Source organism: Diceros bicornis, chromosome 17, assembly GCF_020826845.1.
Source record: "Diceros bicornis minor isolate mBicDic1 chromosome 17, mDicBic1.mat.cur, whole genome shotgun sequence".
Classification (NCBI taxonomy): Eukaryota; Metazoa; Chordata; class Mammalia; order Perissodactyla; family Rhinocerotidae; genus Diceros; species Diceros bicornis.
In genome coordinates, this window is record NC_080756.1 from 20,549,577 (window position 1) to 20,682,057 (window position 132,481).

General features: G+C 53.2%; 8 protein-coding genes across 19 annotated transcripts; 7 read left to right on the forward strand and 1 right to left on the reverse strand.

Annotated features, from left to right (window-relative positions):
- Positions 1 to 1,026: 1,026 nt before the first annotated feature.
- On the forward strand, positions 1,027 to 13,749 carry LMBR1L (limb development membrane protein 1 like). 5 transcript variants are annotated; one of them, XM_058558345.1, is made up of 17 exons: positions 1,027 to 1,379; positions 3,963 to 4,047; positions 5,125 to 5,158; positions 6,189 to 6,328; positions 6,492 to 6,595; positions 7,294 to 7,420; positions 8,233 to 8,301; positions 8,535 to 8,728; positions 8,849 to 8,921; positions 9,013 to 9,096; positions 9,193 to 9,269; positions 9,818 to 9,895; positions 10,045 to 10,118; positions 10,350 to 10,440; positions 10,539 to 10,605; positions 12,795 to 12,956; positions 13,159 to 13,749. In XM_058558345.1, the coding sequence occupies exons 1-17, from the start codon at positions 1,308 to 1,310 to the stop codon at positions 13,224 to 13,226; spliced, it is 1,599 nt and encodes a 532-aa protein (XP_058414328.1). In that variant the 5' UTR covers positions 1,027 to 1,307; the 3' UTR covers positions 13,227 to 13,749. The 5 variants fall into 5 exon arrangements, with proteins under 5 accessions (XP_058414328.1, XP_058414329.1, XP_058414330.1 ...); XM_058558347.1 differs by lacking the exon at positions 8,535 to 8,728 and adding an exon at positions 8,437 to 8,501 and having other exon boundaries at positions 1,030 to 1,379; XM_058558349.1 differs by lacking the exons at positions 1,027 to 1,379; positions 3,963 to 4,047; positions 8,535 to 8,728 and adding exons at positions 4,067 to 4,502; positions 8,437 to 8,501.
- Positions 13,750 to 15,531: 1,782 nt separating this feature from the next.
- DHH (desert hedgehog signaling molecule) lies at positions 15,532 to 20,359 on the forward strand. The gene is made up of 3 exons (XM_058558353.1): positions 15,532 to 16,082; positions 18,762 to 19,023; positions 19,305 to 20,359. Exons 1-3 carry the CDS (start codon positions 15,780 to 15,782, stop codon positions 19,928 to 19,930), a joined length of 1,191 nt encoding a protein of 396 aa, XP_058414336.1. The 5' UTR covers positions 15,532 to 15,779; the 3' UTR covers positions 19,931 to 20,359.
- A 16,143-nt stretch (positions 20,360 to 36,502) lies between these two features.
- RHEBL1 (RHEB like 1) lies at positions 36,503 to 39,695 on the forward strand. 2 transcript variants are annotated; one of them, XM_058558363.1, is made up of 8 exons: positions 36,504 to 36,735; positions 37,339 to 37,410; positions 37,759 to 37,826; positions 38,102 to 38,184; positions 38,268 to 38,324; positions 38,529 to 38,576; positions 38,922 to 39,003; positions 39,162 to 39,695. In XM_058558363.1, exons 1-8 carry the CDS (start codon positions 36,684 to 36,686, stop codon positions 39,249 to 39,251), a joined length of 552 nt encoding a protein of 183 aa, XP_058414346.1. In that variant the 5' UTR covers positions 36,504 to 36,683; the 3' UTR covers positions 39,252 to 39,695. The 2 variants fall into 2 exon arrangements, with proteins under 2 accessions (XP_058414347.1, XP_058414346.1); XM_058558364.1 differs by lacking the exon at positions 38,268 to 38,324 and having other exon boundaries at positions 36,503 to 36,735.
- A 2,676-nt stretch (positions 39,696 to 42,371) lies between these two features.
- Positions 42,372 to 83,316, forward strand: KMT2D (lysine methyltransferase 2D). 6 transcript variants are annotated; one of them, XM_058558354.1, is made up of 56 exons: positions 42,372 to 43,828; positions 48,035 to 48,120; positions 48,377 to 48,503; positions 48,670 to 48,893; positions 49,011 to 49,120; positions 49,297 to 49,459; positions 50,056 to 50,221; positions 50,322 to 50,436; positions 50,558 to 50,715; positions 50,914 to 51,059; positions 51,198 to 52,736; positions 52,831 to 53,939; positions 54,404 to 54,517; positions 54,867 to 54,977; positions 55,614 to 55,718; positions 56,744 to 56,925; positions 57,107 to 57,271; positions 57,367 to 57,476; positions 57,572 to 57,619; positions 58,286 to 58,507; positions 58,735 to 58,854; positions 58,943 to 59,056; positions 59,273 to 59,403; positions 59,488 to 59,635; positions 59,836 to 59,901; positions 60,080 to 60,190; positions 60,409 to 60,546; positions 60,652 to 60,736; positions 60,977 to 61,218; positions 61,317 to 61,390; positions 61,602 to 61,652; positions 61,769 to 63,580; positions 63,684 to 63,866; positions 63,944 to 64,080; positions 64,304 to 66,195; positions 67,850 to 67,973; positions 68,101 to 68,185; positions 68,291 to 68,357; positions 68,468 to 68,700; positions 68,801 to 71,671; positions 71,809 to 71,949; positions 72,073 to 72,240; positions 72,399 to 72,558; positions 73,220 to 73,295; positions 73,468 to 73,643; positions 73,743 to 73,873; positions 74,871 to 75,003; positions 75,082 to 75,209; positions 75,358 to 76,498; positions 77,381 to 77,517; positions 77,618 to 77,748; positions 78,241 to 78,288; positions 79,428 to 79,713; positions 79,955 to 80,028; positions 80,157 to 80,265; positions 80,426 to 83,316. In XM_058558354.1, the coding sequence occupies exons 2-56, from the start codon at positions 48,072 to 48,074 to the stop codon at positions 80,516 to 80,518; spliced, it is 16,779 nt and encodes a 5,592-aa protein (XP_058414337.1). In that variant the 5' UTR covers positions 42,372 to 43,828; positions 48,035 to 48,071; the 3' UTR covers positions 80,519 to 83,316. The 6 variants fall into 6 exon arrangements, with proteins under 6 accessions (XP_058414337.1, XP_058414340.1, XP_058414339.1 ...); XM_058558357.1 differs by having other exon boundaries at positions 60,998 to 61,218; XM_058558356.1 differs by having other exon boundaries at positions 58,943 to 59,047.
- Positions 83,317 to 83,471: 155 nt separating this feature from the next.
- PRKAG1 (protein kinase AMP-activated non-catalytic subunit gamma 1) lies at positions 83,472 to 96,371 on the forward strand. 2 transcript variants are annotated; one of them, XM_058558360.1, is made up of 12 exons: positions 83,472 to 83,570; positions 87,412 to 87,460; positions 93,327 to 93,436; positions 93,634 to 93,715; positions 93,815 to 93,873; positions 94,013 to 94,058; positions 94,159 to 94,213; positions 94,513 to 94,639; positions 94,746 to 94,911; positions 95,062 to 95,099; positions 95,370 to 95,516; positions 95,656 to 96,371. In XM_058558360.1, exons 1-12 carry the CDS (start codon positions 83,562 to 83,564, stop codon positions 95,758 to 95,760), a joined length of 993 nt encoding a protein of 330 aa, XP_058414343.1. In that variant the 5' UTR covers positions 83,472 to 83,561; the 3' UTR covers positions 95,761 to 96,371. The 2 variants fall into 2 exon arrangements, with proteins under 2 accessions (XP_058414343.1, XP_058414344.1); XM_058558361.1 differs by lacking the exon at positions 83,472 to 83,570 and adding an exon at positions 86,018 to 86,925.
- A 3,188-nt stretch (positions 96,372 to 99,559) lies between these two features.
- On the forward strand, positions 99,560 to 103,204 carry DDN (dendrin). The gene is made up of 2 exons (XM_058557546.1): positions 99,560 to 99,768; positions 100,178 to 103,204. Exons 1-2 carry the CDS (start codon positions 99,560 to 99,562, stop codon positions 102,087 to 102,089), a joined length of 2,121 nt encoding a protein of 706 aa, XP_058413529.1. The 3' UTR covers positions 102,090 to 103,204.
- Positions 103,205 to 114,022: 10,818 nt separating this feature from the next.
- Positions 114,023 to 117,072, reverse strand: WNT1 (Wnt family member 1). The gene is made up of 4 exons (XM_058557547.1): positions 116,969 to 117,072; positions 115,973 to 116,226; positions 115,012 to 115,277; positions 114,023 to 114,511 (listed from the first exon to the last, which is right to left on the reverse strand). Exons 1-4 carry the CDS (start codon positions 117,070 to 117,072, stop codon positions 114,023 to 114,025), a joined length of 1,113 nt encoding a protein of 370 aa, XP_058413530.1.
- A 6,451-nt stretch (positions 117,073 to 123,523) lies between these two features.
- On the forward strand, positions 123,524 to 129,572 carry WNT10B (Wnt family member 10B). The gene is made up of 5 exons (XM_058558366.1): positions 123,524 to 124,239; positions 125,158 to 125,277; positions 125,409 to 125,671; positions 127,406 to 127,779; positions 128,396 to 129,572. The coding sequence occupies exons 2-5, from the start codon at positions 125,204 to 125,206 to the stop codon at positions 128,852 to 128,854; spliced, it is 1,170 nt and encodes a 389-aa protein (XP_058414349.1). The 5' UTR covers positions 123,524 to 124,239; positions 125,158 to 125,203; the 3' UTR covers positions 128,855 to 129,572.
- Positions 129,573 to 132,481: the final 2,909 nt, after the last annotated feature.

Below are 132,481 nucleotides of genomic sequence, written 5' to 3' on the forward strand. Positions count from 1 at the left end.
AGTCCCTGCCCGGGGTCCAAACCAGCAAACCCTGGGCCGCCAAAGCTGAGCGTGCAAACTTAACCACTATGCCACTGGGCCGGCCCCATCAGCCCTTCTTTTGATTTGCTCTGTGCTGCTCCCTCCAATTTAGAGGAAGAATTCAACTCCACGAAGGTGGGACTTCCCAAACAGCGCAGACACTTATCAAGTTCACAGGAAGGTAACCTGCTTCCCTTAACTGTGCGACCTTGGGCACGTGACAACTTCTCACCATTTTCTAATCTCTAAAATGCTAATCACAACACCTTCCTCTGAAGGGTTGTATCACAAGGTTAAAATGAGATAGTCTATATCTCATTTTATCTCTATATCTCATAAAATGAGATAGTCTATATAATGTCTATATATAGACATTATAGAGTCTATAATGTGAGTGGCATATAGTAGGTGGTCACCTCCTGTTTGACTCTGCTCCACTCAGTAATGATCCCCTGAGGGCATTTCCTTACAAAATTTCAGAAGGCTATTTCTGTAGTTCTCTATGCAGTTGTTTTTAGTATTTGCTCTAGCACACACTAGACCTCCCACAAAAGTGACTGAGTGAAAACTCCTGGCGGCGAGGGGCCCCCACTCCAACATAAACACACTTTCAGAAAACGCTGCTACGGGCCTTGGGTTACTGGGCAGTGGTACCTTTCAGAACCCCCATGGTGCTCTCACAACCTGCCTGGCTGGCCTGGTCCAAGTGGTTCATTTAACCACCGTCAAACTAAAATCTTGGTTGCTACTAAAATGCAGGAATCGTCGCTTGCCGACAACAGGAGGTGACGGAGACAGTTGCTTAGTTTTAGACTGAGCGCCAGTAGGCCCCAAAGATCCCGCCTCCTTCCACGGGGCGAACCTATCAGCGTTCCTCTAGCGATGAGCGGCAGCTCTCTAAGAGCCAATAAGTCCCGCTCTCTGGAAGGATCCCGCCCATCCCTTGTGTCGTCACTCGGTCTCCTGTGTTATAGAACCTGGACCCGCGCTTCCTCGTTAAGAGCCTGGTGGCGGGTGTTTGCGTTGAAACGTGACTGAGGCCCGACCTTAAAGGGGAGGGAGCAGCGGGGGGCCGGGCCCTTTAAAACGAGGCGCGCTGGTGCCTGCCCCTTTAAGGGCGGAGCGTCCGACGACTGAATCTGAGCCCCATATTACCCCGAGTTTCGGTCGCAGACGGCGAGGAGAGACTCTTTGGCTGGGTCCGGGTGCTTGGCGGCGGTGGCTTCATCCCCGCTCGTCCTCCCCGGGCCCGGAGACACCCCCGCCTCAGTCATGCTGAGCAGAGTATGGAAGCAGCTGACTACGAGGTGCTATCCGTGCGTGAGCAGCTATTCCACGAGAGGGTCCGCGAGTGTATTGTGAGTGCGGGACCCGGGCGGGAAGGGTAGGACCTGGGGGGAGAAGCCCAGGCGTCGCGAGAGAGGGACAAGTTCGGTCGGACTGCGACCGCCTGGGCTCAGAGCGCCGTCAGACCCTGCTCGGACCTGGAGGGAGCGAAGAGGGGCCCCAGCCCGACAGAAAGATCGGTGCCCCGGCAGGCCAACGCCAGGTCCGGATCAGCTGGGTAGCTGCGCGATAAACAAAGCCGGTTGGTTTCCGTTCCTCCCCCGCACACGCCCCTCCCCCCGCCCTCCCCCCGTCCCCCACCCTGCCGGTGTTCTGGGCGTGAGTTCTCGTGCGTCTGTCTGGTGAGTCTGCCGATCTTAGTCGGATACTCCGAGAGGGATGGGTTCGATTGGGGGAGGGCTTATTTGCATTTACCCCTCAAACCCAGCTGATGTTTGACGAAGGGGTGACGAATGGAGGGACTTTGGTGGGTATCCCATGTTGGAAGAAAGGACTCTTGCTGGGATGGACTCTACTGTGTAGAAATGGAGAAGTAAGGTTTCCCCCTCTAATCCCCCTACAACCTCCCCCCATTGGTGTTTGTTAGAAACCCTGCAAGCCGAGGTTCCTAGCGTCCCAGCCATTCAGGAGTTTCCCCTGTGAGCCTTCCCTCCAGTGCTCCAGAGGGCACCTGGCTGCCTACCTAACTCCCTCACTGCCACCTAGAGCAGCACTGAACCTGCCATACAGCAATGAACTCCTCAGTTCTGGGCCAGGGTCACCCAGTGGAGCTGACGGGCGCATCTTCCTCAGGCCTGCTTTGAACTTTCATCTCTCTCCTTTCTCCTCTTGTCTCCTTTCCCCAGAGCTCCCCAGGGTAGCCCTCACCCCCAAATACTAAGTGGAAAGGAAAAGAGAAAGGTTTGGAAGAAAAGAAGTGTTACTGAGTGGGAGGCATCCACTGATGGGGTCATCCTTCATTTTTCTCAGGCTCTAAACCGCTGTGGGCAGCCTCAGACTGGAGGAGGGGTGAAGTGAGCCTGACATAACTAGATCTGCCCTCATCTATGAGGACTGAAAAGAGAGAGCATAGCAGTCCATGTGTGGAACTCCAGATCTGCTCTCAGGAAGCCTTCGTTGTGTGTTCCTTAGTGGATAGTCCCACATGGTGTGGTTGGGCATATAGTGGAGGCACGCCCAGGCCTTGAGACAGTGTAGGGCCAGATGCCCACATTCCTAGAGAACAGGGAGGGATGAGACCTTGGACAGAGACACAGCCTCCTGGATGTCTCCCCCATCCTTTAGTCCCATTAGCTGTGGACATCAGTGCTGGCCAAGGGCAGCCTGAAGACTTCTGGTGCCTCCCCCACCTGGCTCCCATGCCCTGCTCTAGAGAATGACTTAGCGTCTGCTGGAACTGCGTGGAACTCCAGCCTGACCTTTTGAGCCCTCCCGCCTTCCTGGCTATTACGCAAGCTCAGGGCAGAGCTCTAGGCTGTAAAAATCCTGCAGTTACAATCTCAGTGGCTCATTCTACTCTGCTTCCCTGATGTGAAAAGCTGTAACTTTGTCCTAGACCCATGGCTCTCCTGGGGTCTCTATAACTCCTTCTCTCCTTGTATAGATAGTTGTATGCAGATTCCCTATGGGGTCAGCTCCTCTTGGGGACTGGAGGGCCCACGAGACCAGTCCTGCCTCTTGGCCTACTTCAAATGCAATAACATCTCTTCTCAAGACTCTCTGGCCCTGATTGTGGAGCTAAGCTGACCAGTGGCTCCTCCCCTGGGCAATAGCAGCTTACTTGGGGTAGGGTAGGGATGCATGCACGTGCAGAGTAATCTGGCCAAGTCCTACCATAACTGTCGACTGGAGGGCCAATCACCCAGGGGCACTGGACAGGCCCTGAGAGGCCTGGCCCTGGAGTTAGAAGTCACTTGAGGTAGGGACCAGGGATTGACAGCCTTTAAAGGGGCTGATGCCAGCTCTAGAAATTTGTAGATGTTGGGTCCCAACTAAGGCCTACTCTTAGGGGCAGGGGACTAAATAAGGCTCTGGTTTGGCCCAGAGCAGACCTGATTTTTTAGGGTCCCTGAATAAACACAGAGTAGAAGTTCTGACTTGGTATAGAAACATGATTCCTACTTATTCTCTCCTGGAGCTTGAGTAAAAGTGGCAGTGGGGGTGGAAGAGTGGAGTGCCAGGACCATGCAGACATCCTCGTCTTCCCCTCAAACCTGCTTCCCTTTCCAAAAATGTGCCAGGAATAAATTCCCTCTGGTTCCTTGGCCTGTTTCGGGTGTGTGTGCATCTCTAGGAGTTTTCTTTGACCAGTTACCAGCCAGGGTTTGGCTGAAGCCATTTTCTCCCGGGAAAAACCCCCATAGGATTAGACATGGTGCTGTTTCCCCAGGTGCATGGGACAGCCTCTGTCTGGTGCTTCTTAGAGGCCCCTGAGGCCCTGACTAAAAGGAAGTACCAGGGAGAAAGATGGAACTCCTGGAAGTGTGGAGGCTTGTTTTGGGGAAGTGACCCCATGGAATTAACAGAGAGGCCATTGGGGCTGTGGAATGTGCTGGGGATTAGAGCTTCTCATCCCAGCTCACACTCTGCCACAGATCTCAACACTTCTGTTTGCGATACTCTACATCCTCTGCCACATCGCCCTGACCCGCTTCAAGAAGCCCGCTGAGTTCACCACAGGTACCTGTGACTTCCCTCCCTCCTGCCTTCCCTCTGCCACTGTTCCCGTTGCCATGGGGCCAGCCTCAGGAGAATGGACCTGTGGTGCCTGCTGGGAAAGGAGAGGTGGCTGTTCTGGAGCCTTGCCTCCTCTTCCTCCTTACCTGCACTGGCAGGGACACAGTGGTCTAGTGGAAAGTCTAGATGGAAGTGTCCACAACTAATAAAGCCACCGGGCTCATCATGTAACTCTTCTGATCCTCAGTTTCATCCTCTACAAATGGGCCTAATAATCTCGACTCAGTCCATTATCATGTGTGGACCAAATGAGATGGTTAATGTGAAAGCCCTCTGTGAACCTAAAGTGAGCAACTGCAGGGTGCATTTTATCACGGGCACAAGCTCTGCCATCTCCTCTCCTACTGCTACACACGCAGGACCAGAGACCTCCCTAACCACCGGGGCCCCAGGGCCTGGTACAGGTGGCCTTTATCTTTATAGAGGGCCTAAGTGTGCTCAGATTGGAGCTTTCCTTCCTGTAGGTGTTGTGTGGTTGTGAGGGGACACACCTGCCCCAGTTCCTGGCCCCAGCCTGTCTAGATCATCCTGTCCTGGCCCTAGCCTGTCTTTCCCTCCAGATGGCTTCACAAGCCCCCACCCAAGAAGACCACTACTCCTCAGTGTGATTCCCCTGGGGACTTTCTCTGTGAACCTCTCTGTCTCCCCTCACTTCCCTTCGTTGCACCCAGCCACTGATGTAACCAACCTCACAGAGCAGTTGTTTGTTGTAATTTCAGCTTATAAAGAGGAACCTGTGACAGGAGAGATTGTGGGGAGGGCGGGAAGTAGGGGAACTTCTGGCCTATACTCTTTCAACCTGGGACCACTGATCTTTAAGCTGACACTTTGGCCAGAGAATAGGTTGTGGGGTTCATAGTGTGAGCTCTCCTAGAGCCTCCTCTCCAGCTCTGCCTCTGTGGGCCCAGGCTCTTCTTTCAGGGGGCAGAGAGGGGGGCAGGAGGGCACACTACAAAACAGATGGCTCGCAGAGCTGCCCACTGATGTCCTGCCTCTTCCCCGTGCCTCTGTCTCTTGTAGTGGATGACGAAGATGCCACGGTCAACAAGATTGCGTAAGTGTCGCTGCTTAAGCACCTGCTTAAGCCTTTAGAAGCTGGGATCTAGTGAGGCCCCTGGAACTGAAGGGAGAGTCGGGTGTCACACAGTGAAGAGAGAGTTTCTGCTTCCACCTCATTTCTGGCTTCTTCTGGCTTTACCTCACCCTGGGGAAGCTTGGAGAAGCTGCTGTTCCTGTCTCCCTGGTTAGGCCAGGAGCTTCTGGGAGCCTTGTGGCCAGGAACTGCCAGCTGGGACCTGAGTCACCGGAAATGGCTCCAGCTTGGCTTCATTTCCCAGTGGCCATTGGGGAGGGAGTAGGGCAGGATGCAGACTGATGGAAACAGAGCAGGGGATGGGGAGGGTGGAACTCTTGAGAGCGAGACATGCTTGGTTCTGAGAAGATGGCCCTTACTTCAGGCTGCTATTATTCACTAGCATGTATAGAGAAAAATATAGAGATGACCCCTCTGGGTCAACAGACTAGACGAAGGCAACCCTTCCCGCTTGATGGACCACCTGTATCAAAATGTCCCTCTTCTCAGCTGTTGCAGCCCAAGGCACAGGCCTTGGCTATGAAGCTGTTTCAGCTCCCTTTTCCCCTTTGCCCTAGTGCCTTCATGCAGGCTATAGCCATGTGGGGTGACCCTGCTCTTATCTGGGCTGAAGAAGGCAGGCTCAGAAATCTACATCCCTGAGCAGAGAAGAGAAGCCAGGCCCCTTAGCTTGGCTTTATGCCTGGCACACCCTGCAGGCATGTGCAGGAAGACCACATTCCTGGGGACAGTCTGGGCAAGTGACATGGCAGGTGACCAGGTTCCCATGAATGCCTGAGGTGTGCCCATCCCACGTGCCCAGGCTTCCCTTGAGGTAAGGGCTAGGGTGGGTGGGGGGTGGGGGCAGTGAGTAGAGCCCCAGCTGGACTGCTCGTTCCCTAGGTCTGTCACTGCTAAAACGACAGCTGCCCGTGGGGACGAATGGGGCTTCTTGGGCACAGGGTAGTGAGTGTCTGAGCTGAGCAAGGGCACTGTCCCCTTCTCTGCCCAGGCTTGAGCTGTGCACCTTTACCCTGGCTGTCGCCCTGGGTGCTGTCCTGCTCCTGCCCTTCTCCATCATCAGCAATGAGGTGCTGCTCTCACTGCCTCGGAACTACTACATCCAGTGGCTCAATGGCTCCCTCATCCATGGTGCGTGGCTCCTGATTGCAGCTTGGGGAGGGGATAGGGAGCAGACAGGTCAAGCTGACACAGCCTTGGGCTGATCTGTCATATGTCACCCCATCCCTCCCCTTCCCCTACCACATGGTCAGTCCCCTTACTGACCACCTCTGCTTTTTCTTTTTTGCGCTAGGCCTCTGGAACCTCGTTTTTCTATTTTCCAACTTATCCCTCATCTTCCTCATGCCCTTTGCGTACTTCTTCACTGAGTCTGAGGGCTTTGCTGGCTCCAGAAAGGTGAGTGGGGGATGTGTCAATCAATCCAGGCAGAAAACAGATTTTTCCACTCAAATGCTTCAACTGGAGAGATTTTAATGAAGATACTATTTGCAGAGGTATAGTCAGAGTTAAGGGGACCAACAAGGAGTTTGAGGCGGTAGTAACAGCAGGAAGTCATTACCAGTCCTAGGCCCATGGGAGCAAAGGGAAGAAATCGTTACTGGAACCCACTGATAGTTGAAGCTGGGGAGGTGCAGCCACTAAACAGAGGAGCTGTTGTCTTAGTGTCGCAGCCACTGCCAAAACCACGGTACCAAAGGTGGGAGGAAACACAGGAAAAATACCCTGACCTCTCTCTCCTCCTACCTTCCACTGTCCTGCTCATCCTTCCCATTGGGCAAGCTGAACAGGAAACCAGAGGGCAAAGAGCTTGTGTGATGCAGACCCCCGGGGATCAGCCTCCCAGAGCAGGATGGGGACTGAATCTGGGGAGGGGGTTGCAAATGAAGACTATCCAGTATAGGGAATGGCGCCAGATTGTGGGGTAGGAGGACAAAGTGACTTAGTAGAATAAGAGGGAAAAGCCCTCCCCTGTCGCCTGAATCCAGACCTCTCTAGTTCCCCTAGGCAGGCTGCCTTCTCTGATGTCTCCTTCCTTCCCCTCACTGCCCTGAGGTTGACCACTCTCCACCCTCACCTCTTGCCTCCTCCTGTAGGGTGTCCTGGGCCGGGTCTACGAGACAGTGGTGATGTTGATGCTCCTCACTCTGCTGGTGCTGGGCATGGTGTGGGTGGCATCAGCCATTGTGGACAACAACAAGGCCAGCAGGGAATCACTCTATGGTGAGAGGGCCAGCTTCCTCCTCACCCTCCAGTCGAGGGTGATGTCAGTCTTCGGTTGGCTGATGTCCCCCTGCCTGGAACAACTGTATCCCTCTAAGGTGGAGAAGGTTGGGACCCTCTCCCTTAGACTGAAGTTTCAAACTGGTGGACTTCAGGCCAAATCCAACCTGCAGAAACGTTCCGTGGGGCCCATACAATGATTAAAATGTATGTATTTGAGTCAGTTGCTGACATGTTAAAATTGGGAGGTTTTGCATTAATATCCACATTTCTGGCCTTGCTTAACAATGTTGAGGATGTGGCCACGTTAGTCCCTGGTGACTGAGGCCAAGTGGCGGTTGTACCCTTTCGATAGGTCTTTCGATAGGCTCTCCAGTTTGTTATAGTCCCTGCCACTCCCTCTTCCACTGACGAGGGCCAGCTTTCCTCATTTGCATTACTTGCCTAATCCCTGTAGGCTTCTGTGGAGTATCCTTGCCTAGTCTCTGAGGCCTGTCAGCCCTCAGTAAGCAGGAAGAGGGGGACGAGCTGATATAAGTCTTTTTTTTTTTTTTGTGAGGAAGATCGGCCGTTAGCTAACGTTTGCCAATCCTCCTCTTTTTTTGCTGAGGAAGACCGGCCCTGGGCCAACATCCATGCCCATCTTCCTCCACTTTATATGGAATGTCGCCACAGCATGGCCTGACAAGCCGTGCGTCGGTGAGCGCCCGGGATCCGAGCCGGTGAACCCCAGGCCACTGCAGCAGAGCACGCGCACTTAACTGCTTGTGCCACCGGGCCGGCCCCTATAAATCTTTTTTTTTTACCCTTAGACTTCTGGGAGTACTACCTCCCCTACCTCTACTCCTGCATCTCCTTCCTCGGGGTCCTGCTGCTCCTAGGTGAGTGTTCAGGTCCCAGGAAATGGGTGAGGTCCTTGGCCAGAGTGACCAGGGTGGAAGGAGAGGGAATGGAGGGGTGGGTAGGAGAAGTGGTGGCGAGACTGGCTGGTAGGTGACTGGCTCCTGTCCCCACAGTGTGTACTCCACTAGGTCTTGCCCGCATGTTCTCGGTCACTGGGAAGCTGCTGGTCAAGCCCCGGGTATGTAGTACTCCTTGCCCTTTGATCCTGCAGGGCGAGTTTCCTGCAAAGCTGGAGCCATACAACGAAGCAATCCTACGGTTGTGTGGTGCACGCCTTGCAGAGGGCCACAGCCTTCGTTGGCTCCTGTATCCTTCACCCCCATCATCTGGGGCTGGTCACCAGACATGCAAAGCAGAGCACAAGGCAGTTGGGAGGGACTGGATAAAGTTGCTGGCCACAACGTGGTGAATGAGGGTTAGGTGAAGGAATGGGACTATGGAGCCCTGGGATGAGCAGGGTTCTCCTGGGGCCCTTGGGATCCAGGAGCGTCTGACAGTTAGTCCCTCCCTTTCCCCTGCCCCCAGCTGCTGGAAGACCTAGAGGAGCAGCTGTACTGCTCAGCCTTTGAGGAGGCAGCCTTGACCCGCAGGATTTGCAGTGAGTTGCCGTTCTTCCCGGCTGGGATGGTGGGCATGGTTTGTGCAGGGGCTGCAGGACTTGGGGGCAGCACCATCCTCTCTCCCCTCAGATCCCACCTCCTGCTGGCTGCCTTTGGACATGGAGCTGCTGCACAGACAGGTCCTGGCTCTGCAGACACAGAGGGTCCTGCTGGGTATGTGGGTTGGTAGGGATTAGGATACCTGGATTTCCCCAAGGGGAATAGCCCCTCGTTCTAGACCCTTGCTAACAGCTTCCCACCCCTGCACAGAGAAGCGGCGGAAGGCTTCCGCCTGGCAGCGGAACCTGGGCTACCCTCTGGCCATGCTGTTCTTGCTGGTGCTGACGGTAGGTATTCCAGCCTCAAGTAGACCCTTAAGTACTTTAGGCTTTCTCAGGGAAGAGGGAGGAGATACAAGGACCTGGTTATCATCAATAATAGTAGCTGCCTCTCACTGAGTGCGTACTTTGTGTCCTGCCCTGTGCTGAGCACATCAATCCCCATTTTGTAGATGAAGGAACAGAGAAGTTAAGGAGTTTGCCCAAGGCCACACAAGGCCAGTGAGTAGCTATGCAGGTTTGCTATGGGGTGAAAATAAGGTTGAAATCCAGTCCATCTCTGCATTTGCCATGTCCTGGACTTGGGAATAAATCTTCTCGGTCTGGAGGAAGAGATACATTTTTCTGTTCAGCCTTTTTGCAGTCCTTCCACCTGGGAGGGTGCATCTTATAATACCCTCAAAGGTGCTCTGTTGCTAGCAACAGCCTTGAGGATGTCCCACGTAGCTGATTGGAAGCTGAAAATGTTGGACCAAAGTGTTTGCTCTTAACATTCAACTCTGGAGACAGCTGTGGGCTGGGGCAGGAGTGGGAGTCCGTGACCTTGTCTCACACAGGGCCTGTCTGTGCTCGTTGTGGCCATCAACATCCTGGAGCTGCTCATCGATGAGGCTGCCATGCCCCGGGGCATGCAGGTGCTGGGCTGTCCTCCCACCATATCTTTTGGGTAGGGCCTAGGAAAGACTTGGGTGAGGGGACAGAAGCTGAAGCCAGAGGGAAGGTTGGGTGCTGGGTGGTGCTGATGGTGGGGAGTGCTCCACAGTGACACCTCTCCATCTCTCAGGGTGCCTCCCTGGGCCAGGTCTCCTTCTCTAAGCTGGGCTCCTTTGGTGCTGTCATTCAGGTTGTACTCATCTTGTATCCTTCTGGAAATCCATCATTGCCTCTGTTTGCCAAATCTGTCTCATCTGGGACTCTGGGCAGAGCTGCAGTGGGAGTGATGGGGAGGGGGGCAAGTCTTCACCAACTGGGGTTCAGAAAGCAGGAAAAGACTTGATTTGAAAGGAGGGCTGGGGGAGTGGTCCGTTCCCTTTGGGATGAGGCATTAATCCTTGGGAGCAGGCCACTTCTTCCCTAACCCAGTGGCAGTTACCTGATGGTCTCCTCCGTCGTGGGATTCTACAGCTCTCCACTCTTCCGGGGCCTCTGGCCCAGATGGCACGACACAGCCATGACACAGGTAGATGGGTGGGAGTAGAGGAAGCCTCCCGGGGACATGCATGTGTACTAGGTGCTGGAGCTCCTACCCTCATCTCCCCTTTCCTTACTCTCACCCAGATAATTGGGAACTGTGTCTGCCTCCTGGTCCTGAGCTCAGCACTTCCTGTCTTCTCTCGAACCCTGGGTAAGTAGCAAAAGGAGGTAAGGGAATTGGCTTTTTTTTGAGTACCTACTGGTGCTAAGCAGGTACTTTATATATCTATGCTCTCTCTAATTCCCACAACAAACCTATAAGGAGGTATTATCCCCATTATACAGATGGAGAAACTGAGGCTCTGTAAATTGCCTATGCTGAGCTTCAGAGTAGTGTTGCTTCAAAGCTCATACTTTTTCAATCTGCTGCCTCCCACAGCCTCCCCCATTTACATCCATGTTTTGGTGGAGAAGCACCACTTTTCCCCAAATCTTCCTTTGGGGTTGATCATCTAATAAACATTCTCATTTTATTTTATTTTATTTTATTTTTGTGAGGAAGATCAGCTCTAAGCTAACATCCATGCCAATCCTTCTCTTTTTGCTGAGAAAGACTGGCCCTGGGCCGGCCCCATGACTTAGCGGTTAAGTGCACGTGCTCTGCTGCTGGCGGCCCGGGTTCAGATCCCGGGCGTGCACCGACGCACTGCTTCTCTGGCCATGCTGAGGCCGCATCCCACATACAGCAACTAGAGGGATGTGCAACTATGACATACAACTATCTACTGGGGCTTTGGGGGAAAAAAAGGAGGAGGATTGGCAATAGATGTTAGCTCAGAGCTGGTCTTCCTCAGCAAAAAGAGGAGGGATTAGCATGGATGTTAGCTCGGGGCTGATCTTCCTCACCAAAAAAAAAAAAAAAAAAAAAGTCTGGCCCTGGGCTAACATCCGTGCCCATCTTCCTCTACATTATATGGGACGCCGCCACACATGGCCTGACAAGCAGTACATCTGTGCACACCCGGGATCCGAACCTAGGCCACCAGCAGCGGAGCGCGTGCACTTAACCACTACACCATGAGCCCCAAACATTCTCATTTTAAAGATAAAAAACAGAAGCCAGGACCGGCCCGGTGGCGTAGCGGTTAAGTTCATGTGCTCTGCTTCGGCGGCCCAGGGTTTGCAAGTTCGGATCCCGAGCGCGTACCTATGCACTGCTTATCAAGCCATGCTGTGGCAGGCATCCCACATATAAAGTAGGGGAAGATGGGCACGGATGTTAGCCCAGAGCCAATCTTCCTCAGCAAAAAGAGGAGGATTGGCAAGAGATGTTAGCTCAGGGCTAATCTTCCTCACACACACAAAAAAAACACAGAGAAGCCAATTGATTTACTCAGGATTATACAGATAGTTTGAGGCAAGGCCAAGTCAGGCTGGAACCTTTGTCTCCTGAGCCCCAGCCTGGTGCTTTTCCCACACACTGGGGTATCAAATAATACACTCGGGCCTTCTTCCATTTTTAGAGGTATGATCTAGAATTACCTGAGAAAAATGTTCAAAAATGTAATTAGTTTACCCCAAAGTAGTATGGGAGTGGCATAGGTACCCGCCCCTCCACACACCATCATCCATATATTATAAATGATTTAGGATTTACATCAGTTCTCTTTGGTTCTCAAGTTCATGCTGTCTCCACTAGACCACTTGTATTTACCCCCTGGACATTTAGTGGGAAATTAGACCTGTGGGCCCATCGATTAGTTCCTTTAGGTTGGATGCAGGTAGGAGTATTTTGTTTTAGAGTGGGGGAGGGCCCCAGAATTTTCATTTATGATGAAAATATTATTATTAAGGGCTCAGTAAGTGTTAGAATAGTGTCCCCTCATATAGTGCTTTATGTGTTTTGTCTTATTTAATTCTCACAGTCCCATTATTATCTTTACTTTATAATTGAGGAAACTGAGGCACAGATGTTGAAGGAATTTGCAACAGTTAGTGAGGGATGGAGTTCAGATATGAACCAGAGCAGCTCAGAGTCTGAGCTCTTAGCCTCCACACTGCTCTGTCTACTGAAAAACACTTGTGACCAGCTTGTAGGTTCCTGATCCAGGAACAAGTGGTAGGCCCAGGGAGCTCCTCGGGGCACCTGGAGCCGGAGGCGGGGCTCCATTGGAGAAGATGCCAAATTCTGGAAGGGAAATTGAAGCAAGCCTAGCTGCTGATGCTTTTCTTCAATAGGACTAAACTGCCCCTGAGACAGAGTTTGGGAGGTAGGAATAATTAATGCATAGGCCAGGCCAACCTATCAGTTGCAGTGTTGAGATGTGGCCACCAGGAGGCAGCAGAAAGGCAAGGGAGGGGCTGGGAAGCCCACCTCCCATCCTGGCTTTTGTACTTCAGGGCTCACTCGCTTTGACCTGCTGGGTGACTTTGGCCGTTTCAACTGGCTGGGCAATTTCTACATCGTGTTCCTCTACAATGCAGCCTTCGCAGGCCTCACCACTCTTTGTCTGGTGAAGACCTTCACTGCTGCTGTGCGGGCAGAGCTGATCCGGGCCTTTGGTGAGAGGGAGTGGGGGTGCAGGCTGGTGGGTGGTTGTGAGGTGGAGCCCTCTGCAACAGTGGTCATCCCAGCAGGGGAGATGGCAGGCTCTCTGCTTTGTTTGTAACATACCTCATCTACCCCTACTTGGCTTGGTTATCTTATCCCTGAAGCCTGGACCTATGCCCCACTTTTGACTGCCCTCCCCCTCCTCTTCTCCAGGGCTGGACAGACTGCCATTGCCTGTCTCCGGTTTCCCCCGGGCATCTAGGAAGACCCAACACCAGTGACCTCCAGCTGGGGCTGGGAGGGAGAAAACTGGACACTGCCATCTGCTGCCCAGGCCTGGAGGGGTGGGTGGACATCAGGACCTGGAATCTGAGAGGGTGGGTAGCAGAGGGGAGCTGAGCAGTCTGCACTGTCGCATAATCTGAGCCAGAGTTTGGGACCAGGCCCCCCCGCTTTTCCAGATTTAACCGTGGGCCCCAGCATGAGGTGGGGCTGCGTGACTGGGTCTGGCTCCTGGTCCCAAATCCGTTTACACATCAGTCTGCCTCACTGCTGTTCTGGGCCATGCCCGTAGCCATGTTTACATGATTTGATGTGCAATAGGGTGTGGTGGGGGCAGGGGAGGGACTGAGCTGGGGGCAGACTTGGGAGGCAGATTGTCTCCTTTGCCTCTGGCCCAGCAAAACCTAAGCACTGTGCTATCCTGGAGAGGTTTTGGACTATCGGAGAGATGAGGGCATAGGGAGAAAGAGGCTACAACTGTCAGCAATAAAGTTGATCCCAGGTTTGCTTTGGTTTTTTAAAGGGTCTTTGTTTCTATTTGAACAGCCTTGCTCCCACCAGTCCTCAGTCTACCATGAGAGAAACAGAGGGGTCCTGCCCACCGTCCTTTCCCTTCCCCTCCATCTGCATTCTTAGTGTCCTTTGGGGACTTGGGTCTGGTGTCAGGCCATACAACTAGGCAGTGGGAAGCTCCTCTTCCCTTAGCCTTGTATAAAGCTGGCTGGTGCCCTGACTCTTCCTTATGCCCATGGCCTTGTTCTGTGCCTTGGTTCTTAGGGGCAGGTGGGCATGAGTGTAGGAATGGGATAACCTCCCCCATACACAGTCAGGGAGGAGTCAAGTCTACATCCTTGACTATTGGATGTAGAGTAGAAGAAGTGGCTTCCTGAAAAGGTTTTGTGATTCCTAGCTCAGAGAAGAACCTTACTCCACCTTTCCAGAGGCTCTCGGGGCCTTGAATGCTATGCAAGCCCTGCTGCTGTTGGGGGTAGGAGCAAAGTTTTTGCTCACCATCATGCAGGTCGTTCATTGTACAACTTCTGGGCCACCATTCACCTCATAGTCACTGTATGTGTAGTTACTATGAGTATTTTCTTGCAAATGGCAGTCAGGTGTCTTGAGGAAGTGGTGCTTTTTTCTAATGTGCACAAAGTTGCTGTGAGTGCTAACCATGGAGCTGAGTGAGGGGTGAGTATGGAATACAAAAAAAGTGTAGATGCCACAAATACTTGCTGAGCACGCTACTATAGGCCAGGCACTTAGTTAGCCATGGGGATACATGATAAACAAGTTTGTGCTTAAGAATTGCTTTGTCTAGTAAGGGTGACAGATAATTCTAATATCATACCACAATGGATAGCAGTTAATTACTGGTTCTCAAGGAAATACAGAGGTGGGTAGTGTCAGGACATCAGCGAAGGCTTCTTAGAGAAAGTGATTTCTAAATGATAGTAGATTGGTGGATGAAGTGTTGCGGGCTCAAAGCCTCAGAGATGAGACCTGAGTGGCCAGAGGCAGAGCCCCAGGTGGTCCAGAGAGGGAGAAGGCTAGAGAGGTCCCTAGATGGAAGGTCAAGGGAAGTGGTCATTAGCCTGTTAGAGACTATGACTTTAGATACCCATTGCCCTCCAGCAGCTTCCAATTGACAAGTTACTCATTTGAAAAGCAGCAGCTGTTGGGTGTTTGGCAGGACAAGAGAGGGGACAAAAGTTTGTAGTCCTAAACCAGGATATAACTGCGAAGCTCTGTTCCTGATTCTGGGGAAGCCCCCAGCAGAAGGCTGCAAAGCTACCAGGGAAAATTGTCCTCTGGTACCCATCCTTTCCAGTCCTGGTTACTGCTGATGAGGAAAGATGGAAGCAGAGGAGGTTTTGGGAGGACCACAGAGAAGGGAGGCTCTGGTTGGTTATATGCCCAAAGGGCTTGGGCAGAAACTGAAACCCATACGTCCTGGATGATAGCAGAGCCCATGGCCTGCCAGGGTAGGCTTTGGGAGAGCAAAAGATGCAATTCAAGTAGCAGAGGAGGGTGGTTTGGTGCCAAGCTTAGGCTTGGAGATAAAAGGATGCTTTATCCAGGCAGCCCTCGACTGTAAAGCTACTAGAATTTCCTAGGCAGGTGCCTGCCTGGTTTCCAGGATGGGACACACTTCAGTCGTGAAATGGACCAGCAGTGACCGGCTGGAGCCCCCGCCCCGGTGGGAGGGGGCGGGACAGTCCTGGGAGAAGGGCGGGGGGCGGGGCCAGGGGCCACTTAAGGCGGAGCCTGGGCGTTCTGGCAGCGCCGGAGCCAGGCAGCAGAGCCAAGCTGGGCTGGCACTCACCCACGACCCCCCTTCCCTGCTATGATGGCCCGTCAGTAGCAGGTTTCAGACCCCCTGGGGGCATGTAGGCAGAGCTAGCGGCAGCCAGGTGCGCAGAGCCGCAAGAGCTCTAGGGCACTCTGGGGGCAGCTTTGCCTGCTGCGGTCTCTGGTGCCTGGGGAAATGCCCAACTGACGGGCGAGCTGGTGAGGACAAGAACGTTCCCTTTTGGCCCGAGTCCGCTGCATCCATGGCGCTGCCGGCCAGTCTGGTGCCCCTGTGCTGCTTGGCACTTCTGGTGCTGCCGGCCCAGAGCTGCGGGCCGGGCCGGGGGCCGGTTGGCCGGCGCCGCTACGTGCGCAAGCAGCTGGTACCGCTGCTCTACAAGCAATTTGTCCCCAGCGTGCCTGAGCGGACCCTGGGCGCCAGTGGGCCAGCTGAAGGGAGGGTGGCAAGGGGCTCCGAGCGCTTCCGGGACCTGGTGCCCAACTACAACCCCGACATCATCTTCAAGGATGAGGAGAACAGTGGAGCAGACCGCTTGATGACAGAGGTAAGAAGGGCCTCTCCCCACCTGGGTCAGGGCACTGCCAACTCCTCTGCTCTTCTATAGCAGCCCGTGAGGGTGAGCTGGGCTTCATCTATAGAGACCTTAGTCTCAAAGACCTTCGCCCCAACAAAAAACCTGCTGGCTGGACTGAATGATCAGGAGGGATCCCAACAGGGAGAGGCTGGGATGGGGAGGGGGAGGAGGGACTAGTGAGAGTGAAGCTGGGAGAGACAGCGAGGGCGGGGAAAGGAGGATGGCGGCAGGCGAGACGGGAAATGGCTGAGGCGTGGACCGGGGGTCAGCTACCGAGCCAGGCAGGAAGGGCTGGGGTGAGCTGGGGGCCAGGAGCTGGCTAGGCAGCAGAGAGAAAGCTCTACCCTTAGCCTGGCTCCTGACCTGAGGGTAGGAGCCCTGTGGAAAAGCTCTGTGGGCCTAAGAGACTGAAGGGGGCTGGCAAAGGGGTGGCCAAGTGTCAGGTCATCAGGCCATCTACATGAGGAGGGGCTGAGCAGGAATTGTCTTTGGCATGGGGGAGGTGTCCTAGAACCAGGGCAAGGCTATTCTAGAATCTAAATGACTATCTTGGGGTGAAGAGCAGTCCCCAATGGGAAGAAGAGATGGGCCCACCTGAGAATCAAATGGGTCCTGCATCCCTCAAGCTCAGCTTAGCTCAGGGACTTTCCTTGGAATTAAACAATTAAAATGAATTCAACTACCATGTATTGAGCATCTGCTGCAGACTAGAACCTAATCAACCTAGGATGAGGTGAGCAATGCCTTGGAAGAGAAGGACCACCTCTGGCCAGTGATCTCAAATACCAGAACTGGAAGGAAACTTGGAAGTCACATTCTTCCAACCCTCCCCCCCACTCCCCCATTTTACATTGAGAGCTGGTCCCAGGAGGAAAAGTGATTTAATCAAAGTCTTAAAACTAATTAGTGGCATGGCTGGGACTAGAATTCAGGACTCCTGATTCTAAGTCCTATACACTTTCCATTACACCACCTAATTGTGTATGGAGTGGGGAGGTGGGGGGAGAGGGAGGGGTACGGATTTCCTCTGATTAATTGCCATAGTTTTCCAGGTTACTTTGTTAGGAAAACCTGTCCAGGGGAGAAAGAATTCCTTCTTGCTCCTGCCCTGAAGCTTTCCTCCTACCCAGACATTGGGAAGGGGATCCTCCTTCCCTCCTTAGTCATGGAATATGGTGGCCCTCTCCTCTGGCTGCCACCTTCAGCAGAGGGGGCAAAACAAGAGACAGGCCCAGGAAGGGCTCTGACAGGCCTGGGAACCCCCTCGCCCTACTTATCTCCCACACCCTGGCTGCAAAAGGCCTCCATTGAGTTGGCTCTGCACGGGGCTGCTGCCCCCGCAGGTCAAGGCCTCAGGGCCTCCTTAGGGGACAAAACGACAAAAAATTGGAAGGAGTTACCACTTTTCCTGCCCCCTCCAACCCTGCGGAGGTGTAGAAGACTCGGAAGAAGGGTAGGGGGAAAGTGACCCTCTGGCAGTTAGGAGAAAACCAAGTCCGAGGTGAGAGGTTGGAGGGGGGAGAAGAAAAGGAAGCTGCCCTCTCTGCGCCTCCTCCCACCGTGTCCGTGCTATGGTGCGCGCCAAGGTCTCCGGCTCCCAGACTGGAGCGGCCAGATAACCTTGGTCTCACTCCCCCGGGTGCATGCTTCCAGCCGGTGCTTCTTTTTCTCCTCTCCACTCCCACCCTGCAGGGGGCCCCCCAGATCCGCACAAGGGAAGCTCTCAGGTGCTTCTCCCACGCCTTTCTGGACTGCATCTGGAACAGCGCGGGAGAGATGGGGTCTCTCAAGGGTGGCAGAACCTTAGCAGGAACTGGGAAGGCTGGCCACGCTGGGGGAGGGGACCCGGCAGGCCGGAGCAGGGATGGGGGGCGCGGCTTTCTGCCCTTTCCTCTTTCTGCGCCGGGGCGGCTGAAAAGCGCCTTTGTGGATGGAGCTGCTGAGTCCGCTTCTCCCGGCGCGTCCCCGGCCTCGGCCCGGGATTCTCGCTCGGTTAAGTCATCCCGGAGAATGGCCATTGTACTTCGCGCAGCCCCCGCCACCCCAGCCCTTTTTCCAGCAGCCTTGATCCCTCACGGCTCCGCTTGGGCACCTCTGTGGGGGGCACTCGCACCACGAAGGGGTTAATGCGAGGGGCCAAAAGGAGGAGGAGGAAGGAAGGAAGGAAGCGATGCCCGGTGCCAGGGAAGGCAACGAAACAAAAGATGAATCAGGCAGAGGGAGGCAGCCGGGGTTTGGGGCGGGGGCCAGGCTCAAACAGGGGCTCCTCTCGGGGAGCTAGGCTGCTCAACCCCTCCCGGACCAAGCTTCCACCCGCCCTCTCAACTCTTGCCCTCTCCCAGGTTAAGCCGAGGTCCCAGAACGAGTAGGGGTGAGGGGCAGGCATTAAAAGTGGAAAAGAGCTAGGTATAGACGCCCCCTCTCAATCTCAGAGGTGACCCTATAGTTCTCCAACGACGCTCTAGAAAGGGAGTGCAGATTGGCGGCTACACCTATTCAGATTCTTACTTCCCCAGGACACTCAAAAGCTGGGAGGGAGTGGAGGGGGGCCGGGAAAACACAGGAATTGACCCTTCCCGTCCAGGTGCCTTTTGCCCCCATGGTGGTGGTGGTGGTAGTGGGAAGACTGACTCCCTTATTCCCCACCAGCGTTGTAAGGAGCGGGTGAACGCGCTGGCCATTGCTGTGATGAACATGTGGCCCGGAGTGCGCCTGCGGGTGACCGAAGGCTGGGATGAGGACGGCCACCACGCTCAGGACTCACTCCACTACGAAGGCCGTGCCTTGGACATCACCACGTCCGACCGAGACCGCAATAAGTATGGGTTGCTGGCGCGCCTGGCAGTGGAAGCCGGCTTCGACTGGGTCTACTACGAGTCCCGCAACCACGTCCACGTGTCGGTCAAAGCCGGTACAGTAGGGGGTGGGTGGTGAGGTCCGCCCACAGGGGCTCTCTCCGGGAAACAGGCTGCACTGCCCTGTTGCGACCCTAGGGGAGACCAAGTGGGCGTTAGTGTTGTAATCCACCCTTCCATTTCTGCCCAGGTTGGGGCCAGATCCATGGGACATGTGCATGTTGTCCCGGGACTGGTGAGGTCTGCGCTGGGCTTGACCCACATCTTTGAGAATCTGTATCAACATTCTAGAACCACTGGTCCTGATTCAAGCCTCTCTGTGCTTGTTCCCTTGCAGATAACTCACTGGCGGTCAGGGCAGGCGGCTGCTTTCCGGGAAATGCCACAGTGCGCCTGCGGAGCGGCGAGCGGAAGGGGCTGAGGGAACTGCATCGCGGGGACTGGGTGCTGGCGGCAGACGCGGCAGGCCGGGTGGTGCCTACGCCGGTGCTGCTCTTCCTGGACCGGGACTTGCAGCGCCGGGCTTCTTTCGTGGCTGTGGAGACCGAGCGGCCCCCGCGCAAGCTGTTGCTCACGCCCTGGCACCTGGTGTTCGCCGCTCGAGGGCCGGCACCGGCGCCAGGCGATTTTGCACCGGTGTTCGCGCGTCGGCTGCGCGCTGGGGACTCGGTGCTGGCGCCCGGCGGGGACGCGCTTCGGCCGGCGCGCGTGGCTCGCGTGGCGCGGGAGGAAGCGGTGGGGGTGTTCGCGCCGCTCACAGCGCATGGGACGCTGCTGGTCAACGACGTCCTGGCCTCTTGCTACGCGGTTCTGGAAAGTCACCAGTGGGCGCACCGCGCATTTGCTCCTTTGCGCCTGCTGCACGCGCTGGGCGCGCTGCTTCCCGGCGGGGCCGTCCAGCCGACTGGCATGCATTGGTACTCTCGGTTCCTCTATCGCTTGGCGGAGGAGCTGCTGGGCTGAGCACTCCAGGCATAGAAACCTCGAGGCGCTCGCCGAAACGGGGCGTGCGGGCTGAGATCTGGGGATATGGGCAGCAACCGATGCTGATTGGGAGGGAGGGAGGAATGGGGAGAAAAACGGAGGTGATAGGGGACTGCCTGGTTTAGGGGCAACCTCTAACTGAGAAGCGATGATCCCAGGTCCTAGGTAGGTGGGATTGATGGTGAGTACCCCTTGACACGGACTATTTCGCCTCCTCTTCCCCAGTGCCTCAGCCCCACCTGATTATTTTATTTTATTTTCTATTTATAAATTGTAATATAATGATCTGCTTGCCCAGCCTGGCAAGATTGAGGGGCTGGGGCTTGGAGTTAACACTGTCTGACACAGCCAGCCAATCTGACGTCTGACATTCCCACAGGTGGGCTAATAAAGGGAAGGCTTCCAGGAGCTTATTGGAAAGTATCTCTATTCAGAGGGTGATTCAGCTCCGGAAGAGGGGAGGAAGGGGACCAACCCCGTCAATAGCTTACTTCCGACTCCTCCCTCCTTCCCCAGCAGGTCTTCCTGCTCTTCTTCCTCCCCTCAGAGGAGGCATCCCAATCTATCAGCAACAGAGACCAAAAGAGTCGTACCCTTTTCTAGGCTCCTAGTCCCTTCTCCCACCCAGAGAGGACCAGCATTCTGCCCACGCGGTTGCAATACCGACTGTTGGAGGGGCCAGGGTGGTTCAACGAGCTAGAGGGCCCTTGTGCATTTTTTCTCTCTTCAGAGGGGCTCCAACGGGGGCTCAGGCCATTGTGGGTACTGAACTCAAAGAATTCTGGCCCCTTGACTGTTAGCCTGCAGTCCTGATCCCGTCCTCAAGGCCATGAATCAGCCTAGCCCCCATCCTACCCTTGTGTCAGGGTCTGGATGGGGCTGATGTTTTTTTTCTGGGATGTCACTGGACCCACTGATGACCAGTGGGAACCTCTAGCTAATTCATAACTGATAGTCCCCACACACTCTTGGTCAATAGAAAGAACCCAGACAGGGCTGGAACCTATCCCTCCCGAAGGGCTGCTCACAGAGACCTGCTTCAGCCCTGGTATATGGGGGGAAAATAGGCTCTCCAAGCAAGGGCATATAGGAAGCACAACCAGAACCCCTTCCTGATCACCAGTCCTGGTTGTTGTTTCTACTGGTTTCCTCTACCTCCCCTTCTCCCCTCTTCCATTATTGCTGATCCTGCTTCCCTGGCCTGGGTGTTTCTGGAACCTTTGGGTTCCAACACAGCAGACACCGGGAATCCAGGCAGGCAGGTGCTGCTGAGGTAGGAATGGAAGCTCTGAGGAAGTTGGACTGCACTGGAAGGGGAGTGTCTAGGGCCTGGGGCATCGTGGGAGTTGGTGGTACCACCAGGAGCCCGCCCTTCCCTGTAGCAGCTGTGCTTTCCCAGTGCAGGGTCCGTGCTATACATCGCCCTCTGGTGGCCTTCAGGATCCATTTCCTTCCAGACCAAGGGGAAGAGAACTATATATTACTACACTGATGGGTGGACTGGATCTGTGCAAAGGAGCCTTCTCCCAAGAGGCTTGAGAGATGGTGGGTGGAGCTTGTTAAGCTGCCACGGCTGAGCCACAGGTGTCAGGGGCTGGCGAGGAGCCACCTGCCTCTTGTTGGGAAAGCCTTTCCAAACTGCACTTTTGCATCCCTGTGGCTCCTGGAAGCTGGAGGTATAGTTGTAGCCTGTCATAGTCCAGACTTCCTCGAGAATCCAAGTTGCCCCCTCATCTCCTTCACCCTTGTGACGCTTGAGTTCAGTATCTGGAGGTGAAGCATACTTAGTGTTCCAGGTAGTGCTTGATAAAGGCAACATTTGGAAGCAGGCTAAGTTTACCTTTAGTGTCCTTCCACCCACCATTTCCCTCAATCTTCACCTGGTGCCTGTTGCCACTCCCTCCCCCTTTCCGGATCTCAGAAACACATTCCAACCTGTGGACCTTTCCTATTTTCTTTTTAAACCTACATTTGTCTTTCTTTATCATATCCTGATGCCCTCCTGTCATGTCACTCCAGGTGAGACTAATCTGATAAAGTAGTCTTCCTATGTTGATAGGCTCCTTGTTTTTACTCCCCTTCCCAGGTAATGCATATATCTTAAAGCCCTGCTAAAAATAAGGCCTTAAGCCACAAAACCATAATGGCGCTGATTCCCAGCACCTTAATAAGTTGGGCAGGGAGATATTTGGGGACAAGGAGAACTAATTGTTTTCCCTTAAATTATATCCTATAGACTACTTCCTAGGCCTGAGACTCACTTCTCACCCCCAACTTCCATCCCTCATTATCCTTGTCTCCTTGAGGCCCTCCCAGCTCCCTAAAAAAATTCGTCACCTGCTCTCAAGCAGCAAAGAGCAGCATCTCCATGAAGCTGGCCAGGAGTGCATATTCACTTGGCCACACAACATCTCTAATTGCAGCACCTCTTCTCATCGACAGAATAAGCAATGGGGATTAGGGAAAGGGCACGGCTTGGCAGTCAGGCAGATCTGGAGATAATGATACCTCCCTGACAGGATTGTTGCCAAGATCAGTGTATGTGCCCAATGTGGAAGAGGCACTCTGTAAATGTTGCCTATGTGCTGCAGCCATTTCTCACTGCCTTTGCTGCTTTCTGCTGTCTGTCCGCTTCTCTCCTCACCACTCCACTAGAAGCATTATCAATGGTTCCCAAACTTTTTGGGGATTGTGCCACCCCTATAATTTTTTTTTTAATTTAATTTAATTTTTTTCTCCCCCAAAGCCCCAGTAGATAGTTGTATGTCATAGCTGCACATCCTTCTAGTTGCTGTATGTGGGACGTGGACTCAGCGTGGCCGGAGAAGCAGTGTGTTGGTGCGCGCCCGGGATCCGAGCCCGGGCCGCCAGCAGCGGAGCGCGTGCACCTAACCGCTAAGCCACGGGGCCGGCCCGCCACCCCTATAATTGTTTGATTTCATAACACTCCTTTCTTTAGAAGGTGCTGTGTGACAGATTTGGGTTTGTTTTAGAACTAAAGTATAAAAATAATCTTGTTTTGAGAATATTCAGAGCATTTTGTGATAAGCCTGGCAAGACCACTCTGCAGACTGGGAAACCAGAGTTGAGAACCACTGCTTCAAGGTTCAGGTGACCTTTTTATGGCCAGAATCCAGATTTTTTTTCCCCTCTTCCTTTCTTCAAATAGGATTTACTGAAATCTACAATGTAGCACCATACAAGACACTGAAAAACACACAAAAGATTAAGAAACAGCTTCTTCCCCCGAGGAGTAGACACACATAAAGGTATAAGATGGTCAACTACCAAAGCAACATTGTTACTTAATCAGGATGAGGTTTGTGGGTGGAAAATGTCATATTAGTACAGAGAAGGCCTTGTGGAGAAAGTAGGGCCTGAATGGGATGTTGAAGCATGTGTAGGTGGAGGAGACCAGAAAGGGCATTCAGGCAGAAGTAACAACACAAGCAAGGACTTGGAATCCTGGATGTGCAGGCTGGTTAGAGCGGGAGACTGGGAAGTGTAACTATATGTAGCTAATGTTTCCTGAGAACATACTACCCACCAGGCCCTATTCTAGCACTTTACATGCATTCTCTTTTAATCCTCACAATAACCCTGTGAGATTGTATTACAGATGAGGAAACTGAGGCAAGGAGAGGTTTAAGTCACTTGCCCAAGTTACCACAGTCAGTCAGTGGTGGAATTGGAGAAGAAATAAGCAGAAATAAGACTGCCTTGATGGATAAGGCCACATCCTATGGGGCCTTAAGCTGTTTTTGACTCTTCCCCATTCCCTGCATTGAGTCATGAATAAGTCCTAGCTTTCTGACAGTTATTTCTCTCTCATTTTCATTGGCTCTTCTTCCTCCTGCCCAGATGGCTGGCTTCCCTAACTAAAGCTACCTAGCCACCACTTAAGGAAATATGTGTGTTGGTGCAGATTTCTGGCAGGAATCCGCAGCAGGCTGGTACACCAACACAGGAAACGTAAGACTCTTAGCACTTTTTGGGTTAAAGGAGAGGGGAGGTTGAGCTTTGTTATGGACTGAATGTATGCGTCCCTCCAAAATTCATATGTTGAAGCCCTAACACCTATGTGGCTGTATTTGGAGATGGGGCCTCTAAGGAATTAATTAAGGTCAAATGAGGTCATAAGAGTGGGGCCCTGATCTGATAGGATTACTGTCCTTATAAGAAGAGACCCCAGAGAGCTTGCTTTTTCTCTCTTCACATGCACCAGGGAAAGGCCATGTGAGGACATGGTGAGAAGGCAGCCATCTGCAGGCCAGGAAGAGAACTCTCACCAGAAACCAAATTAGCTAGAACCTTGATCTTGGACTTTTCTAGCCTCCAAAGCTGTGAGAAAATAAATGTTTGATGTCTAAGCCACCCAGTCTCTGGTACTTTGTTATGGCAGCCCTAGCAGACTAATACAAGCTTCCAGAAATGTTTAAGAAGAGGCTAAGATGAGGTCTTTACTTAGTGAAAATAATTAACTCTGCTTGAAATATGAGCATTTCTGACCTAGACCCTTGACCTGTTTATCCCTGAGTGTGCTTTTGTGGTCCCTGCTATATTGGAGGAAACTTTCTTCTCCGGTTAGGAGACTGAGGCAGCTGTCTGTGGGAAGAAGGCTATGACCAGTCACGGTAGTTCCCTGTGGGAGATTTTATGGTTAATTAGCACATTCAAACCCTCCTCTCCCTGTTATGGTCTCTAGATGTGACTTGGTTGATGTATACAAATGAACGTCTCCCATGAGAGTGGGGTATCCTCGATAAGGTTTTATTTATTTATTTATTTATTTATATTAATTTTTTTTTTAAAGTTTAATTTTATTTATTTTTTCCCCCAAAGCCCCAGTAGACAGTTGTATGTCATAGCTGCACTTCCTGCTAGTTGCTGTATGTGGGATGCGGCCTCAGCATGGCCAGAGAAGCAGTGCGTCGGTGCGCGCCTGGGATCCGAACCCGGGCCGCCAGCAGTGCAGCGGGTGCACTTAACCACTAAGCCACGGGGCCGGCCCCTATTTATTTATTTATTATTATTTTTTTTTGGTGAGGAAGATCAGCCCTGAGCTAACATCCATGCCAATCCTCTTTTTGCTGAGGAAGACTGGCCCTGGGCTAACATCTGTGCCCATCTTCCTCCACTTTATATGGGACGCCACCACAGCATGGCCTGACAAGGTTGGTGCGTTGGTGGGTGCCCAGGATCCGCCAGCAGCGGAGCACATGCACTTAACCACTACACCATGGGGCTGGCCCCCTCAATAAGGTTTTACTGAGTGCCTACTATGTGCTAACTATTGTGCTGTGCCATGGGGATAGGACAATCAAGTCAGGCATGACTGTTACAGTTCATCTGGTAAGACAGGCATAAGTGGTTAGAAGGTTGTAGAGTGTGGTGAAAGAGATGAGATGTGACATTTACGCTGAGACCTGAAAGATGGGTAAGAGTGGTTCAAGCAGAGGGAACAAAGGCCTGGAGTTGGGGAGCAAGAGTAAGATGAATCTGAGGAGCATCGACAAGTTCAGTATAGTGAGAGGGAGATGTGATTCACTTCAAGGATTTTCAATTTTGTTCTAAAGATGAAAAGCAATTGTAGGATTTGAAGCAGGTGAAGGGGAAAAATCAAACCTGCATTTTAAAAAAGAAATTGGCAATTGGATGGCCTTTTGGGGTCGTCTCTATCCCTAAGTAGGTTGGTCCTCATCTGAGCATGTGAGTGTTGCTAGTTCTGATCCTGATCGCAAGTAGAAAATGTCCCCATCTCCACACAGAGGGTGTTATGGGAGCAGACGGTGAGGGGCAGTGTAGGGAAATTCGAGCCGCCCAGGATAGGATAGGAAGAGAACTGAAGGTGTACCTCCAGCCCTGGCTTTGCTTCTCTCTGAAGCCTAAACCCAAACCATCTCTCAACTTCTCTTCTTGGGACCACATAACCTAGGAACACAGTTGTCTGATTTCAAACCACGTGGTGTCCAAACAGAAGTCCTTGGAACCGGGGGACTCTTTTTTTTGCTATTTTCTTTTGCTTTCCAGCGATTCTTTCAGCAGAGCCTTGGCTTAGCTTGGAGCTGATGGCCCTAAACTGAGGCAGAGCTGCCACCCTGAGAGCCAGGTCTGGCTGAACATTGCAGCTGCCCAGGGAACAGCTGGTTAAGCCCTCAGCAGCTGCAGCAGCTGGGATTCCACCCAACATTTGAGCTAGGATTAATCCCATTTCCTCCACACACATCCCTTCCTTGTTCTGGTCCCTGGCTAGTAGAATCTTTGAGACTAGATATCATGAATTTTTCCTGAACTAAGCTGAAGGCAAAGTCACTCACTTTCTTCTTCTCTCAGAGGCAGCTGTCTCAAAGCACCTTAGGACCACCACAGGAAGGAGGGTGTGGGTCTCTCTCTCACACACAGCCTCCTTTCCCTCATTCTCTCTATCCTTTGATAAACTAGCTAGGATGGATTATTCTTTGAAATGTCTGATTTTCAATAATTATTAGAATTGTCTAAAGATGAAAAGTCTTCTTTGGTGGGGTGAGGAGGTGGATTTCCTTTATCTTTGAGAGACTCTATACCAAGGTCTGGAACCTTGGTGGGAGTGTTGCAGGAGGATCAAGCATCTTACTGGTTGTCACTTTTAAACTGTGATTGCTTCTCACCTAACTGGGATTCTACAGTTGAGAACAATAGGGCTGTATATTCTATTTGGTGCTTATGCACCAGCTGTGTGACCTTGAAGAAATCACTTTGTAAGAGATGCCAAAGGCTACTATGCGCTGCTTCCAAGAGCTTGGAAATAAGGAGGTGCTCTGAGATCTAAACGAGGCAAATTAACACATAAAGGGTCAAGGCAGTTCCTCCTAGGACCAGAGACTTGACTCCCTCCCTTCAGCAAATATGTATTAAGCCCCTCCAAGTACTAATAGGCATTGTATTATTATGCTAAGGATTTTTGATGTTTTTCTAGAGAAACAGGCAGTTATTTTAATGGATTAATTTAATTTAATTAGGTTTTAGCTTGGAGGAGTGACCTGATCAAATTTGGGTTTTAGATATATATAGTTTGTTTTGTTTTCTGAGGAAGATTCACCCTGACCTAACATCTGTTGCCAATCTTCCTCTTTTTGTATGTGAGCCTCAGTCACAGCATGGCCACTAACAGACGAGTGGTGCAAATATGGGTTTTAAAAATATCACTCTAGCTGCTGAATGGAGAATGGATTAGAAGAGAGTTAGCAGGTCCAGGGAGGAGAGCAAGCAAAAAGGATAACGCAGGGTGCAGATGAGAGATGATGTTGGCTGAGATAAAGAGGAGATGGGAAGAAAGGACAGTTTCAGGAAATATTTATATTTGTGGGATTTGATAGGACTTGGTGGTTGATTGGATGAAGGAAGGAGTGAAGAGTAAGTAGAGGACAAAAGGATTTCTCTCAACTTTATCTGCTTGATATTGACATATCTAAAATGAAAGAGAAAATGATCAGCCAGTATCAATCTATTAATCCAAAATGGAATGTGGCAAATGGGCAACTCAGTAGATCAGAATTGTTACCATGTGCCCAGAATAATCTTGGGGAGGGAGGTGCCAAGTGTGGTCACTGGAGGGCAGGGATGTTTTTTTAGACCTCTGTATGACCTGGCTGAAATACCCCATTGAGACAGTCCTCTCCTTTTATCCTAATTTTCTGCTCATCAGGCAACAATCTGGTACCTCAATGCCAGGCAAGGGAGTGCCCTAGATAGAGGATGCAGGCATCCTGGGTGCTGGAAAGGGAAAGCAACGGATACATTGGCACAGTGGGACCCAGATCAGGTGCTCCTGAATTATTGCAAGGCTTCCCCAGCACGTGAGCATTTGGAGATGTCCTGAGCACGTCCATTTCCCAAGTTGGCTAGACTGAGTGCTCCTCCCAGGATCATCTTTCTAAGTGGTATCCAGGAAGGGGGTCAGACCATCTGCCTTCCTCTGGATATACCTCTCTGGCCATACTGTGAATTCACTTTCAAACTAATAATGATAATTATTATGATGGCTTCAATTTAATGAGCATCAACTCTTTCTTAATAGAGTGATAGGATATGACATACATTATCTCATTTACTTCTCACAACACTTGTGCAAAAATGCACATTTGATTCCAGAAGGATTTAAGCAGGTCACCAGGAGAGCTGGGAGCCTGGGTTCTGAGGCTATGCAGCCAGAAACAATGCCTCAAATCACAGAACTGAGCCAGTGGGGGCACTGTGGCAACTGCCACTAAACACTAGACACTGCAATTTGCAGACCAATGCTTTGACACTGACTGCTGGAAGCCAATGCTGACACCACTGCTACTGTCTACCCTGAACTCGATCTTTCTGCAGGCAGCCAGAAAGAATGACAAACATCCACTACCTTGTTGTTCTAACCATTTCATAGAAGAGAAACTGAGGCTCAGAGTAGTTGAGTAACCTGCCTGAGATTGCACAGTAAATAAGCTAGGATATGAAACCAAGTCTGCAAAGTCCATGTTCTTTTTTTTTTTTTGTGAGGAAGATCAGCCCTGAGCTAACATCCATGCTAATCCTCCTCTTTTTGCTGAGGAAGACCGGCTCTGAGCTAACATCTATTGCCAATCCTCCTCCTTTTTTTTTTCCCCCAAAGCCCCAGTAGATAGTTGTATGTCATAGTTGCACATCCTTCTAGTTGCTGTATGTGGGACGCAGCCTCAGCATGGCCGGAGAAGCAGTGTGTCGGGGTGCTCCTGGGATCCGAACCCGGGCTGCCAGTAGCGGAGCGCGTGCACTTAACCGCTAAGCCACGGGGCCGGCCCCCATGTTCTTTTCACTATGTTTTGTGGCTGTGATGCACTTCACTTCTCTGGGCTGCAGTTTCCCAGCCTCTGGTATGGAGAAATTATGCTACATCAGTGGTTCTCTAAGTGTAGTCCCCAGACCAGCAACCTCAGTATCTCCTGGAAACTTGTTCAAAATGCAAATTCTTGGGTCCTGCCCAGACCTACTGAATCAAAAACTGTGGTGTAGGGCCCAGCAATCTTTGTATTAACAAACCCTCCAGGTGACTCTGATGCATGCTGAAGTTTGAGAACAACTCTACCAAGTGATCACCAAGGTCCTCCACCTCTAACAAGTTATGATTCAATTATTTTTTCAGTTGCTGGTTGTGGTCCCTGGATTGAGCAAGGTCCCCTAAGAGGAGCTAAGTACTTCCCATTTTCCTGAAATGGGTTGGTGTTTATCATACTCCAAGCTACCAGAAGTCAAGAGCAGGCATAGGAGGGAGGGGAGAACCAGACATATGGAACATGCAAGGAAGATGCCTGCACATGTATCCTGGTTATTTTTCTGTGGAGTGCCTAGAGACCCATATCCTTAATTGGCCCATCCACATGTGAACATCTGGGAGGTGCCCAAAAATCCACATGTCAAAATTAAATGCACTAATTCAATACTCTCCCCATGCCTCCACTAAAAAATTCCTGTTCTTCCCATGTCCTCTAATTGGATCAGTGGAATTGCTATCTTCCTTCACTTTGTCCCCTTTAATCAGGTCATCAACTTCGTCACTTCTATCTGGAGTGCCTTGTGTATGAGTCCCCACCATCCTCTCTGTTGCTACCCTGGTCCAGGCCCTCAGCTTTCCCCTTTTGGGTACTGGCTTCCTAATAGGGCTTCCTGCCTCCAGCCCCAACCTCTCCCAATACACCATCGTCCACGAGGCCCCCAGTGTGATCCTTACAAAGCACAGCTCTCCTTGGGGTACTGCCCTTCCCTCAACATTCCCACCAAGGAAACAGCTTATTGCAGTGTGTCCCAAACCTTGTACTATTTTCATGACTATGTCCATAGTCCCTTTCCACCCATATAATTTTTTTTTTGGTGAGGAAGATTAGCCCTGAGTTAACATCCAATGCCAATCCTCCTCTTTTTTTTTTTTTTTTTTTTTTTTTTGCTGAGGAAGATTGTCCCTGGGCTAACATCCGCGCCCATCTTCCTCTACATTATACGGGACGTTGCCACAGCATGGCTTGACAAGCGGTGCGTCAGTGCGTGCCTGGGATCTGAACCTGTGAACCCCGGGCTGCCGAAGTGGAGCGCGCGCACTTAACCGCTGTACCACGGGGCTGACCCAACCCATATAATTTTTTAATACTTTTCTCTAATTCTACTGGCTTTTCTGACTACCAGCTTTAGCCTTTTCTATGCAAGAATATTTGTGAAATCATAGTTTTGGCATTTCGGCTATTGTTTTTCCTACCACACATTAAAAATTACATAACAAGGGCTGGCCCTGTGGCTTAGCGGTTAAGTGCTCGCGCACCGCTACTGGTGGCCCGGGTTCGGATCCCAGGCGCGCACCGATGCACCGCTTCTCCGGCCATGCTGAGGCCGCGTCCCACATACAGCAACTAGAAGGATGTGCAACTATGACATACAACTATCTACTGGGGCTTTGGGGAAAAGAAAGGAGGAGGATTGGCAATAGATGTTAGCTCAGAGCCGGTCTTCTTCAGCAAAACAAAGAGGAGGATTAGCATGGATGTTAGCTCAGGGCTGATCTTCCTCACAAAAAAAAAAAAAAATTACATAACAAAAATTTTTTTTAGGGGTTGGGCCCCGTGGTGTAGCAGTTAAGTGCTCGCGCTCTGCTGCTGGCGGCCAGGGTTCGGATCCTGGGCGTGGGCCGACGCACCACTTGTCAGGTCATACTATGGCCACGTCCCACATAAAGTAGAGGAAGATAGGCATGGATGTTAGCTCAGGGCCAGTCTTCCTCAGCAAAAACAGCAGGATTGTCGTGGATGTTAGCTCAGGGCTGATCTTCCTCAAAAAAAAAAAAATTTTTTTTAAGTGTGTGTATTACCTAAGTCATCTTACATACCACTAGTGGTATATGTTGAGAACCCTGGGGTACTGAATGAAGGTCAAATTCTAAAACTGGCATTCAAAGCCCTCCCTGATCTGATCCCAGTCTAATTTCCAGCCTTAATTTCCACAGGTAGCCCACACACATAGAGTGCTCCAGGCACAGGTCCACTCAATATTTCCAGACACACTGCGTTTTCACTCTTCCCTTAGCATTTTGCTTTATTCTCTAAGGACTTCTCAAGCTTTAAGGCCCAGGTCAATTATCAGTAACTGTGTGAAATCTCTGATCCTTCCAGACAGAATCAATCAGCTTTCTTTTCTTCCTTCCTCCCTCCCTCCCTCCCTCATTCCTTCCTTCCTTCCTTCCTTTCTCTCCATTTCGGAAGAATGGTTTCTTCCTCTATGTTTCTAGCTACTTATACTGTGATGTGAGACTTAATATCATTTTGCCTTCTAGTCTTTTACTTGATAACTTTCCCCGCTATAACATTCAGAGGTATATCATGCAGAGTCCTTGGAGGAAACAGATTGCACATGCCCCATTTCACACTCAAATGGGGGAAATGAGGAGAATATAGTGAGAGGGCTATTCATAAAGGTGTGGGCAGGGTGAAGGAGTATCTGCAAGAGTGATGAAGCATTCTGAGTCTGGTATCAGTGGGGAGCCACTAGAAGTGGTAACCCCTAGGCCTAAAGAGGCAAGGGAAGGAAGGGTTACAAGAACCCAGAGAGAGCTGTGACTGTAGCTGTAGTTGAAGGAGAGGGCCACCAACAGGGCCTGTGGCCTCTGATAGCCACATGAGTGAGTCCAGGAGAGAAACAGAAGTACTGCCAATTCAGCCCACAGAATCATGAGAAATAATACATTGTTGTTGTTTTAAACCACCCAGTTTTGATACAGTTTGTTATGCAACAATAGATAACTGATACATCAGCAGGGAGGTGAACCGATAACTGTTTCACCACCAAAGCTGTGGAAAACCAAGAAGCCCTGAATGCAATGGAACTCATAATCTTGATGCAAACATAGTAAAAATGTTTTCGCTTTTCAGTAAAATACTTAAAACAGTTTTCTGGGAGCATTTCATCTTTGTCTCGGTTGTTTGAGACATAGCAATATATGATGCTGTCACTAGAAATTTTATTCCAAGCCCATTTACCTAACATTAGGATAGTTTGTTTCCTTTATTTGATCCTCTATGGGTGATCTTCCTATATCTGGGATCTTTACAAAGTAACTGTTTATGCACTACTTTTGTGTGTGTGTGTGAGGAAGACCAGCCCTGAGCTAACATCGGATGCCAATCCTCCTCTTTTTTGCTGAGGAAGACTGGCCCTGGGCTAACATCCGTGCCCATCTTCCTCTACTTTATATGGGACGCCAGCACAGCATGGCTTAACAAGCGTTGTGTCAGTGTGCGCCTGGGATCCGAACCAGCGAACCCTGGGCCGCTGCAGCGGAGTGCGCGCACTTAACCGATTGTGCCACGGGGCCGGCCCCTATGCATTACTTTTTCTCCTTTTTTTTTTTTTTCTTTTTTTTTTTGTGAGGAAGATCAGCCCTGAGCTAACATCTGTGACAATCCTCCTCTTTTTGCTGAGGAAGACTGGCCCTGAGCTAACATCCATGCCCATCTTCCTCAGCTTTATGTGGGATGCCGCCACAGCGTGGTCTGACAAGCAGTGCATCCGTGTGCACCCCGGATCGGAACCCGGGCCGCCAGCAGCAGAGCGCACGCACTTAACTGCTATGCCATGGGGCCCGCCCTATGCATTACTTGTTAAGATGATTGATATATATATATATATTTTAAAGATTTTATTTATTTATTTTCCCCCCCAAAGCCCCAGTAGATAGTTGTATGTCATAGCTGCACATCCTTCTAGTTGCTGTATGTGGGACGTGGCCTCAGCATGGCCGGAGAAGCGGCACGTCAGTGCGTGCCCGGGATCCGAACCCGGGCCGCCAGCAGCAGAGCGTGTGCACCCAACCACTAAGCCACGGGGCCGGCCCAGATGATTGATATTTAATAAACAAATGGATCTTGGTGCCAAGATGCACAGGTCTTACAGATTGGCTCACTAAACACTTATTCCTAATCACCTTCTCTTTTGCCTTCCTTTACTATAGAGGGTAGAAGAGAAAATGCTAAAATATCCAGGCTCCCTTGCAGCTAGAGATGGCCATATGATACAGTTTTGCTCAAGGAGATGTAGGTGAAAATATGCTGTGAGATCTCTTCCTGCATAAAAAGAAAAAAACCACAAGAAGAGAAAGCCTTTTGTCTTAGCCCTTTTGCTATCTTCCTGATTGAAAACAAGATAATTTGAGGATAATTTAATTAAGAGACTACAAAGGTATGGGCAGGGTGTAGGGAAACCACAAAGGGTAGAGTAGTACCCTGGGGAAGGATCAGAGAGGCTGTTACCACTATAGGTCTGAAGGGTGAGGGGAGGAAGTTACTGGAAACAGAACAAGAGAGCTGTGCGTGTGGGAGGGAGTACCTTGAGAGGTGTTGTGACCTTCAGTGGGGGACACAGATATGCTCCTCCCTCCATCTAATCTTCTGCGAATGCTCCCCTTTGGCTGAACCCCACTGGGATCCAGAGAGCAAGGTCTGCCTCCTGGACACAAATCTGGGTGGAAAAGAGTAGAGAGTTAATCTGGAAAGACAAACGGCATAAAAGGCATATCTTATTTATCTTTATATCCCTAGTGTGCAACACATAGTAAGAGTGCCTAGCACAAAGTAGAAGATGAATAAATTTTGATTGAATTTAATTTAATACAGTTCTTTGTTCTATCTTGCAGTGCTTTAAGACATAATCTGGAATCACCACCAACCTTTCTCAGGCCCAAAAATCCAACATAAAATTGCTAGTCTGCAAGGAAATTTCCTTTACCCAGTAGAAAAGGTATTTGGGTCCCTTTCCGAGGCCAGATTAAGAAGTGGCTCTTTGAAACAACTTTTGTAGATCTGGACATTTTGTGTGTGTGTGTGTGTGTGTGTGTGTGTGTGTGTGTGTGTGTGAGAGCAAGATTAGCCATTGCCAATCTTCCTCTTTTTGCTTGAGGAAGATTGTCTCTGAGCTAACATCTGTGCCAATGTTCCTCTATCTTTTGTATGTGGGTTGCTGCCACAGCATGGCTTGATGAGTGGTATAGGTCTGGGCCTGGGATCCAAACCCACCAACCCCAGGCTGCCAAAGCAGAGCACATGAACTTAATCGCTACTCACTGGGTGGGCTGCACATCTGGACTTTTTAAAGCATTAGGTGGTTCTATAGTTTTACAAAGCCTGTCCTCCAGGACAATGTAACTCCTACATGCCCACTTCATCAGGACCTTCCAGAAGAAATAACTTCTGTGTGCTACCTGTATGACTAAGTCTTTTTCCATATCTATAAGATAAGGGTGATAATGGCTACCCATCATTCAAGTCTCAGGCACAAATGTCACCTCCTCAGGCTTTCTAGGATATCATACAAAAAAAGAGGAGTACCACATCCCAAGTTAAGCTCTAGCCCATGAAGATTTTGTGTTTCTTTTTCCCCATTGCAGTTATTACTTTTTAAATGTAACTTATTTATTGTTTACTTGTAGATTGTTGGTCTTCTCTCAAAAGAATACTTGCTTTTTGTGGGCAAAGACCTTGTCTGTGTTGTTTGCTGCTCTATTCCCAGCACCTAGAAGGGTACCTGGAACATGACGGTTGTTTGAAAAATATTTGGGGGCCGGCCCCGTGGCTTAGCGGTTAAGTGCGCATCCTCCGCTACTGGCGGCCCGGGGTTCGGATCCCTGGTGCGCACCGAGGCACCGCTTCTCCGGCCATGCTGAGGCCATGTCCCACATACAGCAACTAGAAGGACGTGCAACTATGACATACAACTATCTACTGAGGCTTTGGGGGTCGGGGGGAAGGAGGAGGATTGGCAATAGATGTTAGCTCAGAGCCGGTCTTCCTCAGCGAAAAGAGGAGGATTAGCATGGATGTTAGCTCAGGGCTGATCTTCCTCACAAAAAAAGAAAAAAAAAAGAAAAATATTTGTTGATGAATGAATGAATAATACCAATCATCAACCTTAGGGCTGGTGTGAATATTAGACGAGATAACAATGACACGCACCTGGCACATAGTAGAACTATATAAATCTAGGTGTTTTCTTTCCTCCTTTTCCCTCCCTCACCTCCTATAGCCAATCCTTCAGCAGGTCAGATTGACCTCAGCGTCAAAACATATCCTGAATTCTCTACTTCGTTCATTGCTAACGCTCTAGTCAAGCCACTCTCACCTCTCACTTGGACTACAAGTAACAGTCTCCTAGCTGATCTCCCTGCTTCCCCTCTTGCTTCTGTTCCCCTCAAACCCCAATCCATTCTCCACAGCCAGGGAGATCTTTTGGAAACACAATTCAGATCATATCATGCCCCAACTTAAACATCGTAAACAGCTTTCTAGGTACTTAGAATTAGCCCAAACTCCTTTACATGGCCTGGTCCCTGCCATCCTCTCAGACTTCATCTGTTTTAGGCTAATTGGCCTTTCTCTCTCTCTCCTGGAATTTAACAAATTTATTTCCATCTTAGCGCCATAGCATTCATGGATTCTTCTGCTGAAATCTTCTAGCTAGCTGGCTCCTTATTGTCCTTTGGACCTCAGTTTAAATGGGGCTTCCTTTGGGAGAAAGTACCGTTAATCTAAAGTGGTTATTTCTTTTTTTTTTTAATTTTATTTATTTATTTATTTTCCCCCCAAAGCCCCGGTAGATAGTTGTATGTCAGGCTGCACATCCTTCTAGTTGCTGTATGCGAGACACGGCCTCAGCATGGCCCCAGAAGCTGTGCGTCGGTCCGCGCCGGGGTTGGAACCCAGGCCGCCGCCAGCAGCGGAGAGCGCGCACTTAAACGCTAAGCCACGGGGCCAGACCTAAAGTGGTTATTTCTTATCACACCGCCTTTTCTAGCACTTAATATTAGCTAGTATTTCCTTGTTTATATGTTTGTTTCTTCCCAACTAGGTTTTAAGTTTCGTGAGCACAGAGACCTTGTCTGTCATGTTCATCGCTCTATCCCCAAAGCTAGAGCAACGCCTGGAACATACAGTATATGCTTAATAAATATTTGTTGAATAAATGACTGCATTGATTATGATGATGATGACAACGAAACCTCAGACGACATGGCCACAAATTCTAACAATTTTCCCAAAAATAAGAATTGCAGTTCCGAAACTGGATCCCGGAAGACTGTGGAAACCTGACAATAAAAGATCTGAGGCTGAAGGCTGGGGCAAGCAAAGGGAATATGCTGGAACTTTGGCCTCTTTTTTCCTATCCAAGGACCCCAGAGACCTTGCAAAACGGAGGCCTAGAATCAGAAATTCCAGCCCAGCCAGTAGGGGTATTTTCCATCCAGATTGTTCGCAGCCACTTTTGCTAGGTTGCAAATGCGCAAACACCTCTAGGACCCCGGGTTCCTTTCTGTTTCTTTATGAATGAACCGGCTCTAGTCTACGCATGCGCAGCTCCTGGTTCTCCCGCTCCACGTGAGGCCCACCCTTCCCTCCTGCTGCCAGCCCCGCCCTTACCCTTTCTCATGGACCAATGGCGAGCGGCCTGGGGGGCGGAGCCCGGAGCGGCGCGGCACTGTAGTTCCCCCGGCGCCCGGCTCCCTCGCGTTAGTCTTGCTGTGTTGTGATCACGTGGCCAGCTCCGGGCGCGGCGCTTGTTTTGGTTTCCCTCTAGCTTGCCCCTGGCAGCTTAGGGGTTAGCGACTTTCCTGTGCCGGTTTGCGCGCCTGCATACACTCTGACCTCCTCTTCTTAGGGCTTTCTCAGCCCGCAGTTCTGTAAGCCCCTCGGGGCCGGCTCCTGCCATGCCGCTAGTTCGTTACAGGAAGGTGGTCATCCTCGGATACCGCTCTGTAGGTGAGTCTCCGCCTTGGGGAGAGCACGGACGCACCGCGGCTTTGTGGCCAGAGGAGGCGCGCTGCCGCGGGAACGTGACCCAGGGAGGAATGGAGGCATCGTTAGAACGGGAGTGTAGAGCGAGGGTTGAGAGGATGGAGGAGGAAAGGCTGGGGTGGTGGTAGTGTGTGGAGAGCTGCAGGAAGCCGGAGCATGTAAGGGTTAATGTGGGCTTGGCTGCAGGAACATCAGAGTGGTCCCCAGAGTTACTCTGGGGGGTGGGGATGGGATCAGGATTTGATGATGGGGGCGCGGTCTGTGTGCGTGTCTGGGTGAGGGGACAGACTTGATCCTAGGGAATTCCGGATCTTCCCGGGGTGGGGTGGGGTGGGGAAAGGCGGCAGGAAAGCTTTCCTGCGGCGCTATTGAATGCATCCGGTGGCCAAGGTGCACAGATCCAGGGCGAAAAGAGGGTGAGGGAGGCTAAGGGAAAGCATTGCATGGGGCACTCACAGGCTAGGGTGCTAATTTGGGGTCCTCTTTAGTCCTGGGCCACAGCCCGAAAGGACAGAGGTTGTGAATGTGGATGGTTGATTTGGATACAACTACCACTGCTTCCCACAGGGAAGACATCTTTGGCACATCAGTTTGTGGAGGGCGAGTTCCTGGAAGGCTATGATCCTACAGTGGAGAATAGTGAGTAGAATTCTTTCCTAGGGGTGGGGCAGGGAGGGCTTGGGTGCCCCACTCAACTCCATAAATTCGGGATTTTCTTGGTGCCAAGGGGTTGATTTAATTAGACATTAAATCGAATCTCTTCTCTAGCAGTCCTGTTCTATGAGTGGAGCTAGAGTGTGGACTTTGCAAGATACTGAGTCCAGGATGGTGTAGATGTAGACAATAAGAACCCTAACATTGTCTCTCCAGTTTCCTGGAAAGCTGTCTGGACCTGGTCCATCTGTGTCACCCCCAGGGTTAAGAAAGTATGGGGCACACATCACTAGCCCTACAAGGCACCTCAGTTAAGTTTTCTTTTCTTTTCAGCTTACAGCAAGATACTGACTCTTGGCAAAGATGAGTTTCACCTACATCTGGTGGACACAGCAGGGCAGGTACCAGTTTGGGGTAGGGTATCTAAATGTGGCAGTTCAGTCCTGGGAGATGAAGTCTGGTAGCCTCTGTGGCTTATCTGTAAAGTAATATTAAAAGAAAAGCATTTTAGCAGCTAGTAGTGTGCAGTGCTCATTGGAACTACTCTATAAATACTTGTGGAATAGAAGTGACTGGAGTAGGGAGTGCCCCAGGGAGGGTCCCCAGGATGCAGCCCACCACCCTTTGCTATTTGAGTGTTGTGGATCTCAGTATTGATATTTCTATTTCTTCTCAGGATGAGTACAGCATTCTGCCCTATTCACTCATCATTGGGGTCCATGGTTATGTGCTTGTATATTCTGTCACCTCTCTGCATAGGTAAGTGAGTTGTGAGTGGAGACTTGGGAGGATCTGAGGGCTGTGCCAGAATAAGGTTATAGCTCCATATCTTGTGTCTAAAGCTTCCAAGTCATTGAGAGTCTGTACCAAAAGCTACATGAAGGCCATGGGAAAACCCGGTAAGTGGCCCTGGGGGACAGAGACATAGTGTGGACATGAGGGGATGGGAGAGGGCAGAGGGGAGTATTGGTCCAAGTTAGGGAGGAGGCCGAGACATAGATCCTGTCTGGTCTGATGGAGAGTTGTCCAGCTGTGATAATGAAGGAGGTTGGGGTCCATGGGGAATGGGAGGGGATCCTATAGTAACTGCTGTTTCCTCACAGGGTTCCAGTAGTGCTAGTGGGGAACAAGGCAGATCTCTCTCCAAACAGGTATGGAAATCTCTGCAGCTCAAGGTGAAGGAAAGTGAGCTGGACTAGGAATCAGTCAGGCTCTAGTCCTGGCTCTGCCACTGGCTTGAACAAGTTCACTGCACCTCTTTTCATTTCTAACTTGAAGGTCATGACAAGATAACCCTTCTATTGCAAAAGCTATAATTTCATATTTTAAGCCTCAGTCCTAGGCTCCTTTGTTTTCCTGTATTTTCTCCTTCCCCAACCCTCCTCCCAAACCTTGGAAGTGAGATGGGTCAGAGGAAGTCTAGATTCTATAAAGATTTTGAAGAGAACATGGGGACACTGCTATCCTCCATCTTCATGTCCCAAATTTGCTTCTAGGGAGGTCAAGGCAGTTGATGGGAAGAAGCTGGCAGAGTCCTGGGGTGCGACATTTATGGAGTCATCTGCCCGAGAGAATCAGGTGCTGGGTCTGAAGATTAAGAGGGTGGTCGGGGTAGCAGTGTTTTTCTTATGGCACTGCTTGGTGGTAGGGATGGTGGGGGAGTTGGGTATTCACCTCAGAGCTGGGCGGTATTGGCAGGGAACTGACTTTTTGCCCTGAATCCCTGTCCCTTGCAGCTGACACAAGGCATCTTCACCAAAGTCATCCAGGAGATTGCCCGAGTGGAGAATTCCTATGGGCAAGAGCGCCGCTGCCGGCTCATGTGAGCCCTTGGGCATGGGGTAGCTGCCTTGACTCTGCCCCTGGCACTTGCCAGGCTCCAGTGGGGGCAGGCCCTCAGGACTTCACGGGTATGGTTGCCAGCTGTGTCCCTGGCTCTCTGGGCACACAGTGTGGTACCCTCATATTTGCACACTTTCCCCAGGCTCCAGTGGCCTGGTTGTCAATGTTTACAAAGGGGCAAGGATGTCTCATGGGCACTGGCCTCTAGCCCTCTGTTTTTGCTAAATGAGTTGTTATAATCTGCGGGGTTGGGATATGAGTCCTGGGCATTGCTTATTCAGGACCCAGTCTCCTATGTTGGTTTTGGGTATTGGCTGGGTGAGGGGAGCTGGGGACTCCTGAAGTGGAGCTGGCTCCCTGGGGTAACAATGTATATATGCAAATAAACTGAGAAATCTTTTTGTCGTTGACTTCTGTGTATTTGGGGAGAGCTCAGGGCCAATATCTCCTTTTCCAAAGAGTGATGACTAGGTCTTTGGAGGGAAATCAGGGCTAATTCTTTCCTCCTACTTCATTCCTCTTCCTTACTCCTCACTCATTCAGGACCATTACCCTGAGACTTACTACTTGTCTTTCCCACCTTTACTTTCCACTGGGTCCTCCCTATACAGGTACCAGTTGGCTGCCACTCCCATCCAAGTTTGTAGGCTCTCAAGATCCCCTTAACTACAGAAACACCACCCTCTAGTGGCCAGCTGCCACATGCTGACCTCGCTTCCCTCCTGGGGCCTTGGAATTTGCTGGAACTCAGAGAGAGTAGGGTTTGGGGAGGAGGAAGGGAGCCCCTCATTCCTAATAATGTAAAAATGGTGAAGGAGTGTAGACGTGGGGACTAAAGTGTTGTGAAGATTTTGGCTTTCTAAGAGAGTTGAGTAGTGTAAGAAATAATGCCCCTGGTGTGTATCAATCCTCCCATCCCTCCATGTACCCCGTGCCTTTCATTAACATGGATGTTCTTTGCTCTTTTCATACCTTTGGTGACCTTTTCATATCTTTCACACCTTTGGAGTCAGGCTACTCTTTTTAGGTGTCAAAGGCTATTGCCTCTGCCCTTTCTTATTGACCCACCACCTCAGTAGGAGGACAGATATTCTACCTAGGAGGGTTTGGTCCTATCTGCTGCTACTTTTCCTACCCCCTCCCCAGCTCTAGGGCCAAACTGGCCTAATACCTCCTCCAAGGACTTACAAGGGTTATCTGAATGGTATTCTTCACAGGGAGGGCATAGACTTCTGCCAACCAGGCACCCTGTCAATGTACTTAGTTGGGGAGCATGGACAAAATTTGGTGTGATTTTTAGCTGTGATCTTGTTAATGCCTGGCTCCAGGCTAGTGGGGCTCACAGTTGGAGATGATGGTTTGTCATATTGGTTTTCAAAAGTCCTGCCACCTGCTTTTGCATCTCTGATTCAGAATCTAAAAAGAAATAAGGGCTGCTGGAAGGAGCATACTCCAAAGAGCAATCTTAGTGGTTTAGGAGTCTCTTTAGGGTTGTCACTGCTCTCTCTCCTTGTATTAAAATTAGGTCCTTTTGCACATCTGACCTGGAATACTCATTACAGGGACCTACCTTCCTGCTGCCATTTTCATGAGGTCTGGGATAACTTACAAATGTCTGAGGTTTTCTAGAAGCGTATCGAGCAATTTGAAAGCCTGATAGCAGTAAAGAATAGTGGTTAATGGCTGGGTTGGAATAGTAATTCTTCCACTTAGCTGTGTGACCTTGGGCAGTCAGTTAACCTCTCTGTGCCTCAGTTTCTCATTTTGAAGTGTAGTTAAACCTTCACATGGTTGAGGTGAAAATTAAATTGAGGTGATATATGAAATGCTTAGTACAGTCCCTCATATATAATAAACCCTTAAGAAATGGTGGTTATCATCTTATTGGAGGTTTTTCTAGTGAGGGTCTGCCTCCCTGCCTCTGGATATAAAGAGCAGGGAGGGGCCTTCCATTTTCCAACATCTGTCTCTTGGTTAATTCATTCCACTATAGCTAGGACAGGTGTGGGGTCACTGCTGGATTTTTTTGCTGAAATAGACCTGAACTGTCAGTGCAGGGCACATGATGTCAGTGTGTGGCTAGCACAGGACACGTCTAGTCCCAATCCCTCCTATGACCCTGGCCAGTAGGGATTTAGGTCTCCTGCACTGTCCAATATGGAAGCCACAAGTCACATATGGCTATTTAAGTTTAATTTAGTATTAAAATTAAATAAAATAAAAAGTTCCTCAGTTGCACCACCTACATTTCAAAGTGCTCAATAGCTATATGTGGCTAAGCCATATTAGATAGTGTGGATATAGTTCATTTCCATCATGGCAGAAAGTTCTATTGGACAGCACTGTAAACCCTTTCCCACGAAACCAGCCCTGCATCTGATCTGCCTGCCTCTTTCTCCACATCTTTCTTAAATCCTAGGAAAAACATGGCCATCGGTTTGAACCATAGCTCAACTTCTCACCAGTTCCTTGGGCAATTTTACCTATTTTAGCCTCAATTTCGTCATCTGTAACACGGACATAATTCCAAGTAACTCAAACCGAGGGCAAGGAATAACTAAGAATATATAAAGTATCTAGTATATAGTTAATTTGTCTCCTCCTGTTCATCCCTGGGTACAGCTAATGCAGAAAAGGCATTCCAATCCCATCTCCTCCAGACTTGGGTGCGTGTGTGTGGGAGCGGGGGGTGCCCGCAAGCAGTGTTTTGGGATCTTGTTTGGGTAACAGTACTTCGGCCAGGTACCAGTGCATCCCCTCTGTTTACTAAAAAAGGGGAGACAGGCCCTGAAGATCCGGAGAGAAAGACTGGGGGTGGGGGTGGGAACGCCCGGGAAAGAAGGGGAAACTCTACATTTATGTTTTGATGGGGGAGGTGTGTGTGGTGATTGTGGGGGCACTGACAGTCCTCTTTGGGGTTTGAGAGCCAGAAGGAACAACCAGGGACTCGTTCTGCTTTCCTTCGGGCCCCCGAACGTGGCAAGAACCCACCCTTTGCAGCGCCAGGCGCCGTGCCTCACTTTCTCCATTTGCGGACTCCAGTTCCCAGGATGCAGAGCAGCGGCCAATCTCCTGGCTCTTCTTCCATCCCCCTCCCGGGAAAGACTGCCCCTGGCCAAGGCAAGGGGGCAGCTGGAGTTTCAGGGACCGATAACTCCCAGGGAACGGAATTAGAAAGTGGCCGGAGTCCTAGTTTCACGATCCGGGCGGTCAAGCAGGCAGTTCCAGGGCCGGGGCGAAGAAGAGGGGGGCTTCATTCCCACGTGTCTGCACAGCGGCCGGCCCGGCGCAGTCGGGGTTAACCCGCGGCGGAGGGATCCCGCAGCGTGTGCGTAGAACTGCAGAGTCACAGCCTTTCCTCCGAGAGGGCCGTCTCCCTCCGCCGCTCCGCTCCAACACAAAATAGGGCCGCGTCTTCTCCTTTCTCACCTTCTCGAGTGGGGTTCCCCAGGCAAAAGGCTCCCCCGGATCTCGCGCCGGAGGCTCCGTGAATCTCCACGACCGCTGCCGAGATCTCGGGCCAGGAAATAGCCCCTTCGCAGGAACCACCCTACCGGCCGAACAGGAGGCGGAGGGGGGGAGGCGGAGCGGCGCCGCGCTGCACTACTTTCCTCTCCGGTTGCAAATGGCTGCCTCGTTCCCCACTTTCCGCTCAGTTTCCTGACCCCCCGGCGCCGGGAGCCGGGGTTGGGCCATGCACCTCTAGGCCCCCCGCGATCACAGCCAGCCGGGGGTCAAGGGGGTGCCGCCGATCAGAGCCGGCCAGGCCGGGGGCGGGGCAGCTCCCGAGGCCAGAGGGGAAGGGAGGCGAGCGCAGGGCCTGGAGCGGCCGGAGGGGAGCGGGCAGAGGGCTCGCACCGCCCGCCCCTTCCTCTTCCTCGCCCACCTACCCTCCTCCCTTCCCCGGGGGGAGCAGAAGGTGGGGGGCTCGAAGCCACCGAGGGCGAGCGCTCGGGGTCGAGGAGCCCGGCGCTGGGTGTGTGTCAGGTTCAGCCCCGCGGCCCCGCCGGCTCCGCGTCGCCGTAGGTCGCGCGGCCCCGGGGCGCCAGCCCGGGCGGGGAGAGGGGCTCGGCGCTCCTGCGAGGGTCTCACGTTCCATCCGGGCCCGGCGCGGGGCGGCGCGGCATTCCTTCCGGGCTGCTGGGGAGGCGCCTCGACGTTCCATCTGGAGAGCCTCGACGTTCCGCCCGAGCCCAGCGCGGGCGGCCGGGGCGCTGGCCCGGCCCTAGGACTGAGAGGCCGCCCGGCGACGCGGATGCGGAGCCTGCTCGCCCAAGATCAAAGCCACCGGTGCTCTCTTTGTGTCCGCTCGGGATTCGCCGCCCTGGGGCTGTCCATGGAAACCTAAACTGCTGGAACCCGAAGCAGAGAACCCCTCTTTGGCTTCTTGCTTTTTTGGGGGGGGAGGGTGGCCACTCCGACCTGGATTTACCGTTCTTGGCCCCCGTAAGCCCCCCCGTGCGGGGGGCGGCTGTGATCGCTCTGGCGGTTGGAGGTCGGGGAGCGGCCCGGGCTCTGGCCATGTTCTCGGATGAGGATTTCTGGATCGCCCTGTGAAGAGGTGAGTGAAGTCCGCCCGGCCGGGGCCCAGAAAGGGTTGGACTGGGGGCATAGCCAGATGGACTATCTTGGCCGGAGCTGGCCTTTAGGTTGGAGAAAGGGGTGCCAGAGCTGAGGAGGGTTGCTTTGGCAGGGTCTGTCAAGGCAACTTGAGCCGGTCGCCAGGGCAGAAGTGAGGCCTGGTGTCTTGGGGTGTGCCTCTTTAAAGACTAGGGGTTCATGGAACCGCAGGAGTTTGGGAACCTGGCCAGATTGCCTCTCTGCTTGTTTATTTTTGTGTTGGGGGGAGCTCTACTAAACTAGGACCCAGGCCCTGATGCCAGCACCAATCCCAGTCGGCTGCTTCTCCCTCAGGGTTCCTTGTGGGCCTTGGGAACAGAACAACTTTGGGGGTGGGGGTAGGGTGCCACTGCCAGGTCAGACTTACTGCCAGGTTGGACTTTAAGGTTGTTTTTGCCCATCCGGGCACCCAGAGCAGTCTTTGGGAGACTCAAGGAACCCTAGATCCTTCACTAGGCCTTATTTCACTGTGCAAAGGGGAGAGTGTGTGGAAACAGACTAGTGTGATGAAGGAGGTGGCTGGGGCAAGGAGGAGGCGGGGCTGGGGGCAGCTCTGGCCTTGCTGTTCAACTTTAAACTACCCCTGCCTGGCAAAGTGACCCCAGTGAGGCCTAGTGCTGTCTTAGCCTGCTTTGCCTCCTCTCCTCTCGGGATGGACATAATCTCTAGGGGGATTATAGAGGAGGCTGTTGAGATTTGCTTCCCTGCGAATGTGGGCTGCAAAAAATGGCTTTTGTCTCCTGCTTTCTCTGGGCCTGGTGTGGAGACCTGGTTGCCCATAAGTCCCTGGCCAATTCTGCAGCCCCTCTCAGACCTCTCCAATCCTTTTCATCAGGGAATGTTAACCAGCTCTCTGATCCTGTCCCAACCCTGTGGAATAGGGTGGCCTGTACCTCTTTGGAGCAGAAATGACCTGATCAGAGCTGTTTCTGCTGAAGCCAGCGTTTCTAGCCCTGGCAGGAGGTGTTGGGGAGAAGGACTGTGTATGTGAGTGCGTGAAGGGTGCAGCATGAGCCTCATGCCTCGGGACCCTGGGCTGGGACAGCCCCTCTCACAGCTGTCATGCTGCCCAGCAGGGATTTGGCTGGTGTGTTTTGCTCCCTCACTCCACCCCCTCTCACATACATAGGCTAGATCTCTTTGAACCTGGTCTTGGAAAGGAGAAAATAGGTTTTGGCCTCGAAAGCTTTCTGGGTGGTAACCTGAGGTGAGAAGTGGGATAGGGGTGGTGAGGTGAGGCTAGCTGTCACCCATACTGTCTGCCCCTGCCTCCTGTGGAGAGCCCCTCCTGTTGCCTGTCCCCAAAGAACTTCCTTACTAGTTAGCTGTGGCTGACCCCAGGATGACCCAGAGACAGTCTGGAGGGTCTACAGGGCCGGTGTTGTCATTTGGATTCTTCCTGGAGGGCTGACCCAAAATGGGGGTGGGGAGAGGTGTGGTTTGACTCTTACACTGGGAACCAGGAAGTCCTGAGTTCTACAGACGAGCTGTTCACTCAAGGGCCTGCTTCAGCCTTTCACCTCTCCAAGCCTCCATTTCCCCTTTAAATGGAGTTAAAGCTATTGGTCTGGGATGGAGGCAGGGAGGAGAGTGGGTTGAGATGAATCCCTGTCTTCTTCCTTGCTATTTTGGGCCTCTTAGGCCTAGGACTAAGGGGAGCCAGCACAGTTTAACCCCCTAGATCTGTACTTCTCTGGGATCTCTAGTTTCCTAGAGGAAGCCTGGCCAGGCGTTAGCCCAGTTCAGATCCAGGGAAAAAACCCTTGGAGTGTATGTGTGATTTTTGGCTGTGATTGATGGGACAGGGGAACCTGTGGTCTTCATTTGTTTAGATCTGGTCAGGGGCCTGACAACTGGGATTCAGCATAGGGATGCAGGTGCTAGACTGCAGGGGTAGGGAAATGGGGCTCAGGCTTCTTGGAGGTACCCTTAGATTCTTTTTGGTATAGTTTGGAGGACACTCTGCTCTTCACTTCTTGATTTCTCATTTTCCGTAGCCTCATGAATGAGGCTCGGGCTTTGGAGGGTGTTGGTATTCTGTCTCCCCAGGCTGCATGAAGGTGGTTTCTGGATCTCCCCGAGCAGTGCCAGCCTTACCAGCTTGAGAGGGCTGCGCTCGGGGGAGGGCAGAGGAATTTGTCCCTCTGGCCTTGTGTTAGGCAGTCCTCCTCCACTCACTGTATTATCACTGTTGCTTTTTATTTCTTGCTGTTTGTGACTCCTTTGGCTTCAACTTTGAGAGCAGAGCGGGTGGAGGATCTTTGGGGGCATGTAGTGGTAAGGTACATTTAGGAAACTTTGAAGCCTTCAGGGTGTGGTCAGGCCTTGAATGACTGAATAGGAAGAAGGGCCTGGCTGGTGCCCTGACTAACCCCTACTTCCCATAGGTGGCTTCTAAGGGCCCCTTTAAGTTCCAGAGCAGCTTTTCTGTGGGCCAGCGAGATGACCGCCCTGCTTTCATTTCAGGTGTGGTTGTGTGGTAGGTTTGGGAGGGAGATGATCTGGGAATGGAAGTAACAGTTATCACATGATACTTCACTTTCCCAATCTAGTAGATTGTGTTAGTGTGAGGGGAAAAAAGTAAAATAAAATTTCCTGTGATATGTCACAGGAGGTGCATTGCCAGTCTCTGGAAATGGAATATGAGCTCAGGGAAAGGAGACTGATATTGTGGTTCTTAGGTAATTGCTTTACTGATCCTGGGCACCTTTGAGGGTTCCCCCCGTCTCATCTGCCCCAGTCACAAAACCCCAAGTGGCTGACTGGGGTATTTAGTTTGGGAAGAGGGGCTTGTCCTTACTAAGGTTGGTGTGGTCCCTCTGGTTAAAGAAGAGGAGTGGAAAAGGTGAGAAATAAATTACTCAAACTTTTATTTAGAGTTCTGTTTTAGGGGTTCCCCCCCACCTTCTCTAGGTACACTATACTTGCTTTCTCTGCTTAAGCCCCTACCCTTCCCACTATGAGCTGCTGGCACCTATCCCTTTCTCCCTTCTTCTTTGGGATTCCTTTCCTGTTCCCCACCTCTGTAATTCTTATTCATTACTTCTTTCTTTTTTGTACTATGCTTAGTTCCTTCTGAGGTTTAGGAAAATATGCCCAAAAGTGTAGGTTTCAGCGTTCTTAGGTGTAACTTTAGTGTGTTTCATTTAGCTCTGGTATAGGCAGGTGTATCTTAGAAGAGGGGACCGTTACCCCCCACCCCCATAGTGTGTGTGGAAACCCTGCTTGACGGAAGAGGAAGGAAGCTACTCTGCTCTGCTGTGTCCTGCCCCGTTTAGAACTCCTCCAAGTGGCAGTGTGCTCCCTGAGACTACAACTCCCAGCATGCCTAGCCTCAGGCCTGACTACACATGCTCAGTAACTCTTAAGGCCCACTTCTGTTAACTACTAGGGACATCAGAGGAGGAAGGGCAGTTGGCGTTGCTAAGGGCAACGACCTGAGGCCTTCAGGCTGGGTGAGATCCTGAGTTCAGTCACTGCAGGGGCCAAGGGTGGGCTGAGCTGGATTTGGATGGGTAGTGGGTGGAAATTGGGGAGTTTCTTCTGTTGTGATTGGGATGTCCTGGTTGAAACCAGTAGAGGTGGGGGAGATCCATCCATAGCTGGGCTTTAGTTCCAGTAATATATTCTACATCCTGCAAGACCCCAGACCCTGTCTCTGGAAGAGGGATTTCGGCTGGACTCAGACTTCTTGGGTTATGACTACCTCTAGGTTGGCGCTGACAGACCTCTAGGATGGTGACTTGAGACCTGAGGAAAGAGGCCAGGGGATAGGGCCCACCAGAAGCCAAGGACTCAGACCTGAGGCAAAGGGTGGTGCTAGATGTAGATTGGATGTGCTTCTAGTTGGATGCTATTGCCCTGGGAAGTCTTAGGCAGGAGGTGGGAAGTGGGAAAGGGGAGTGGATCCCCTGAGAATCCAGAGTGGGAGAAGAGGGTATGTGTTTATCTGGGGAGGAGGTAGGCAGTGGGATAAGGATTAGGGAGAAGGACTTTCCTTGTCGTTAGTACAGGATTTTGTAGATATGGCTTTGCTCTGAATTCTGTAGGGTCTAGATACCATTAGCTGCTTCCTTCTAGGATTCTGGGAAAAGTGCTTAGTGGGGAGACTTACTAGACATATAGATATCTCTTTTGACTCTGACAGGTCTCCCCGAGAGGGCCCTGCCCAGTCGGAGAGAGGGATGGACAGCCAGAAGCCGCCTGGTGAGGATAAAGATTCAGAACCGGCAGGTGAGTAGGGCAAATTCTGGGTTTGCTGGCAGCTTTCTGTGCTTCCCCGGCAACCTTAGATTTCTGGTGGTAGCACAAGGGTGGTAGCTAAGTCTGTCTAATAGACAGGTAATTGAGGGACTTTGTTCTTTGGGACAAAAGTAGAAATGCCATCACTGTGATCCAAGGGTTTTGGATAATCTCGTGGGTCCAATGAGTGGACTAGTATTAAATAGAGGGTGATGGCTGATGCGTGCTTCTCTCTCTGCTCATTCAGCTGATGGACCTGCAGCCTCCAAGGAGTCAGGCGCCACTGAGCCAGACCTTCCCAACCCACATGTGGGGGAGGTCTCTCTGCCAAGTTCTGGGGGTCCCAGGCTTCGGGAGCCTCTCCAGGACTGCAGGTAACTAGTTTGGGGAAATGAGGATTTGATTTGAGAGTCGGAAGCTTTCAAGAAGGAAGATTTAGGAAAATGAGTGTTTGGGCAGCATAGGTGTGCTAAATCACGGGGTTGTTGGGGTGCCTGTGGGCAGGGGCCTGGTGTGGTGCTGATGCCTGTGTGTTCACAGTGGGGGTCCAGTGCGGCGCTGTGCTCTCTGTAACTGCGGGGAGCCCAGTCTACACGGGCAGCGGGAGCTACGGCGCTTTGAGTTGCCATTTGACTGGCCCCAGTGTCCAGTGGTGTCCCCTGGGGGGAACCCAGGGCCCAGTGAGGCAGTGCTGCCCAGTGAGGACCTATCACAGATTGGTTTCCCTGAGGGTCTGACACCTGCCCACCTAGGAGAACCTGGAGGTGAGTGAAGGGAAGGCGGGTAATTGACTTGGACAGGAAAGAGGGTAGGGGCTGGGTGGTCCTGATTACCTTTTTGTTAACTCTTTCCTTTCTATTTACCTCTTTCCACCTATAAAGGGTCCTGCTGGGCTCACCATTGGTGTGCTGCGTGGTCGGCAGGCGTGTGGGGGCAGGAGGGCCCAGAACTATGTGGTGTGGACAAGGCCATCTTCTCAGGGATCTCCCAGGTAGGGCTGGAGCCAGGGGATTGCCTAGGCAGAGGGCAGGGTGGGTAGGGCTGGTGGGCTTCTGAGAGTCAGGGTAGAATTAGAAGGGCAGTGGGTATACTGGGGCAGAGCTAGTGCCTTTCTTGTTGCTTTGGAGAGAGCTGGCTGGCACTGAGGCCTTGTCTACACCCTGGCAGCGCTGCTCCCACTGCACCAGGCTTGGTGCCTCCATCCCTTGCCGCTCGCCCGGATGTCCACGGCTTTACCACTTCCCCTGTGCGACTGCCAGCGGTTCCTTCTTATCCATGAAAACACTGCAGCTGCTATGCCCGGAGCACAGTGAGGGGGCAGCACATCTGGGTGAGAAGTCCTGCTCTTTGGACGTAGGGCAAATGAGGGGCCAAGTGTGCCTGGGGATTTTGTACTCTGTAGAGCACTCATCGAAGTCTATAATTGTAGACTGTCAGTCTGCCCCACTAAAATAGGTGTGAACTTTGTGAGTTTACTGTGGTGTCTGCAGTGCCTAGAACAGTGCCTGGCATGTCTTAGGAAGACACTTAGTAACTACTTGTTATTTATTCATTCTGTGTCCATAGAATGCCTGTTACGCAGTGGGCCGGCCTGGTGGCGTAGTGGTTAAGTGCGTGCTCTGCTTCGGCAGCCCAGGGTTCGCAGGCCCAAATCCCAGGCGTGCACTGACGCACCGCTTGTCAAGCCATGCTGTGGTGGCATCCCATATAAAGTAGAGGAAGATGGGCATGGATGTTAGCCCAGGGCCAACCTTCCTCAGCAAAAAAAAAGAAAAAAAAAAAAAAGAGGAGGATCGGCATTGGATGTTAGCTCAGGGCTAATCTTCCTCACAGAGAAAAAAGAATGCCTGTTAAGCAGATAGCACTGTCCTGAGTGCTGCAAGGGATCCATAGCTGACCTGTGTTCTCTGTCCCTTCCCACTGCAGAGGAGGCTCGTTGTGCAGTATGTGAGGGGCCGGGGGAATTGTGTGACCTGTTCTTCTGTACCAGCTGTGGGCATCACTATCATGGGGCCTGCCTGGACACTGCTCTGACTGCCCGCAAGCGTGCTGGCTGGCAGTGCCCTGAATGCAAAGTGTGCCAAGCCTGCACGTAAGAATGGGAGGGCAGGAGGGCAGCCTTAGGCAAAGGACAGGGTAGAGTTGAAAATGAGGGCAGGGAGGACCCTGTTATGTGCCCTGTGCCCCTGCAGGAAACCTGGGAATGACTCTAAGATGCTGGTCTGTGAGACATGTGACAAAGGATACCATACCTTCTGCCTAAAACCACCTATGGAGGAACTGCCTGCTCACTCTTGGAAGTGCAAGGTGAGTGTCCCGATTCTGCCTCCTACAACATCCTGAGTTTCTCTCTTGTTACGGGTCCTGTGCTTGCCTTCAGTCTCTGCTGTCTGACCAATGCCTGTTTTTGCCTGCTCCCTTCCCCCAGGCATGCCGGGTATGCCGGGCCTGTGGGGCAGGCTCAGCAGAGCTGAATCCCAACTCTGAGTGGTTTGAGAACTACTCGCTTTGTCATCGCTGTCACAAAGCCCAGGGAGGACAGCCTGTCAGTTCTGTTGCTGAGCAGCATCCTCCTGTCTGTAGCAGGTAAGTGGTGTGGACTGGAAGAGATTGGGATGGGAGATGGGAAGTACTGAGATTGGCAGGGGCCGTGTTAAAGCAAGTTGACTCTGAGAGGAGAGCCCTAAAGTGCAATCCAAAAGATTCATGCCTTCCCCCAGTGTGCTTTTTGGGAGTTGATAGCTGATGAGAGCCACGGTGCCTGCTCCCCTGTACCCTCTGCAGATTCTCACCCCCAGAGCCTGGCGATAGCCCCACTGATGAGCTCAATGCTCTGTACGTTGCATGCCAAGAGCAGCCAAAGGGTGGGCTTGTGACCTCTATGCAACCCAAGGAACCGGGGCCCCTGCAATGTGAAGCCAAACCACTAGGTGAGTAGTGTTTGAGGGTCCCTGAAAATAATCCCCTTGTGTTCTGTGGCAAGGGACAGTTTCTGCTTTGCCCCACACCCTGCACTTTCTGTGGAGTGGAGCTGAGCTAGGTTGGAGCATAGTGTTCTATGTATGCAGGGAGAGCAGGGGCCCAACTTGAGCCCCAGTTGGAGGCCCCCCTAAATGAGGAGATGCCACTGCTGCCCCCACCTGAGGAGTCGCCCCTGTCCCCACCACCTGAGGAATCACCCACATCCCCACCGCCTGAGGCATCGCGCCTGTCCCCACCGCCTGAGGAATCACCCCTCTCTCCACCACCTGAGGAGTCTCCTCTGTCTCCCCCACCTGAGTCATCACCTTTTTCTCCACTGGAGGAGTCACCTTTCTCTCCACCAGAGGAGTCGCCCCCATCTCCCCCACTTGAGACACCCCTATCCCCACCACCTGAAGCATCACCCCTATCCCCACCGCTTGAGGAGTCTCCACTGTCCCCCCCACCCGAGGAATTGCCCACTTCCCCACCACCTGAAGCATCTCGCCTGTCTCCACCACCTGAGGAGTCACCCATGTCTCCTCCACCTGAAGAGTCACCCATGTCTCCACCACCTGAGGCATCTCGTCTGTTCCCACCATTTGAAGAATCACCCCTGTCCCCTCCACCGGAGGAGTCTCCCCTCTCCCCACCACCTGAGGCATCGCGCTTGTCCCCGCCACCTGAGGACTCACCCACGTCCCCACCACCTGAAGACTCGCCTATGTCCCCCCCGCCTGAGGTATCTCGCCTGTCCCCCCTGCCTGAGGTGTCACGTCTGTCCCCACCGCCTGAGGAATCTCCCCTGTCCCCACCACCTGAAGAGTCTCCCACGTCCCCTCCACCTGAGGCTTCACGCCTGTCCCCACCACCTGAGGACTCACCCACGTCTCCACCACCTGAAGACTCACCTGCATCCCTGCCACCGGAGGACTTGCTCATGTCCCTCCCGTTGGAGGAGTCACCCCTGTCGCCACTGCCTGAGGAACCTCGACTCTGCCCCCGGCCTGAGGAGCCGCGCCTGTCTCCTCGTTCTGAGGGGCCATACCTGTCCCCTGCACCTGAGGGGCTGTGTCTGTCCTCTCGGCTGGAGGAACCACGTCTGTCCCCTCGGCCTGAGGAGCCACACCTGTCCCCTCGGCCTGAGGAGCCACGCCTGTCCCCTGCACCTGAGGAACTGCATCTGTCTCCTCGGCCTGAGGAGCTGCATCTGTCCCCCCAACCTGAGGAGCTACGCCTGTCCCCCCCTCCGGAGGAGCTGCGCCTGTCCCCACGGACTGAGGAGCCACCCCTGTCCCCCCATCCTGAGGAGCCGCACCTGTCCCCCCCGCCTGAGGAGCCACAGCTGTCACCCGTGCCTGAGGAGCCGCGCCTGTCCCCCCGGCCTGAGGAGTCACACCTGTCCCCCCAGCCTGAGGAACCACGTCTGTCCCCTCGACCTGAAGAGCCCCCTGAGGAGCGAGGCCTGTGCCCTGCACCTGAGGAATTGCCCTTGTTCCTCCCACCTGGGGAGCCACCCTTATCCCCCTTGCTTGGAGAGCCGGCCCTGTCTGAGCCTGGGGAACCACCTCTGTCCCCTCTGCCGGAGGAGCTGCCATTTTCCCCATCTGGGGAGCCATCCTTGTCACCTCAGCTGATGCCACCAGGTAAGGGGATGTTCGTATCCTGTTACTCTGGGACAGTCTTCACTCTTTATAGCGCATCTAATCTAAGAGCCTCCCTTTTTCTCTTTCCCTCCAGATCCTCTTCCTCCTCCGCTCTCACCCATTATCACAGCTGTGGCCCCGCCAGCCCTGTCTCCTTTGGGGGAGTTAGAGTACCCCTTTGGTGCCAAAGGGGACAGTGACCCTGAGTCGCCATTGGCTGCCCCCATCCTAGAGACACCCATCAGCCCTCCACCAGAAGCTAACTGCACTGACCCTGAGCCTGTACCCCCTATGATCCTTCCCCCATCTCCAGGCTCCCCAATGGGACTCGCCTCTCCCATCCTGATGGAGCCCCTTCCCCCTCGGTGTTCTCCACTCATCCAGCATTCCCTCCCTCCCCAAAACTCCCCTCCTTCCCAGTGCTCTCCTCCTGCTCTGCCACTGTCCATTCCCTCCCCATTGAGTCCCATGGAGAAGGCAGTGGAGGTCTCAGAGGAGGCTGAGCCACATGAGATGGAGACTGAGAAAGTCCCAGAACCTGAGTGCCCAGCCTTAGAACCCAGCCCTACTAGTCCTCTCCCCTCCCCCATGGGGAACCTTTCCTGCCCCGCACCTAGCCCTGCCCCAGCCCTGGATGACTTCTCTGGCCTAGGGGAAGACATAGCCCCTCTGGATGGGACTGACACTCCTGGTTCACAGCCAGAGGCTGGACAGACCCCTGGCAGTTTGGCTAGTGAACTTAAGGGTTCCCCTGTGCTCCTGGACCCCGAGGAGCTGGCCCCTGTGACCCCTATGGAGGTCTATGGCCCAGAATGCAAGCAGGCAGGGCAGGGCTCACCCTGTGAAGAGCAAGAGGAGCCACGTGCACCAGTGGCCCCTACCCCACCCACTCTCATCAAATCTGACATCGTTAATGAGATCTCCAATCTGAGCCAGGGCGATGCCAGTGCCAGTTTTCCTGGCTCAGAGCCCCTGCTGGGCTCTCCTGACCCTGAAGGGGGTGGTTCCTTGTCCATGGAGCTGGGGGTATCTACAGATGTTAGTCCAGCCCGAGATGAGGGCTCCCTGCGGCTCTGTACCGACTCGCTGCCAGAGACTGATGACTCGCTATTGTGTGATGCTGGGACAGCTGTCAGCGGAGGCAAAGCCGAGGGGGACAAGGGAAGGCGGCGCAGCTCACCAGCTCGTTCCCGCATCAAACAGGTGAGGGGCTATCCAGCCACCAGATGTGGTCAATGTTGTGTTACTGTCAGAGGTATAGTCCAGTGTCACTGACGCCTTCTCACCTATTTTATTGAATTCTAGACTCGCATAGTCCATCCTCTTATTTTACTGAGGAGAATACTGATACGTAGAGGGGGAAGTGACTTGCCCAGGTTCATGGTTACTCAGTAATAGAATCAGGCTAGAAACTGAGATCTTTCTGAAGCCGGTATTTTTCTCATTGTACCACATTAGCCACTCTTCTTGGGAGAGGGAGAATGGTTTGGGCCAGAGCTACTGACCTGTTGCTGTCTGAGAGCTTGGCTTTCCCTTGTCCTGATGGGGACCCCTGGACTCTTACCTATCATGCTCTCTCCATTCGTGTCCTCTCATCCCTCCCAGCCTGTGGACCCAACATGCTAGCCGTTGACCTGCTCCCATAATCATCCCCTTCCCTCACTCAGGGTCGCAGCAGTAGTTTCCCAGGAAGACGCCGGCCACGTGGAGGAGCCCATGGAGGACGTGGGAGAGGACGGGCCCGGCTAAAATCAACTACTTCTTCCATTGAGACTCTGGTAGTAAGGAGAGGCCTCCCATCCCCCAAACTGCTTCAGCTGGCCCCTTCCGGATTAAACACTCTTTAAATCCTGCCAGTCCCCTGCACGCTCACCTACTTGCCTGCTAGCCTAGGGCCTGTCCAGCTGTGTCTGTGCTCTTTCTGTCCACTTGGTCCCCAGCCTTCTCTGAAATCTCTGCTGTTGGGGCTGAGGCCCAGTTTGGGAGCTGGGGTGTTCTGCTTCTTAGTGCTGGCTCCTGGCCTTCATCTTAGCCAGGGGTTCATGCCTCCTTTCCCCAACACCAAAGAGGAAAATGGCTTAGTAGGGGCAGATTTAGCTGCCTCACTTTCCACAACTCTCTGCCTATAAGGTTGCTGATATCGATAGCTCTCCCAGCAAGGAGGAAGAAGATGATGATGACGACACCATGCAAAATACTGTGGTTCTCTTCTCCAACACAGACAAGTTTGTCCTAATGCAGGTACCACACTTGAGTCGTGTAGTGCCATCCTCAGCAGTAAGACCCGACAGGCTGAACATTGGCTGTGTGTTTTGGTGGGAGGCTAAATGGGGAAAACCAAGGACCTACTTCTGGGGGTACCCAGCTAATGAGAAAACAGACAGTGAATCAGAATCATGTTGTTCATCTGTTTGTCCATCCATCAAATTTTTCTTGAGTGTCTCCTCTGAGCTTGGCACTGAGGTAGGAGCTAGGCATATTGCAGTGAAAAAGGCACAAATGGTCTCCACCATACTGAAGCTTAATGTCTAGGGAGCTTATGTATATTCCCACATGAATAATCTTGAAGCTGATAGAATTTTGTCACATGTTACTTTCTCATCCTGACCAGTCTTTACCCATCTTATCTTCCTTCCACTTCTCCTTAGCTTTACCCAAGTCAGGCTATATCAATTCAGATTACATGATCAGATGAGCAAGGCATGCTGGGAGGGAACAGGGGCCCATGATGGCTTATAGTATCCCAATGCCATGGGAGGGCTTTTGGTTCCCTGACTCCCTCCTCTCAGATTAATGGTAGTGTAGTCAGTTGCCGGAACTGAGTAGGATGAGGAGACCAGCTTGGACATTTGGGTTTCTCCCTGTATGTTTCTCCAGGATATGTGTGTGGTATGTGGCAGCTTTGGCCGGGGGGCAGAGGGCCACCTCCTTGCCTGTTCCCAGTGCTCTCAGTGCTATCACCCTTACTGTGTCAACAGCAAGGTGAGTTCAGGGCCCAAGAGGCCTGGGCTGGGGAATGGGGTCAGTTACTTCTTATCCTAGGCCCCTGTCCTGGCCATACTACTTAAAGCGGCCATTGGCCATGGAAGTCATTCATCAGTCACCAGTGGTTATCAGACTTGTCTTGGGGAAGAGTACTTTGGAAGTCGTGGTGGTCTTTATTAGTTTCTTTGTGGTAGACCGTGACTTACTGGTATAATTCAATCCATCATACAAACTTTGGGGGGCTGGCCCGGTGGCATAGTGGTTAAGTTCATGCACTGTGCTTCAGTGGCCCAGGGTTTGCAGGTTCGAATTCCGGGTGCAGACCGATGCACCGCTCATCAAGCCATGCTGTGGCGGTGTCCCACACACAAAATAGAGGAAGATGGGCACAGATGTTAGCTCGGAGCCAATCTTCCTCAACAAAAAGAGGAAGATTGGCAACAGATGTTCTCTCAGGGCCAATCTTCCTCACCAAAACAAAAAACAAATCTATGAGAACTTTACTAGTAGAAAACGTGATATGGTCTGGAGATAAAATGTAAAATCAAAATCCTAGCACAGGTCTCCAAAGAGAAAGCAGTGTTTTTGATCTAAGCATGATCAGTAGTTTTGGGGTTTTCATTAATGTTAATTTAGAACTTGTCCGCTGCTAACATTCATTAACTTACAGCAGTAGCAAATTCTAAATGTTCAAGAAAAGTTGGGGGAATTACAACCTAATTCTATGCACAATCTTTTTGGGGACTTGGCTAGTGAAATGTCATAATGAGGCAGTGGCCGGTTGAGGCTGTTCTCTACTCAGCAGAGGTCTCTGGGCTTAAGTTTAGTCTAAACTGAAACCTTAAGTTTAGAGCCACCATTTTTGGGGTGAAGGTGCCCTGCATAGCCTCCCTATGCTCAAATGGAGGTCTGGCCTGTGCTCTAGAGTCCTCCAGTCCCACCCATGTGAGTCCCACCCTCCCCTAAGGGGTCTGCCCTCCCCTCTGTGTCACACCCTGAGGAATTGCCATCTTCTGCACCAGATCACCAAGGTGATGCTGCTGAAGGGCTGGCGTTGTGTGGAGTGCATCGTGTGTGAGGTGTGTGGCCAGGCCTCAGACCCCTCACGCCTGCTGCTCTGTGATGACTGTGACATTAGCTACCACACGTACTGCCTGGACCCCCCGCTGCTTACCGTGCCCAAGGGCGGCTGGAAGTGCAAGTGGTAAGGAGACCGAGGATCTTCTGAGGGGCCTGGGCCTGAGGTGTTAGAATGGATGTGATGTTGAATACATAACAGAGGCTGGGTTTAGAACGCCAGGCCAGTCGCTTGGTTCTCAGTGAGGGCACTTCTGGGTGCCTTGGGTAGGTTAGGTGCTGAGGGTCTATCTTTCTGCCCCCACCAGGTGTGTGTCTTGTATGCAGTGTGGGGCCGCCTCTCCTGGCTTCCACTGTGAATGGCAGAATAGTTACACACATTGTGGGCCCTGCGCCAGCCTGGTGACCTGCCCTATCTGTCATGCCCCATATGTGGAGGAGGACCTGCTAATCCAGTGCCGCCACTGTGAACGGTGAGGGTGCCCCTTTCCTCTTATATAGGCCCCCTCTTCTATGTTCTTAGCCTTGCATTGTCTGAGTTTATTTTCTGCTGTCTCCCTTCTCCCAGGTGGATGCATGCTGGCTGCGAGAGCCTCTTTACAGAAGATGATGTGGAGCAGGCAGCTGATGAGGGCTTCGACTGTGTCTCCTGCCAGCCTTACGTGGTCAAGCCTACTGGTGAGTACCAGGTGCTGTGGAGGGGGAGGAGGAGTCATGGTGCCTTGCTTTGGGATGGGACCTCAAGCTGCCTTGGTTTGTCCTTCTCTCCACAGCGCCTGTTGCGCCTCCAGAGTTGGTGCCTATGAAGGTGAAAGAGCCAGGTGAGTCACAGAAATTCTGAATGCCAAGGCCAGAGGAGAACTTAGACACCATCTAGTGCGGCCCCAGCCTCCCAACTTGATCACCTCATTTTCAGGGGAGGAAACTAACCCCCAGGGAGGTTAAGTGGCCTGCCCAAGATCACCTAGTAGGTTAGTGGTAAAGTTACGACTAGAACCAAGGCTTCCAGTTTCCCAGCAGAGTTCTTTCCACCAGGCAACATGGCCTTTGTACTGCCAGCATCTCATCTCCAGAGAGCACAGAACACAGCTGTTTCTCCTCAGTGAAGGGGGCTGGGGCCATCTCCTCTTCCATCACGGTGTGGGTGCTGCTCCTGGCATCTCAGGCACTGTGCTGGCATTCAGCAAGTAGTGGCCCTCCTAGCCCCAGATGGCTAGAGAATATATTTGGTGAACTTAGAGTTAATCATGAGCAAAGTCAGGCCTCTGCAGTAGCAGAATCCCCCTGGGTCACTGATGGAGAACTCAGGCCTCAGCTAGCACCCCTTGGTGGCCTGTCTTCCCCAGCCTTCAGACCCCACTCTGGACTTTGGTCTGTCTTTCTCTCACTGCTTTTGTCTCAGCTAAGGACTTAGGCCGAAACTTGGAGTTCTGGTTTCCTGGGGCCTCCAGGGGTCCAGGGGTCACATGCTCATCCCCTTTGTGCAGAGCCCCAGTACTTTCGCTTCGAGGGTGTGTGGCTGACAGAAACGGGCATGGCCGTGCTGCGTAACCTGACCATGTCGCCCCTGCACAAGCGGCGCCAGCGGCGAGGACGGCTTGGCCTCCCAGGCGAGGCAGGGTTAGAGGGTTCGGAGCCCTCAGATGCCCTTGGCCCTGATGACAAGAAGGATGGGGACCTGGACACTGACGAGCTGCTCAAGGGTGAAGGTCAGGCTAGGGAATCTCAGGGAGTGGCAAAGTAGTGGGAGCCTGTGAGAGCTGGATGTTGGGTGGGGGCAGCAGTGCCACTCCCAGTCACCCTCAAGCCACTGGTGGTCTTGTCCAAATGGCTCTGTGGCAAGGCACTTAGCTCTCTGTTCTTGGGTGGCAGGATGACAAGGTTACAAGGGCCCATGCCTCTGATCTGCCTCTATCTCCTCTGTACCCATACATAGGTGCTGTTGAACACATGGAATGTGAAATTAAACTGGAGGGCCCCATCAGCCCTGATGGGGAGCCTGGCAAAGAGGAGACCGAGGAAAGCAAAAAACGCAAACGCAAACCCTATCGGCCTGGTGAGGCCCTGGGATGGGGAGGTGGGTGGTGAGGGGCAGCTCACCAGGTCCCTAGCGGCTTCTCAGCCTCAGCTCTGCCTCCTCATAGGCATCGGTGGTTTCATGGTGCGACAGCGGAAATCCCACACACGTGTGAAAAAGGGGCCTGCTGCACAGGCGGAGGTGTTGAGTGGGGATGGGCAGCCCGACGAGGGTGAGACGGGTGAGGGCTCCAGTGGGGCCTGGGAGAAGGTGGGGATCCACAGGATCTATGGAGCATTGCCAGGGAGGCCCTGGGGAGGCTCACTCAAAGGGCCAAGAGGGTGGTGGGCCCAACTGGTGTTGAGGGAGAGAGTAGGCAGAAAGTGTCCAGAGGCCGCGTTGGGAGCAGCATTCCCAGTGTCTGCAGAGAGGCTGACACCTGCCATTCTGTCCCCAGTGATGCCTGCTGACCTGCCTGCAGAGGGCTCCGTGGACCAGAGCTTAGCTGATGGGGATGAGAAGAAGAAGCAGCAGCGGCGAGGGCGCAAAAAGAGCAAACTAGAGGACATGTTCCCTGCTTACCTGCAGGTGGGTCTGAGGCTCTGGGGTTTGGGGCTGGTATCTGCCCTGTAGGGCATGAAGAAGCCTGTATCTGCCTGACTCCTCCCACAGGAAGCCTTCTTTGGGAAGGAGCTGCTGGACCTGAGCCGGAAGGCCCTTTTTGCAGTTGGGGTGGGCCGGCCAAGCTTTGGACTAGGAACCCAAAAGGCCAAGGGGGATGGAGGCTCAGATAGGAAGGAGCTCCCCAACTCACAGAAAGGTTAGTTGTGTGAGGGTAAGGTGGTCTGAAGGAATCCAGCTTCCCTCTGTGCTTAGGAGCTGGCAAGGGAATTTGGTGTGGAATGGGCTGGTCTCCAGGAGTTGAGGGTGGGCCAAGGGCCTTGGCCTGTGGAGCTGGGAACCCATTCTGGGCATCAGGTATAGGGCACCTCTGATTGGAGTGGGGACTATTGCTTGTAGGAGATGATGGTCCAGATGTTGCAGATGAAGAATCCCGTGGCCCCGAGGGCAAGGCTGATACACCAGGTGAGGGCTGCTGGGAGGACTGTATCCTATCTTGGTTTTGCCTCTGTCAACTTGTTCTGCCCCCGAGCACCATCAGGGTTGGAGGCTGGAAACTATTCCATGTCCTCTGTGGTTCAGGGTGGCAAGTGTGGTACCTCCATACTGGCCTTGGCTGATGGGTTTCTCCTGGCAATTGCAGGACCTGAAGATGGGGGCGTGAAGGCATCCCCAGTGCCCAGTGACCCTGAGAAGCCAGGCACCCCAGGTGAAGGGATGCTTAGCTCTGACTTAGACAGGATTCCCACGGAAGGTGAGGCTGTGACCCGCACTCATCGTGTGTAAGGGTCCTCTATGGGAGAAAGAGAAGGTCTTACCTCTCTTTGTACTGGAGAAGGTGGGACTCTTATCTGTACAGCTTCTTTGGTGGGGTGTCCTGGGCACCTTCCCTGGCTATGACCATTGGTAGATCTGTGGTGTCCCCTGAACTCCACAGTCTTCCTCAACAGCATCTTTCATCAATCCCCACAGAACTGCCCAAGATGGAGTCCAAGGACCTGCAGCAGCTCTTCAAGGATGTTCTGGGTTCCGAACGAGAGCAGCATCTGGGCTGTGGAACCCCTGGTCTAGATGGCAGCCGTACACCATTGCAGAGGCCCTTTCTTCAAGGTGATACGGCTGAGAGTGGTTCGAAGACTGGGTGGACAGGTATGGCTGAGCTTGTCCTCAGGATGGGCCTCTTGCTCCCTTTCTCTGATCATGTGCTTCTTGTAGGTGGACTCCCTTTGGGCAGTCTCCCCTCCAGCAGCCCAATGGACTCCTACCCGGGCCTCTGCCAGTCCCCATTCCTGGATTCTAGGTTGGTATCAATGCTTAACCTCTGTGGGCAGTCCCTGTTGTCCCCTCCCTCCCATTGGGGTCATGCTGAGGGAGGGAACCTTGGACTCCTGGGTGCTGCTGTAGCAATACTTCCCTCTGCTCCTTTGTTAGTGGCCCTCATCTGTTGGGGCAGGGCAGTGGCCTGGGGCTTTTGGGCGGTTTTGTCTGGGATGGGGCTTGGCATCCCTGCCCCCTGTGACTCTCTGCCCCTGCGCCCCAGGGAGCGCGGGGGCTTCTTTAGCCCGGAACCCGGTGAGCCAGACAGCCCCTGGACAGGCTCAGGGGGCACCACGCCCTCCACCCCCACCACGCCCACCACGGAGGGTGAGGGCGACGGGCTCTCCTATAATCAGCGGAGTCTTCAGCGCTGGGAGAAGGATGAGGAGTTGGGCCAACTCTCCACCATTTCGCCCGTGCTCTATGCCAACATTAACTTTCCCAATCTCAAGCAAGATTACCCAGGTAGACATGGGACGAGGGCAAGGGACACACCCTGGTAATGTGGTGGGTGCAGGGGTCATCTGCCAAGTCTCCTGTAATGCAATCCCTCTGCCATCCAGACTGGTCTAGCCGCTGCAAACAAATCATGAAGCTCTGGAGAAAAGTTCCAGCTGCTGACAAAGCCCCCTACCTGGTAAGACATAAGGGAGCCTGGGTCAGCGTGGGAACAGAGAGCGGGGGGATGTCTTTGGGAAATTCACCTCAGTTCTTTCCATTCGCTGCTCCCAAAGCAACTGGGCCAGAAGGGATCAGCTTCTGGGTAGGGAGTATGAGTGACATGTGAGGGTTGGGGGCTGTGCCTGAGGCTAAGCCCTGGGCCTAAGGCTGTGTCCTGTATCCCTCAGCAAAAGGCCAAAGATAACCGAGCGGCTCACCGCATCAACAAGGTGCAGAAGGTGAGTGACGGGCCCGCACCGTCCAAGTCCTGTAGTGGGGGCCCCCTTTGAGGGTGGAGTATTGGAGGGCCTTCCCACAGCAGCCTGACTGCTCTGTGCCTGGTCTTCCCCTGTAGCAGGCTGAGAGCCAGATCAACAAGCAGACCAAGGTGGGCGATATGGCTCGCAAGACTGACCGACCGGCCCTTCATCTCCGCATTCCCCCGCAGCCAGGGGCCCTGGGCAGCCCACCCCCCGCTGCCGCCCCCACCATTTTCATTGGCAGCCCCACTACCCCCGCCGGCTTGTCTACCTCTGCGGACGGGTTCCTGAAGCCGCCGGCGGGCACGGTGCCCGGCCCTGACTCGCCTGGTGAGCTCTTCCTCAAGCTCCCACCCCAGGTGCCCGCCCAAGTGCCTTCGCAGGACCCCTTTGGACTGGCCCCCACCTACGCTCTGGAGCCCCGCTTCCCCACGGCACCACCCACCTATCCTCCCTATCCTAGTTCGACTGGGGCCCCTGCACAGCCCCCAACGCTGGGCGCTTCGTCTCGTCCTGGGACTGGCCAGCCAGGGGAATTCCACGCTACCCCGCCTGGCACCCCCCGACACCAGCCCTCTACGCCTGATCCTTTCCTCAAACCCCGCTGCCCCTCACTGGACAACCTGGCTGTGCCTGAGAGCCCAGGGCTAGGGGGAGGCAAGGCTTCCGAGCCCCTGCTGTCACCCCCGCCTTTTGGGGAATCTCGGAAGGCTCTAGAGGTGAAGAAGGAAGAACTTGGGGCATCCTCTCCTAGCTATGGGCCCCCAAACCTGGGCTTTGCTGACTCACCCTCCTCAGGTCCCCACCTGGGTGGCCTGGAGTTAAAGGCACCTGATGTCTTCAAAGCCCCCCTGACCCCTCGGGCAACTCAGGTAGAGCCCCAGAGCCCGGGCTTGGGCCTAAGGCCCCAGGACCCACCCCCTGCCCAGGCTTTGGCCCCTTCTCCCCCCAGCCACTCGGACATCTTTCGCCCTAGCACCTACCCTGACCCCTATGCCCAGCCCCCATTGACCCCTCGGCCCCAGCCCCCACCCCCTGAGAGCTGCTGTGCCCTGCCCCCTCGCTCACTGCCCTCCGACCCTTTCTCTCGAGTGCCCGCCAGTCCCCAGTCCCAGTCCAGCTCCCAGTCTCCACTGACACCCCGTCCTCTGTCTGCTGAGGCTTTCTGCCCATCCCCCGTTACCCCGCGCTTCCAGTCCCCTGACCCTTATTCCCGCCCACCCTCACGCCCTCAGTCCCGTGACCCATTTGCCCCACTGCATAAGCCACCCCGAACCCAGCCCCCTGAAGTTGCCTTCAAGGCTGGGCCTCTAGCCCACACTCCCCTGGGGGCTGGGGGCTTCCCAGCAGCCCTGCCCTCAGGGCCGGCAGGTGAACTCCATGCCAAGGTCCCAAGTGGGCAGCCCCCCAATTTCGCCCGGTCCCCTGGGACGGGTGCATTTGTGGGCACCCCCTCACCCATGCGTTTCACTTTCTCTCAGGGGGTAGGGGAACCTTCCCTAAAGCCCCCTGTCCCGCAGCCTGGCCTCCCTCCACCCCATGGGATCAACAGCCATTTTGGGCCCGGCCCTACCTTGGGCAAGCCTCAAAGCACAAACTTCGCAGTAGCCACAGGGAACTTCCACCCATCGGGCAGCCCCCTGGGACCCAGCAGCGGGTCCACAGGAGAGGGCTATGGGCTGTCCCCGCTACGCCCCCCATCAGTCCTGCCACCACCTGCACCCGATGGATCCCTCCCCTACCTGTCCCATGGAGCCTCACAGCGGGCAGGCATCACCTCTCCAGTCGATAAGCGAGAAGACCCAGGAGCTGGAATGGGCAGCTCTTTGGCGGCATCTGAACTTCCAGGTACCCAGGACCCAGGCATGTCCAGCCTCAGCCAGACAGAGCTGGAGAAGCAGCGGCAGGTGGGTCGACATCCTGGATCTGAGGCCCCCATATCTCTGCTGTTTCTGTGCCAGCCCTGGGATTAGAGTAGAACGGACTTACTCTTCTCTGTTTTCTGCACAGCGCCAGCGACTACGGGAGCTGCTGATTCGGCAGCAGATCCAGCGCAACACCCTGCGGCAGGAGAAGGAAACAGCTGCAGCAGCTGCAGGAGCAGTGGGGCCCCCGGGCAGCTGGGCTGCTGAGCCCAGCAGTCCTGCCTTTGAGCAGCTGAGTCGAGGCCAGACCCCCTTCGCTGGGACCCAGGTAGGAAGAGTTGCAAGAGGAGGTGGGTCCAGGACACTGAAGGTGGCCCTACCTCCATCTACCTGTATCTCTCATAGGACAAGAGCAGCCTTGTGGGGCTGCCCCCAAGCAAGCTGGGTGGCCCCATCTTGGGGCCAGGGGCTTTCCCCAGCGATGACCGACTCTCCCGGCCACCTCCACCAGCCACCCCTTCTTCTATGGATGTGAACAGCCGGTGAGGCTCCAGGGGGTTCCCTGGGGGTAAATCAAGGGAACAGATTTTGCTACCGTTGTGTGCTGCCTCTGGTTTTTCCATCTCTCTAATCCTTCTCCAGTATTACTCTTCCCATTCCTTCCCCCTTGGTGCATTAACTGCCTCCTTTCCCACTGCCCTAAGCCCGTGTTCTAGCTCTTCTTCATCCTGATTTCATCTTACCGACTACTGCCTATTCTTCCAGGCAACTGGTGGGAGGCTCCCAAGCCTTCTATCAGCGAGCACCCTATCCTGGGTCCCTGCCCTTACAACAGCAGCAGCAGCAGCAGCAACTGTGGCAGCAGCAGCAGCAGCAGCAACAGCAACAGGCAACAGCAGCAACCACCATGCGACTTGCCATGTCTACTCGTTTTCCATCAACTCCTGGGCCTGAACTTGGTCGCCAAACCCTAGGTTCCCCCTTGGCGGGAATTCCCACCCGCCTGCCTGGCCCTGGTGAGCCACTGCCTGGTCCAGCTGGTCCTGCCCAGTTCATTGAGTTGCGGCACAATGTACAGAAAGGACTAGGACCTGGGGGGGCTCCATTTCCTGGTCAGGGCCCCCCTCAGAGACCCCGTTTTTACCCTGTAAATGAGGACTCCCACCGGCTGCCTCCTGAAGGGCTTCGAGGACTAGCGGTATCAGGCCTTCCCCCACAGAAACCCTCAGCCCCGCCGGCCCCTGAACTGAACAACAGCCTCCATCCAACGCCCCACACCAAGGGTCCTACCCTGCCCCCTGGCTTGGAGCTGGTCAGCCGGCCCCCCTCAAGCACTGAGCTTGGCCGCCCTCCTCCTCTGGTCCTGGAAGCTGGGAAGTTACCCTGTGAGGATCCTGAGCTGGACGATGACTTTGATGCCCATAAGGCCCTAGAGGATGATGAGGAACTTGCTCACCTGGGCCTGGGTGTGGATGTGGCCAAGGGAGATGATGAGCTGGGCACCCTGGAAAACCTGGAGACCAACGACCCCCACCTGGATGACCTGCTTAACGGGGATGAGTTTGACCTACTGGCCTATACTGATCCTGAGTTGGACACTGGGGACAAGAAAGACATCTTCAATGAGCACCTGAGGCTGGTGGAGTCGGCCAATGAAAAGGCTGAGCGGGAGGCCCTGCTGCGGGGGGTGGAGCCAGGACCCTTGGGCCCTGAGGAGCGCCCTCCCCCAGCTGCTGATGCCTCTGAGCCCCGTCTGGTGTCCGTGCTCCCTGAGGTGAAGCCCAAGGTGGAGGAGGGTGGTCGCCACCCTTCCCCTTGCCAGTTCACCATTACCACCCCCAAAGTAGAGCCAGCACCTACAACTACTTCCCTAGGCCTGGGGCTGAAGCCAGGACAGAGTGTGATAGGCAGCCGGGACACCCGGATGGGCACAGGACCCTTTTCCAGCAGTGGGCACACAACTGAGAAAGGCCCCTTTGGGGCCACAGGAGGACCGCCAGCTCACCTGCTGACCCCCAGCCCCCTGAGTGGCCCAGGAGGGTCCTCCCTGCTGGAAAAATTTGAGCTAGAGAGTGGGGCCCTGACCTTACCCGGTGGACACGCAGCATCTGGGGATGAGCTGGACAAGATGGAGAGCTCATTGGTAGCCAGTGAGTTACCCCTGCTCATCGAGGACCTGTTGGAGCATGAGAAGAAAGAGCTGCAGAAGAAGCAGCAGCTTTCAGCACAGCTGCAGCCTGCTCAGCAGCAGCAGCAGCAGCAGCAACAGCAGCATTCCCTACTGGCCACATCAGGCCCTGCCCAGGCTATGCCTTTGCCACACGAGGGCTCTTCCCCCAGTTTGGCTGGGCCCCAGCAGCAGCTTGCCCTGGGACTTGGAGGTTCCCGACAGCCAGGCTTGGCCCAACCACTGATGCCCACCCAGCCACCAGCTCATGCCCTCCAGCAGCGCCTGGCCCCATCCATGACCATGGTGTCCAACCAAGGGCATATGCTAAGTGGGCAGCATGGGGGGCAGGCAGGCTTGGTGCCCCAGCAGAGCCCACAGCCAGTTCTGGCACAGAAACCCATGAGTACCGTGCCACCTTCCATGTGCATGAAACCCCAGCAGCTGGCGATGCAGCAGCAGCTGGCTAACAGCTTTTTCCCGGATACAGGTAACCTCAGCTCGGGGCACTGGCTTAGTTATGCAGGGGTGATCACTGTTAGACCAGATGGGCACTGAAGCTACAGACCTAAGATAATCCCTAGTGAAGGGAGGTGGGACACAAAGAGTTGTGCCTAAATACTGTACTAGTGGTATTGGCATATAGCTGTTAAGAAGGGAGAAACAGTGCCTGGCATAGAGCAGGCATTCAGATGTTTGGATGAATGAATGGAACGAATGCGTGAGGCTGATCAGCAAAGGCTTTGTAGCTGTGGTGAGACCAGAAGTTTAGGATTTGGAGAGAAGTGGTACAAGAAAAAGCAATCAAGTAGGTGAAAAGACTTGAGTGAGACTGTAGTGGCAGGAAACCTGGGGGGTATATTTGGAGATGATGAGTGAAGTGGTTAGGCTGGGGTAGACTGTGTGGAGGGAAGTGAGTGGGCACTACCAAAATTTTGGAGGTAAGAAGAGGGTCCAGCCTGAGGAGGACCTCAAATTATAATCGCATTTATTGGGTACTCTTTGCCATGCAGTGTGCTGAGCGCTTTACATACATTGTCTAATTTAATCACAACAAACACATTAAATAGGTACTAATTATTTTTATGATTGATTATAGAAGAGGAAACTGAGGCATGGAGGTTAAACAGCTTGCCTAAGATCACAGAACTGACACAGCTAGAGTTTGAACCCTGCCCCTCTGATCCTGTTAACTATTTTACTACATCAAAATACCAGGAGAGGGGGGTCAGCCCAGTGGTGTAGTGGTTAAGTGCACATGCTCCGCTTTGGTGGCCTGGGGTTCGCTGGTTCGGATCCCTGGCGCACACCGATGCACTGCTTGTCAAGCTGTGCTGTGGCGGCGTCCCACATAAAGTAGAGGAAGATGGGTACGGATGTTAGGCCAGGGCCGGTCTTCCTCAGCAAAAAAGAGGATTGGCATCAGATGTTAGCTCAGGGCTGATCTTCCTCACACACACACACAAAAAATACCAGGAGAGGGAGTTTAGTTAGTCCTTTAAAAATGAGGAATCAGTTAAGTTTTCTGAGCAGTGGAAAAATATACAATGTGCAGGATTTTAGGAAGATTTAAGTTTTTGGTGATTGCTTATTTCTCCTTTTCTACTCAGGATCCTGGACAAGCAGGAGAGTGGGCTGTAGGTGATGCATGTTGTGCCCCAAACAGCTCTGGCATCTAGGGCTTTGGCATAGTGCCCACGTCTTGGGTTCTTGGGCTGCACCAATTGCCCTGAGAACACTACTTTTGAAGAAGGCTTTCTAGGTCATAAAGTATCCTCATATTCTTGTCACATTCGATCCCCTGAATAGCTCCAGGAGGCAGGCAGAGTAGGGATCATGATCTCTATCAAATAGAAGGGTAAACTGAGGCTCAGAGAGGCAAAATGACATTGATATATTAGCTCAACAAATATTTACTGAGTACCTTTTCCTAGCAGTGTGCAAGTAAAAACGGAGCTGTGTGTCCTGTGAATAACAGAGCTGAGCCACCTAGGCTACCTGGCTCCCAGTCCACTGGTCTTTCCACCATGCCATGCTTTTGTTCTGCTTGGCTTGGTATGGAGGTCAAGGTGTTGGAAGGAACAGCAGGCATGGAATGGAGCATTGACCCCAATGCCCAGCTCACTTGGCTCTTTCCTCTCCAGACCTGGACAAATTTGCTGCAGAAGATATCATTGATCCCATTGCAAAGGCCAAGATGGTGGCTTTGAAAGGCATCAAGAAGGTGATGGCTCAGGGCAGCATTGGAGTGGCACCTGGTATGAACAGGTAAGACTTAGGGGTGGGCAGTTTGCCCCTTTCCTTTCTTGGTCCCTCCCCTCCCTACTTGTCCTACCTCTTTGCCTTTCAACTTTCCCCATCACCAACACATCCTCTTTGCTTTGGTGGACTCCAGGCAGCAAGTGTCCCTGCTAGCCCAGAGGCTCTCAGGGGGGCCTGGCAGTGATCTGCAGAACCACGTGGCAGCTGGGAGTGGCCAGGTAAGTTGTCAGGTGGAAGTAGGAACTTGTGTCCTATGCCATTGGGCCACCGTTCGTAGGGCCTCTTATAGAACAGTGACCCTCTAGCAGTCTCTCTCATCACAGGAACGGAGTGCCGGTGACCCCTCCCAGCCTCGTCCCAATCCACCCACTTTTGCCCAGGGAGTGATCAGTGAGTATGGGGATGGGGAGAAGTGTGCAAGGGGGTGGCTTAGGGCATGTGGAGGAAGAGGGACTGGGGTCACCATTTTGCAGGTCCTGACACCTTGCTTCCTTTCCCAGATGAGGCTGACCAGCGGCAGTATGAGGAATGGCTGTTCCATACCCAGCAGCTCCTACAGATGCAGCTGAAGGTGCTAGAGGAGCAGATTGGTGTGCACCGCAAGTCGCGGAAGGCTCTGTGTGCCAAGCAGCGCACTGCCAAAAAGGCAGGCCGTGAGTTCCCAGAGGCTGATGCTGAGAAGCTCAAGCTAGTTACGGAGCAGCAGAGCAAGATCCAGAAGCAGCTGGATCAGGTAGGGAAAGCAAACTTCAGGCTAGCAAACAGGAGCCTGGGAAGAGGGATGGCATGGGTGGCCGGGCTCCAGGCTGACCTCCCCAACCCTCCCGTGTTAGGTCCGGAAGCAGCAGAAGGAGCACACTAATCTCATGGCAGAATACCGGAATAAGCAGCAGCAGCAACAGCAACAGCAACAGCAGCAGCACTCAGCCGTGCTGGCCCTTAGCCCTTCCCAGAGTCCCCGGCTACTCACCAAGCTCCCTGGTCAGCTGCTCCCTGGCCATGGGCTGCAGCCACCACAGGGGCCACCCGGTGGGCAAGCTGGAGGTCTTCGCCTGCCCCCAGGGGGCATGGCACTACCGGGACAGCCTGGTGGTCCTTTCCTCAACACGACCCTGGCTCAACAGCAGCAACAGCAACATTCTGGTGGGGCTGGGGCCTTGCCTGGCCCCTCAGGGGGCTTTTTCCCTGGCAACCTTGCTCTTCGAGGCCTAGGACCTGATTCGAGGCTTTTACAGGAAAGGCAGCTGCAGCTACAGCAGCAACGCATGCAATTGGCCCAGAAACTGCAACAACAGCAGCAGCAGCAGCAGCACCTCCTAGGACAGGTGGCAATCCAGCAGCAACAGCAGCAGGGCACAGGGGTACAAGCGAACCAGGCTCTGGGTCCCAAGCCCCAGGGGCTTTTGCCTCCCAGCAGCCATCAGGGCCTCTTGGTCCAGCAGCTGTCCCCCCAACCACCCCAGGGGCCCCAGGGCATGCTGGGCCCTGCCCAGGTGGCAGTGTTGCAACAACAGCAGCAGCAACAGCACCCTGGAGCTTTGGGCCCCCAGGGCCCACACAGACAGGTGCTTCTGACCCAGTCTCGGGTGCTGAGTTCCCCGCAGCTGGCACAGCAGGGTCAGGGCCTTACAGGACACCGGCTGGTCACAGCCCAGCAGCAGCAACAGCACCAACAGCAGGGATCCATGGCAGGGCTTTCCCATCTTCAGCAGGGTCTCATGCCACACAGTGGGCAGCCCAAACTGAGCGCTCAGCCCGTGGGCTCCTTACAGCAGCAACAGCTTCAGCAGCAGCAGCTACAGCAGCAGCAGCAACAACAGCAACAACTTCAACAGCAGCAGCAGCAACAGCAACAGCTACAACAGCAGCAGCAGCAGCAACAACTTCAGCAGCAACAGCTACAGCAGCAGCAGCAACAACTTCAGCAGCAGCAGCAGCAGCAGCAGCAACAACTTCAGCAGCAGCAGCAGCAGCAGCAGCTTCAACAGCAGCAGCTTCAGCAGCAGCAGCAGTTTCAACAGCAGCAGCAGCAGTTTCAACAGCAACAGCAGCAGATGGGCCTCTTGAACCAGAGTCGAACTTTACTGTCCCCCCCGCAGCAGCAGCAGCAGCAGCAGCAGCAGCAGCAGCAGCAGCAGCAGCAGCAACAGCAGGTGACAATTGGTCCTGGCCTGCCAGCTAAGCCTCTGCAACACTTTTCTAGCTCTGGAGCCCTGGGCCCAACCGTCCTCCTCACGGGCAAGGAACAAAGCATTGTAGAGACACCTCTTCCTCCAGAGGCCACGGAGGGGCCTTCCACACATCAGGGAGGGCCGTTAGCAATAGGGACTGTTCCTGAGTCCGTGGCCACTGAACCGGGGGAGGTAAAGCCCTCACTCTCTGGGGACTCGCAACTCCTGCTTGTCCAACCCCAGGCCCAGCCTCAGCCCAACTCTGTGCAGCTGCAGCCACCTCTGAGGCTCCCAGGACAACAGCAGCAGCAAGTTAACTTGCTCCACACAGCAGGTGTGGGAAGCCATGGGCAGCCAACTAGTGGATCATCTGAGGCCTCATCTATGCCTCACCTGCTGGCCCAACCCTCTGTTTCCGTAGGGGAGCAGCCTGGGCCCATGACCCAGAACCTTCCGGGCTCTCAACAGCCCCTTGGACTAGAGCGGCCCATGCAGAGTAATGCAGGGCCACAGCCTGCCAAACCAGGATCTGCCCCCCAGTCTGGGCAGGGCCTGCCTGGAACTGGAGTCATGCCTACAGTGGGTCAGCTTCGAGCACAGCTCCAAGGAGTCCTGGCCAAAAACCCGCAGCTACGGCACCTGAGTCCTCAGCAGCAGCAGCAGCTGCAGGCACTCCTCATGCAGCGGCAGCTACAGCAGAGTCAGGCAGTACGCCAGACCCCACCCTACCAGGAGCCTGGGACCCAACCCTCTCCCCTCCAGGGCCTCCTAGGCCGCCAACCCCACCTTGGGGGCTTCCCTGGATCCCAGACAGGCCCCCTCCAGGAGCTAGGAGCAGGGCTTCGACCTCAGGGTGCACCTCGGCTCCCTGCCCCACAAGGAGCCTTATCCACAGGACCAGTCCTTGGCCCTGTCCATCCTACACCTACACCATCCAGCCCCCAAGAGCCAAAGAGACCTTCCTCACAATTACCTTCCCCCAGCTCCCAGCTGCCCTCTGAAGCCCAGCTCACCCCTAACCAGCCAGGGACCCCAAAAGCCCAGGGGCCACCCTTGGAGCTGCCTCCTGGGAAGGTCTCACCTGCTGCTGCCCAGCTTGTGGATACCTTTTTTGGCAAGGGGCTAGGACCTTGGGACCCCCCGGACAACCTTGCAGAAGCCCAGAAGCCAGAGCAGAGCAGCCTGGTACCTGGGCATCTGGAGCAGGTGAATGGGCAGGTGGTGCCTGAGCCACCCCATCTCAGCATCAAGCAGGAACCTCGGGAAGAGCCATGCGCCTTGGGAGCCCAGGCAGTGAAGAGGGAGGCCAACGGGGAGCCAGTAGGGGCACCAGGTACCAGCAACCACCTCCTGCTGGCAGGCACCCGCTCAGAGGCCGGGCATCTGCTCTTGCAGAAGCTTCTACGGGCAAAGAATGTGCAACTCAGCACTGGGCGGGGGCCCGAGGGGCTGCGAGCTGAGATCAACGGGCACATTGACAGCAAGCTGGCTGGGCTGGAGCAGAAACTACAGGGTACCCCCAGCAATAAAGAGGTGAGTACTCTAGCTAGAGTGGAGCAGTCAGAATGGGGCCTGGAGCCCAGGGGCAGAGTGAACAGATCTGGGTCAAACAGAAGAGGTGAGGGCTCCAAGGAGGACAGCAGCCTTCACTGTGCGTTTATCCGGCTTAGGATACAGCAGCCAGGAAGCCTTTGACACCGAAGCCCAAGCGGGTACAGAAGGCAAGCGACAGGTTGGTGAGCTCCCGAAAGAAGCTGCGGAAGGAGGACGGGGTCAGGGCCAGCGAGGCCTTGCTGAAACAGCTGAAACAGGTGACCCCCAGGAGCCAGTCCCCTGGTCCCATCCCAGGATAGGGGGCACCCTGGCCCCCAGCTGTGCAGTGGCAGAGATGTACACGCTGCAGGTTTCCAACCTTGTCATCTTGCCCCTCCTAGGAGCTGTCCCTGCTGCCCCTAACGGAGCCTACCATCACCGCCAATTTTAGCCTCTTCGCTCCCTTTGGCAGTGGCTGCCCCATCAATGGGCAGTGCCAGCTGAGGGGGGCTTTTGGAAGTGGGGCACTGCCCACTGGCCCTGACTACTATTCCCAGCTGCTTACCAAGGTCAGAAAAGTGGCAATACCTTTTGGGGATGATGAGGTTCTTGGGGAGGTGGAGGTGGGAATGGAAGACTTGAGGAAATTGCTGATGTAGTGTGGGGCCAGGAGATTATGTCAGTCTCCCTATGCCATCTTGCACACAACACCCCACCCCACCCCCAGAATAACCTGAGTAACCCGCCGACACCACCCTCGTCGCTGCCCCCCACCCCACCCCCATCGGTGCAGCAGAAGATGGTGAATGGTGTAACTCCATCTGAAGAGCTGGGGGAGCACCCCAAGGATGCCGCCTCTGCCCGGGACGCTGAAGGCACGCTGAGGGGTAAGTCAAGAGCAGAGGGGCTTCTCCTTCCCTAGCAGGACCTGGTGGCTGGGGTCCAAGCCAGTTAGTATGCCCTGTCATACAGTTTAAGGTATGAGTGGGTTGCATATTCCTCTGTGTGCATACACGACAGGGTACCTGAGATAGGAAGGGCCTCTTCAGGACTGATTTGCTGGAGGCAAGGATGGGCTTCTAGAGTCTAGAGCAAAGGCGACAGGGGAGGAGGGTAGCAGGAAGAGGATTAATGGAGCTTTTGTTTGGAAGGAACGGCCCAGCTTTACTGGGTATGGAACTACAGTCAGATCCGGATTTGGATTCTGGCTCCTACATTCATTTAGCTGTGTTACTGCAGCCAAGTAACTTGATTGGCTTGTGTGAGCCTGAATTTCCTCACTGTAAAATGGGTATTAGAATACTGGTCTCATAGAGTTGTTAAAAGATTTTAAACAAAGAGTGAACCTAAAGCCCAGGGCCTGGCACATAAGAAAGGCTCAATGGATATAGCTTGTCTGCCCCACACTGGTAGATGGGTGGGTGAGTAGACAGTGGTCATGACAACTAGGCTATATCTTGTACTAGTCAGGCCTGGAATATGGGGGAGAAGCACCATCAGCTCTGGCAGCTGTCAGCCTGACTTTTCTTCTCCTTGCCTACCCTTCAGATGCTTCAGAAGTGAAGAGTCTAGACCTGCTGGCTGCCTTGCCTACACCCCCTCACAATCAGACTGAGGATATCAGGTGGGGGTGGGGCCGGAAATGGGGATAAGGAATGGGGGTGGGGGGCACATTGCCTCATTTTTCCTTGGGCCAATGGCAGATTTTAAGTAAGGCTATGACATCTACTGATCTCTAGATTTTGGAGGGGGCGTCTGCAGGGCTGTAGCAACAAATGTCTACTTTTGGCTCACAGGATGGAGAGTGATGAGGACAGTGATTCTCCTGACAGCATTGTGCCAGCTTCATCCCCTGAGAGCATCCTAGGGGAAGAGGCCCCTCGTTTCCCTCAGCTGGGCTCAGGCCGGTGGGAGCAGGATGACCGAGCTCTCTCCCCTGTCATCCCCATCATTCCTCGGGCCAGCATCCCAGGTAGAGGCTGTTCTGGGCATGGGCCAGGCCAGGCTGGGTTGTCAGAGGCTGGGAGAGAGAGGCAGCTGGAACTTACACAGGTCCCTCTTTCTCATTTAGTCTTCCCAGATACCAAACCTTATGGGGCCCTGGACCTGGAGGCCCCTGGGAAGCTGCCTTCTACAACTTGGGAAAAGGGCAAAGGAAGCGAGGTGTCAGTCATGCTGACGGTCTCTGCTGCGGCAGCCAAGGTGTGTCCTGGGGGTACCTCAGAGGCCAAAGAGACACTGGTCAGAGGGCAGTCCCTGGAGCTTGTCTGGATAAATTCCATCATTCAAAACTATGTACTAAGGACCTACTATGTGTGAAAGCCTGAGTGAGACTGTGGGATTAAGGTAAATGAAGCATGAGGGGTCCCTGCCCTCAAGGAGCTCATAGTCCAGTGGTAAAGACAGAAGTCAACAAATAAGGAGAACGTGTGTAATGCAACCAGTGCTGCAAGACAGCATGTCCCCAGTCGCGTTGGGTAGAACTCTGTTTTTTTTTAAAATGTTGGGCCGGCCCTGTGGCTTGGCGGTTGGGTGCGCGCACTCCGCTACTGGCGGCCCGGGTTCGGATCCCGGGCGCGCACCGACGCACCACTTGTCCGGCCATGCTGGGGCCGCGTCCCACATGCAGCGGCTAGCAGGATGTGCAATTATGACGTACAACTATCTACTGGGGCTTTGGGGAGAAAAAGGGGGAAAAAGGAGGAGGATTGGCAGTAGATGTTGGCTCAGGGCCCGTCTTCCTCAGCAAAAAGAGGAGGATTGGCATGGATGTTAGCTCAGAACTGATCTTCCTCACCAAAAAAAAAAAAAGAAAAAGAAAATGTTAACAGAGCTTTGTGGTCAAAGAAAATTGGAAATCCCAATTAAAACAACAAAACAGGTTTCTTTACTGCTAGACTCCTCAGATCCTTTAATTTGCTGATGTGGATCGTGAATCTCCCAAGTTGTGGGTATAGTGTACATCATTTCCAAAACTTAGTTGTCACAAGTCCCCTTTGGTGGAGCTCCTGTTGGCATAGCAGTTTGGGAAAGGCTGCTGTAAGGAGGTGTGAGAGGAGCTGGATGTTGCAGGGGCAGGACTGACCGGCTGCGTGGGGAGTTGTGTTCTGGGTGTCCTTGTCCCCACCAAGCTGGTGGTAGTGCTCACTCCACATACTCTGCCGACACGGCTCTCCCACCTCCTTCCCTGCCCTGGCAGAACCTGAATGGTGTGATGGTGGCAGTGGCGGAGCTGCTAAGCATGAAGATCCCCAACTCCTACGAGGTGCTGTTCCCAGAGAGTCCAGCCCGGGCAGGCCTTGAGCCTAAGAAGGGGGAAGCTGAGGGCCCCGGTGAGTGTGGCAGGAAAACTCCTTGGGACCTGCGAGGAATGATTCTGGTGGGAGGCTCTGACCCCTTCCTTCCTGCAGGTGGAAAGGACAAGGGTCTGGGAGGCAAGAGCCCAGAAGCTGGCCCTGATTGGCTGAAGCAGTTTGATGCTGTGTTGCCTGGTTATACCCTCAAGAGCCAGCTAGACATCTTGAGTCTCCTGAAACAGGTGGGTCTGGGGGAGAAAAGGGAGTGGGTACCTGGCTAGGGCAAAGAAGGCAGAGGGCTTTTGGGAGAGTGGAATCTGGGTGGGGTGAGGGAGGGCGCTGGTTAGGTGAGGAGCTGGCACTAATGATACAGAGCGTGTGCCCTCATAGGAGAGTCCTGCCCCAGAGCCACCCACCCAACACAGCTACACGTACAACGTCTCCAATCTGGATGTGCGACAGCTCTCAGCCCCACCTCCTGAAGAACCCTCCCCACCCCCATCCCCCTTGGCACCCTCTCCTGCCAGCCCCCCTGCTGAACCCCTGGTTGAACTTCCAGCTGAACCCTCAGCTGAGCCACCAGTCCCCTCACCTCTGCCACTGGCCTCATCCCCTGAATCAGCCCGGCCCAAGCCCCGAGCCCGGCCCTCTGAAGAGGGTGAAGATTCCCGGACCCCTCGCCTCAAGAAGTGGAAGGGGGTGCGCTGGAAGCGGCTGCGGCTGCTGCTAACGATCCAAAAGGGCAGTGGGCGGCAGGAGGATGAGCGGGAAGTGGCAGAGTTTATGGAACAGCTTGGCACAGCCCTGCGACCGGACAAGGTGCCTCGAGACATGCGGCGGTGCTGCTTCTGTCATGAGGAGGGTGATGGGGCCACTGATGGGCCTGCCCGCCTGCTGAACCTGGACCTGGACCTGTGGGTACATCTCAACTGTGCCCTGTGGTCCACGGAGGTATATGAGACCCAAGGCGGGGCGCTGATGAATGTGGAGGTTGCCCTGCACCGAGGACTGCTAACCAAGTGCTCCCTGTGCCAGCGCACTGGTGCCACCAGCAGCTGCAATCGTATGCGTTGTCCCAACGTCTACCATTTTGCCTGCGCCATCCGCGCCAAGTGCATGTTCTTCAAGGACAAGACCATGCTCTGTCCAATGCATAAGATCAAGGGGCCCTGTGAGCAGGAGCTGAGCTCTTTTGCTGTCTTCCGGCGGGTCTATATTGAGCGGGATGAAGTGAAGCAAATCGCCAGCATCATCCAGCGGGGAGAGCGGCTGCACATGTTCCGAGTGGGGGGCCTTGTGTTCCACGCCATTGGACAGCTGCTCCCCCACCAGATGGCTGACTTCCACAGTGCCACTGCCCTCTATCCTGTGGGCTACGAGGCCACACGCATCTACTGGAGCCTCCGCACCAACAACCGCCGCTGCTGCTACCGCTGCTCCATCGGCGAGAACAACGGGCGGCCAGAGTTCGTCATCAAAGTCATTGAGCAGGGCCTGGAGGACCTAGTCTTCACTGATGCCTCTCCCCAGGGTGAGCACTGGGCCCTTGAAATGGTAATGCAGAATTGGGCAAGTTTCTCCCAGAACCACATTTACGCTGTCGAGAAGAGATCTGCAGGGTCCCTGTGAGTGGTCTTTCCCCCACCACAGGCAGGCAGAGGTCTCTTAAGATCCCCAGAGAATGTGTTTTAGCCTTTCTCAGTCACCTTACATTCTCTTATAATGAAAGAGATTCAGCTTGTCTAACTTCACATATTCTAGCTCCCTTTCCTAACCTCAGTTCTAAGACCCTGTCAGCTGGCTCGCCCAATCTGATCCTGACCTCGAGTTCCTTGTGGTTGCTTTTTCCTGGACAAAATTCTTTTGATCTTAGTTTTAGTGTTAATGATAAAAGTAATAGTAAGAGCAGTTACCTTTTAGTGAGCATGTACTATGTGCCACAGACAGCTAAGTGATTGATAGAGGTCATTTTGTTCATGCAACTCTATGAGGTAAGTACTATTGTTATGCCGGGTTTATATATGAAGAAACTGAGTCTTAGAGAGATTTAAGTATTTGGCTTATGGTCCCCATGGCCATTACTAGAAGCCAAACCCAAGTCTTCCCAACTCCAAAGCATGCCTGTTGTTCTGGCTCTTGACAATGCCCATGGCCTGTGCTGAGTCTCCTGGGCCCTGGGTTCATGTTTCTGTGTCACAAGGCTCTCTGATTCCCCTCCAGGGTGGGAAGCCTCCTGGCTTGTTGAGGGAGACTGAGACTGGGAGGCCGAGAGCAGGTCCTGAAGAACCACACACCCTGATGACAGGGAGGTGTGCATGCTTTAGAAAACAGCTGTAGCTCTGGGTCAAGGTTAGGGCTGAGGTCAATGAGCAGAAGTTGCCTCTGAGGGCTGCTCTCTTTCCTTGCATCTTAGCTGTGTGGAATCGCATCATTGAGCCTGTGGCTGCCATGAGAAAAGAGGCTGACATGCTGCGGCTCTTCCCTGAGTACCTGAAAGGCGAGGAGCTCTTTGGGTTGACGGTGCACGCCGTGCTGCGCATAGCTGAATCAGTAAGGAAGGGGTGGGGGGCTGGGGGCCAGGTGGTCACTGGGAACTAGGGTCCTGCCCTAGAAGTGCTCAGGCTAAGGTGAGCACCACCTGTGCCCACAGCTGCCTGGAGTGGAGAGCTGTCAAAACTATTTATTCCGCTATGGACGCCACCCCCTGATGGAGCTGCCGCTCATGATCAACCCCACTGGTTGTGCCCGATCGGAGCCTAAAATCCTCACACACTACAAACGGTGAGCTTGTGGGGCTGGGGCCAAGGAGTGTGGGTGTTGGTAGGGACCCTCTGGCCAATTATGAGGGTGTGGGGTTACAGATCAGAGTTCCCTTAACGAGACTGAGGGTTCACTGTAAGCCTCCTGATTAGAGGGTGTGTAGGTATCACTAGGGTATCCCTTTCCTCCTCCCCCAACCTGCTCAGGTGTCCTGGGTTGACCTGGGGTCTAGGACAGACTTACCTTGGGCACCTTGGAAATGGCTGTTGGGGAGGTTCTGGGTAGACAGTAGTGAAATTTTATGAAATGTATAAGGGACCCAGTTACCTCCTTCCTCTCCTCTTTTGCTTCCAGAGGGCCTATGATTGTCCCAAACCTCAGACACCCCATGAGTGCTAGGGTCACCTTCCCTTCCCCAGGCTATGTTGGTATCAAAAATAAATAATTAGAAATATAATAGAAAAATAATAAAACTTTACATTCGTATAGCACTTTATACTTTTTTTTTCAAAGCGTTTTCACATCCATTATCTCATTTGATCCTCACAACAACCTTATGAGGTAGGTAGGGCAGGTGGTATGACCCCCGTTTTACAGCTGAGCAAACTGAGACCCAGAAAGGTTAAGTGACTAGATGAAGGTCACACAGCTGGGACCAGAACTTTACCTTTGACTTGTGGTTCACTGTTCTTTCCGTGATCACAGTAGCCTGACTTTGGTCCCTGGGTAGAGGGAGGCAGAATCCATGGTTGCAGGGCTTTCTCGAAGGCCTTCGGTTGCTCCTCGGGCTGTCGTAGAATGTCAGACTCTACCGCAGTCAGCCCTAGTCCTTGATGCTCTACAGTAGTGGTTTTCAAACTGTGTGGTCCAAAAGCCCTGGAACCCTGCATGGGCAGAGCTTGGCCCTCCCCATGTTTAATTTCCCCTTCCCCAAATTGGATTCAACCAGAAGAGTTCCATTTTCATCTAGTTTATGTATTGGAGTTCCAATAACATTTTGTTAAAGAAAAAGACAGATTTCTGCTAAATGAAAAAGAATCAAAAACGTTTGAAAACCACTGCTCTGGGATGGGCAAGAATTTGGCTGGTGCCCTAGGGTGGTGAAAGGCATCCTGCCAGGCAGCAGTCATTCCCCTGCACTGAGCCACCTGCACCGAGCCCAATGTTACATCAGAGAAGGGGATGGTCTGGAGAAAGGAAAAGATACCACCTTTCGGCTGTGAATTCAGAGCCAGTTTTAATTCAAATCCAGCCCAGTGTGGTAGACACAGCCCCTATTTTCAGGGCTTTCAGTATGAGCAGGAGGTAGGACTCAGACTTTTGAGCCAACCATGAGCTTTAATTCCAGGCCTGGGCTGCTTGGGGAAGACCTCCCAGAGGAGCACGGCCTGGAGGATGGTTTGGCAGGAGGGTGGTAGAAGGTGGGGAGATGGGAGAGTGGGCTCAGTGTAGGGGAATTGGTGCCACCCCCTCCCTCCACCCCTCACCCCCCATCCTGGGCTCTCTGTGCCACCCAGAGTGTTGGAAGGGTCCCTGTAGCTAGTTGCTGCCTCACCAAAGCCAAGAACCAGATGCCTCCACTCCATTCCCAAGGCAGCACACGCCCCTTACTGGCGTGTTGTACATCCCAGGGAGGAGGCGGGTGGTGTTTGCTTGGTCTGAGGGAGAGCTGTCTTGTCATGGACTGTGTCGCCTCTCAGGCCCCACACCCTGAACAGCACCAGCATGTCCAAGGCATATCAGAGCACCTTCACAGGCGAGACCAACACCCCGTACAGCAAGCAGTTTGTGCACTCCAAGTCATCTCAGTACCGACGGCTGCGCACTGAGTGGAAGAACAATGTGTATCTGGCTCGCTCCCGTATCCAGGGCCTGGGGCTGTATGCAGCCAAGGACCTAGAAAAGCACACAATGGTCATCGAGTACATTGGCACCATCATTCGCAACGAGGTGGCCAACCGGCGTGAGAAAATCTATGAGGAGCAGGTATGGCCTGGCACAGGGGCCATTGTGGTGCATAGTCCACGCTCAGCCAAGGAGCAAGGGGCAGGATTGGGGCCAGAGAAGCAGGTGGAAAGCTGTGGGAGGAGGAGGGGAGAGGTGAGAAAAGGAAGAATGAGAAATGAAGATAAGCCCACTGCCCCAGTCCACCACCTGATCCCACCACCACCACTGCTTCCATTTTCTGATATTCTTGCCCCTTCTTCTGCAACCTCTGCCTTTCTAGAATCGAGGCATCTACATGTTCCGAATAAACAATGAACATGTGATTGATGCTACGTTGACCGGAGGCCCTGCCAGGTGAGAGAGGAATGAGGAAGGAGGGATTTAGGGGTCCCTGAGGGTGGCATTCTGGGGGTGGGCTAACAAGGAACCAAAATCATCCCAACTCAGTTGCCTGGCATCCCTGACCCTGTCCCACTGCCTAGGTACATTAACCATTCCTGTGCCCCTAACTGTGTGGCGGAAGTTGTGACATTTGACAAGGAGGATAAAATCATTATCATCTCTAGCCGGCGAATCCCCAAAGGAGAGGAGGTGAGAGGAAGCATCCCGAGTGAGTGACAAAGCAGCTCCTTCTTATCTGCCATTCCTCAGGAGCCCAATTCCAAAGCCACTGCCCTCAGATCAGATCTTCTCTGCCCTCCCTCACTTCCTCTGGGGGGCTGGCATTGATTCTGCCCTCTTCTCTTTCCAGCTGACCTATGACTATCAGTTTGACTTTGAGGACGATCAGCACAAGATCCCCTGCCATTGTGGAGCCTGGAATTGTCGGAAATGGATGAACTAAGAAGCTTTGAGGCTACTAGGCAGGGGAGTCCCCCCACCCCCAACCTCTTCCCTGAAAGGGATGAGGGGGAAGAGAGGTAGCAGTCAGAGCCAGGATCCAGGGCTGGGGCTGCCGGCTGACCGGAGCCCCTGGAGCAGGAGGCTGGGGCAGAGGGCCCTAGGCCGAGCCCACCCTGGGCACCAGGGACAACCCTCTTCCCCGCCACCGGCCCCCAGGCTGGCATCTCTGCCCCCAGCTCCAGGAGGGGCCAGACAGAAGCAGCCATTGGGCATCTCAGGTTTGAGGGGGATATGGGCCGGGAACTACCCAGAAGCATCTGGGAGGCAGCAGGGAGAGGGGAGGAGGATGTGTGGCCGGGCCTCACAGCCCTGCTGCTCCCACCAACCTCTCCGGCCCAACTCAAGGCTGCAAAGAGACTTGACTAAGCTTGACAATCCCAAAGGCCGGGTCCCACACCTGGCCCTGCCTGCCGGGTCCTGCCCCCACCCTCACCCCCATCCTCTTCCCTCTCAATCTGTCTCTGTCTCCCTCTTCTCCTCTGTGTTTCTGTCTTTCTATGGGTTGTGTTTCCTTGTTTTCCACTCTGACAAATGCAACATGAATGGGAAAGAGGCGCCCAGCTGCCCAGGAGGGCAAGCCAGGCAAGCCGGGCAAGGAGACCCCGCACCCACACCTACCTCATTTAAGTGTTGGATTTTTTGCTGTTTTGAAATGTGAGACCCTCTCCAAGCCCCCTACTGCCCCAACCCTCTCCCTCACCTCACTGCCCTCTTCTGAGTGGGTGGAAGGGGGGTAGGAGGAGGAACTAAAAACAACAACAAAAAATCCATCTTTGTTTTTAATTATGGGCATGGCATGGTGGTTGAGGCTAATGATGATGAAGATTGGGGATGACTGGCCCCTAGTTGCTCTAGGACTTCCTTCTCCATCTGGACATGGGGCAGGAGGGGTGTGCTAAACCTAGGACCAGGATATCTCCCTCCTGTTTTCCCAGCCCCATCATGAGCCCATTTGCCCTCCAGCCCCTGGATGGGGTGGGTGGGTGGTAGGGTGAGGGCTATCCCTGAGTGGCATGCCCATACCCAGTGAGGCAGGGTGTGGCCCGGAGCTCCCACTTTCCCTCAGTCACCAAACTGCTGCTGGTCTGGTGGGAAGGGGTGGTGGTGTAGGGGTGGGGGAGCTTAGTGTCAGCGCGGGGAGGGTGGGGGGTATTTATCTATTTATACATGGGATTGTACATAGTCTTGTGGGGCATGGGGGAGCCGGCTGGAGGTGAGAACCCTCCCCTCTCCCCCCACCCTTGGGGAGAGCAAATGTAAAACTACTAATTTTTGTGCTTTATATATTCTATATAAATATATCTATTTTCTTTTTACAAAACCAGTTTATAAATGGTAGGGGGGTGTGGGGCGGACACATGGAGCTCCCCTTGTGGGGGGGCCCCCTCCATTACCCAACCTACCGCCCTTTTCCTCACCCCCTCCTCCCCACCCCCTGGCTGTGACTGCTGTAAGGTGGGGGTATAGAGGCTGGGCGAGTCCCACCCCCTGTTGTATAGTTGGACTATGTTATAACGCACAAAAGTGAGCTGGCCCCAGGGGGAGCCAGAGGGTGATGGGTCCCTGCCTCCCTTTCCTTCCCGTTTCTGCCCAAGCTTGTGCTGCAGTTGAACCTCTTCCTGGGGGTAGGGGTAGGTCAGGGGGTGGGTGAAGCCCCAGACCCCTCTCTGGTAGGGAGCCGTGGGGATGAAGATGAAGCTTATATGCAGTTCTCTCCTAGGGGCTGTGGGCAAAGGGCATTTTGTAATTAATATTTTCAAGAATCAAATGTCTGGAGTGTAGGGATGGGCTTGGTGGCGGTGGATGGGCAGGCCTGCTGGAGGGGGAGCACGGTCGCTGTTGTGATTTTAGGTTTGTTTTTGTTTTGTTTTTGAATTTGGGGGGTTGCGGATTGATGGGGGTAGGGAGATTTTTTTTTTTTTTAAGCTGCTTCCTCAACTGTTTCAAGCTGCAAATGTTTAAGAGAATAACATCCCCTCACCCCCACAGAAACCACTGTAGTTAAATCAGACAGTGGGGAGACTGGGCTGCTGCCCCCAAAGCCATCCGCTGTTCCTTTTCCAAGAGCAAAAGGTCTGGGCTACAGGGAGGGGGAGATTGGCTTCTGTGAGTCAGACTCTGTTTGGGGCTTGGGCCCTGGGACTGGGAAAAGGGGGTGGGGCAGACTTTGTAAGCATATGCTAGGTATCCGATAGTCCTGTAGAACTTAGTGAAGAAACCTTATACAGTTTTTAATTTTTATATAAACTAACTCAGACCCAAGCTACAAGGTTGGAATTTTGGTTGTTGGTTTTTTTTAAGTACCCCGCCTGTATAATTGCATCAGAATTCCCTCCTCTCCTCTTCCCCCCGTGTTTGTATTTTGGGTTGGTTTACACTTGCACATATTCAATTTTCAGTTTTTCCCCTTTACGGTCTTCTCCCCTCACCTCCAGGATCCTCCCCCTTTTTAAAAAAATAAATCGCTGACAAGTGTGAATCCCGTGAAGACTTTATTTTGTGTTGTGTGTATCCTGTACAGCAAGGTTGGTCCTTCGTAACAACGGATGAAATGATTCCCTTTTTTAAAGCGCCCTCTCCCTCCACCCCCAGCGTCCCTATCCTTGGCATGTTTTGTATCAGCGATCATTCTGAACTGTACATAATTTATGTTGCAAGAGGCAAAGGGCAAGTTTTGGATTTTGCTTCTTCCAAGTTTGTTTTTAAACGACAAATAAAAAAACAACATTTTAAATACAAGCGGCTCCGTCCCGTCACCGTCGCCGTCAGCGGGATCCTTGAGGGCCCGAGACCACCCAAGGGAGGGCGGTTACCGAGGCCAGGCCGCGCGGGAAGGGTGAACTCCCCGCCTTCCGCCCTTGGCTTGCGTCTGCCTTGACGTAGGCGGAAGTGAGTCGCGGTACCGGAAGTGGGGTAGGCCCTCCCACTCCCCGCCCGGCCAGCGAGCTTCCTAAAGCGAGCGAACCAAGCCGGCGCTTCTAGCAATGGAGACGGTGAGGAGGGCGGCGGGGGGCGCTGTGGAGCCCGAGACCCTTGTTAGGGGCCGGGGAAGCCTGGGTAGGGGCCGGCGCTGGTGCTCAGTAAATGAGACGGGTGTCTGTCCTATGCCGTGACCCTGCCCCTCTGCTCCTTCGCTGGGCGCATCTCCTAGGACTGGGCCAGGCCCGCGCCTGCCTTCCGTCCTCCGCACTGTTAGCCCGGGCAGGCAGTGACTTCTAGCTCCTCCGGAACCCACGCACACCCTGGCGATCTCGGGCCGCCTTTCCTCTTAGCGCCTCAAGCCCTTCAGAGGTTGCCTGAGAGAGCAGGGTTGTAATCCATCTTTCCTGGATGAGGCAGGGGGCTTCCGAGGGACCCCGTCTTGCACGTAGCACCTGGTCCCCGGTTGTCTGATTGTGATCCCTACAATCCCTGTCAGGAGGGACATCTAAAAGACTTTTATACGGCATTGAGGTGTCCAGCGAGGTCATATACCCTTAATAAGACTGAAAAGTGAGGTTTCCCTAAAGGAGGGAATCTTTCAGTGTTCGAGGCCGCTGTGTCCCTGGAGAAGTTTAGGTCATGCCGCGCTCTGCGATTCTAAGCAGGCACGTTGGCATAGCTCATTCTTGGCGAGCAGGCATTGCCCGATTGTGGCAGGTCTCTGTCATCCTCCCAGAGATGCTGCAAGTTGCCTGCTACATGTTTGGATCCACCTCACTCTCAGGAGCCATTTCCTAGCACTCTGGAACCCTTCCCATTCACTTCCCTCTCCAACAGTTTTTAACCATGTAGCCTTTGTGAGCCAGCGTAACTCTTCCTATCTTGATTTTTATCATCTGCTACTGTAGTTGTGTAAGGGCTGCAGGTTCACCTATCTTTGGATCAGTTACATGCCCAAAGTAATTCCTTTACCATACCCTTTCTCTGCCTGCAGAGAGGTCTTGTCTCTCAGGTTGTAAAGAAGACAGCAGACCACAGTGGTAAAGTGATTTGCAATTGGCCACCCAGGCAAGGGAGTCAGTTCTTACAGATTAAGAGAATTTTGAAGAAGAATAAAAGGTCTGATTCCTTTAAATTCAAAATAACATATTAATTTTTACTTCCTTATAAATGTATTATAGTTTACAAAGAATTTTTATATAGATTTTCTAATTAGTCTTCATACTTTATGTACTGAATTAGGTTCTTGGGAAAGAAATTGTTTTAAAAAGAATAAAAAAGAAAACCTCTGCTTTGAAAATGCTCAGCCTAACTGGAGTGGGGGTGAGGGTACGCCAGTGACAGCTGTTATTTAAGTTAGACTGTAATAAATGCTGTCATCAAGATGCAAATAAAGGAAGCATGGGGGAGGGAGAAATTATTGTGAACCTGGGCGAGGGCATTGCAGGTTGAGAGAATAGTGTGAGCAAGGGCATAGAAATTGGGGTATGTAGAGAATAATTGGGGGTGAGCCAGTGGCTTGATGTTGCTGGAGCTTTGGATTTTGGTCATAGTGGGAGAAAATATTGGAAAAGTAGGCTGAGGTCAGGTTGAAGGTATTGCATACCACACTAAGTTTGAACTTTGTTTTGTAATAAGGGGACCCGTGGAAGATTTATCAGCGAGGTCGTGAGTGTGCTTTAGGAATGTTCTTAACAGCTTTTTGTAAATGGACAGAGCTACTTCAGAAAGTAGTGAGTTCTTGGTTGCTGGAGATAAAAGTCTCTTCCAAACCTGAGAAGCTTGGTGAGAGAACTTGGTGACAGCATGAAAGACGAATTGAAGAGGAGACAGATTTAGGGCGGGGAGACCAGTTTAGAGAATGTTGCGGAAGTGAGAGGAAAAAGCCTAAGTTAAAGCTGTGAAAGTGGAAGGGAGAGAGACAGATCTGAGGCATTTCTAACATATCAGCTTTGCTGATAGATGTTAAGGACAAGTTTAGGTCATGCCCTGCTCTGCAATTCTAAGCAGACAAGTTGGCATAGTCCATTCTTGGAGGAATCAAGACTACAGTTCTAGGCCCCTGGGAAGACAGCAATGCAAAAAACAAAGATGGGAACCACAGTGAGAATAATAGGATTGGAGGCACAGATGCTGTTCTATTTTGTATTGGAGCATTTGAGGAGTCTCTGTAACATCTGTGGTTGTCTAGCAAACAATTGGAAATGTGGATCAGGAAATTGGAAGAAATTTTGGGTCTGTGTGTCAGATCTAGCTTATGTCTCTGTAATAATATTTTGTATTTAGGTACTACAGTGGTACTTTCTTAGGTCCCCTATGTTATTAAAAGTAGAGAGGAGTGGACATAATTACCCTACTCCTGTGTGGAGAAAGATAAAGTCATATTCAACTGTGTCAGACTCTCTTATGTAGGTATCTATACCTCTATTTAGCTGTACGTCTCTTTTCTCTCTCTGTAACTTAGTCTTAGGTCTCTTTGTTCATATCAATGTACATCACTATCATTATCAATTTGAGAATTAAAAAACAAAACAATTGAGAATTATATGCAAAATCACATGCTAGTTGTATGGAGAATACAAAGAAATATAAACTAGTTCCAGGCTTCCAGGAATTTATAATCTATTTGGATAGAGAATGAACAAAATAACTGTAGCACAGTGTAGTATGTATCATATGATGGGTACAATAATTTCTAAAGAAGTGGCAGTTTCTGTGTCTTTGTATAGATCTTTGTGAGACTGTTATACCATGTGTGTATCTTTACAGCTGAACAGCCCTCTCTCCCACTTATAAGTGATGAGGCTGTTGTTCCGAAAGCTTTGCCAAAATGCCAGGCCAAGCTGATAGTTGTATGCAGCCCAGAGAGAAGAGAGGAGATTATCCCCCTTCCTCCCTGCCCCCACCCTGGCCCATTAGGGGAGGGAAGTTTAGGGCTGTCCTGCCAACTTGACCCTGTTTACCATAAGCCAACCTCCCAGATTCAGGCCAAGGCCTTTAACTTCATGTTACTACAGCAGCTATGGAGGTGAAGTATGACTTTAAGTTACTTTTGGGATATTACCCAGAGCAAATGGAGCCAAAACTGTTGATTCCAATGGATGAAAATTATCATGATCCCTCCTGACTTCCTAGATAACAATGAAATTTCCAAATGTTCCCACTTGAGTGACCACAGAGATGGTTCTGAAGGTTTCTCTGTATTCAAAGCACTCTCTAATCTCAGACTGTCATAGGCAAGGAAACTTGGAAAGCCAGCACTGTCTGGGCTGTAGCGGCCTTTGACTCACAAGGGTGCTGAGAGGACCCAGGTCCCCAGTTTCAGAACATTTGTGCTCCTCATCTACCCTCAATCATTCAAACGTCGACTCGCTCTCTTGACAGTCGGCTGCTGGAATCCTCCCCAGATGTGGCCCTCTCTCAATGGTAAGGGGTGTGTCAATGATTCTAGCGCCCACAACTATGCTTAGTGAGTGTTTACGGGAAAGCAGTGTGTCCCTCTGGCTTACATGTTTTTATAAAGTAGATCTGTGAGAATCTTGTGGGGCCAGCCGTAAGGTCAGATTTTCTAAGCTCAGCTTTTAAGATCTAATGTTTGATTAGGTGGTGTAGTATATAAAGACATGAGCTTTGCAACCACACAGATCTGTGAAATCCCTATTCCACCCTTTACCAGCCATGTGACCTTGGGCAGGTTGCTTAATATTTCTTGAACCTAGTTTCCTAATCTGTGAAAATAAGGCTAATAATAGTATTTACCTCAGGGTTGTTATGAAGATTAATGAGATGATATTTCTAAAGGGCCATATAGTGCTTTGAAGGAAGTCATTAGTTCACCTTCTCCTAATGTTGCTAGGCTAAAATATATGGAGCCGAAGATAGGCTGAACCTTTGTTTCTCTTGTCTTTCCAGGTCACTTCTTCAGATAGCCACCCAGCTCTGGAAAATGAGCATCCTCAAGGTAAGTTTACTGAAGAAAGGAAACTGGTATGAAAGCAATAGCCCAATCCTAACCTATCTTCAGCAATGCTTTTGAAGCTCTCCCAGGATTCCCCTGGGACAATCAAAGCTGGGCCAGATAATGTGCCAAACCACACACATCAGGAACAATAATTTAGCAAGATCACTTAGGAATAAATCTTGTGTAAGGTGAGGATGATTAATATCTTCAATTATCGAACCACTTGAGAGAAACTTTTGAGGTACAGGGAAAACTTCCATAGGCAACTCTGGACTGGCTAACCATGTTTCAGAAGTCTCTGGTATTTTCTGAGTACCCCAGAAATAATGCCACTAGGATTTTATCATCTAGTGAGCTTACTAAAACCACTGAATATACACAAGAAATTATAGAAAGGCCTTGAAAGCCCTTAGAACTAATCTAGAAATAGAGGCACTAAATTCTAAAATCCAGGGAACAGGAGAAGGCAATTCCAGCATCTGCCCAAATACCTGGTTAGAATGGAATGGCCCAACCCTAGGCCATCGAGAAAGAAGTAGAATTTATGGGCATCTCTGGTAAAGATTTTGCCCAAGAACATTCCTAGGTCTTCCTGGCACATGTTTTTGGCATTAGGAGTACACACTTTCTAAATGAAGATTGGCATAGATGTTAGCTCAGGGCCAATCTTCCTCCAGCAAAAAAGGGAAAGATTGGCAACAGACGTTAGCTCAGGGCCAATCTTCCTCACACACAGACACACAAAAAAAGGAGTACACGCTTTCTCAGAGGATTGAAATATGGGCTGAGATCCTAGGACATATTATTAAGGGTCTGTGAGTTCTCCACAAGAATTTTTAAATGTTCTCTTTTCATTTTGTTGGTATCCAAAAAAGTTGTCATATTTTGTGTTTTTTTTTTTTTTTTGTGAGGAAGATCAGCCCTGAGCTAACATCCATACTAATCTTCCTCTTTTTGCTGAGGAAGACTGGCTCTGAGCTAACATCTATTGCCAATCCTCCTCCTTTTTCTCCCCAAAGCCCCAGTAGATAGTTGTATGTCATAGTTACACATCCTGCTAGCCGCTGCATGTGGGACGCGGCCCCAGCATGGCCGAACAAGTGGTGCGTCGGTGCGCGCCCGGGATCCAAACCCGGGCCACCAGTAGCGGAGTGCGCGCACTTAACCGCTAAGCCACGGGGCCGGCCCAATATAGTCATATTTTGAGTTATCTGAATGACTCCTCATAATTGAGTACTGCCACATGATGTCAGTGCTTATTTTATGTTTTTGAGTACATCTGCATTAGCCCCCACCAAGGCAGGGGTCAAAAACTCAAATCGTCTACATGGATTAAGCAGTGACATGGGCTGCGTATGACTGCGACAACTTGTAGATCTCGTCGCACAAAAAGGGGCAGCAACTATCCAGGTCTGGTCAGTTGTTACTGTTCAGGAATTCAAGACCTAGTTTTGTCAGATCTGATTTTGAAAAGAAACTGAGAATTTGGATTTTTGTGTAAATCTCCAGGTTTTTAAAATTTGGCAACTGATTTAAATTATTTTTAAAATACTTTGAAAGCCAAACCAAATATGTTCGTAGGTGTAGCCTAAAATGATAGTATTTAACTATCAATGTACCATGTCTTAAACTGGTGTCAATAGACATGTTCTTGGGAGTCTGTGAGTTTTCAAATTTGAAAAACAATGGTGGGCTTCCAGTTAAAGATGGTGTATCGAATACATGCATCTACTTTCATTCCTTCACAAAAAGCCACTAAAACCACCATAAAGGAATTTTTTTTAAAGGTACAAACCCACCAGAATAGGGAGAACAAGAAAGGAGATGATAACAATGAATTTTTGGAAGCTGGAAAGCAGACAGAAGAGTGGTAAATGACTTAGCAGACCTGAGAAAACTGAATTATAAACTAGCAGTAGGGAAAGCCAAGGGGCAGTGAAGGTCTAAGAAGCAGTCAGATCCCAAGACTCCCTACCCCATTGAGTACAGCTGAGCAACCCCCCCTCCCAACTCTGTCAAAGACTAGAGGTCTGGAGAGGGGCTCAGGCCCAGTTGAGGGCTGAGGTGCTGTGTTAAAATCAGGAGCATGAAGTGAACTGTACTGGATGCAGAGACACCAGTCCTTTTCCCCCATTCAGTTTCCAGAGTGCTGACAGAGAAGACTTCACTCTCCAGGCACAAAATGGAATCAATAAATCCTCTCCAGAATCCCCTTGAGGGGAAAGCCCCCAAAATATAAGTATTGAGTGTTCCCCCTCTAACTGGCTTACAGTCAACAAGGCTCATTTACACACTTAGAGCTTTCAGTCAGCTTTAAAGACTCCACTCTTAAAATATGGTTTGAATTCTCCTTTAAACCAAGGATTACCAGACATCTAAAGAAAGCCTCTGACATGAAAAAAGCTGATCCAAACTGCCTCCCACAACATGAAAAGAAACAAACAGAAAAAAAAAGCAACAGAGGGGAAAAATCAGTGTATAGAGAAGAAACTTTAGAAAATAACATTAATATATACTCAGATAAAAGAACATATTTCCACCACGGAACAAGTACAGGATACAATTTTTTTAAAAAAAGAATTTTCAGAAATTAAAAATATAATAGCAAAATTTGGGGGGCTGGCCCCACGCCCAAGTGGTTAAGTTCAGCGTGCTCTGCTTTGGCGGCCCAGGTTCAGTTCCCGGGTGTGGACCTACACCACTCAGCGGCAGCCATACTGTGGTGGCAACCCACATACAAAATAGAGGAAGACTGTCATGGATGTTAGCTCAGGGTGAATCTTCCTCAGCAAAAGAAAACAAAAAAACCAAAAAAATATATAATAGTAAAATTTTATTTTATTTTTTATTTATTTATTTTTTCCCCCAAAGCCCCAGTAGATAGTTGTACGTCATAGCTGCACATCCTTCTAGTTGCTGTATGTGGGACGCGGCCTCAGCATGGCCAGAGAAGTGGTGCGTCGGTGCGCACCGGGAATCCGAACCCGGGCCGCCAGCAGCAGAGCGCACGCACTTAACTGCTAAGCCACGGGGCCGGCCCTATAATAGTAAAATTTTAAAACTGAGTAGGATGTTTGGAAAGTCAAGTTGAGGAAATCTCCAAGAAAGTAGAATTAAACGTCAAAGAAGTGAAAAAAAAAATCAAAGAACTGGAAAATAGGAGAGAAAAAATATTTTTAAAACAACAACAATGAAAACCCACCAAAAAAAAACAAAAGAAAAACAAAAACCTTAAAGAGTCAGTCTAGGAAGTCCAATATATAAATAATAAGAGTTCCAGAAAGAGAAAAATGACAACAACAGAGGGAAGGAAACAATCAAGGAAATAATTCAAGAACATTTCTGGAACTGAAGGACATTAGTTTTCATATTGAAATGACTTATTGAATATTCAGCACAATGGATGAAATTGACCCACCCAAAGCACAATCATCAAGAGATTTCAGAACACTGGAAACAGAGAAGATCTTGAGTTTCCAGAGAGAAAAACAAAAGTCACATACAAAGAATCAGAATTGCCTCAGACTCTCAACAACACCAGAAGCTAGAAGGCAATGGAGCAATGCCTTCAATGTTCTGCAGGAAAAGAAATTCCAACCTAGAATCTATATCCAGCCAAATTATAAATCAAAGATGAGGGTAAAATAAAGATATCTGCAGGCTGCAAGTTCTCCAAAAATTTACCTCCCATGCACCCTTTCTCAGGAAGCTACTGGAAGAACTGCTCCATGAAAACAAGGAAGTAATCAAAAAAGATGAAAACATGGGATACAGGACACAGGAGTGCCAATACAGGGGAGATGGGAAAGGGGTCCCTTGGATGGTGATAAAGGAAGATCTCAGGATGACAGCAGTGCACAGCAGGCAAATCAGCCCAGATTTGAGCAGGTCAGAGGGCTCTGGAGAGCGGCCGGCCTGGTGGCGCAGCGGTTAACTGCGCACGCTCTGCTGCTGTGGCCCGGGGTTCACAGGTTCGGATCCCGGGCACACACTGACACACCACTTGTCAGGCCATGCTATGGCGGCGTCCCATATAAAGTGGAGGAAGATGGGCACAGATGTTAGGCCAGGGCCAATCTTCCTCAGCAAAAAGAGGATTGGCATCAGATGTTAGCTTAGGGCTGATCTTCCTCACCAAAACAACAGAAGGCTCTGGAGAGACTTCTTTGGGTAGTTTATAATTTTATTTATTTATTTATTTTTCCCCCCAAAGCCCCAGTAGATAGTTGTATGTCATAGCTGCATATCCTTCTAGTTGCTGTATGTGGGACGCGGCCTCAGCATGGCTGGAGAAGCGGTACGTCAGTGAGCACCCGGGATCTGAACCCGGGCCGCCAGCAGCGTAGCACACGCACCCAACCACTAAGCCACGGGGCCGGCCCGACTTTGGGTAGTTTAAATTGATAGACTATCTAATACTTCTGAACTTCTTGAAAGGAGATTTAAACAATTGGTAAAGAGTTCCGGGGTTGAATTAGTTATAAATACTATACATAGAAAATTAAGCAAACAAAAAGACAAGACAATTATTAACTCTAAGGAAAACAAAAGTTGTGAAAGAAAGAAAAAACATCTGAGTTTACTATTTGGCTTAGCTCTGAATAATGAATATTCAGTCAAAATTATTTAAATACTGATGTAACCAACATTATAGTTTAACTTCTGAAAGAATGAGGGGATGGGAGGTACATGTTTGTAATGGGGTCCTGGTAGGAAAGAGAACTAAAAATTCTCATCTTCCTTGGATGATAATAAATAATGCCTAAAAGTGAAAAAATAAAAGTAGCAATGTAAGCATGTTATTTACAGACATAGAAATAAATACCAAAATAATCAGCTAAAAGAGGTCTCATCTCTGTGAAGGGGTAGTACAGGGAAGTGGGTGCCAGGGACTGCAGTTTTTCTTAACAAAATTTGTAGAACTGTTTGACTCTTTAAACTGTGTACCTTTGGTAAAAAATTAAAAATTACAAACAAACAACTGGCATAGGATTTGAAGAGCATGATCTTTGGAATCGGGTAGATCTACGTTTGAGTCTTTCTTGTCACTTAACTAATGGTATGACCTTGAGCAATTTATTTCTCTGCTTTCCACCTGTTTTCTCATCTGAAAAATGAGGACAACATTTGCCTTACAGATTTGTCGTAAGGATTAAATGACGTAATATTTTTAAGTACACATAGCATAGTATGTAGCACATTCAGGCTATTATTTTGGGGTTGCTTCTCCAGTTTAGAGCAAGCAGTTACAATCAGAGGAATGGAAAGGTAAACACAGACAGGGTCTCCCATTTGTCTAGAGAAGATAGGATGATTTCTGATTCACAGAGTCATTCCAAGATGGACTCTCAGGGTGTTTTGGGCCAAGTTGATTGAGCACGGGGCTCCAACTTAGTGTTGATCTGAAATGGCCCAATTTGGACCATGCCTTTCTCATTTGTGGGTCTTAGAAGAATTTTAAGAAGCTTACTCGAATTTTAACAAGCTTAATTACATCTTAATTGAGAAGAAAGTGCACGTGAAAATGTGCTAAATATATGAAAGGGAAAACTTGAGTTAAAGATGAGAAAAAACTTTTAGACTAGAACAGATTAATGAAAGATTGACCTTCTGTTTTAGTCAGCTACCTTTTGCCTAAGGAGCCAATAGATATAGTCCTACCTGGAAATGGGCATTGGATGAAATGGTTGCTAAGGGGTTTATCCAGGTTTTTTGGGAACAATAGGAACAAAACAGATAGAATAGGGGGCCTTATAAAATATCATGCTCTAAATATTTGAGCAACTACAATACTGTTTTATATCTGCTCCTTTTGACTGTGAGTTGTTGCATGGAAGGAAGCTACTAACTATCGCACCCTATGCAGAGACCCCAGAATCCAACAATAGCGTGTATACTTCCTTCATGAAGTCTCATCGCTGCTATGACCTGATTCCCACAAGCTCCAAATTGGTTGTATTTGATACTTCCCTGCAGGTAGGTGAAATCCTCTTTTCCCTTCCCCCTTCCTTGGAGACTCTGGTTCAATACCTCTCACCTTTCTCATCCCAAGGGTAAATATCCTTGTCCTTCTATGGGGTTAGTCTCATGTTTTCCCCAACATACCCAACCCCTGTTCTTTTAAAGTCCTGCCCCCTGTGAATTTCCCTTTGTGATTATTTCTCTGGTTACAGGTGAAGAAAGCTTTCTTTGCTTTGGTGACTAATGGTGTACGAGCTGCCCCTTTGTGGGATAGTAAGAAGCAAAGTTTTGTGGGTAAGCAAAATTTTCTAGAACACAGTATTATTGGCATCTTGTGCTGGGCAGGGAAAGAAGCTTCTAAGCAGTGCTGAGGGCTCTTGTCTTGGCCTCCAGGCATGCTGACCATCACTGATTTCATCAATATCCTGCACCGCTACTATAAGTCAGCCTTGGTAAGGAACCTTAGCCCAATGACCAAACCACTTTCCCTGCCCAGAGTCCCTCATTCTCATTTCCTTTCTTCCAAGCAAACCACAAGGGGTTAATGAAGCAGGGAGATCAAGTCTCAAGCTCTCTTGCTTCTGCTTCCAGGTACAGATCTATGAGCTGGAAGAACACAAGATAGAAACTTGGAGAGGTGTGTAGAGAATTGGGGATTGTAAAAGGATAAAGGGATGGAGAGTTTCCTGGGAAACGGTTTTACATGGTGATATTTTGAACCCCCGTTTTCCCTTCAGAGGTGTATCTACAGGACTCCTTTAAACCACTTGTCTGCATTTCTCCTAATGCCAGGTGAGTTCCAGCTACCTATTTGTCCAGAAGGGGAAGAGCCTTGCCATCAGCATAGCTAAAACCCTAGACACCCAGAAATCCAGGGGCAGAAGAGAGAAAAGACACTCCTCCCACCCCCCTGCCCGTCCCCCGCCACCACCCCCACACTCACTTACTCACTCTCTTTAGGTCTGGCCTGAACACTGCTCCCCTTCCCCAACCACCAGTTTTCCCTGTTTATAAACATACCCTAAGGAGCTGTCTAACCACTCTCAGGCCCAGCACTGTGGAACTTATCATTATTCCCCACCTTCCCACAGCTTGTTTGATGCCGTCTCTTCATTAATTCGAAACAAGATCCACAGGCTGCCAGTTATTGACCCGGAATCAGGCAACACCTTGTACATCCTCACCCACAAGCGCATCCTCAAGTTCCTCAAATTGTTTGTAAGTGCTCCTCAGCCCAGTTTTTACTTCTTATGTACTGAGTTGGAAGGATGTCCAAGGGTGGTTTAGGGAACCTTGCAATTCAAGCTGACAGTTCTTTCCTCAGATCACTGAGTTCCCCAAGCCAGAGTTCATGTCCAAGTCTCTGGAAGAGCTACAGATTGGCACCTATGCCAACATTGCCATGGTCCGCACTACCACCCCTGTCTATGTGGCTCTGGGCATCTTTGTACAGCACCGAGTCTCAGCCCTGCCAGTGGTGGATGAGAAAGGTGAGAGATTGGGCAGAAGGAGAGGGAGGGCTCCAGGGAAGCCAGGGTGGCTCTGGGAAAATCGCTTAGCACAGCCCGGAGTGTGATTCTATGGGCAGAGGGAGCCTTGGATGCCAGATCCTCCTTGCTGAGCTGCCTCTGTCCCCCTAGGGCGTGTGGTGGACATCTACTCCAAGTTTGATGTTATCGTGAGTGATTGTGGAGGGGCTGGGAGGTAGGGAAACGGGCGGGGTGTTGAATGTGGAAAGGGAGAAGAAGAGAGTCTCTTCTGGGACCTATGGGTTTTAGAAGCCTCCAAGCTTTCAAATCCTATTTGAAAAGGAATTGAATGAGCTGGGTGGAGCTTGTGGGCATGGCTGACAACTGCCCTAAATCCCGCTGGTGAGGTTGGAGGGGTGCTCAGGGTTTGGGGGCTGGCTTCTTTGCTTCCCTGCAAGCACCTTCCTCTCTCTCTCCAGAATCTGGCAGCAGAAAAGACCTACAACAACCTAGATGTGTCTGTGACCAAAGCCCTGCAACATCGATCGCATTACTTTGAGGGTGTCCTCAAGTGCTACCTGCATGAGACTCTGGAGACCATAATCAACAGGCTGGTGGAAGCAGAGGTAGGGGGCCAGTGACCCAAGAGGAGCTGGGGGGAGCAGCCTTGAGAGTGGGGTTCGGCAAGGAGGGTAGGGGCGAAAAGGCTCACCCTAACTGAGGCTGGCACTAAACATCCCTTTCTCCCTTGTTGCTCTATGCCAGGTTCACCGACTTGTAGTGGTGGATGAGAATGATGTGGTCAAGGGAATTGTATCACTGTCTGACATCCTGCAGGCCCTGGTGCTCACAGGCGGAGAGAAGCCCTGAGCTGGGGCAAGGGGTCAGGCATCACCAGGGGCTGTGCCCCACTCACTGCCCGCCCGAGGCTCTGGGAGCCACAGATGAAACCTTGAGAGAATTGTGACTCTGTTCCCTGCTCTGCAGCCCCCTACCCTTCCACCTGGGAGCTGGGGAAGGTGTTGGGGGAGGAAGGAGAATGGATTTTTAGCTGTCCTTGTCCTCACACATACACTTGAGGAAAACTTTCAGCCTAGCCCATCCTAGCGTCTGTCCTCTTAGACATAGCCCCCTTTCTGGGTGAACTATGGGCTCTGTGCTCCTCAGGCAAATTCTGATCTCTAAGAGATCCCCAGACCTCACCCAGCCTTTGCCTGTATCTCTGCCCCTGACTCCACCCTAGATAATAGGACAACAAAACTCGAGATATTTTTATTCATCCTGTTTCATGCTGTATGAGGGGGCTGAGTCCATTTAGTGACATTTCTTCCCATAATGGGAGTGGGGAGGAGGGCCTTTGGGTCCCTGTGCTGTGTGCATATGAAGGGAGAAGGGGGTTAGGTGGAGGAGGAGGGCAGAGTGGTTAGCTGAGGTTATTGCTTCTCATGGCAAACCTAATTAAAATGACGGGAACCTCGTCATGGTATTGCAGTCTTTGATTTTTAGTTGATAGACACTACTGCTCCAGCCGTCCTAGTTCGTACAGCTTTTTCAACTCATCATTAATAACAATAATAATAGCTCACGGGGCCGGCCCGGTGGCGCAAGCGGTTAAGTGCGCGCGCTCCGCTGCGGCGGCCCGGGGTTCGCTGGTTCGGATCCCGGGCGCGCACCGACGCACTGCTTGGTAAGCCATGCTGTGGCGGCGTCCCATATAAAGTGGAGGAAGATGGGCACTGATGTTAGCCCAGGGCCGTCTTCCTCAGCGGAAAAAAAAAAAAAAAAAAAAAAAGAGGAAGATTGGCGGATGTTAGCTCAGGGCTGATCTCCTCACAAAAAAAAAAAATAATAGCTCACACACACATATATACAGCTGTGTGCCAGGCATGATTCTCAGTGCTTTACATATATTAATTCACTTAATCCTCAAAACAATAGTAGATACTATTCCAGTTTTGCAGATTTAAAAAAAGCTGAGGCTTAGAGAAGCTAAATAACTAGTCCGAGGCCACACGGCTAGTAAAAAGTAGAGCGAGGATTTGAACCCAAACAGTCTGGCTCCAGAGCTCATCTCTTTACCATTCACTAGACTTACCGTCTTTCTAATTCTCCGTTCATAACTGTTCCCCACCCAATTCCCTGCAATCCTCCTTATTACCTCACTTTCCCCTCTGCCTGGACCATAGCTGGGACCCAAGAAAAATCCAGTAATAGTGTTAGGTCTCCAGAAAGTAGACAGACTGAGGGTCTCCTTTAGGCAGGGAGACCTGCCACTACCATCAACTTTTCTTAGGAAAGGTTGGACTCTGGAGTTTGCTCAGCTGACACTGTCTTTGAGTCTACAAATCCTTTGCCTTTCTTCCAAGCTGAGAATGCGCTGGGAGGTGGGGAGCAGCAGGACCGTGGTCACCCCATCAGACCCTTTCCCTGTGCTGAAACCAAAACAGTAGTCGGCACCACAGACCATAAGGACTGCTAGTCGATGGGTATGAGCCAAATTCTGGGCACTGTCTCACCACTGCCTGGCGGGTATGATACCATTTCCTGTCCAGGACCTGAAGCACTTGCAGAGTAACTCCTTGCCCCTCCCTGTACTGCCCCTAAGAACTCTAATGAAACCAGCCATACTGTACTTGTTCCTCCAAACCAGGCTTCCTACTGGAACGGGGAAAGGTATCAAGGCACTCATCAGAGCTCAGCTCTCAGTGCTGCCTCATGGCCTTGGAGAAGCCCCTGCTCATGCAGTCACCTCTTTTCCAGCTCTCACAGCACATTCCCAGACTTGAGGGAGGGAGGCTTCCAAGTTATTAGAATGAGGGTATGTTTATGTGTGTGTGGGTGGGTGCATGGTGGAAGGGACAGATGTCTCCTTATGTCACATTCCATCATGAAGAGGGTTTGTCTAGGGAGGAGGCAAAGGCTTTAAAAAGCCTTAGGACTCTGGTGTGACCTGGGTGGAAGGAAGCACCTTCAAGCAAAGAGCCGTCAGTGCAGCTGGTAGGTGTATGGATTCAAGGGGGGTCAAGTGGATGGGATAGGGGACGTTTGGGTTCTCTCGAATGGCCCATGTTAGGGAGCAGGAGGCCTGGGTTTTGTTGTGGTTCTCAGTAAGTCAGTCTTTGCCCCACAACAACCCTCCTGGCCCCATCCCCTTAAAAGGAAATGTCTGTACCCAAAGGGCTGCATGTACTTTAGTGAGAAACAAATTAAGATCTCTTGCTTTTCCCATTTCTCCCTAAAACCCAACCAATCAGTCTCAGAGTCTGAGGATGGAGCAGAAGACAAGGGACAAAATTTGGGAGGCTTCTAGTCTTACTTATTCCTCTCAGGAGAGGCAAATTATCCCTTCTTCCTCAGAAACTATCACCATACACACTCCTTCCCCCACCTCCCCTCACTCCTCCCCTCCACTGGAGCTGCTGCCATGGTTGCCAGGCATGGTTGCTAAGTCTGCATGGAAGGGTTGGCGTGGGCTGTGCTGCCACTAACATTACCATGGTGAATCATGGGACACCTGGTATAGGCTTGGGGGGAGGGATCATGTGGATGTAAGCAACAACCCCCCAGGACAGAATGAGCCTAGAAGGTGAGCATCTCGAGCACCACTTCAGGTGGGGGCTGAGTGAGCCAAGCATTGTGATAGTGGGGACAGGTAGCTCTGCACTGGGAAATGGGGGCCACTTTTATCATTTCAGTTGCTAGGGGATTGGTTTTGCCAAGGGAGCACACCATTCCTTCTCCATCCCCTCTGAAAGGGTGCAAGTGCATAGCAGAGCTGTGTGGGCATAAAACAATATGACCCCAAAATCCTGGCTTCTGGATTGTTGGGGGGAGAGGGCTCCATGGGTGGTCAAGGACAAACATCTTAGAATGCAAGTGTGGGGCGGCTTTGATGGCCAAGACAGGATCCTGTGTCCCGCTGTACCAGCAGCCCTGGACTGCAACACTGAGAGGATAAGAAGTTGAGGGTGTAGGGGTCACCGTTGTTGAGGTTGAGGGAGGCAGCTCTCCCCCAGAGTCACACAAAAGCTGCGTGAAAGCCACCGCCTCCTCCCTCCACCGCATTCAAGCTGGTTACTCATCTCTCTGCACCCGAATGCCACTGCCGCTAAAAATAGCCCCCCACCCTGGGCCAGCCCCTCCTGCACCCCAACCCCATGGAAACCAGCAGACAGTGGCAGGCAGAGACCTTGAGTTCCATTCTCATCACCTCCCTGTCGGGGAAACTGAAGTCCGGGGCAGGAAGTCAGAGGCAGAACGCTGGTGGTCAGTCACCCTGACAGGCAAGAGAGTGAAGGGTTAAAACGGCAGGAAGGTTGAAGAAATTAGGATGGGGACCGGGGCACTATCAGCTTGGCAGGAATAAGAAGTCCCCTGCCCACTCGTGCAGGTCCCATCAGGCTTGGGGTACAAGAGCAGTGGGAAGGGGCCCCCAATCCCAGGCCCCAGGGGGCGGCCGTGCACACGGGGGAGGTAGCAGCGCCGAGCCGTCTGCGCCGTGTCACATGCGCGCGCGCGCACACACACAGACAGGCACACACGTGTGCCTGGGTATATATAGTCCCCAGTCACTGGGCCCGCCGCTCTGCAGTGGGCGCCAGCTCCCTGGGCTGGGAGGGGGCTTTCGGGGCGGGTGGGAGGGTGGGGGGCCGGGGTGGGGTGGGGCAGGATGCTGGATGGCCAGCTATTCTGCGAGGGGCCCGACAGCCCCGGGGAGCTCCAGGATGAAGAATCTGGCAGCTGCCTCTGGGTGCAGAAATCCAAGCTGCTGGTGATCCAAGTGAAGACTATTTCCTGTCATTATAGTCGCCGTGCCCCTCCTCGACAGCCCATGGACTACCAGGCCAGCTACTGGGCTCGAGGGCCCCAGAGCCGCACGTGAGTGAAGGACGGGTGAGGGGAATAGAGTGGTGGGGCGGGGAGTGGGGTCCAGACCTCCCCGCAGGCACCAGCCAGCGCTGCTGGTCCCCCTTCTCTTTCCCACGCTTCCCCCTCAATCCCGAGGGCTGGGGCCTGATTCACCCCGCGTTGTTTTGGGGGGACAGGAGTGGGCGTGAAAAAGGGCAGGAGGTGAGATGGGGCAGACGCTGTTAAAGTGTGCATGGAGAGATGGTGAGGAGTCCCGCTTCGACTTCAGCCCTAACATATACGCACGTGCACACGCGCACACACTCACACACACCCCTCCACACGGCTGCCCCAAATGGTCTCCAATGCTCCCAGCTCCCCGGACCTCGGCTCCCTTCCCCCACAAACTGCTCACCTGGGTTCCTGCTCATTGTCCCAGGTGTGGGCCGCGCCCGGGATCCCCTGAGCCGCTGCCCCGCCGGCCCTGGGCCTCCAGGGTGCTGCAGGAGGCGACCAACTGGCGGGCGGGGCCCCCGGCCGAGGTCCGAGCCCGGGAGCAAGAGAAAAGGAAAGCAGCATCGCAGGAGCGGGAGGCCAAGGAGACCGAGCGAAAAAGGCGCAAGGCTGGTGGGGCCCGAAGGAGCCCCCTGGGTCGGCCCCGCCCGGAACCTCGGAACGCCCCTCGGGTGGCCCAGCCTGCAGGGCTCCCAGCTCCCTCCCGGCCGGAGCGCCTGGGGCTGGTGGGGCGACCGCCCCGTCCATTCGCGCAGCCGCAGAGCGACCCAGGGGCGGCGTGGGCGAGGCCCTGGGGAGGTCGGCGGCCAGGCCCCCCCAGCTACGAGGCTCACCTGCTGCTGAGAGGCGCTGCCGGGGCAGCCCCGAGACGCCGCTGGGACCGGCCGCCACCCTACGTGGCTCCACCTTCTTACGAAGGCCCCCACAGGACCTTGGGGACCAAGCGAGGCTCCGAGCCCTCCCAGGTCCCCGCCTCGTCAGCCCCTGCTCCCACTCCAGCCAGGACAGAGGGAGGGTGCGCAAAGAAGAAGCTGGATCCTCGGATCTACCGGGACGTCCTTGGGGCTTGGGGTCTCCGACAGGGGCGAGGTCTTTTGGGAGGCTCCCCAGGCTGTGGAACAGCCAGGCCAAGGCTGGAGTCCGGCAAGGGGGCCGCGGAGAAAAGCCTGGGGCTGGCTGCTGCTGGCCTGAACAGTGGTAGCGACGGCCGTGCCCAAGCCAAAGCTGTTGGGAGCCCAGGCACGGAGACAGCTCCCGCGGGGCCTGCAGCTGCGACTCCCAGCCCCCCGCGTCCCGCTCCCAGGTCCAGGCCCCAGCTCAAGGGCTCCGGGGAAGGGAAAGAAGGTAGAGAACAGAGCTGGCTCCCCAAATGCTGGATTCCCTCCCTTAAAAAGCAGGCTCTCCGACATAGCCAGACCCTCCCCAGGCCCTGGGCTCCAGGAGGCACGGGATGGAGAGAGTCCCTGGGTCATAGAGAAGGGGCAGGACCCAAGACCTTGGAGGGTTGGAAAGTGACCCGCCGCGCCCACACCCTGCCCCGCAGTTCCCGAGGCCCCGCTCCTGGAGAAGGTGTCTTTGTCATTGACGCCACGTGCGTGGTGATACGGTCCCAGTATGTTCCGACCCCTCGTACTCAGCATGTGCAGCTTTTGTCCTCTGCGGTGCCGCGCGTTGTGGAGGATGCCCCCAGCCAACTGAAGCCCAAAAAGGAGGAGGGCGAGGCAACCGCGGGCTTTCCCTCCCCTCGCCAAAAGCTGCTGTTGAGCAGCCAACGCCTTTCACACCAGCCTGGTGGGGGGCGCGAGTTCGAAGCTGAGGGCGGGAAGCCTGCGGACTCCTCATTGGAAGAGCGCGCCTCCCGCATCTTGGGGCTCCCGGTGGACGAAGTAAACCTGCAGGACGCCCCCATGCAGCCAGGTAGCCCAGAGCACTCAGCCTTAGGCCCAGCAGCTTCGGGAGGCGCGGGCGGTGCCGAGGGCTCGCAGGAAGTGGCGGCGGTCCCGCTGCGCGCGGGCCGGGGCTGGGCGCGGACCCCGGGGCCCTACGCCGGGGCCCTGCGGGAAGCCGTGTCCCGCATCCGCCGCCACACCGCCCCGGACTCGGACTCGGACGAAGCTGCGGAGCTCAGCGTCCATAGCGGCTCTTCTGATGGAAGCGACACAGAAGCCTCGGGCGCCGCCTGGCGGAATGAGCAGACCTGGCCCCGGGAAGGTGGGAAGACAGAGCTGAGCGACAGTATCCGAGAGATTCTAGACGTCATCAGCCAAACCGGGGAGGCCCTCTTCGGGGCTAGGGACCCTAAAGGGACCCCGCAGGGAAATAGGGAGCGGCAGTGAGAGGCTTTTTCTTGTATTTGTGTTGCCCAACCCCTCCATCCTCGGGCCCACCGGTCCCCTTTCTTCTTCACAGACTTCCTTGTACCCCTTACTCATATCCGTTCCCATACTCGAAATAGAAGCCGCACAAACGAAAGGAAAGGGAGCATATGCCGATTCATGATTTTTTTTTTTTTCAGGAGAAGTGGGTGAGCAATAGACCTTAAGGCCTGCTCTGTTCCGGGCACTGGAGTAAGGTCTTCAGCAGAAGCTGATGCACCAGGTGTGCAGTTGAGCAGAGAGGCGTGGCCAGCATCAGGCAGGAGGGCAGGGATGCTATAGTCATAGGAGGGCAAGTTGAGGGCAGGGCCTCTGGGCAGGAGGGAGAAAGTGATGGAGAGGCTTTGGACTGAGGTAACCAGGTGACAGAGAAGCCCTTGGCAGAAGAGGAAAGCAGAAGCAACCAGAAAAGGAGGAAGAGGGCTCACTTTGGTGTCACAAGTGTTGGGCTCCAATCCCAACTCGAACACTGACTTGCTGGGTGACCTTAGGCAAGTCACTTCCCCTCTCCAGGACTCTTAGGATGTAAAATGAGGGAGTTCTAAGGTCCATCCCTGACGTTTTGGAGCCTTTGGAGAGGCTTTTTATTTCATCTTCCCTTCCACAAGCCGAGAAAGAGTTAGGAATAAGTGAACAGAGTCTGAGGGTTCCTGGTGGCTTCATTGTCACCTGCACTCATTCTCAATTCAAGACTGTCCAGGATTTGCACAAGAGCTGAGTGAGTGGACAAGGGCTCCTATCAGGTTTAGATGAGCGCTCCCCAAGGCAGGGCAGGATGGTGGCCTTGTCACTGTCCCTGGCCTGTAGCGGTCCGAGCTGGGGAGGGAAGGCAGCCAATGAATCAGCTTGGGACCTCTTTAGGCCTTCCCCTTTTTCTCCTCCTCAATGTTCCTTAGTGATGCTCTGAATCGTTACCACGATCTCCCACCCAGGTGGTATCACCCATCTGAAAGAACTCTGAGAATTTCTTGCATCTCTGCCTCTTCCAGAAACCGGCCAGGGAAGGAAGGGGGAGGCTGGTCCCCAAAAGCCTGTAGGTGTGGGGTGTAATACTCGCTGTAGCCACTACGGGGCGCGCGCAGGTCGCGGATTTCCCCGGTAGCTAGTCCCCGAGTCCCCGCTACGCCGGCCCTGCCAGTGCATCAATTGATCCCTCGTTACTGCGCGCCGGTCCCCCACCTTGCCGCCTCCAGCCTTGCGAGGTCGGGAGCAGACCTCTGGCCTTCTATACTTCCGGAGCGCGCCGAACCCCTCTTTGTACTCATCCACACCGACTGGCTTGGGACCCAGATACTGAAGTCTTTTTTTCCCTCGGATCTTGGACACCTCCTCTGTCTCTATTTACTAGCCATGTGAACTTGGCCAAATCACTTCACCTCCCTGAGCCTCAGTTTCCTCATCTGTCAAATGGGGGTTTATAAACACCTACCTCGCAGGGTTGTTGTGAGGATTTAATGAGAATAATGTATGTAAAGCGCCTTGCACAGTGCCTGGCACACAGTAGGCGCTCAATAAATCTAAGCTTCCCTTTGTCCAACTTTGGCTGGCATCTTCTTCCTTTCACCGACCCATTCCCCACAGTGCCCCTCCTCCAGGGCTCCTCTGCTCCTTCTCGCTTGGGGGTGGGGAGGGGACTCCTTCCTTTGACGGAAACTCCCAGCCCACCCTTGTCTCCCCCAGTCCGGACTCTCCCTTCCTTGCCCCCCACCCCACCCCCGCTGGCTCTTCCCACTGCCCCGGCGCACTCCCCCCACCCCCCATTCCGGGCAAAGGCTGAGTCAGTCTGGGTAAATTTAGCCGCCGACTCGGCGGGCGGGCGCGGGGGCTTCGCCCAGACTCAGTCTCGGAGTCCCGGCCCGGCCCGGCCCTCCGCCCCGCCTCTGCCCCCACCCCCACCGAGTCCCGCCAACTCCAGCTCCGGCTCAGCGTTCAGATCCCCAGCCCCCCTCTCAAACCACTTATGATTTTGGTCGCCAATTATCTCGACGTCACTCCCCACCCGCACCCAGAGAGACTGGGCAGGACGGGGAGGGGGCTGGGCGGCCGGGGAGGGGGCTGGGCGGCCGGGGAGGGCGCCAGACTGGACCCTAAGCCGGGCAGGCTGCCTGGGGTCAGTGGAGGGAGATGGTTCTCTTTGGGTTTCCAAAGGGGAGAGCATGGCTCAGTCACTCAGGAAGGTCCATCCCAGAACCTGCTTGGAGCCCACACTGTCGGGTTTCAAGTGAGCTCTTGCTGGAGGAGGTAAAGGCAGTGGGGGTCACCTTGGGCAGAGATGGAAGTTTCCTGAGGTCTGTCTCCTTTCCACCTACAATTCTAACAACTACCCATTCTAACTATTGAGCATTTACTGAGCACCTGAGAGGAACCAGGCACCAGGCTGGGCTCCAGGAAAGAAATGAGAAAGGCCTGCCTGACAGTGGGGTAAAGATGAAAACGTATCAGATAGCGATAGTATTGAGCAGAGTGGTAAGTACTGCAAGGAGTCAAACAGGGGAGAGTGCATGGATTTTACCAGATCGTGAAAGGCTCCATGGAGGAGGTGACATCTGAGACAGAATTTGGGGAAAGGGCTTCCAAGTAGAGGGAACAGCAAAAATAGAGGCATGGATGTGGTGAAACAGGGTATGTTTAGGAAATTACCAAATGGTCTGGTTTGACCTGAGTTGAGGGTACATTCAGAGGAGTTGTGGAAGATAAAGGTGGGAGTGAAAACCGAGGCCAGGTTGGGGTGAGCCTGGGCCAGCTGAGGAGGGTGTGCCTTGGCCCTCTGGGCTTGAGAAGAGGATGGACTGCAGGCCAGGAGGAAGATTGAGGAAGGCCAGGGCAGCGTGAGAGCATCTGTCTGTATTTGCTACAGCCTAGGAGCTCCAGGGCTCTGGGGCTGGTAGAAGAGGTGAGCTGCACGGGATAGCGGAGTGGCTCTAGTGGAGGGGCTCTTGGAGTTTCCAAGAGCTCACCCACACTGCTACCATTGTCAGAGAAATAGGGTAGTGCTGTGTTTAGAATGGAGCCTGGCAACCTGGGTTTACATCTTGCCTCTACCTCATACTAGCTGTGTGACCTGTGGCAAGTTACTCAACCTCTCTGTGCCTTGGTGTCCTCAGTTATAAAACGGGGTTATTAATAGTGCTTTTTCATAGGCTTGTTGGGAGGATTAAATTATTCAATATGTAAAGCACTTAGTACAATGCCTGGTATATAGAAAGTATTAAGCTCTGATTATTTTTTCTCTTTAGAGCTATTTCATTCGTGTTGGGGGTATGAGGACAGAAGGAGGGGGAAGAGAGAATTAGAGGTAGGGGAGGAGGAGGACCAGGCAGCAGAAGCCAGGTAGAGAGGAGAGAGGAGCCCTGGGGTAGAGAAAAACTGAGCTCCTTGAATGGGTGAATGGTGTAGTAGGAGCACTTGAGTGGTTAGGGTGTCAATGCGACACCCCCCCCCCAAGGGCTTCCTCCATCTTTTTCTAAGGGTGGAGTCAGCACCAGCTGCTGAAGGTCTCAGGAGAAAGGGAGAGAGATAAGAGGAGGAGCAACTGCAGGTCTGGGGGCCAGCCCTTGGTGAGCCATATCTCAGACTGGCTCTGCAGGGCCCTGTGGGTGGGAGGCTGGAGGCTCCCTGCTGTGAAAATGACTTCTAAATCCGGCGGTGTCTGCCAGCTGGCCAGCCTCAAGACGGAGGTCACAACCACCCCCCACCTTGGGACAGCCTCACAGGTCAGGAGTAGGGAGAGCAGACGCAGGAGGGTGTGGTCAGGTTGGGACGGCAGCCCTCAGGTTAGCATAGGACCCTACTACCCTCCCAACAGCCAGGTTCTTCCCAGGGAAGCCCTTTTCTGCCCCAAGTTGGGCCCAGTTAATATGGCTTAGAGGAGCTAAGAGCCCCCTCCCCTTTCAGACTCTCAGGAGAGCCCTGGGACTTCCCTAGATCGGCCACAAATGGGTAAAAGAAACAAAGAACAAGGCCATAACTCTGGGACTTTAGGGGATTCAGGCTCAGGAGTGTGTGCATGTGCATGAAGAGGAGAGGACCAGGAGAGATGGCTGAACATGAGTACACAGGGAGTGTGCAAAGTGTGTCTATGGGGAAAAGAGACAACATTCAATCAGTTATGCATTTGTTCACTCACCTATTAAACACATATGCCAGACCCTAGGACACACAAGAGACGCAGACATGGTTCCTATCTTCAGGGAGCTCACAATCTAGGGTGTGTGTGAGAGAGGGGAGGGGATGTGGGAGAGGAAACCCACAGTCATTACAATGCAGGCAGTACAACATAATATAAGTTAATGAAGGCATTCCTGAGGGTGCAGGGAAGCATGAAGGAAAGAGCAGCTCCCAGACTGTGACTTCTGGGGAGTGGGAATATGCCCAGGCCTCTGGGAGATAAGTTGCTGAGGGTGAGTATGTTAGTGAAGGAAGGCTCAGCCTGGATACTGTCCCCTCCTGTGAATGTCCTAGCATGGGATGGGCTCTCTCCCTTGAATCCCTGGTACCACAAAGCCTTTTGTGAGTCCTTTTAGAGAAGGGTTGCCTCATCCATCCATCTATCCATGCATCCATTCATCCATCCATCCTTTGTTCATCCATCCATGCATCCATGCATGCATCCATTTATCTATACATCCCACCCATTCATTTATCCATCCATCCACCAACCCATCTGTCATCCATCCATCCATTCATCCATCTATTCCTTCATCCATCCATCCATCTATTCTCTTCACGACAGCATATAATATGCCTAGCTCAGTGCTGCAAAGGATGCCAAGATGAACAAAACACAGTGCCCATGTCCTCAGGAAGCTAGAAGCCTAGTAGGAGGATGAGTAACATACACAGATAACCACACATGGGACAGACAGTATGTGCTGTTAGTGAAAGCCTTGCCAAGAAGGTGCTTCAGGAGGCAAGGTCACTTTGCCGAGGGAAATTAGATGAGCTTCATGTAGGCAGGGACATTCGAGATAGGTTTCAACAGCGGGAGATGGGGAAGAGGTGCTTTCCAGGGTGTGGGCAAAGGTAGAGAGGTGGGAAAGCACCCAGCTTTCACAGGGAACAGAGGTACTGGAAAATCAGAGGTGCAGAGGGATGGGATCCTGGAATGATGCGTGGAAGCCAAATCATGAAGTGCCTCTGGGAAGCAGAGATAAAGAGTAAGAGGGAAAAAAAAAAGAGTGAGAGGAATTGAGGGAGAGGTGAGGGGCAGAGAGTTTTAGAGCTGCGAATGTCCCAGTTGCCTCCTCAACACCTATATCATTGTTTTCTCTGCTGCTTGGCTATGACTTTTGTTGGTCTTGTTACCTGGTGGAATTGCCTGCTGGACCATGAGCCACTCAAGGGTAGTGACTTTGAGTTAGCTCTGTATCCCCTGCAAGATTGGCCTGGGGCAGGCTCTCAGCAAATGCTGGCAGAAGGAAGGACCAAATGATAAAACTGTGCCACAGGAACGCTGGCACAGCAATTCAGCCTCAAGTATACAGGAGGAGGGGTGGCTGCTGCCTGGGGTGACCCCTGCCACTTAGGACGGATGACCCTGCTTTCTTTGCCAGGGTCTCTCTAGGAGCGTTGCCAAGAGGCACCACAAGGTGGCGCTGTTCCAACTGTAGCTCTGAGTTCTGCCAAGGTCCTTAACGTTTGCAGCTGAAGTGCCCATCGAAGAACCATCGTGGGAGGGTCTAGGCATATCCCCTCCAGCAAGTCCTGAGACAGAATGAAGAGCCTGAGTGCAGCTACGGAAGACAAGAGCCGACAGACCCCCAACCCCAATGCAAGTACAGGCCTCATCTATCCATCCATTCATTTGACAGTACCTACTATGTGCTAGGTACAATGTTAGGCTCTTGGAAAAACAACAGTGATCTAGACACAGTCCCTGCCCTTAGGGAGGTCACTGTCTAGTCCTAACCAAATCTTCCTTTACTAAATTTCTCTCTCTTTTACACACACACACACACACACACACACACACACACACCTGTTCCTCAGGGCCAATCCCCTTGACCTGGGAAGCCATCTCCATGTGAAATCTACTCTTAGGTACTGCTCGCCCCTCCAGATCCAAGTTTCTCCCTAATGTTGCTGTATGGCCACATTAGTTTGACCCCTGGATGCTGTGACCCCTGGATGCTCCTTCCTGGGATGGCTCCTCTTCCCCTTCCTCTGAGCTCCCTGACGAGCCCTTTTCTATTCTCTCTCCCAACCTCCCCCATCATATCCACAGCCACTCTGCCAGCCCTAGTAGCTTTAGGGACCTCCTCAGAGTATACCTAGAGTGTGTTAGGGATACGAGGGTGAATCCACACAGAAGGGCCCTGTGACACCCTGGCAGCATTGGCCCAGAGACGAGGAGTTGGAGAGTCCAGAAAACCAAAGACCTCCGAAACATGCTCCTCTGTGGCCTGAGGGCTCTGCCAGCCAAGCCTGTCCCCAGACAGACTGCCTTCTTCTCTCACCTACTTTTGGAGGGAACGGGCCTCTCCTAGCTGCAACTCCATAGTGGTGGCTGTGGGAGACACTGGTTGCAAGTTGAAGCATTATGGGACATTGTCCACTTTCCCAACCTGCTCCAATGCCCAACTTAGCCCCTGGCGGGTTTGGGAGAGGAGAGGAGGGAGGGTTGGTGCTGGGAGTGGGAGCCAGGCCCATCGAGGTCCCAGGAGTGAATGCCGCATTGTTGGCCAGGCCAGAGTCACAGATAATTACCTCAATTAGTGACAATGGGAGAGTAATAAATACAGGCTTAGTGTCTCCTACCCCACCAGGGCTCCGAAGATTAATCCAGGCTGACGGGCGGGCCCTGAAAGGCGTGATGGACAATTCATTAAACTCCCCAAATGCCGCACAACCTGGGCGTGAAGGCTGAGTTAGCCCCCTGGGGGCTGCGGCTTTGTCCCGATTGTGTGTCTCCGCCACAGCAGAGCCGGGCAGCCCCCAGAGAGCGGGGAGGTGAGTGGGGCTCCCCCAGCCGGGCCAGGCGGCGGGGGGATTAGGCCTCGGTCCGTCCCTGGTTGCCCTGGCACACCAGCCCGGCCGGGCTGGAATGTCCGTGGGGGGGAGCCGGCCGAGCGGAGGGGCGGGGCCGACAAGGTGGGGTAAGGGGGGCACACAAAACCAGGGGCAGGAGGAGTTAATTAGACGCCAGCCGAGGAGGGTGAGGGGCCACAATAGGGCTGAGGGCCCCCCAGGGACGGCCCCTTCACTTCCGAGGATTAATAGGGAAGAGAGAGAAGAGAGGGGTTCAGCCCTGGGGGAGGAGAGCTGGAAGCTTCCCAGGGTGGTACTGCCCCCTCTTGCACAGTTTGGCACCTACTTGGCAAGTGGCTAGGAGGCAGGAGGCTCTGGCAGCCTGGGCAGGTGCCCCCCGCATCCCGTAGTGTGGCGCTTTCTTCCTTGCATGGCACCTACACTGGGAGGATGATTACGCAGGGAGGAGAGAAGGACCCTGTCATTTATCAGGGAAGTAGTTGGAGTGGGGATGTTTAGGGGCCCTGGTCTCAACTCTCCACCCCCAACCTCTTCTGAGGCAGCACCAGGAACCTGAAGTTTTACCCTTCCTGATGAGGCTGCCAGGTTAGAGCCAAGAAGTCTGTAGCATGGGCTGGAGCTGATGTGAATGCATGGGAATAGGGGCTGCCATGTGTGTGTGCACACACACATGCATACGCTTGTGCATGCAGGTGTGCTTATGCACAGGGCCTCAGTAAATGCCTCTTGAATGAATGAATGAATGAATGAATGAACTTTAGTTTTGCTGAGAGTAAATGGGTGTGAAGAAGAGAAGTGGGGCTGGGCTGAACAACGACACTAGAGTGAAGGGCCTTGGGCCCTTTCCTTCTGAGCTCCCAGCCATGGCCCAGGAAGGATGGGGACCCCACCTCTGACCAGATGAGCAAATGTCCAGGAAAAATGAAGTGGCTGTGGTTCCTTCCCTTTTAAAAGGGCCAAAAATGCAGTAGCCTCTTGGAAGCCCCACTTCCTCCTGGGCCCCAGGGAACAGGGCAGCCCTGGCTCCTCCCTAGGAGCCACCCCACCCTATCCCCTCCCAGGGGATGACAAGGGAGCAAGTTGGCAGCAGTTCCCTGGGCATATTTATAACCTGCTGCTCGGTCACCAGCGTCTGCTTTTAGCCCAGACGGGGGAGGGGGCAGGGGGGGTGGTCTGTCTCATGCTGGGCGCCCCGGCTGGGTGTGGAAAGAGTGAGTAAGGGTGAGTGGTGGGCAGCTCTGTATGGATATTCCTGCTCACACCACAGCCAAACAGCTTATTTTCTCCTCATTTTGTTATTTTTCTCCCTCTGGCCTGGAGAGGAGGACTGAGCCAGCCTGAGGTGGGGGGGGGGTGCTAGACCCTGGGGTATTTGCAGCCCCACTGACAGGGTTTTTCCAGGGTGCATGTGGCAGGGTGTGTGATGCTGGCCTGCTGACCCCCCGGGGACTGTACAGGCCTGCGTCTCGGTCCTCTCAGCTTTTCCACTCCCCCCAGGGTATTTCAGGACTAGTGCCTCCCTCACTCTATGAGGCCAACCATGTGTCCGGGGTCCCTGGCAGCCTCGGGTCCCCCTGGGTGTGTGGCACCTGGCACCTGAAGATCTGAGGTGGGTGGGAGGATAGCCTGGGCGGACAGGGCAGAGCTGGGGCATCAGGCCCATTCCTGAGAGCACTATAGCACTCTCCTATGGTGAACTCCCAGCCCGCTCTGGGCCCTGAGACCTCAGTAAGGCCTCTCTCCAGGCACAGCTGCCTTTCTCCCCAGGTTCGACCTGCTCTAGCCCTGTGTGAGGATGGCACAGAGGATCATAACAACAAAACAATTTGCTCCTATGTAGTGCTTTGCAGACCCTACAGCACTTCTGCTTGCTTTTTCTGTTATATTAGTACATGCCCCTTTGAGGGCCCAGCCTCATTCTGCACTTCCCTACCCCTGCTTCGAAGGCTCAGCCCCGGGAAGTGAAGGGCCTCCATGGGGAGGACTTGGGGATGGGAGTCTGTCCTTAAACCTCATGCACATGCAGAGGGCGTTACACTTCACTGAGCACATTGCACTCCCCCCATTATAGTGATGGTATCTGTTGATGTGTGTGATTCCCTGGCCACACTGTAAACTCCTCCGAGCAGGCACTATGGCTGGCACATCACTGTATCCCCAGCATATGCCTGGCACAGAAGAGGTGTCAGCAAGTCTTCAAATGACCTGAGTTTTCACATATGTGATCTCATCTGAAACTCATCACCTTCCTGAAGGAGATTAAGTACCGATAACCATCACTGACTAATAGACAAGGCAACTGAGGCTGAGAAAACAGGAGATTTGTGAGCCTAGTTAGGGCCAGAACAGATTTGCTGCTTTCCTTTGCTCTTCTTCCAGCTTCTATGTGTCAGCTCAGCCCAGAGCCCCAGGCCTGAAAGCAGATGCGGATTCTAGTTCTTGGAGTTAGGACTTACAGGTGAGAGCGGTTGGGGACAGCTGCCAACCCTTAGACTCCCCACTCTGCTGCTTCTCCCCAACTCTGGGCATTGTCCAGCAAGGGCTCAAACCCCTTCTTTTGCCTCTGGCAGCCCATTAACTTCTTGCTTTGGGAGCTGGAGGATCTAATAGCTGGTTGGATTATAGATGGGCATTCTCTGTAGGAGGCTCTTTATTGGAAACCCAAGGCCTGTCAGGTGCCTCCTACCCCAGATCAATAAGGTTTCTATTCCTTCCCCTTGACTGCCCATCAGAGCTGAGCTGGTGCTGGCTTGGCAGATGGAGAGAAAGGGAAAGGGATATCTTTGCAAGATTGAACAGCCCCTGGCTCCACTCCCCTACCCCCACACATATCCCAAAGGCCATCAGGGGTCAGAGTTCACACATCCGGGGAGAGGTGGGAGGCAGCTACAACAGCAAAAGAGTCCTGGGGAGAGGGGGAAATTCTCCAGTCACTGGGATCAGTTGTTGCCCTTGGGGGGTGCAGTGCTTCATAGCACCCCCTATCCCTCAGGTGTCCCCTGGGGGGAAGTATTAGGATTAGGGAGAGGCATTAAAGCTTAGGAAGAGGTTAGTGTTTGTCTGAAGTTAGGGTTAAGGCTAAGGTTAGACCTAGACCCAGGGACAGGGAGAGGATTAGAGTTAGAGACAGGTTTAGGGCTGTGGGTAGGATCAGTACTCCCGCGCTCTGGGGAATGCCCACACAGAGCTATCGTGGCGATAGTAACAGAATCCCCATTTGAGCTCTTTATGAGAATGGCTGGCTTCACGGTTTGGTTATGGACCACACTTGGTTTCCTTTTGGTTCCGTTGGTTTAAACCTGGCTATATTTGAATTCTAGCCCTCCCGCTCCTTTCTTTTCCTCCACCGTCATCTCTGACCTTCTGGGTTCAGGACTACTGGGGTCCTAATAAGGTGTTTCCTTGTCTGGGGGCAGGAAGTGCCTTCCCCACTGCCCAATGCACTGCCCACAGCTGAAGCGGGTGGGCTTCGGAGACCAATAGCTCTACACTGGGAGCACCCTTTCTGCTTGGGTTTCTCTTTCTCTTTCTTCTTTGGTTTCTTCTCAGAACACAGTCATGGCTATCACTCAATTGTAGCTATTTTCACAACAACTCTTCTAGATAGGAGGCTCAGAGTTTGTTTAATCCCCCTTCAGCAAGGAAAGAAACAGAGGCAGCTATCCACTTGCCCAATCTCACACAGCCAGTTGATGTTCAAACAGGAAGAAGAACCTTGCAGGGTCTTTTGGCTCCTGACCAGGTTCTTGTGGAGACCTGGATCCCCAGTGGCCTCATTAGGGTGATCCCAGGTTCAGAACCTCAGGGTCCTCTTGCAGGGCCAGGAAACAAGTTCCCCAACAATATACTATTCGTCTAAGAGAGGTAAGCAATGGTGTGTTCTGGATTCAAGAAAAAGCCACCAAGTCATTGATAAAAATAGAGATTTTATTCTGCAGAGGAAGATACTACATTGGTGGGGGCGAAGAACTACTAATAGCTACAGTGTAAGGAAATACTGATTCCGGTAGGCAATGGCATCTTTGAGAAATTGGGGAAAGGAGAAGGGGATGGAGAAAACGCTGGAGGGCAAAAGGAGGGAAGAATGGAGAGGGACTGGGTTGGGGTGGAAGTGGTCTCTGCAAACCAGGCTGGAACCCAGCACAATAAATAGTTTTATTTACAACAACCAAACTCGTGGCTTTGTATCCACGTTTCAGTGCAAATTATTTACACACTGCTGAGGAGGCAGGACAGGAAGGGGTAGGAGGTGGCCGAGGGAGGCATGGCTCACAGCTGTTCAATGGCTCCATGACGGAGGCTGGGAGAATGGGGGTATTTCTGCTGGGTCCTCCAACCTCATTTTCCCCTCATTTTCCCCATCACAGCTGCCCCTTCATCCTGGGACCTCCCACTTCAGCTATGGTGGGGGGGTGGGGAGGACAAAGGCCCTGATGCCCAGGTCTGTGTTCAGGGTCTGCACCCTTGGCAGGAGAATGGGAAGGGGCATGTGGGGACCTGGAGAAAACGAAGGATAAAGGTGAGGGAGAGAGGCAAGGAGGTCGCTGGCGCGGTGGAGGAGGCAGAGCAACGCCATCAGGAGCTGACCCCGGTGGGGGAGGGGACGAATCCTTCTCTCACCTCCTGGCCAAGCAGGGGGCAGTGCAATGGGGTCTCCCGCGGAGAGGGAGGGAGGTAGGTTCGGGGCAGGTCCATCAGGATGGCAAGAAGGTCCTTGCCGCCCCAGGTGAGTGGTTTCAGGAGTCCCCAGGTAGGAGGAGGTGGGAGAAACGATCTCATACGTCTGAATCGCGGGGAGTATAGCTGGAGGGACTGGGTGGGCGCGTATCGGGGTCTCAGGTGTCGGCCAATTGTCTTGGGAGGCGGGCTTAAGAAGAACGCTCCTGGGGGCGAGTCCGCGCAGCGCCTCACAGACACTCGTGCAGCACGCGCGTGTGCGTGCAGTTGCGGCAGCTGACGTGGCAGCACCAGTGGAAGGTGCAGTTGCAGCGCTCCGTGACGCGCTGCGTGCGCGTGCGGTGGCCCCGGCCACAGCAGAGCAGCTCGCAGCCGTCCAGCGCGGGCGACGAGCTGTTGCAGGCGCGCCCCGCCGTGCCCGCTGTACCCAGGCGTCCGCTGTATGTGCAGAAGTTGGGCGATTTCTCGAAGTAGACGAGGTCGTGGGGCGAGGGCGGCTTGTGCGCGGGGTCTTCCGGCTCCAGGCGCAGCAGTTCTGCCCGCGAGGCGCGGTTGCTTCCGCGGTTGCCGTAGAGGACGCGCGAGGCGCCGTCGAAGCGGTCGCGCAGCACATCGCCCACGGCGCGCAGCGTGGGCAGCCGCATCCAGCACGTGCGCACCGTGCACGAGCCGGACATCCCGTGGCACTTGCACTCCTGGCGCATCTCGGAGAACACGGTCTGGGGGAAGGGGGAAGAAAGGGTGTCCCCAGGCCACTGTCAGAGCCAGAACCCTCATCCCAGATGCCGCCCCCTCCCGGACGCCGCTGGCACCTCAGCAAAGGCCCAGGCCTAGGCACGAAATGTTCCGCAGAGATTTGGACACTAGGCCCAACTCTTCTCCGCGCTGGAGAGTCTGTCTCGGCGTCTCAGCCTTATTTTTTGAATCTGTACAATGGACGGGCTGTAGGCAATACATTCTATGGGTTGCATGACTTCTAACCTGTTCGGTTCTACCTGCCCTAAGCCCAGGCATCCCTTTGCCCCCGGCTACTATCTCTTCCAGTCTCTGGCTTTCTTCCAAGCCTCTCGCTTCCTTAGGACGCCGTTTCCTAGTTCCTTACCCTAACGCCGGCCTTATCACCGACCGTTACTTCCCAAATCCGAGGTTAGCCCCTGCGCAGGGACTCAGAGATCCCTGCCACTCCAATTCGGGTGCGGAGCCCCTGAAGCCCGCTCACCGTGCGGCCCGCCTCGTTGTTGTGAAGGTTCATGAGGAATCGCAGGTCCCGCCCCTTCTCCCCGGAGTCCACAAACTCCCGGCCAAAAAGGCGGCCGAAGTCGATGTTGTCGCTGCAGCCCCCCCAGTGCCAATCGGGGCCCCCAGGGCCGCGCCGCCGATAGTCGCACGTGCAGGACTCGATGGAGCCCTCCGAGCAGGAGCGCGCCACTGAATGGGTGACCCCGGCCGAGGTGATGGCGAAGATAAATGCTGTTTCCCGACAACCTGTGGGAGAAGAGAGCGGGGATGAGCGAGCGTCACGCGGGGTGCGCCCAGCACCCTCAGTGGAGCGCTTGGGCCCCTTAAGTCTCACGCCCCGACTCCACCCTTAGAGTCCTGGGAGCCAGGCAGCCGGCTGTGTTGGGAACCTCTCTCTTAAAGAAAGTACGTGCGTGGGCACGCAACCACGTCCACACTTGTAATCATGTGTATTGAGACTCAGGGCGCATTTTGTCTCCTTAGTGGAAGTGGGGCAGCTCCAGAGAGAAAAACCGAAAAGAGGGGAGCGGAAGAACTCTGCACCGCCAAGACCTCTCCGCAGCCCAGACTTTCGGCCCATGTCTGCGATGCAAGCCTTGCTGGGCTGAAGGCAAGACATACACGCCCGCAGAGAACAGCTTCCCAGGCGCCTTTGAGAGGGGCTGGGGGAAAACGGTGGCCGGCCAGCGTCCACGACCCAGAGCTCCCTTTCTCTGGGGCAGTGGCTCAGAAAAGTTATGCTTCTTGTCCGAGGTGCACGGCTTGAAAGCGCCCGATAGAACGAGTTTGGCCCAGAGCTGGCTCTAGGCATGAAGCTCTTGGCGGGTTGATGTGTGACCCTGCAGGCGCCCGGGACATCTTCCCTGCACTCGCCCTTCCATGCCCTAGAAGTGACCCCGCGTTCACCAGGTCCCGGAAGCATCGCCTTCCTGGGTACCCACCTCGGTTGACGATCTTGCCGAAGAGGTGGGGCCCTGAAGCCGTGGGGCAGTTCCAGCGGCGGTTCCGGAACTGCCACTTGCACTCTCTCACAGCGCTCTGCAGCCCCCCGCTCACGCTGTGCAGGATCCCCGGGTTCTGGCGGATCAGCCGCCGCTGTTTGCGGCTCAGCAGCTGCAGACTGGGCTCGAGCACCAGTTGCAGACTCTTGGAATCGGTCAGCAGGTTTGTGGAGGAGGCTACGTTCACGATGCCCCTGGAGAGACGCATGATAGGAGCTCAGGCTCTAGGAAGGGGGCCTGCACCCTAACCAAAAAAGTCTTGCCCACCCTGAACTCTTCCTGGGGCAGGGGCTATTTGCTCCGAGAGAGCGGCAGGAGATCAATAATAAGGTAATGACTTGGCGCTCCGGGGCTCACTAGTAGTTTGAAAGGACTGGGTGTCCAGACTTTTGTGTGCCCAGGAGTCCTCCGGCTGCTCGGGGCCCTGGTTCCGGGGACTGGACAGGGGAGGCATGGGGAACCCGGAGACTAGATGTCCACCTTGGCTCTCAGAGCCTGCTTCCAGGCAGCCTGGGCGAAGAAATCCTAGCCTGCAGTCCATGCCCACCCAAGGCGTGAAATGCTTAGGAATCCCGTCCTCTTCTTCCTTTCAGAGCGCATGCCTGGCCCTTCGCTTCCCCAGGCAGGAAAACCTGTGGTGTGGCTACCGCTGTGAGACTGGGTGTGGGGCTCGAGGAAGAAGGGCAGTGCTAGATGGGAGTGGGCTCCCTGCCTGGAGTATCGTGGGCTGCCGCGGCCGGACCATTCACCCCACTTCAGCAGAGCTGGATTCTCTGGAACAGCTCCGCTCCAGAGCGCCCCTCGGTGTCTCAGAGGGAAGTCAGGGCGCTGGAGGGAGCCTGCCTGCCGACGCATCCCAGAGCGTGGGAGCTGGATGGGGCTGGCCCCTGGCTCTGCGCCCCGAGACAAGTGGCGACCCCGCACCAGCTCACTTACCACCATCGACCACTGCTGTTGGCGGCCAGGGCTGCAGGCAGAGCGGCCAGCGCCAGCAACAGCGTAGCAGAAACCCAGCCGGGCAGCAGCGCCCAGTGCCCCATGGCCTGCCCGGCCTTGCCTGCTCTGTGCTGCAGCTGGGGCGGCTTTGGCTGCTGCCCGCGACGGTGGGACGCGACGCGGCGGTGGCGGCAGTGGCGAGAGTTCGCAGTCTGGCTCTAACAGCCCTGGGGGCGGGCGGCGGGCAGCATGGCTCGCGGTCCCAGCTGGTGGGCTGAGGCAGCCACGGCGGGCGGCACCGCCTCTTATAGTTGCGGCGCTGGCTGAAGTGACGATAGGAGGCTGCCCCGCCGGGCCGCACCGTGGCACCAGGGCGCACCGGTCAGGGCGCAGACAATGGGCAGCGAGCGGGGCCGTGGCTCCCGCCCGTCTGAGCCGAGAGCAGACGGGCTAGCCGTCGGGGCTCACCCCCGCCCCCTGCCCGGTGGCTCCCGCCTCCGGGCCTGCACTGGCCGCGGACCCCTCCCCTTGGGACGCCCTCCCACGCGCGCCCGCCTCACTCCTCTTCGCGTCCGGAGCCCGTCGGGGACCAGTGACCGCCAGGGGGCGCGGCGACAATGTGCTACCCGGAGAATCCGCGAAGCCCAGCTGCTTCGTTGCCCACCGTGGGGCTGTCCCCTCGACGTCACCCTCGGCCCCGCCGGCGTCCCCTTTCTCCCTCTTGTCCCTCCTGAGTGGAAGAAGGAAAGCTGTGGTTCTGGGTGGCGACTTTGGGGAGACGCCTTCCCGCCTAGGAACCCCGATGGCTGGATAGGGAAGGAAAAGGGGGAGACTGGGGGTGGGAGTGGGGGTGGGGCTGTGGTCAGGGAAATCCTGGGGATGGGTCGGGAGTGAGATAACCATACAGAGCCCAGCCATGGAGAGAAACCTGAGGAAGCGGCACTTCGTGCTTGTGGGCCGGAAGTAGTGCACAAGTGGCTCTGTGTGTGTGTAAGTGGGACAATGCAAATGTGAGTGCATGTGAGAATGTGTGTGTGTTCTGAGGGTAACATTCATGTGTGTCCTCGTGTGCAGAAACTCTGTGTGTTGAGGAGGGATGTTAGGAATCTTTCCAAAGAATCTTGGAATTTAGCTCAGGTCAGAAGGGATCATTGAGTCATCTTGTCACAGCCACCACCTGGGACAGAGCATCATCTCCTATGTGTCAGGAAGGAGGTGGCAGCTACTGTCAGGAGAGACCCAGAAGGTTGACTGATGGACAGAGTGTCTGGGACTATGTGTGGAGGTGGGTGGATGGGTGGATGAGTGTGTGTGGGGGGTGATTAAACATGTGTCACTCTCACCCTCTGTACCTTGTGTCACCATAGGGTCACCCTGTGGCATGTGTCAACCTGTGCATATCACTGGGGGAGGGGGCTGAGCCTGCAACCAAGTTGGTATCAAGATGGATGAGGCCTGGAGTGGCTGAGTCTCTGAGGACTAGGCTCAGAAATGAAGGGCAGTGTAGTAGATGTCAGGTGTCTGAATGGTGGGGGAGGGCTGGGAAGAGAAGGGCTGCTGGCTAAACTGACCCCAGAAGAGGGAACTTGTGCCTCCATGTGTCTGCTTCTTTTTGGATTTTTCTGCCAAGTTTCTGCCTTCCCCTAAACTCTAGTTCTCTCCACTCTCCCCATGCTGGGATACCCAGAGTACCTGCAACCATCTCCTTTGTTGTACACTTTTCTCTTCCCTCCCAGAGACTCCAACTCAGCTGCAAGGCCACCTTGGCCTCCTACTGAAGCAGTGGCTGCTGTTCCCCAGATTGGGCATAGGAGGCACTGCCAGCCTGGTTATCATGCTCCCCCACCACACACAGATGGCCTCTGGAAGAAGGGAGGATCTCCTCCTTTACATCTCTCCTCTCTCCCCATTTTACAGAGGAAAAACTAGACTAGGCAGTTGTCCAAGGTCCACACAGCTGATATATGAATAAATGGTAAAGCCAGGTCAAAACCCAGACTGTTTCGACTCAAACCCCATGCTCTTTCCACCTTACCAGCTGTTTGTGAGTGTGTAGCAATAGCAGACTGGAGGCGCTTCTCAAAATTGACAGATAAATAAAAATGATCTTTAGGATCTTCCTGCCTCCCTTTTGGATCCTCTCTTTTTCATCTCCCCTGCTTTTAGGATGCTTTCTGACTGAGTAATGTATCCAGGCCTGATCCTAAATAGTTCCGAGCCCCAGAAACGACCAGGCCTCCCCTCCAAGGCAGGGAAATCACTCTAAGGAGTAAATATCTAAGTTTAATTAATCCTCCTGGGGCACTTGCATTTTAGTGATATGCATATTAACCCAAATGAAGCCTGATGGAGGTTACTTTTGAGGGGAATGTCCTTCCCAGGCCCTTTGCCCAGTCCAGTGTGACTGGCCCCTCCAAGGATTCAACCCTGAGGGACAAGATGTACTGGCCCAGCATCCTCCACAGGTCCAAAAGCCAGTAGTCTCTGCAGAGGGCATCCAGAACAGATGGCTCAAGTCAATAGACAATGTACCATGGGCAGCTTGTCCTTTGTCCCTTAGGAGTTTCTCCCCACTGGGTCCTGGGTCAAGTCTCTTGGCCTAGTGGATTGATAAAAACCGGTAGACGTGGGAGGTGGGCTGGAAGACAGGGAAACCCTGTTTATGACCACTGATGACAAGCAGAGGTGGGAGGAGAGGAAAGAAGGAGCTAGTATCCTTCGTTCCACCTTCCCACTCACCAGGAGTAGTGGGGAAGAGCCAGAGGGCTCTAGATCTGGGTCACACTATGTATGACCTGGCCCAAATTTCTATTTTGGTCAAATCATCACTCCGTCAATTGTCCTTTCTTTCTTTTCTGCATCATTAGTTTACCTCCCTACTGGATCATACCTATCAGCAAATATGCTGTCATATCTCCCATCGAAAAAACCCCAAAAGCTACATTTGACTCCACATTACCACCCAAGATTGCCCTATTTCTCTTCTCTTTTACTGCAAAACTCAAAAGGGTTGCTCTAATCACTAGTGCCAATTTCTTTTCTTTATTCTCTCTTTCCGCTCTAATCACAACTATGAACCCATTACACCTCCTTATCAAAATCACCCATGGCCTCCGTGTTGCTCTGCAGTCAATTTTCAGTTCTCATCTAATCAACCTTTCAGGAACAGCAGACACAGTTGAATACTTCCTCCTTGAAATACTTTCTCACTTGGTTTCTGGAACACCATTCCTACCTCCCTGGCTGCTCACTTTCTCAGTTCCACCTTGTGTACCCAATTTCTAAACATTGGACTGCACCCCACTTCAGTCTGGAGCTTCTTCTCAGTCCCTTGGTGAACTATCTAGTCTGAGGCTGCCTAATTTTCTCTGGCTCTGAACTCTGGACTTGCACATCTAACACTTGAATAAGCATCTCAAAATGTACATGTCCAAAACTGGACTCCTGATTCTTCCCTTGCCCTAACCTGCTCTTTCTTCAGTTATCTCCATCTCAGTAAATGGCAACTCCATCCTTTCAGTTGCTCAGGACAAGAATCTTAGAGTTATCCTTGACTCATCTGCTTTCTTACACTCCGTATCAAATCATTCAACAAATCTGGACCTTCTGTCTTCAAAATATATGCAGAATCTGATCCATTCTTACCATTCCACTGCTGCAACACTGGTCAGAGACGCCATCATCTCTCTCCTATATTTTTGCCTGTATAATAGTCTCCTAACAGCTCTCCCTGCTTCTATCCTTGCCCCCATAGTCTATTTTCCACACAGCAGCCAGAGCCATTCTTTCTAAAATAGATGTCAGGTCATTTCATTCTCTACTCAGAATTTTCCAGTATTCCCCATCTCACTCAAAGGAAAAGGCAAAACCTTTCCATGACCTACAAGGCTCTATATAATCTGACCCTGCTCCTTCTTTAACCTCTAGCTTTACTGCCTACCACTGTCTCCCCTGTGGGTTCCTTCCTCCAGCCACACTGGTCTGCTTACTAATTCCTTGAACATATCAAGCAAGCTCCTGTCTCAGGATCTTTGCACCTGCTTTTCTGTCTTCTGGAATGCCCTTCCTCAGATATCTCCATGGGTTTGTTCCCTCACTTCCTTTTCCCTCCCCTTATGTAAGATGAATCCCACTACCTATCTCCTTTGCGCTGCTTTATTTTTCTCTGTATCACTTTTGACCATGGATAACTTTAAAGGCTTGAAGTAAAACATCAGTGGCAAACCACCCCCCTGGAATAGGAATAGGGGAGAGAGATGTCAGAGAGGAAAGGGACTTTACCTTGATGTTGGAGTCTGGAGAGGAAGCAGGGGGCCAAGGCTGAGAGTTTGTGGGCAGAGGAGCCTACCTTCCTCTGAAGCACCAGCAGGCGGCACTGCCTCCTTGGGCTGGGAAGGCATCAGCCTTGGGTAGAGAAGGGGGTAAAGTTCTGTCTAGGGTAATCCCACAGGCTGGTTGGGGCCAACTGCTGACTGTGGGGTTTTCCCGAGAGTCCAGCGCAGTCGGGCTGCGGGCCCTTTGGTGCCTCCGGGTGGTGGCCTACGATGCTGCAGCAGAAGGCGTGTGAGGCGAAGGGTGGGCAGCGCAGCTGAGCTCACCGCCGCGCGGGCGCATCCATCCCTCCTGGGCCTATAATTTGGGTTCCCCGGGCCTGGCCGCCCCTATCAGCGGCTCAGCAATAGATGAGTCACCCGGGACCCCGGGCCAAGGCAAACACGGGGCGGGGGGGAGGGGGGAGGTTCCCGAGGCTGCGCTCAGCTTTAGCCACCGCCTCAGTTGCTCGATCCCCCAATGTCCAGGGGCCCCACTCTTTTCTTTGACCCCCACCCTCCAGGGCCCCAGTGTTGTTCCTAGATTGCTCTTGCTACACCCTCTATCCCCATGATTGGAAGACAGGCCTCCACTCTTCTCATCCAGGGGAAGGGGGACCAGCTTGCCCCCACTCCCTCCCAGAGGTAATGACACCCCCTCACTTTCCCCTCCTGTCGTGGCCCCAACCCTTGTCAAGGTCTCTCTGGTTCCCGCCCGTCCCCTTCCATGGAGCTGGCCGCGTGCTTGGAGTATTAGGCAATGGGTGTGTACCCGCAGCCCTCTCCAGGCCCCGCCTGCCCCACCACCCTCCAGCCGCCTGCGGGTCAGTGCTCAGGCCAGCCGGTCGGGCCGAGGGCACTGGGGGCCAGCTCAGGCCACCCAGTCTGCCTGCCTGTGGCCTCCTGTCTCAGAGCTGGGCTTCTGCAGGGAGAGGGAACAAGAGTATGGGTTCTTGGATTTGGGACAGGCTGGCTTGGGGACCCCTGGAGTCACTAAGATGTTGGAATCTATGGTAATAGCTCTGACCCTGGCCCTTCCTTGGCACCTGACTGTACTGCAGCCTGACAAGGGTAGAATGAGAAGAAACAATCCAAAACCTGAGGAGACCTGGAGACACATGGAGAAATACAAATGTTCAACAGAACCCCATGGGAGAAGCGGGGCATAGGAAACCTCATCACACTCCTCCAGGGACCTGGGCAGAGTCCCGGGTGACTTGCAGGAAGAAGGATAAGGACACTGGCAAGGATCACTGAATCCAGGTGTAAGGATGAAAGCTACTGAGATGGGGCTTGCAGATTCTGGTGACCTCAAAAGCCACACATGATTTGGTTCTTGACCCCTAAACAAGAAGGAGGGGAAAGAGCTCTAGGGCTCCTTCTCCTGTCCCCTTTCAGAGGTGGGAAAGCAGAGAAAAGCAACCCTTTGTGGTCAGAGCTGTCCAGAGTCTGGAACTATGGCATTTTCACCTCCCCAGCCTGCTCAAGGCCTGACATGTAAAGGTGGTCAATAAATATCCCAACAGATGAAAGTCCCTGATCTCTCTCAGACTGCTCTGCCCCCTAGACAAGCAGTGCCCCCTGCAGCACGGGGCAGGACCTGCAGCAGTGCAGACTGGAGGCTGGCGGCCCAGCAGAGCTGCATGGCCACCACCAAGGAAGGGATGACTGTGGCTGTGGGTTTCAGCCCGTGGCTCTCCTTCCCCGGGGGGCCTGTCTCTGAGTCAACGTGCCAGCCTTGGGCGCGCGGGGCCAGCCGTGCCTTGGGCTGCGGTCTGGCAGGGGCGGGGGGCGGCTGGGAAGCCTGGGGCCCCTCTCTGGCAAAAATAGCCCGCAGTGGTTAGAGCTGGGAGGGTGAGTCAGGCAGGAGCGCGGTGGCGCCTAACCCCTTCACTGCCGCTGGAGCTCCCTAAGGTGGTTTGCGCACCCCAAGATCAGGCTCTTTCACTGGCTGTCTTCGGGCTGCGCTCAGTGTGGGATCCCGAGGCCCTCCTTATTCCATACAAAGCAAGTCTTCGAGCCTGGAGCGGGAATATGGGCCACCTGAAGCGCAGACCCAGGATCCTGGGAAGGGCAGGAGACCTCTGCCAGCAAGGATGCCTGTAAGCCAGGGGAAGCAAAGGGGCAGGCTGAAGATCTCTGGGGCTACTGGAGCCTCTGCTAGGGCTGAACTCTGAGGCCAAAGCTGACCCCTCCCAAGGGGCAGGCGCAGGGCTTGGAGGTGGGCGGAAGCCAAGCCACCCAGAAGGGACCTTCTCCTGCCGGCTCTGAGAGCTCTGCTGTGTGCTCCCGCTGAGGGCTCTAAGCGGGACTGTCCAACGAGGGAAGTCGGTTCTCAGCTCTGTCTTCATCTTGTCAAAGGCACTCTCCAAGCCGTCCAGCTCTTGGTGGGAGGCAAAGAAAAATGACCACTTGGAACCAGGGTCCTGGCTCCCTAGTCTGGGTCACTGCACCCTCCTTGCAGCCTTGGCGACCCCAGAGCAGGTGAGAGGAGCTCTGGCCACCTCCGCTTCAATGGGACCAAGCCTGAACCCGGGCGTCAGGGGAGAGGGTGTGTGTACGCTGGGAGGAGGGGGAGCGGCTGCGCTCCCGGGGTCAAGGCGGGGGGGAGGGGGGGTGCGAGGAGTGGGGTGGGGATGCCCCGGGCTCGGGGAGGGGCCGCAGCTCTGTCAGCCGCGGCACAGCCGCCCGTGAGCTCGGTGCGAGTAGAGTCAGAGCCCCCAGTTCTTCGCTCGCCGGCTCGCCTTGCTTCTCGATCACTCCCTCCCTTCCTCCCTCCCTTCCTCCCGGCGGCCGCGGCGGCGCTGGGGAAGCGGCGAAGAGGAGTGGCCCTGCCCTGGAAGAATGCGGCTCTGCCGAGGGGGCAGAACCCGACGCAGTCTCCCCAGGGTTTGAGCAGCCCGAGCCAAGCCCAGGCGACACAACCCCGCCGGTGGCGGACCCGCACCGGAGCAACTGGAGGTAATCGGAACCGGGAAAGCAGCGAGGGCAGGGACAGCGCACACGGGGACGAGAGAGGCACACGGGTAATCAGACAGACAGACACGCATCAGCCCACAGGGGCACCAAGACGCTGAGAGAGCCAGGGATATTGCCAGAGATAAAGACACAGCAAATAAAGGAGTGCCCCCAGATTTGGAGGGCAATGAACGGGAGAGCAAAGGGGTGGGGACTGAGGGCTGGGACCCGCGGGGACCAGACCAGCAACCCGCGGAGGACGGGAACATGTAGTTAAGAAAGGTGCTGGAGGAGGAAGAGGACTCAGCTTGCCGCGGTCCCTTTCAGGCGGGAACCAGGTCCCTTCCCCGTCTTTGCCGCACCTGGAGCCTTACTTCTCTCCCTACTGCGGAGGAAGCGGGTAGAGCGGGGTGGGGAGCCCATTCCACGCTTCTCACGGAGGCTGCCTACCCTCGACGGCACCTGGAGGCAACACTCCCCCACCCCCACCTGCCGGCTGTAGGTGGTGGGGAACCCCCTTCCAATCCGGTCCCCTACCCCTGTGAGGGCAAGAAGCTGTGTTGAGCAGAGGGAGTTGTGGGGGTCTCGAAGACGGAGCGCTGGGCTGGTGGTTTGTGAGTCTGTATGTCTGAGTTTGCATGGGAGTGTGTGTCTGTGTGCCGGGCATTGTGTCTGGCTGGGTCTGGCTTCCGGGACGCCTGCGTAAGTCCCAGCTTTGAGGCCCGGAATCTTCCTCCAAGACCCAGGGGACCCAGGGACTCTGGAAATCAAGGGGTGATTCTTATTATTTTGTTCGGGGAGGGATGAGAAAGGTCAGTGGGGTGGCACTGGTGAGTTAGGAGGCCAAAGTTGGGCATCCTTCGGTTTCCCCGGGCGAGTCACCCTATTCCCGAGTCCTCCTTAAGTGTCCTTGTCTCGCAGGCCCTGATTGATCTGCCCACCGGGGCCTTCGGGCCCGGGCTTCGACATGCCGGAGGAGCCCCTGCCGCGGCCTCCGCCCTCGGTCCTCGCGGGTCTCCTGTTCCTGGCGTTGTGCAGTCGGTGAGCAGTTTCCCCTGTCACCCAGCCCACGAGAGAAAGCCCTGGGCTAGACGCACCGACCCGGGGCCGGAGGAGTCGAAGGGGGCTTGAGGCCTGGACCACACGCCCCAAAACGCCTTCTCCGTTCCCAGGGCCCTAACCAATGAGATTCTGGGCCTGAAGTTGCCCGGCGAGCCGCCGCTGACCGCCAACACCGTGTGCTTGACGCTGTCCGGCCTGAGCAAGCGGCAGCTGGGCCTGTGCCTGCGCAGCCCCGACGTGACGGCGTCCGCGCTTCAGGGCCTGCACATCGCCGTCCACGAGTGTCAGCACCAGCTGCGCGACCAGCGCTGGAACTGCTCGGCGCTCGAGGGCGGCGGCCGCCTGCCGCACCACAGCGCCATCCTCAAGCGCGGTGAGCCGGGCCGGGCGGGTCCGCGCCGCCGGGGCTGGGGGTGGGGGGCAGGCCGAGGCGAGCGGGAGGCGGGAGGCATGGGTTCACGACTCTGGGAGGGGCCTCTCTGGGAATTCCCCCCGGGAGCCTCGCGGAGCTGGGTCTGGCCACCCGTCTGGGCCCCTGCGCTTCTAACTTCCACCTGTGCGCTGCCGGCAAGGCAGCTGGGTCCCTGCTCCCTTACCCTAGGGCCCCCCTTTCCTGCCTCCGCCCAGCTCGATCTGGATTGCACCTGTGAGCAAGAGATGCCCCCAGCCCTGAAAGCTTCAAACACCACCCCCATTTCCTCCTCCCAAATTTTTCCCCCTTCCCTGTCCGCGAGACAAGCCCAGGCTGGTGTCCCTAGAGCCTCAGCAAGGGTGGGGTGACGCCCCCAACCGTTTAAGGGTTAAACCTACTCCCCTAATTGCAGGGGTTCCCAGGAGCTAGAGCTGGGAACAAAGACCCTGCTGGCTTTGAAGCCGGGGAGCAGCCCCCTCCTAGGTGCTGTGAGGGCCCCAGGTGGCTCTCACCTGAGCAGGTGAAGAAGGGCTGGAGGGGGGAGAACAGGTCACTGTGGGCCAGGTCTGGGAGGGATTGCTACCTCTTGCCAGGCCATGCCCAAGTTTACTCCCTGGAGGAGTAAACATCCACTCCATCCAGGACTCAGCTCAAGAGTGGGGGCAGTACTTCGGGGACTACAGGGTTAACAGGCAGCTGCCATCTGCAGGGGAATTCCCAAGACGAGTACAAACAGCTTCACCCCTGGAGGGGTTGGGGTTGGGGGGATCAGGAGACTGAGCCAGGAGCCCTGCATCCTGGGGTGGGAGAGGCCTGGCCCTTACGGAGGTGCTGTTTCTCATCCTCTCAGGGATCCAGAGAGCCCCTACCTAAAAGGAAGTGAGAGACCCCCTCCTTGTCCACAGGGCCTGGGGAAGGCTTTGATGCCCAAAGGAGAAGCATGTCTACCTAAGCCTGGGAAGGCCTTTTCATCCTGAGCCTCTGTGACCCCCAAAACCTAACAAAGAAGCCAATATTTTAAGAAGGACTTAGGGAAAATCACCCCCACCTCACTTCCCCTCCCAGCATTTTATAGAGTAATAGCAGGTTAGGATAAACATAAGGGGCAGTCTTAAAGGGCAAATATAAAACTAGAAACTGGAAAGGGGAAGGACAGCTGCACAGCTCCAGTGCTTTGGAGATGTTGGGGTGGTGGAGGGTAGGTTGGTTAAAAGACTGATTAAAATAACCCTGAATTAAAAAAAAAAAAAAGAACCCCAAAGTCCTCTGCTTCCACCCCACCCAAGCTCCCTGCAGGGTTGGGGAATTTCTAAGGCCTTCAGATGTAGAACTCAGTGAATACATCTTCAAAGACCTTGGAGACTCCCTCTTAGTCATCTCCCAACCCCAGGGGTCTTTCCCTCTAGGTAGCTCTTTCATCCACAGTGAAATCCCAGACTTACAGAGCTGCGAAGGGCCCCAGAGATCATCTCAACCCATCCTCTCCCTTTATAGATGAGGAAACTGAGGCTCTGGGCTTTCAGTTCCCTTCCTTCTCTGGTGACTTGCTCCCGAATTACTCAGCTGGTCAATAGCATGGTCAGGATTCAGTTAGGAATTTCTGGAATTGGAGGGTGGCTGTTTCTTTCCTTCCGCCTCCCTCCTCTCAGCTGCCTGTCAGCCTTACCCCTACCATCACACCCTTTTCATCCCCAGGTTTCCGCGAGAGTGCTTTCTCCTTCTCCATGCTGGCTGCAGGGGTCATGCATGCGGTAGCCACGGCCTGCAGCCTGGGCAAGCTGGTGAGCTGTGGCTGCGGCTGGAAGGGCAGTGGTGAGCAGGACCGGCTGAGGGCCAAGCTGCTTCAGCTGCAGGCACTGTCCCGGGGCAAGAGTTTTCCCCACTCGCTGCCCAGCCCGGGCCCCGGCTCAGGCCCCAGCCCCGGCCCCCAGGACACATGGGAATGGGGTGGCTGTAGCCATGACATGGACTTTGGAGAGAAGTTCTCTCGGGATTTCTTGGATTCCAGGGAAGCTCCCCGGGACATCCAGGCACGAATGCGAATCCACAACAACAGGGTGGGGCGCCAGGTAGGTGTGTGCAACTTGTCCTGGGTCTCCCTAGCTTTTGAGACCTGGCTAGAGTTTGAGAGGCACAGCAGAGTAAGAGGATGAGATGTTGTGGGTGATTGTCACTCACCATCTGGGTGGCCTTGAGCAAGTCACTTAACCCCAGTTTTTTGCATCTGTAAGGAGAGTCTAATGATACCTACCTTACAGTGTCATTAAGAGTGAGCTAGCAAATAGGGCACCAGCATAGTGCCTCGTCCTTGGCAGGTGCTCATTACGTGGTTGCTATAATTGCAGCTGCCTTCCCTACAGGATTTAGGGGTGCTCTGGGCCAGACTCCCCATTTTAGCAGTACTCACTCTGGAAAGAGCACTGGACTGAGAGTCAGGACAACTGGAGTTGAGTCTCTGTTACCAGCTAGTGATTGAAGATGGGCAAATCACTCTGCTCTGGCTTCAGTTCTCTGAACATAAAATGAGGGAGTTGGGCTATCAGCCAGCCTCAAAGCTCCCTCTCTCTTCTGATATTCCGTGGTTATTCTTGCCTCTATTTGTCCCTCCCTGTCCCCTCTCCTGTGCCTCTGTGCTCTGTCCATTTGCTGCCCTCCCCTTCACCTCTTCCCCCTCTGATGCTCTAGGTGGTAACTGAAAACCTGAAGCGGAAATGCAAGTGCCACGGCACGTCAGGCAGCTGCCAGTTCAAGACATGCTGGAGGGCGGCCCCAGAGTTCCGGGCAGTGGGGTCAGCGTTGAGGGAGCGGCTGGGCCGGGCCATCTTCATCGATACCCACAACCGAAACTCGGGAGCCTTCCAACCTCGCCTTCGTCCCCGTCGCCTCTCAGGAGAGCTGGTCTACTTTGAGAAGTCTCCTGACTTCTGTGAGCGAGACCCCACCCTGGGTTCCCCGGGCACACAGGGCCGGGCCTGCAACAAGACCAGCCGCCTGCTGGATGGCTGTGGCAGCCTGTGCTGTGGCCGAGGGCACAACGTGCTCCGGCAGACACGAGTTGAGCGCTGTCATTGCCGCTTCCACTGGTGCTGCTACGTGCTGTGTGATGAGTGCAAGGTCACAGAGTGGGTCAACGTGTGTAAGTGAGGGTCAGCTGGGGAAGGGGAGGGGCACCTTTTCAGCCTTTTGCTCTGATTTCTGTCCAGGGTCAATCTTGGCCCCTGGAAGCTCAAACTCTCTACCTGGAAACAGCTTTGGAGGGGGTGGGGGTCAGGTGGAGTCTGTGATGTGCGGCCTTCTCCCCCACAGTAGGAGGGCCTTGGGGGGTAGCTGTCACCCCTCTTCTGCTCCTTAAAAACCTGAATGGACTAAGATGAAATGCACTGTATTGCCCCCTTCTCTCCAACCCTGGAGTCCTTTTAACTCTGATTCATACTCCTTTTGGCTGGGGGGTCCCTATGGTTAGACCACTCCCCTCCTTTGAGGCATAGCCCCGGCCATTGTGTGGAGCAATAAGACCTGTATCCAGAAAGAGACTACTCACTCCTATTAGCTTTTTCCAAACTCCTCTACTGCAGCCTGGGCCCCTCCTTGTGGGGTAATGCAAAACAGTAGTAGAGAGGTTTTTCCTGGGGAAGGGACAGTGCTGAGGGGCGCTGTCCCCTGAGTCCCCAGACAGTCATCTGTCCAGGCCCTTAGGCCCCCAATTCAGATGTTAAAGGGAACCCTCCAAAGGAAGAGTTTTACCTAAGACTCTCTGAGCCTCTTTTTCTTTCTTCAGCAGGAGGGGTGGGAATGGATAATTTATTGTACTGAGACTTGTTCTTGGTTCCTGTTTGTAACTAAAATAAATTAAGTTACTGGACCAGTGGATGCAGATGCTGATATTTCTGACCACACTTGGGATCCCAGTCCATGGCTTCTTTTCCAGGTGAATTCTCCTACTCTCCTACACCCAATGACTTTATTTATGTATATCCTGCCTGGTTCCACAAAGGATTTGAAATGGTCCTCGGTGACTTAGTTGGCAACTTTTAGTGTGAAAAGCCAGGGGAGACTTCTAGGCTGGGAAGGGCTAGAGATCCAGACATAGGTCCCATTTACTCTGTATGTGCCTTAACTCCAGATTTTGCCTTGGTCACTGCCCTAGAACAAGGGTCAGCATTTTTTTTTTTTTTTCCCGTAAAGGGCTTGATAGTAAATATATTAGGTTTGCGGGCTTTGTCGCAACTACTCAACTCTGCCATAATTACTCAACTCTGCTCTTGTACATCAAAAGCAGCCATAGAACATACATAAATGAATGGGCGTTGCTGTGTCCAATAAAACTGAATTCACAAAAACAGACTGCAGGACCAGATTTGGTCCTCTGGCTGTAGTTTGTTGCCCTACACCACAGGCTCACCTCTGTTCTGGGGTTTTCAAGTCCTAAAATTATCTCAACATTGAACCTGGACCCAAAAGAGCAGGTGCTTTTCTCTCTGGCTTCAAACCAGAAAACTTGGGAGGTAGATACAAGACTAATGGGAAACGTATGAAACAGATTTCTGTGCTCAAAATGGGAGTTTTTTGCTCTGGAAACCAGCAAAACCAGCATACTGTACCACTGAATTATTTGCATATATATTTTGTCCTTCCTCATTCAGAGCTCTTCTGCATTTAATCTTAGGAAAGTAATTCCTTTATCTTTTAGGACATACTCATAACTAGAAAAAATAGAATTTCTTTTATTCCAATCTTTCTATTCCTAGCTCAATATCTTTGAAAACAAACCATTATCTTTCAATTTGGAAAAGGGCTATGCATCACACATTTAGAATTTTACAAACAACCGAATATTTATGGAGTTGCAAGTAGCTGACTCTAACAGGTCATCTCCCTGCCCAGGGAGTGTAGAAATAGTTCTCTCCACTCCTCTAGGCAATAGATCTATCTGCTACCCAAATTACTCCCAAAATTAGGTGAAATGATGGTAGCAGCAGGGTAGAAGGACATTTTGAGTAGTGTGTTGAGTTAGGGTACTACTTCATGGCAGAATTTTATGTCCTCAATTTCCACTTAAGCATTGAAAATTCTGGGTAGAAATTGGATGGAGCCAGAAAGATACCTCATCCTACTTCAGGCACTGACGGAGCCTAGTGTGTGTATGGGGAGAAGGGGAGAGAGGGCATGCAGCTAGAATGGACATAGGAAATGAGAGAGAATTATGATAAGGAATATCCAGAATGGGAATTTCTCACACTCAGGAAGAGGGAGGAGAATTTGCAATGGAGTCACAGCAAGAATATTTCAGCTTTTTCCTGTTTCCTTCCTCGGTACTCTCTTTGGCTCCCTCTCTCTTTCTAGCTTTCCCTCTTCTTTCGTCAGACACACTCTGTGGCAAACTTAAGCCCCAAACCACAACCTTGAGAAATTCCAAATGGATTTTGTCAGCAAGGCCAACACCCCCCTCCCCACCCCTGCTCCCGGCACACGCGCTGGGCTCGGGCCCAGGTCTGGGGTCAGTGACAGGAGTGGGAGTGTGCAACCCACAGAAGGGGTGGCTACAATTTCAGCTTTTGCTTAGCTCCAATAGCAACGAGAGGGAGGGAGAAAGGCTGATGAACTGTAAGTCCTCTTGGCCTCCTTCAGCTCTGGATGAGCTCTTCTCCCTTAGCCCTTCAAGTGGCTAGGAAAGCTGGGGAGTGGCAGTGGCTGGCTACTTGCCAGTGGCACAGCACCCCTCCAATCTGTGCTCCTGTTTGCTCCATGGGAAGCACCCAGCGATGCTGCACTTTCTTCTCCAGACTCCCGAGGGCTGAAGGACAGAAGGGCTGGGAGATTCTGCAGTCCCATTCATCAGTGCTGACTCAAATGCCATGGTACTTGCTGCTAACCGTATTAAGCTGTCATCATTTCTATCCTTCTGTCACACCTGGGACCCAAGCTCGAGAGGATCTGAAATCATGGGCAGGAACACTGACAGGTTCCACCTCCTGTTAGAGTCCCACAAGGCATGCTGGTGTGGTTGGGGAATGAGGGAAGGGGGGTTGTAAAGCATAATTTTGGTGGCTAGAGTGGGGGCATAAACTGGTGGGGTGTTCCTAGAAAATTCTAGGAAAAGCAATGAAAACAGTAAAGTAATCATGTGGAGGTATCACAGGGTCCACTCTAGGAATCTGTAATAACAGTGGAGGAGTCTTCTGCCATTTAAAACAGAGTTTAGCAAGACAAAGGCCCTTAATGGCAACAGCCCAGGAGAGATACAACTCTCTTTGTTAAAAACATGCTCCTTATTATCCATCTCATCCTTCACCATCTTAAATTAGGGTCCTCTTGGCTTCACATTCTAGGGTCATGTTATTGACCCTAGGTTAAAATAAGAGAGAAAACAGACTGGGAAAAGAAAAAGGGACTGGTGAATGCACACACCAGGGACTGATAGGGACAAGGGGTAGATATAGTGTGGTTATCTACTAGCCTAGTTCTTCTTGGAAGAAAACAAGGCAAAAAATCCAGAAAAGCAACAATTTTGGCTCATGACTTAGGGAAGAGCCGTGTGTTCCCGTATACTGCTGTAAATGAGGAGAGAGGGCGCTTAAAGAACCTTCTTCTGTTCTTAGCGTTACTAGTGCCCTTCTTCTATCACAGCCATGACTGATCCAAGGCAGTTTTGCATATCTAGATCACGTGCAGAAATGAGTGTGAGGGAAGTGGGGGAGGGCAGGAATAGAGAAACACGGGTGCAAAGTCTCTCACTTTCCTTGGGATACTAAAATTCATAACCATCTAGGA

What these genes read in the sequence shown, in the direction of transcription:
- RHEBL1 (XM_058558363.1), top strand. Translation starts at nt 36,684, where the DNA reads ATGCCGCTAGTTCGTTACAGGAAGGTGGTCATCCTCGGATACCGCTCT. An exon ending in TGATCCTACAGTGGAGAATA is followed by an intron (nt 37,411 to 37,758) that starts GTGAGTAGAATT and finishes TTTTCTTTTCAG; the next exon opens with CTTACAGCAAGATACTGACT. An exon ending in GAAGGCCATGGGAAAACCCG is followed by an intron (nt 38,325 to 38,528) that starts GTAAGTGGCCCT and finishes GTTTCCTCACAG; the next exon opens with GGTTCCAGTAGTGCTAGTGG.
- WNT10B (XM_058558366.1), top strand. Translation starts at nt 125,204, where the DNA reads ATGCCGGAGGAGCCCCTGCCGCGGCCTCCGCCCTCGGTCCTCGCGGGT. An exon ending in TTCCTGGCGTTGTGCAGTCG is followed by an intron (nt 125,278 to 125,408) that starts GTGAGCAGTTTC and finishes CTCCGTTCCCAG; the next exon opens with GGCCCTAACCAATGAGATTC. An exon ending in CAGCGCCATCCTCAAGCGCG is followed by an intron (nt 125,672 to 127,405) that starts GTGAGCCGGGCC and finishes TTTCATCCCCAG; the next exon opens with GTTTCCGCGAGAGTGCTTTC.
- KMT2D (XM_058558354.1), top strand. Translation starts at nt 48,072, where the DNA reads ATGGACAGCCAGAAGCCGCCTGGTGAGGATAAAGATTCAGAACCGGCA. An exon ending in GCTCCCCAACTCACAGAAAG is followed by an intron (nt 59,636 to 59,835) that starts GTTAGTTGTGTG and finishes TATTGCTTGTAG; the next exon opens with GAGATGATGGTCCAGATGTT. An exon ending in TTTTGCCCAGGGAGTGATCA is followed by an intron (nt 68,358 to 68,467) that starts GTGAGTATGGGG and finishes TTCCTTTCCCAG; the next exon opens with ATGAGGCTGACCAGCGGCAG.
- WNT1 (XM_058557547.1), bottom strand. Translation starts at nt 117,072, where the DNA reads ATGGGGCACTGGGCGCTGCTGCCCGGCTGGGTTTCTGCTACGCTGTTG. An exon ending in AACAGCAGTGGTCGATGGTG is followed by an intron (nt 116,227 to 116,968) that starts GTAAGTGAGCTG and finishes GCGTCTCTCCAG; the next exon opens with GGGCATCGTGAACGTAGCCT. An exon ending in ACAACGAGGCGGGCCGCACG is followed by an intron (nt 114,512 to 115,011) that starts GTGAGCGGGCTT and finishes CCCTTCCCCCAG; the next exon opens with ACCGTGTTCTCCGAGATGCG.
- DDN (XM_058557546.1), top strand. Translation starts at nt 99,560, where the DNA reads ATGCTGGATGGCCAGCTATTCTGCGAGGGGCCCGACAGCCCCGGGGAG. An exon ending in CGAGGGCCCCAGAGCCGCAC is followed by an intron (nt 99,769 to 100,177) that starts GTGAGTGAAGGA and finishes TCATTGTCCCAG; the next exon opens with GTGTGGGCCGCGCCCGGGAT.
- LMBR1L (XM_058558349.1), top strand. Translation starts at nt 4,121, where the DNA reads ATGGACCTGTGGTGCCTGCTGGGAAAGGAGAGGTGGCTGTTCTGGAGC. An exon ending in CTTGACCCGCAGGATTTGCA is followed by an intron (nt 8,922 to 9,012) that starts GTGAGTTGCCGT and finishes CTCTCCCCTCAG; the next exon opens with ATCCCACCTCCTGCTGGCTG. An exon ending in CCATGCCCCGGGGCATGCAG is followed by an intron (nt 9,896 to 10,044) that starts GTGCTGGGCTGT and finishes TCCATCTCTCAG; the next exon opens with GGTGCCTCCCTGGGCCAGGT.
- PRKAG1 (XM_058558360.1), top strand. An exon ending in TCAAGTTCCTCAAATTGTTT is followed by an intron (nt 94,640 to 94,745) that starts GTAAGTGCTCCT and finishes TTCTTTCCTCAG; the next exon opens with ATCACTGAGTTCCCCAAGCC. An exon ending in ACAGGCTGGTGGAAGCAGAG is followed by an intron (nt 95,517 to 95,655) that starts GTAGGGGGCCAG and finishes GCTCTATGCCAG; the next exon opens with GTTCACCGACTTGTAGTGGT.
- DHH (XM_058558353.1), top strand. Translation starts at nt 15,780, where the DNA reads ATGGCGCTGCCGGCCAGTCTGGTGCCCCTGTGCTGCTTGGCACTTCTG. An exon ending in CAGACCGCTTGATGACAGAG is followed by an intron (nt 16,083 to 18,761) that starts GTAAGAAGGGCC and finishes ATTCCCCACCAG; the next exon opens with CGTTGTAAGGAGCGGGTGAA. An exon ending in CCACGTGTCGGTCAAAGCCG is followed by an intron (nt 19,024 to 19,304) that starts GTACAGTAGGGG and finishes GTTCCCTTGCAG; the next exon opens with ATAACTCACTGGCGGTCAGG.